The 144,179-nt window shown below is 49.3% G+C and overlaps 1 non-coding gene and 31 pseudogenes across 1 annotated transcript; all 32 read right to left on the bottom strand.

Moving 5' to 3' along the window:
* Positions 1-3,193: 3,193 nt before the first annotated feature.
* On the bottom strand, positions 3,194-3,406 carry LOC126422502 (U2 spliceosomal RNA; annotated as a pseudogene).
* A 3,283-nt stretch (positions 3,407-6,689) lies between these two features.
* On the bottom strand, positions 6,690-6,902 carry LOC126422480 (U2 spliceosomal RNA; annotated as a pseudogene).
* Positions 6,903-10,171: 3,269 nt separating this feature from the next.
* On the bottom strand, positions 10,172-10,384 carry LOC126421728 (U2 spliceosomal RNA; annotated as a pseudogene).
* A 3,289-nt stretch (positions 10,385-13,673) lies between these two features.
* LOC126421495 (U2 spliceosomal RNA) lies at positions 13,674-13,886 on the bottom strand (annotated as a pseudogene).
* Positions 13,887-17,366: 3,480 nt separating this feature from the next.
* Positions 17,367-17,579, bottom strand: LOC126421484 (U2 spliceosomal RNA; annotated as a pseudogene).
* Positions 17,580-22,431: 4,852 nt separating this feature from the next.
* LOC126422823 (U2 spliceosomal RNA) lies at positions 22,432-22,624 on the bottom strand. Its single transcript, XR_007576123.1, has one exon. It is a non-coding gene; the product is annotated as a U2 spliceosomal RNA (small nuclear RNA).
* A 34-nt stretch (positions 22,625-22,658) lies between these two features.
* LOC126424098 (U2 spliceosomal RNA) lies at positions 22,659-22,803 on the bottom strand (annotated as a pseudogene).
* Positions 22,804-31,868: 9,065 nt separating this feature from the next.
* LOC126421949 (U2 spliceosomal RNA) lies at positions 31,869-32,081 on the bottom strand (annotated as a pseudogene).
* A 3,287-nt stretch (positions 32,082-35,368) lies between these two features.
* LOC126422945 (U2 spliceosomal RNA) lies at positions 35,369-35,581 on the bottom strand (annotated as a pseudogene).
* Positions 35,582-38,878: 3,297 nt separating this feature from the next.
* LOC126423022 (U2 spliceosomal RNA) lies at positions 38,879-39,091 on the bottom strand (annotated as a pseudogene).
* A 3,206-nt stretch (positions 39,092-42,297) lies between these two features.
* Positions 42,298-42,510, bottom strand: LOC126422469 (U2 spliceosomal RNA; annotated as a pseudogene).
* Positions 42,511-45,787: 3,277 nt separating this feature from the next.
* LOC126422458 (U2 spliceosomal RNA) lies at positions 45,788-46,000 on the bottom strand (annotated as a pseudogene).
* A 23,785-nt stretch (positions 46,001-69,785) lies between these two features.
* Positions 69,786-69,998, bottom strand: LOC126421473 (U2 spliceosomal RNA; annotated as a pseudogene).
* A 3,275-nt stretch (positions 69,999-73,273) lies between these two features.
* On the bottom strand, positions 73,274-73,486 carry LOC126422447 (U2 spliceosomal RNA; annotated as a pseudogene).
* Positions 73,487-76,764: 3,278 nt separating this feature from the next.
* Positions 76,765-76,977, bottom strand: LOC126422436 (U2 spliceosomal RNA; annotated as a pseudogene).
* A 3,489-nt stretch (positions 76,978-80,466) lies between these two features.
* LOC126422425 (U2 spliceosomal RNA) lies at positions 80,467-80,679 on the bottom strand (annotated as a pseudogene).
* A 3,261-nt stretch (positions 80,680-83,940) lies between these two features.
* On the bottom strand, positions 83,941-84,153 carry LOC126422414 (U2 spliceosomal RNA; annotated as a pseudogene).
* A 3,267-nt stretch (positions 84,154-87,420) lies between these two features.
* LOC126422790 (U2 spliceosomal RNA) lies at positions 87,421-87,633 on the bottom strand (annotated as a pseudogene).
* Positions 87,634-90,896: 3,263 nt separating this feature from the next.
* Positions 90,897-91,109, bottom strand: LOC126422403 (U2 spliceosomal RNA; annotated as a pseudogene).
* A 3,269-nt stretch (positions 91,110-94,378) lies between these two features.
* Positions 94,379-94,591, bottom strand: LOC126422779 (U2 spliceosomal RNA; annotated as a pseudogene).
* Positions 94,592-97,855: 3,264 nt separating this feature from the next.
* On the bottom strand, positions 97,856-98,068 carry LOC126422392 (U2 spliceosomal RNA; annotated as a pseudogene).
* Positions 98,069-101,336: 3,268 nt separating this feature from the next.
* On the bottom strand, positions 101,337-101,549 carry LOC126422381 (U2 spliceosomal RNA; annotated as a pseudogene).
* A 3,292-nt stretch (positions 101,550-104,841) lies between these two features.
* LOC126422358 (U2 spliceosomal RNA) lies at positions 104,842-105,054 on the bottom strand (annotated as a pseudogene).
* Positions 105,055-108,308: 3,254 nt separating this feature from the next.
* On the bottom strand, positions 108,309-108,521 carry LOC126422347 (U2 spliceosomal RNA; annotated as a pseudogene).
* A 3,262-nt stretch (positions 108,522-111,783) lies between these two features.
* On the bottom strand, positions 111,784-111,996 carry LOC126422336 (U2 spliceosomal RNA; annotated as a pseudogene).
* A 3,262-nt stretch (positions 111,997-115,258) lies between these two features.
* On the bottom strand, positions 115,259-115,471 carry LOC126422325 (U2 spliceosomal RNA; annotated as a pseudogene).
* A 3,265-nt stretch (positions 115,472-118,736) lies between these two features.
* On the bottom strand, positions 118,737-118,949 carry LOC126422314 (U2 spliceosomal RNA; annotated as a pseudogene).
* Positions 118,950-122,212: 3,263 nt separating this feature from the next.
* LOC126422768 (U2 spliceosomal RNA) lies at positions 122,213-122,425 on the bottom strand (annotated as a pseudogene).
* Positions 122,426-125,687: 3,262 nt separating this feature from the next.
* On the bottom strand, positions 125,688-125,900 carry LOC126422303 (U2 spliceosomal RNA; annotated as a pseudogene).
* A 3,281-nt stretch (positions 125,901-129,181) lies between these two features.
* On the bottom strand, positions 129,182-129,320 carry LOC126424076 (U2 spliceosomal RNA; annotated as a pseudogene).
* A 9,373-nt stretch (positions 129,321-138,693) lies between these two features.
* LOC126421462 (U2 spliceosomal RNA) lies at positions 138,694-138,906 on the bottom strand (annotated as a pseudogene).
* Positions 138,907-142,173: 3,267 nt separating this feature from the next.
* Positions 142,174-142,386, bottom strand: LOC126421717 (U2 spliceosomal RNA; annotated as a pseudogene).
* Positions 142,387-144,179: the final 1,793 nt, after the last annotated feature.

Genomic DNA, 144,179 nt, shown 5'->3' with positions numbered 1-144,179 from the left:
TATGCCTCAGGGGGCGACGACACACTCCTCAGAAACACACTTCCCTCTGCAGGTGTGAGGCAAGTGATGATGTTAAAAACTAAATAGAAAGAAATAAATAAAGACAGAAATGAAGGCAAAAAAAAAAAAACAGCGACGGTAGCACACTCAAACGAAACTGGCGAGATAATCCCATAGCCCATAGAATTAACGAAGTAATAATCCCCTAAGATAGATTATGTGTTTTCCAATTTTCCAATAATTTTTCATACAACGTTCACACAATTTCCATGTTACCAATTTCCATATTATCAGTATCATAGAGCAGTCTACTCTAGTGATGCCCAGAAGGCCAATATCAAACCTGGGGTATGGTTAAGTCAAGAGTAGTTTGAAAGTCCGAGTGACAAAGATCCAGGGGTACACTCAGGCAATTCTTATACGAGGTGCCTTACTCAGCCTGGACCACCTTTTGATAACCATGAACCATTGCAACTTTAAGAAATCTTGCAAAAGTAATGGTATATTTCCGGTCACATTCCGCCAGGCGATGCTGGCTCCAAAGGTAGTCCATGAAAGAGACAGCATCGGTGAGGCAAAGGTCATAGATCGTGAAAATGGTGTGGCCCAAGAGCCACACCACTGCGTTATGTCGTTTTCGGGGGTTGGTCTGAATATCAGGCGTAAGGAACCAGTCGATTGGCACATAGTCCAGTGTAGTCCCACCGATCAGCGCTAATAGCACACGTGCAAGGTCCCACACTTCTGTGACGTGAGGGCATAAGAGACGATGCTCTCTGGTGTCTACGTCACCACATCGGCCGCAAGCAGCCGAGGGCCATAGGCGGATGGCCGCCAAGCGATGATTAGTGGGTATTAAATTGTTTACAACGCGATACCATAGCGCTGAAACTTCTGTGGGGAGGGCTGGGTGGTTGATATTAGCCCAAGCTTGGTGCCAGATGACCGATGGTCGTCTGTCCTCCAATTTATGTGGTGTGGGCTGGCTCTCGAAGCGCCTAGTAAAGGCGCTTTGATGTGCGTGCCTTGTCGGTGGCCACTGTTAGGACGTAACTTTGATTGAGGTAATAGACCTTGACTGCCGTCATCCGGAATGTAATATGTGTCAAACATACTGGTTCACGCGCCGATTGTGGGCGATAACGGTCGAAAAGCACCGCTGTTGTCCCACCTGGGTCAATCTCACGCAAAGTGGCGATACGGTGAATCAGGATTGCCGCACTTTTGCGGGGAAAGTCAATGAGTCCAAGGCCACCATCGACCTTTGGCAGTGTACAAGTCTGTGCATCAACTTTGAATAGTGCATGCCGCCACAACAGGCAATATACTGTTTGTGAGATGGCTCTGCTGGTTTGTTTCGGTAGCGTAAGGAGTTGTGCTACATACCATGCCCGTTATAGGATGTAAGTATTAATCAGTTGGATTCAATGATGGAGGTCGAGTCGTCGATCAGTGTGACTCACGCAAAGTCCTCTGATGCGCGTGAGAATCCGCCTGCACGTGAGTGTTAAGATGCGCTGCGGACAGGCAGTCACCTCAAGACCCAAGATACGTTGTTCCCCTACAATCCGGAACCATGGGCGCTCGATGGTCAATGATCGCGTGTCCTAGTGGGATTAGCACCATTTTGTTGACTTTTAACATGGCACCGGATGCTCGTTCATAAACGTGGAGGACTCGGCGAACTGAATCGATGTCCCTGGCGTTTGCTACAAACACACCTACACCATCCGCGTATGCCGCACTGCGGAAGGTGACGCCTGGGAAAGGAACACCATCGACCATTCGTCCGATGTCACGCAGCACGGGGTCCAAAGCGATAAAATACACTGACAAGGGACACCCTTGTCGAACTGATCGTCTGATGGGAATTGGTCGTGATCTGCAGCCGTTCACAATGATTGTGGAATTTGCTCCATCCAAGAAGTGCCGGATGACTCTTATGAAGTGCTCCCCGAAACCCATCCGCGACATAACGGCCAGCAGGTAAGGATGGGAGACCCTATCGAAGGCACCGGCGAAATCTAGGGATCAATTGCAGCCGGGGTTCGAGCGTCGGCGGTGGGTGAGTAAGACAGCATCACGGTATATAGAAGCAGCGGTGAAGGTGGTTCGATTCGAAACGCCACATGATTGAGTGGGACAAAGTACCTTATTCATTACCTGTTTAAGACGTGAAGCCACACTTCGTGCCACCAACTTATAAACAGTGTTAAGAACGGTGATGGGACGTACGTCTCTAGCCCGACAGTCGACTGTGACCTTTGGATTAAGGGCAATACGTACAGCTAGAAAATCGGCGGGTAGCTCGCAACCAGCAAAAATCTCCTCGCACATTTTGCAGGAGCGGTCCCCTAACAGGCCGGAACATCTAGCACTTCAATTAGTGCTGGAATGGCACAATCGAAGGGCGGTATCCTTGCGGAGTACCGCCAGAGATGGAAAAACCGCAGTGTCAGGGCCTAAATGCTTGCAGCATGTACGCTCCACATGTGGGAGTCACACATGGTGGTGCGGGCCGATATGGCAACAGGCGACCGTCGAAAACATCGCAAAGGCAAGTGCCGGAGGGAACGACAAAATACGAGAGCACTCGTCAACAGCCCAGTACCACCCTCCATGTCGAGGAGTAAACTGCGACTCCCATTTGAACGCCGCTAGCTGCCAGGCCAGTGGAGAAGCCGTGAGGCCGCCCCACAGCAGCGCCAGGCCGGCGCGAGCTATACTGGCGCGAGCTACACCTAGCCGAGTGCTTACATCGTCCACCGCCTACTGCATATGTGTGTGTGCGTGTGTACCACGTATTCTGCGTGCGTGCGGCGGCGGCGGCGGCGGCGACGACGACGACGACGACGACGACGACGACGACGACGTTCGCGAGGAGCTAAGGTTATAACTCCAAAAAATATTATTAAAATTATCTGCGATAGGACCATAAGAGACGCTAACGAGTCATCCGAAGGCACTGTCCTGTGCCACCATAAATTACCAGCCTAGCGTAATGCGGCTGCAAGTGCGGTCTGGCTAACACCAAAAAAAAAATTCTTAAGATAATTTTAAATTAATTAAAAGAAATCGTGGTGTGTAAGCAACTAACTACTAGGCACATCAACAACTACGACAAGTTTTGCTACCAGCGGAATATCTGATCACTGCAGAATGTTAACCCATTTCAGGCTGTGTTTTAATTAATTTTAGGTGGGCCGATCCCGACGGTACTGCAATGCCGGGCCAACCCGCGACAGAGGTGGAGCAAGCCCCTAGCACTCCGTCATAAGCCAAAAATGAGTTTAATATTCTGGTCGTGCAATGCAGGACGTATCAGATATTAAGCTGATAAGAGCAGATACTACACTTTTTTTCCCTCCTACCTCCCCTATAGCCCTACCTTTTCCTCTCCAAAAATGCCGCCATCCTCTAGTGTCGACGCAGCACGTAAAGCAGGGTGTTGTTAGCAGCAAGACTTATTGCCATAAACCGAAAATAAAAGCGGAGGCATACTCTGCTATGCCTCAGGGGGCGACGACACACTCCTCAGAAACACACTTCCCTCTGCAGGTGTGAGGCAAGTGATGATGTTAAAAACTAAATAGAAAGAAATAAATAAAGACAGAAATGAAGGCAAAAAAAAAAAAACAGCGACGGTAGCACACTCAAACGAAACTGGCGAGATAATCCCATAGCCCATAGAATTAACGAAGTAATAATCCCCTAAGATAGATTATGTGTTTTCCAATTTTCCAATAATTTTTCATACAACGTTCACACAATTTCCATGTTACCAATTTCCATATTATCAGTATCATAGAGCAGTCTACTCTAGTGATGCCCAGAAGGCCAATATCAAACCTGGGGTATGGTTAAGTCAAGAGTAGTTTGAAAGTCCGAGTGACAAAGATCCAGGGGTACACTCAGGCAATTCTTATACGAGGTGCCTTACTCAGCCTGGACCACCTTTTGATAACCATGAACCATTGCAACTTTAAGAAATCTTGCAAAAGTAATGGTATATTTCCGGTCACATTCCGCCAGGCGATGCTGGCTCCAAAGGTAGTCCATGAAAGAGACAGCATCGGTGAGGCAAAGGTCATAGATCGTGAAAATGGTGTGCCCCAAGAGCCACACCACTGCGTTATGTCGTTTTCGGGGGTTGGTCTGAATATCAGGGGTAAGGAACCAGTCGATTGGCACATAGTCCAGTGTAGTCCCACCGGTCAGCGCTAATAGCACACGTGCAAGGTCCCACACTTCTGTGACGTGAGGGCATAAGAGACGATGCACTCTGGTGTCTACGTCACCACATCGGCCGCAAGCAGCCGAGGGCCATAGGCGGATGGCCGCCAAGCGATGATTAGTGGGTATTAAATTGTTTACAACGCGATACCATAGCGCTGAAACTTCTGTGGGGAGGGCTGGGTGGTTGATATTAGCCCAAGCTTGGTGCCAGATGACCGATGGTCGTCTGTCCTCCAATTTATGTAGTGTGGGCTGGCTCTCGAAGCGCCTAGTAAAGGCGCTTTGATGTGCGTGCCTTGTCGGTGGCCACTGTTAGGACGTAACTTTGATTGAGGTAATAGACCTTGACTGCCGTCATCCGGAATGTAATATGTGTCAAACATACTGGTTCACGCGCCGATTGTGGGCGATAACGGTCGAAAAGCACCGCTGTTGTCCCACCTGGGTCAATCTCACGCAAAGTGGCGATACGGTGAATCAGGATTGCCGCACTTTTGCGGGGAAAGTCAATGAGTCCAAGGCCACCATCGACCTTTGGCAGTGTACAAGTCTGTGCATCAACTTTGAATAGTGCATGCCGCCACAACAGGCAATATACTGTTTGTGAGATGGCTCTGCTGGTTTGTTTCGGTAGCGTAAGGAGTTGTGCTACATACCATGCCCGTTATAGGATGTAAGTATTAATCAGTTGGATTCAATGATGGAGGTCGAGTCGTCGATCAGTGTGACTCACGCAAAGTCCTCTGATGCGCGTGAGAATCCGCCTGCACGTGAGTGTTAAGATGCGCTGCGGACAGGCAGTCACCTCAAGACCCAAGATACGTTGTTCCCCTACAATCCGGAACCATGGGCGCTCGATGGTCAATGATCGTGGTCCTAGTGGGATTAGCACCATTTTGTTGACTTTTAACATGGCACCGGATGCTCGTTCATAAACGTGGAGGACTCGGCGAACTGAATCGATGTCCCTGGCGTTTGCTACAAACACACCTACACCATCCGCGTATGCCGCACTGCGGAAGGTGACGCCTGGGAAAGGAACACCATCGACCATTCGTCCGATGTCACGCAGCACGGGGTCCAAAGCGATAAAATACACTGACAAGGGACACCCTTGTCGAACTGATCGTCTGATGGGAATTGGTCGTGATCTGCAGCCGTTCACAATGATTGTGGAATTTGCTCCATCCAAGAAGTGCCGGATGACTCTTATGAAGTGCTCCCCGAAACCCATCCGCGACATAACGGCCAGCAGGTAAGGATGGGAGACCCTATCGAAGGCACCGGCGAAATCTAGGGATCAATTGCAGCCGGGGTTCGAGCGTCGGCGGTGGGTGAGTAAGACAGCATCACGGTATATAGAAGCAGCGGTGAAGGTGGTTCGATTCGAAACGCCACATGATTGAGTGGGACAAAGTACCTTATTCATTACCTGTTTAAGACGTGAAGCCACACTTCGTGCCACCAACTTATAAACAGTGTTAAGAACGGTGATGGGACGTACGTCTCTAGCCCGACAGTCGACTGTGACCTTTGGATTAAGGGCAATACGTACAGCTAGAAAATCGGCGGGTAGCTCGCAACCAGCAAAAATCTCCTCGCACATTTTGCAGGAGCGGTCCCCTAACAGGCCGGAACATCTAGCACTTCAATTAGTGCTGGAATGGCACAATCGAAGGGCGGTATCCTTGCGGAGTACCGCCAGAGATGGAAAAACCGCAGTGTCAGGGCCTAAATGCTTGCAGCATGTACGCTCCACATGTGGGAGTCACACATGGTGGTGCGGGCCGATATGGCAACAGGCGACCGTCGAAAACATCGCAAAGGCAAGTGCCGGAGGGAACGACAAAATACGAGAGCACTCGTCAACAGCCCAGTACCACCCTCCATGTCGAGGAGTAAACTGCGACTCCCATTTGAACGCCGCTAGCTGCCAGGCCAGTGGAGAAGCCGTGAGGCCGCCCCACAGCAGCGCCAGGCCGGCGCGAGCTATACTGGCGCGAGCTACACCTAGCCGAGTGCTTACATCGTCCACCGCCTACTGCATATGTGTGTGTGCGTGTGTACCACGTATTCTGCGTGCGTGCGGCGGCGGCGGCGGCGACGACGACGACGACGACGACGACGACGACGTTCGCGAGGAGCTAAGGTTATAACTCCAAAAAATATTATTAAAATTATCTGCGATAGGACCATAAGAGACGCTAACGAGGCATCCGAAGGCACTGTCCTGTGCCACCATAAATTACCAGCCTAGCGTAATGCGGCTGCAAGTGCGGTCTGGCTAACACCAAAAAAAAAATTCTTAAGATAATTTTAAATTAATTAAAAGAAATCGTGGTGTGTAAGCAACTAACTACTAGGCACATCAACAACTACGACAAGTTTTGCTACCAGCGGAATATCTGATCACTGCAGAATGTTAACCCATTTCAGGCTGTGTTTTAATTAATTTTAGGTGGGCCGATCCCGACGGTACTGCAATGCCGGGCCAACCCGCGACAGAGGTGGAGCAAGCCCCTAGCACTCCGTCATAAGCCAAAAATGAGTTTAATATTCTGGTCGTGCAATGCAGGACGTATCAGATATTAAGCTGATAAGAGCAGATACTACACTTTTTTTCCCTCCTACCTCCCCTATAGCCCTACCTTTTCCTCTCCAAAAATGCCGCCATCCTCTAGTGTCGACGCAGCACGTAAAGCAGGGTGTTGTTAGCAGCAAGACTTATTGCCATAAACCGAAAATAAAAGCGGAGGCATACTCTGCTATGCCTCAGGGGGCGACGACACACTCCTCAGAAACACACTTCCCTCTGCAGGTGTGAGGCAAGTGATGATGTTAAAAACTAAATAGAAAGAAATAAATAAAGACAGAAATGAAGGCAAAAAAAAAAAAACAGCGACGGTAGCACACTCAAACGAAACTGGCGAGATAATCCCATAGCCCATAGAATTAACGAAGTAATAATCCCCTAAGATAGATTATGTGTTTTCCAATTTTCCAATAATTTTTCATACAACGTTCACACAATTTCCATGTTACCAATTTCCATATTATCAGTATCATAGAGCAGTCTACTCTAGTGATGCCCAGAAGGCCAATATCAAACCTGGGGTATGGTTAAGTCAAGAGTAGTTTGAAAGTCCGAGTGACAAAGATCCAGGGGTACACTCAGGCAATTCTTATACGAGGTGCCTTACTCAGCCTGGACCACCTTTTGATAACCATGAACCATTGCAACTTTAAGAAATCTTGCAAAAGTAATGGTATATTTCCGGTCACATTCCGCCAGGCGATGCTGGCTCCAAAGGTAGTCCATGAAAGAGACAGCATCGGTGAGGCAAAGGTCATAGATCGTGAAAATGGTGTGCCCCAAGAGCCACACCACTGCGTTATGTCGTTTTCGGGGGTTGGTCTGAATATCAGGGGTAAGGAACCAGTCGATTGGCACATAGTCCAGTGTAGTCCCACCGGTCAGCGCTAATAGCACACGTGCAAGGTCCCACACTTCTGTGACGTGAGGGCATAAGAGACGATGCACTCTGGTGTCTACGTCACCACATCGGCCGCAAGCAGCCGAGGGCCATAGGCGGATGGCCGCCAAGCGATGATTAGTGGGTATTAAATTGTTTACAACGCGATACCATAGCGCTGAAACTTCTGTGGGGAGGGCTGGGTGGTTGATATTAGCCCAAGCTTGGTGCCAGATGACCGATGGTCGTCTGTCCTCCAATTTATGTAGTGTGGGCTGGCTCTCGAAGCGCCTAGTAAAGGCGCTTTGATGTGCGTGCCTTGTCGGTGGCCACTGTTAGGACGTAACTTTGATTGAGGTAATAGACCTTGACTGCCGTCATCCGGAATGTAATATGTGTCAAACATACTGGTTCACGCGCCGATTGTGGGCGATAACGGTCGAAAAGCACCGCTGTTGTCCCACCTGGGTCAATCTCACGCAAAGTGGCGATACGGTGAATCAGGATTGCCGCACTTTTGCGGGGAAAGTCAATGAGTCCAAGGCCACCATCGACCTTTGGCAGTGTACAAGTCTGTGCATCAACTTTGAATAGTGCATGCCGCCACAACAGGCAATATACTGTTTGTGAGATGGCTCTGCTGGTTTGTTTCGGTAGCGTAAGGAGTTGTGCTACATACCATGCCCGTTATAGGATGTAAGTATTAATCAGTTGGATTCAATGATGGAGGTCGAGTCGTCGATCAGTGTGACTCACGCAAAGTCCTCTGATGCGCGTGAGAATCCGCCTGCACGTGAGTGTTAAGATGCGCTGCGGACAGGCAGTCACCTCAAGACCCAAGATACGTTGTTCCCCTACAATCCGGAACCATGGGCGCTCGATGGTCAATGATCGTGGTCCTAGTGGGATTAGCACCATTTTGTTGACTTTTAACATGGCACCGGATGCTCGTTCATAAACGTGGAGGACTCGGCGAACTGAATCGATGTCCCTGGCGTTTGCTACAAACACACCTACACCATCCGCGTATGCCGCACTGCGGAAGGTGACGCCTGGGAAAGGAACACCATCGACCATTCGTCCGATGTCACGCAGCACGGGGTCCAAAGCGATAAAATACACTGACAAGGGACACCCTTGTCGAACTGATCGTCTGATGGGAATTGGTCGTGATCTGCAGCCGTTCACAATGATTGTGGAATTTGCTCCATCCAAGAAGTGCCGGATGACTCTTATGAAGTGCTCCCCGAAACCCATCCGCGACATAACGGCCAGCAGGTAAGGATGGGAGACCCTATCGAAGGCACCGGCGAAATCTAGCGATCAATTGCAGCCGGGGTTCGAGCGTCGGCGGTGGGTGAGTAAGACAGCATCACGGTATATAGAAGCAGCGGTGAAGGTGGTTCGATTCGAAACGCCACATGATTGAGTGGGACAAAGTACCTTATTCATTACCTGTTTAAGACGTGAAGCCACACTTCGTGCCACCAACTTATAAACAGTGTTAAGAACGGTGATGGGACGTAAGTCTCTAGCCCGACAGTCGACTGTGACCTTTGGATTAAGGGCAATACGTACAGCTAGAAAATCGGCGGGTAGCTCGCAACCAGCAAAAATCTCCTCGCACATTTTGCAGGAGCGGTCTCCTAACAGGCCGGAAAATCTAGCACTTCAATTAGTGCTGGAATGGCACAATCGAAGGGCGGTATCCTTGCGGAGTACCGCCAGAGATGAAAAACCGCAGTGTCAGGGCCTAAATGCTTGCAGCATGTACGCTCCACATGTGGGAGTCACACATGGTGGTGCGGGCCGATATGGCAACAGGCGACCGTCGAAAACATCGCAAAGGCAAGTGCCGGAGGGAACGACAAAATACGAGAGCACTCGTCAACAGCCCAGTACCACCCTCCATGTCGAGGAGTAAACTGCGACTCCCATTTGAACGCCGCTAGCTGCCAGGCCAGTGGAGAAGCCGTGAGGCCGCCCAACAGCAGCGCCAGGCCGGCGCGAGCTATACTGGCGCGAGCTACACCTAGCCGAGTGCTTACATCGTCCACCGCCTACTGCATATGTGTGTGTGCGTGTGTACCACGTATTCTGCGTGCGTGCGGCGGCGACGACGACGACGACGACGACGTTCGCGAGGAGCTAAGGTTATAACTCCAAAAAATATTATTAAAATTATCTGCGATAGGACCATAAGAGACGCTAACGAGGCATCCGAAGGCACTGTCCTGTGCCACCATAAATTACCAGCCTAGCGTAATGCGGCTGCAAGTGCGGTCTGGCTAACACCAAAAAAAAAAAAAATTTCTTAAGATAATTTTAAATTAATTAAAAGAAATCGTGGTGTGTAAGCAACTAACTACTGCGCACATCAACAACTACGACAAGTTTTGCTACCAGCGGAATATCTGATCACTGCAGAATGTTAACCCATTTCAGGCTGTGTTTTAATTAATTTTAGGTGGGCCGATCCCGGCGGTACTGCAATGCCGGGCCAACCCGCGACAGAGGTGGAGCAAGCCCCTAGCACTCCGTCATAAGCCAAAAATGAGTTTAATATTCTGGTCGTGCAATGCAGGACGTATCAGATATTAAGCTGATAAGAGCAGATACTACACTTTTTTTCCCTCCTACCTCCCCTATAGCCCTACCTTTTCCTCTCCAAAAATGCCGCCATCCTCTAGTGTCGACGCAGCACGTAAAGCAGGGTGTTGTTAGCAGCAAGACTTATTGCCATAAACCGAAAATAAAAGCGGAGGCATACTCTGCTATGCCTCAGGGGGCGACGACACACTCCTCAGAAACACACTTCCCTCTGCAGGTGTGAGGCAAGTGATGATGTTAAAAACTAAATAGAAAGAAATAAATAAAGACAGAAATGAAGGCAAAAAAAAAAAAAACAGCGACGGTAGCACACTCAAACGAAACTGGCGAGATAATCCCATAGCCCATAGAATTAACGAAGTAATAATCCCCTAAGATAGATTATGTGTTTTCCAATTTTCCAATAATTTTTCATACAACGTTCACACAATTTCCATGTTACCAATTTCCATATTATCAGTATCATAGAGCAGTCTACTCTAGTGATGCCCAGAAGGCCAATATCAAACCTGGGGTATGGTTAAGTCAAGAGTAGTTTGAAAGTCCGAGTGACAAAGATCCAGGGGTACACTCAGGCAATTCTTATACGAGGTGCCTTACTCAGCCTGGACCACCTTTTGATAACCATGAACCATTGCAACTTTAAGAAATCTTGCAAAAGTAATGGTATATTTCCGGTCACATTCCGCCAGGCGATGCTGGCTCCAAAGGTAGTCCATGAAAGAGACAGCATCGGTGAGGCAAAGGTCATAGATCGTGAAAATGGTGTGCCCCAAGAGCCACACCACTGCGTTATGTCGTTTTCGGGGGTTGGTCTGAATATCAGGGGTAAGGAACCAGTCGATTGGCACATAGTCCAGTGTAGTCCCACCGGTCAGCGCTAATAGCACACGTGCAAGGTCCCACACTTCTGTGACGTGAGGGCATAAGAGACGATGCACTCTGGTGTCTACGTCACCACATCGGCCGCAAGCAGCCGAGGGCCATAGGCGGATGGCCGCCAAGCGATGATTAGTGGGTATTAAATTGTTTACAACGCGATACCATAGCGCTGAAACTTCTGTGGGGAGGGCTGGGTGGTTGATATTAGCCCAAGCTTGGTGCCAGATGACCGATGGTCGTCTGTCCTCCAATTTATGTAGTGTGGGCTGGCTCTCGAAGCGCCTAGTAAAGGCGCTTTGATGTGCGTGCCTTGTCGGTGGCCACTGTTAGGACGTAACTTTGATTGAGGTAATAGACCTTGACTGCCGTCATCCGGAATGTAATATGTGTCAAACATACTGGTTCACGCGCCGATTGTGGGCGATAACGGTCGAAAAGCACCGCTGTTGTCCCACCTGGGTCAATCTCACGCAAAGTGGCGATACGGTGAATCAGGATTGCCGCACTTTTGCGGGGAAAGTCAATGAGTCCAAGGCCACCATCGACCTTTGGCAGTGTACAAGTCTGTGCATCAACTTTGAATAGTGCATGCCGCCACAACAGGCAATATACTGTTTGTGAGATGGCTCTGCTGGTTTGTTTCGGTAGCGTAAGGAGTTGTGCTACATACCATGCCCGTTATAGGATGTAAGTATTAATCAGTTGGATTCAATGATGGAGGTCGAGTCGTCGATCAGTGTGACTCACGCAAAGTCCTCTGATGCGCGTGAGAATCCGCCTGCACGTGAGTGTTAAGATGCGCTGCGGACAGGCAGTCACCTCAAGACCCAAGATACGTTGTTCCCCTACAATCCGGAACCATGGGCGCTCGATGGTCAATGATCGTGGTCCTAGTGGGATTAGCACCATTTTGTTGACTTTTAACATGGCACCGGATGCTCGTTCATAAACGTGGAGGACTCGGCGAACTGAATCGATGTCCCTGGCGTTTGCTACAAACACACCTACACCATCTGCGTATGCCGCACTGCGGAAGGTGACGCCTGGGAAAGGAACACCATCGACCATTCGTCCGATGTCACGCAGCACGGGGTCCAAAGCGATAAAATACACTGACAAGGGACACCCTTGTCGAACTGATCGTCTGATGGGAATTGGTCGTGATCTGCAGCCGTTCACAATGATTGTGGAATTTGCTCCATCCAAGAAGTGCCGGATGACTCTTATGAAGTGCTCCCCGAAACCCATCCGCGACATAACGGCCAGCAGGTAAGGATGGGAGACCCTATCGAAGGCACCGGCGAAATCTAGCGATCAATTGCAGCCGGGGTTCGAGCGTCGGCGGTGGGTGAGTAAGACAGCATCACGGTATATAGAAGCAGCGGTGAAGGTGGTTCGATTCGAAACGCCACATGATTGAGTGGGACAAAGTACCTTATTCATTACCTGTTTAAGACGTGAAGCCACACTTCGTGCCACCAACTTATAAACAGTGTTAAGAACGGTGATGGGACGTACGTCTCTAGCCCGACAGTCGACTGTGACCTTTGGATTAAGGGCAATACGTACAGCTAGAAAATCGGCGGGTAGCTCGCAACCAGCAAAAATCTCCTCGCACATTTTGCAGGAGCGGTCTCCTAACAGGCCGGAAAATCTAGCACTTCAATTAGTGCTGGAATGGCACAATCGAAGGGCGGTATCCTTGCGGAGTACCGCCAGAGATGAAAAACCGCAGTGTCAGGGCCTAAATGCTTGCAGCATGTACGCTCCACATGTGGGAGTCACACATGGTGGTGCGGGCCGATATGGCAACAGGCGACCGTCGAAAACATCGCAAAGGCAAGAGCCGGAGGGAACGACAAAATACGAGAGCACTCGTCAACAGCCCAGTACCACCCTCCATGTCGAGGAGTAAACTGCGACTCCCATTTGAACGCCGCTAGCTGCCAGGCCAGTGGAGAAGCCGTGAGGCCGCCCCACAGCAGCGCCAGGCCGGCGCGAGCTATACTGGCGCGAGCTACACCTAGCCGAGTGCTTACATCGTCCACCGCCTACTGCATATGTGTGTGTGCGTGTGTACCACGTATTCTGCGTGCGTGCGGCGGCGACGACGACGACGACGACGACGACGACGACGACGACGACGACGTTCGCGAGGAGCTAAGGTTATAACTCCAAAAAATATTATTAAAATTATCTGCGATAGGACCATAAGAGACGCTAACGAGGCATCCGAAGGCACTGTCCTGTGCCACCATAAATTACCAGCCTAGCGTAATGCGGCTGCAAGTGCGGTCTGGCTAACACCAAAAAAAAAAAAATTCTTAAGATAATTTTAAATTAATTAAAAGAAATCGTGGTGTGTAAGCAACTAACTACTGGGCACATCAACAACTACGACAAGTTTTGCTACCAGCGGAATATCTGATCACTGCAGAATGTTAACCCATTTCAGGCTGTGTTTTAATTAATTTTAGGTGGGCCGATCCCGACGGTACTGCAATGCCGGGCCAACCCGCGACAGAGGTGGAGCAAGCCCCTAGCACTCCGTCATAAGCCAAAAATGAGTTTAATATTCTGGTCGTGCAATGCAGGACGTATCAGATATTAAGCTGATAAGAACAGATACTACACTTTTTTTCCCTCCTACCTCCCCTATAGCCCTACCTTTTCCTCTCCAAAAATGCCGCCATCCTCTAGTGTCGACGCAGCACGTAAAGCAGGGTGTTGTTAGCAGCAAGACTTATTGCCATAAACCGAAAATAAAAGCGGAGGCATACTCTGCTATGCCTCAGGGGGCGACGACACACTCCTCAGAAACACACTTCCCTCTGCAGGTGTGAGGCAAGTGATGATGTTAAAAACTAAATAGAAAGAAATAAATAAAGACAGAAATGAAGGCAAAAAAGAAAAAAACAGCGACGGTAGCACACTCAAACGAAACTGGCGAGATAATCCCATAGCCCATAGAATTAACGAAGTAATAATCCCCTAAGATAGATTATGTGTTTTCCAATTTTCCAATAATTTTTCATACAACGTTCACACAATTTCCGTGTTACCAATTTCCATATTATCAGTATCATAGAGCAGTCTACTCTAGTGATGCCCAGAAGGCCAATATCAAACCTGGGGTATGGTTAAGTCAAGAGTAGTTTGAAAGTCCGAGTGACAAAGATCCAGGGGTACACTCAGGCAATTCTTATACGAGGTGCCTTACTCAGCCTGGACCACCTTTTGATAACCATGAACCATTGCAACTTTAAGAAATCTTGCAAAAGTAAAGGTATATTTCCGGTCACATTCCGCCAGGCGATGCTGGCTCCAAAGGTAGTCCATGAAAGAGACAGCATCGGTGAGGCAAAGGTCATAGATCGTGAAAATGGTGTGCCCCAAGAGCCACACCACTGCGTTATGTCGTTTTCGGGGGTTGGTCTGAATATCAGGGGTAAGGAACCAGTCGATTGGCACATAGTCCAGTGTAGTCCCACCGATCAGCGCTAATAGCACACGTGCAAGGTCCCACACTTCTGTGACGTGAGGGCATAAGAGACGATGCTCTCTGGTGTCTACGTCACCACATCGTCCGCAAGCAGCCGAGGGCCATAGGCGGATGGCCGCCAAGCGATGATTAGTGGGTATTAAATTGTTTACAACGCGATACCATAGCGCTGAAACTTCTGTGGGGAGGGCTGGGTGGTTGATATTAGCCCAAGCTTGGTGCCAGATGACCGATGGTCGTCTGTCCTCCAATTTATGTAGTGTGGGCTGGCTCTCGAAGCGCCTAGTAAAGGCGCTTTGATGTGCGTGCCTTGTCGGTGGCCACTGTTAGGACGTAACTTTGATTGAGGTAATAGACCTTGACTGCCGTCATCCGGAATGTAATATGTGTCAAACATACTGGTTCACGCGCCGATTGTGGGCGATAACGGTCGAAAAGCACCGCTGTTGTCCCACCTGGGTCAAATTCAAATGGCTCTGAGCACTATGGGACTTAACATCTATGGTCATCAGTCCCCTAGAACTTAGAACTACTTAAACCTAACTAACCTAAGGACAGCACACAACACCCAGCCATCACGAGGCAGAGAAAATCCCTGACCCCGCCGGGAATCGAACCCGGGAACCCGGGCGTGGGAAGCGAGAACGCTACCGCACGACCACGAGATGCGGGCCCACCTGGGTCAATCTCACGCAAAGTGGCGATACGGTGAATCAGGATTGCCGCACATTTGCGGGGAAAGTCAATGAGTCCAAGGCCACCATCGACCTTTGGCAGTGTACAAGTCTGTGCATCAACTTTGAATAGTGCATGCCGCCACAACAGGCAATATACTGTTTGTGAGATGGCTCTGCTGGTTTGTTTCGGTAGCGTAAGGAGTTGTGCTACATACCATGCCCGTTATAGGATGTAAGTATTAATCAGTTGGATTCAATGATGGAGGTCGAGTCGTCGATCAGTGTGACTCACGCAAAGTCCTCTGATGCGCGTGAGAATCCGCCTGCACGTGAGTGTTAAGATGCGCTGCGGACAGGCAGTCACCTCAAGACCCAAGATACGTTGTTCCCCTACAATCCGGAACCATGGGTGCTCGATGGTCAATGATCGTGGTCCTAGTGGGATTAGCACCATTTTGTTGACTTTTAACATGGCACCGGATGCTCGTTCATAAACGTGGAGGACTCGGCGAACTGAATCGATGTCCCTGGCGTTTGCTACAAACACACCTACACCATCCGCGTATGCCGCACTGCGGAAGGTGACGCCTGGGAAAGGAACACCATCGACCATTCGTCCGATGTCACGCAGCACGGGGTCCAAAGCGATAAAATACACTGACAAGGGACACCCTTGTCGAACTGATCGTCTGATGGGAATTGGTCGTGATCTGCAGCCGTTCACAATGATTGTGGAATTTGCTCCATCCAAGAAGTGCCGGATGACTCTTATGAAGTGCTCCCCGAAACCCATCCGCGACATAACGGCCAGCAGGTAAGGATGGGAGACCCTATCGAAGGCACCGGCGAAATCTAAGGATCAATTGCAGCCGGGGTTCGAGCGTCGGCGGTGGGTGAGTAAGACAGCATCACGGTATATAGAAGCAGCGGTGAAGGTGGTTCGATTCGAAACGCCACATGATTGAGTGGGACAAAGTACCTTATTCATTACCTGTTTAAGACGTGAAGCCACACTTCGTGCCACCAACTTATAAACAGTGTTAAGAACGGTGATGGGACGTACGTCTCTAGCCCGACAGTCGACTGTGACCTTTGGATTAAGGGCAATACGTACAGCTAGAAAATCGGCGGGTAGCTCGCAACCAGCAAAAATCTCCTCGCACATTTTGCAGGAGCGGTCTCCTAACAGGCCGGAAAATCTAGCACTTCAATTAGTGCTGGAATGGCACAATCGAAGGGCGGTATCCTTGCGGAGTACCGCCACAGATGAAAAACCGCAGTGTCAGGGCCTAAATGCTTGCAGCATGTACGCTCCACATGTGGGAGTCACACATGGTGGTGCGGGCCGATATGGCAACAGGCGACCGTCGAAAACATCGCAAAGGCAAACTGCCGGAGGGAACGACAAAATACGAGAGCACTCGGCAACAGCCCAGTACCACCCTCCATGTCGAGGAGTAAACTGCGACTCCCAATTGAACGCCGCTAGCTGCCAGGCCAGTGGAGAAGCCGTGAGGCCGCCCCACAGCAGCGCCAGGCCGGCGCGAGCTATACTGGCGCGAGCTACACCTAGCCGAGTGCTTACATCGTCCACCGCCTACTGCATATGTGTGTGTGCGTGTGTACCACGTATTCTGCGTGTGTGCGGCGGCGACGACGACGACGTTCGCGAGGAGCTACGGTTATAACTCCAAAAAATATTATTAAAATTATCTGCGATAGGACCATAAGAGACGCTAACGAGGCATCCGAAGGCACTGTCCTGTGCCACCATAAATTACCAGCCTAGCGTAATGCGGCTGCAAGTGCGGTCTGGCTAACACAAAAAAAAAAATTTCTTAAGATAATTTTAAATTAATTAAAAGAAATCGTGGTGTGTAAGTAACTAACTACTGGGCACATCAACAACTACGACAAGTTTTGCTACCAGCGGAATATCTGATCACTGCAGAATGTTAACCCATTTCAGGCTGTGTTTTAATTAATTTTAGGTGGGCCGATCCCGACGGTACTGCAATGCCGGGCCAACCCGCGACAGAGGTGGAGCAAGCCCCTAGCACTCCGTCATAAGCCAAAAATGAGTTTAATATTCTGGTCGTGCAATGCAGGACGTATCAGATATTAAGCTGATAAGAACAGATACTACACTTTTTTTCCCTCCTACCTCCCCTATAGCCCTACCTTTTCCTCTCCAAAAATGCCGCCATCCTCTAGTGTCGACGCAGCACGTAAAGCAGGGTGTTGTTAGCAGCAAGACTTATTGCCATAAACCGAAAATAAAAGCGGAGGCATACTCTGCTATGCCTCAGGGGGCGACGACACACTCCTCAGAAACACACTTCCCTCTGCAGGTGTGAGGCAAGTGATGATGTTAAAAACTAAATAGAAAGAAATAAATAAAGACAGAAATGAAGGCAAAAAAAAAAAAAAAAACAGCGACGGTAGCACACTCAAACGAAACTGGCGAGATAATCCCATAGCCCATAGAATTAACGAAGTAATAATCCCCTAAGATAGATTATGTGTTTTCCAATTTTCCAATAATTTTTCATACAACGTTCACACAATTTCCATGTTACCAATTTCCATATTATCAGTATCATAGAGCAGTCTACTCTAGTGATGCCCAGAAGGCCAATATCAAACCTGGGGTATGGTTAAGTCAAGAGTAGTTTGAAAGTCCGAGTGACAAAGATCCAGGGGTACACTCAGGCAATTCTTATACGAGGTGCCTTACTCAGCCTGGACCACCCTTTTGATAACCATGAACCATTGCAACTTTAAGAAATCTTGCAAAAGTAATGGTATATTTCCGGTCACATTCCGCCAGGCGATGCTGGCTCCAAAGGTAGTCCATGAAAGAGACAGCATCGGTGAGGCAAAGGTCATAGATCGTGAAAATGGTGTGCCCCAAGAGCAACACCACTGCGTTATGTCGTTTTCGGGGGTTGGTCTGAATATCAGGGGTAAGGAACCAGTCGATTGGCACATAGTCCAGTGTAGTCCCACCGATCAGCGCTAATAGCACACGTGCAAGGTCCCACACTTCTGTGACGTGAGGGCATAAGAGACGATGCTCTCTGGTGTCTACGTCACCACATCGGCCGCAAGCAGCCGAGGGCCATAGGCGGATGGCCGCCAAGCGATGATTAGTGGGTATTAAATTGTTTACAACGCGATACCATAGCGCTGAAACTTCTGTGGGGAGGGCTGGGTGGTTGATATTAGCCCAAGCTTGGTGCCAGATGACCGATGGTCGTCTGTCCTCCAATTTATGTGGTGTGGGCTGGCTCTCGAAGCGCCTAGTAAAGGCGCTTTGATGTGCGTGCCTTGTCGGTGGCCACTGTTAGGACGTAACTTTGATTGAGGTAATAGACCTTGACTGCCGTCATCCGGAATGTAATATGTGTCAAACATACTGGTTCACGCGCCGATTGTGGGCGATAACGGTCGAAAAGCACCGCTGTTGTCCCACCTGGGTCAATCTCACGCAAAGTGGCGATACGGTGAATCAGGATTGCCGCACATTTGCGGGGAAAGTCAATGAGTCCAAGGCCACCATCGACCTTTGGCAGTGTACAAGTCTGTGCATCAACTTTGAATAGTGCATGCCGCCACAACAGGCAATATACTGTTTGTGAGATGGCTCTGCTGGTTTGTTTCGGTAGCGTAAGGAGTTGTGCTACATACCATGCCCGTTATAGGATGTAAGTATTAATCAGTTGGATTCAATGATGGAGGTCGAGTCGTCGATCAGTGTGACTCACGCAAAGTCCTCTGATGCGCGTGAGAATCCGCCTGCACGTGAGTGTTAAGATGCGCTGCGGACAGGCAGTCACCTCAAGACCCAAGATACGTTGTTCCCCTACAATCCGGAACCATGGGCGCTCGATGGTCAATGATCGTGGTCCTAGTGAGATTAGCACCATTTTGTTGACTTTTAACATGGCACCGGATGCTCGTTCATAAACGTGGAGGACTCGGCGAACTGAATCGATGTCCCTGGCGTTTGCTACAAACACACCTACACCATCCGCGTATGCCGCACTGCGGAAGGTGACGCCTGGGAAAGGAACACCATCGACCATTCGTCCGATGTCACGCAGCACGGGGTCCAAAGCGATAAAATACACTGACAAGGGACACCCTTGTCGAACTGATCGTCTGATGGGAATTGGTCGTGATCTGCAGCCGTTCACAATGATTGTGGAATTTGCTCCATCCAAGAAGTGCCGGATGACTCTTATGAAGTGCTCCCCGAAACCCATCCGCGACATAACGGCCAGCAGGTAAGGATGGGAGACCCTATCGAAGGCACCGGCGAAATCTAGGGATCAATTGCAGCCGGGGTTCGAGCGTCGGCGGTGGGTGAGTAAGACAGCGTGTGTGTGTGTTTGAGGTTTACGGGCGCTAAACAGCGAGGTCATCAGCGCCCAAACGCATAAAAACAGGAACACATGCAGTGAAGGGACTAAGACGAACAGCGAACAAGGGGAACAGCGAAAAGACACAGACCTGACGCAGTTCCAAATCCTCACGTACAGAGGCAAAGCAAGAGGAGAAGGTGTGCACTAAAAAAGGAAAGGAAACTCAAGGAAGGGAGGACAGAAACTGAAGGGAAACAAGGAGGTATTCGTGACTGGCGGACCTCTTACCTAAAATCTGGGTGAGCCAGTCATCCAGCAGCACATTAAAAACCTCTCCCTAAAAGCCGTGGCAACAAATTGGACAGGACACAAAACCGTAAAACCTTAAACACAGACGATGCGTCGTCTTTCAAAATAGAGGGCAAATCCGGTGGCAAAGAAACCACCGCCCTCTGGTCAGAGAATAAAAGACAGTCAAGTAAAATGTGGCGGACAGTAATCTGGACGCCACAAGCACTGCAGATTGGGGGATCCTCCCGCCGGAGTAAAAAACCATGTGTGAAGGGACTGTGCCTGATGCGGAGGCGAGTGAGGAGAACTTCATCCCGCCTGCATGACTGGTCGGACGTACGCCATGGCCGCGTGGTGGCCTTGACCAGACGCAGCTTATTTTCACCGACTGCCAGCCACTCCTCTTCCCACTGACGCATAACGCGAAAACGCAGGAGGGAGGTAACAGCATGGAGAGGGACGGCACAGTCAACAACGTGAGGGAGGGAACATGCATCTTTGGCAGCCACATCCGCCAGCTCGTTTCCCCTAATACCCACGTGCCCCGGCACCCAGCAGAAGGAAACCTCCTTCCCCTGCCGCTGCAGGTGGAGTAGGGCATCATGGATGTTCTGGACGACCGTATCCGCTGGGTACAAGTGTTGCATGGTCTGAAGGGCACTCAGGGAGTCAGAACAGATGAGGAACTTACGACTGGGAACACATCTCATCTGCTCCAATGCCCGCAAGATCGCAAACAATTCGGCATCAAAGATGGTAAACGCCGCAGGAAGCCGTAACTTGACGACTCGATCGGGGAAAACAACAGCACAACCAACAGAGTCCCCCTGTTTAGAGCCATCTGTAAATACTGGTACATGGTCGGGATGCTGGTTTAAAATATCATAAAATAAGGCGGTAAAAACAAACGCAGGAGTGCAGCTCCTCCGGTACTCCGACAAGTCTAAAAGGACGCTGGGCCTCTGGAGCAACCAGGGAGGCAGGCGAGTAAAACCTTGTCGTTTGGGGGGCCACACGCTCCACACCAAGGGACTCAAGCAAATGCTTGGCACGAATCCCAAATGGTCTCGTTGCCCTGGGACGACTGGAAAAGAGACGTTCCATAGGCGGTCGGGCAACGGTAGGGTACGCAGGGGATGTAGGACAGGCAAGGAATTGACACACCCGACGCACCATGAGGAGTTGCCGCCGGATGGCGAGCGGCGGTTCCCCTGCCTCAGCACACAGGCTGGGGATGGGACTGGTACGGAAGGCACCAGTGGCCAGCCTGATACCCTCATGGTGTACTGCGAGTAAGACAGCATCACGGTATATAGAAGCAGCGGTGAAGGTGGTTCGATACGAAACGCCACATGATTGAGTGGGACAAAGTACCTTATTCATTACCTGTTTAAGACGTGAAGCCACACTTCGTGCCACCAACTTATAAACAGTGTTAAGAACGGTGATGGGACGTACGTCTCTAGCCCGACAGTCGACTGTGAGCTTTGGATTAAGGGCAATACGTACAGCTAGAAAATCGGCGGGTAGCTCGCAACCAGCAAAAATCTCCTCGCACATTTTGCAGGAGCAGTCTCCTAACAGGCCGGAAAATCTAGCACTTCCATTAGTGCTGGAATGGCACAATCGAAGGGCGGTATCCTTGCGGAGTACCGCCACAGATGAAAAACCGCAGTGTCAGGGCCTAAATGCTTGCAGCATGTACGCTCCACATGTGGGAGTCACACATGGTGGTGCGGGCCGATATGGCAACAGGCGACCGTCGAAAACATCGCAAAGGCAAGTGCCGGAGGGAACGACAAAATACGAGAGCACTCGTCAACAGCCCAGTACCACCCTCCATGTCGAGGAGTAAACTGCGACTCCCATTTGAACGCCGCTAGCTGCCAGGCCAGTGGAGAAGCCGTGAGGCCGCCCCACAGCAGCGCCAGGCCGGCGCGAGCTATACTGGCGCGAGCTACACCTAGCCGAGTCCTTACATCGTCCACCGCCTACTGCATATGTGTGTGTGCGTGTGTACCATGTATTCTGCGTGCGTGCGGCGGCGACGACGACGACGACGACGACGTTCGCGAGGAGCTAAGGTTATAACTCCAAAAAATATTATTAAAATTATCTGCGATAGGACCATAAGAGACGCTAACGAGGCATCCGAAGGCACTGTCATGTGCCACCATAAATTACCAGCCTAGCGTAATGCGGCTGCAAGTGCGGTCTGGCTAACACCAAAAAAAAAAAAAAAATCTTAAGATAATTTTAAATTAATTAAAAGAAATCGTGGTGTGTAAGCAACTAACTACTGGGCACATCAACAACTACGACAAGTTTTGCTACCAGCGGAATATCTGATCACTGCAGAATGTTAACCCATTTCAGGCTGTGTTTTAATTAATTTTAGGTGGGCCGATCCCGACGGTACTGCAATGCCGGGCCAACCCGCGACAGAGGTGGAGCAAGCCCCTAGCACTCCGTCATGAGCCAAAAATTAGTTTAATATTCTGGTCGTGCAATGCAGGACGTATCAGATATTAAGCTGATAAGAGCAGATACTACACTTTTTTTCCCTCCTACCTCCCCTATAGCCCTACCTTTTCCTCTCCAAAAATGCCGCCATCCTCTAGTGCACTCCGTCATAAGCCAAAAATGAGTTTAATATTCTGGTCGTGCAATGCAGGATGTATCAGATATTAAGCTGATAAGAACTGATACTACACTTTTTTTCCCTCCTACCTCCCCTATAGCCCTACCTTTTCCTCTCCAAAAATGCCGCCATCCTCTAGTGTCGACGCAGCACGTAAAGCAGGGTGTTGTTAGCAGCAAGACTTATTGCCATAAACCGAAAATAAAAGCGGAGGCATACTCTGCTATGCCTCAGGGGGCGACGACACACTCCTCAGAAACACACTTCCCTCTGCAGGTGTGAGGCAAGTGATGAAGTTAAAAACTAAATAGAAAGAAATAAATAAAGACAGAGATGAAGGCAAAAAAAAACAGCGACGGTAGCACACTCAAACGAAACTGGCGAGATAATCCCATAGCCCATAGAATTAACGAAGTAATAATCCCCTAAGATAGATTATGTGTTTTCCAATTTTCCAATAATTTTTCATACAACGTTCACACAATTTCCATGTTACCAATTTCCATATTATCAGTATCATAGAGCAGTCTACTCTAGTGATGCCCAGAAGGCCAATATCAAACCTGGGGTATGGTTAAGTCAAGAGTAGTTTGAAAGTCCGAGTGACAAAGATCCAGGGGTACACTCGGGCAATTCTTATACGAGGTGCCTTACTCAGCCTGGACCGCCTTTTGATAACCATGAACCATTGCAACTTTTAGAAATCTTGCAAAAGTAATGGTATATTTCCGGTCACATTCCGCCAGGCGATGCTGGCTCCAAAGGTAGTCCATGAAAGAGACAGCATCTGTGAGGCAAAGGTCATAGATCGTGAAAATGGTGTGGCCCAAGAGCCACACCACTGCGTTATGTCGTTTTCGGGGGTTGGTCTGAATATCAGGCGTAAGGAACCAGTCGATTGGCACATAGTCCAGTTTAGTTCCACCGATCAGCGCTAATAGCACACGTGCAAGGTCCCACACTTCTGTGACGTGAGGGCATAAGAGACGATGCTCTCTGGTGTCTACGTCACCACATCGGCCGCAAGCAGCCGAGGGCCATAGGCGGATGGCCGCCAAGCGATGATTAGTGGGTATTAAATTGTTTACAACGCGATACCATAGCGCTGAAACTTCTGTGGGGAGGGCTGGGTGGTTGATATTAGCCCAAGCTTGGTGCCAGATGACCGATGGTCGTCTGTCCTCCAATTTATGTGGTGTGGGCTGGCTCTCGAAGCGCCTAGTAAAGGCGCTTTGATGTGCGTGCCTTGTCGGTGGCCACTGTTAGGACGTAACTTTGATTGAGGTAATAGACCTTGACTGCCGTCATCCAGAATGTAATATGTGTCAAACATACTGGTTCACGCGCCGATTGTGGGCGATAACGGTCGAAAAGCACCGCTGTTGTCCCACCTGGGTCAATCTCACGCAAAGTGGCGATACGGTGAATCAGGATTGCCGCACATTTGCGGGGAAAGTCAATGAGTCCAAGGCCACCATCGACCTTTGGCAGTGTACAAGTCTGTGCATCAACTTTGAATAGTGCATGCCGCCACAACAGGCAATATACTGTTTGTGAGATGGCTCTGCTGGTTTGTTTCGGTAGCGTAAGGAGTTGTGCTACATACCATGCCCGTTATAGGATGTAAGTATTAATCAGTTCTATTCAATGATGGAGGTCGAGTCGTCGATCAGTGTGACTCACGCAAAGTCCTCTGATGCGCGTGAGAATCCGCCTGCACGTGAGTGTTAAGATGCGCTGCGGACAGGCAGTCACCTCAAGACCCAAGATACGTTGTTCCCCTACAATCCGGAACCATGGGCGCTCGATGGTCAATGATCGTGGTCCTAGTGGGATTAGCACCATTTTGTTGACTTTTAACATGGCACCGGATGCTCGTTCATAAACGTGGAGGACTCGGCGAACTGAATCGATGTCCCTGGCGTTTGCTACAAACACACCTACACCATCCGCGTATGCCACACTGCGGAGGGTGACGCCTGGGAAAGGAACACCATCGACCATTCGTCCGATGTCACGCAGCACGGGGTCCAAAGCGATAAAATACACTGACAAGGGACACCCTTGTCGAACTGATCGTCTGATGGGAATTGGTCGTGATCTGCAGCCGTTCACAATGATTGTGGAATTTGCTCCATCCAAGAAGTGCCGGATGACTCTTATGAAGTGCTCCCCGAAACCCATCCGCGACATAACGGCCAGCAGGTAAGGATGGGAGACCCTATCGAAGGCACCGGCGAAATCTAGGGATCAATTGCAGCCGGGGTTCGAGCGTCGGCGGTGGGTGAGTAAGACAGCATCACGGTATATAGAAGCAGCGGTGAAGGTGGTTCGATTCGAAACGCCACATGATTGAGTGGGACAAAGTACCTTATTCATTACCTGTTTAAGACGTGAAGCCACACTTCGTGCCACCAACTTATAAACAGTGTTAAGAACGGTGATGGGACGTACGTCTCTAGCCCGACAGTCGACTGTGACCTTTGGATTAAGGGCAATACGTACAGCTAGAAAATCGGCGGGTAGCTCGCAACCAGCAAATATCTCCTCGCACATTTTGCAGGAGCGGTCTCCTAACAGGCCGGAAAATCTAGCACTTCAATTAGTGCTGGAATGGCACAATCGAAGGGCGGTATCCTTGCGGAGTACCGCCAGAGATGAAAAACCGCTGTGTCAGGGCCTAAATGCTTGCAGCATGTACGCTCCACATGTGGGAGTCACACATGGTGGTGCGGGCCGATATGGCAACAGGCGACCGTCGAAAACATCGCAAAGGCAAGTGCCGGAGGGAACGACAAAATACGAGAGCACTCGTCAACAGCCCAGTACCACCCTCCATGTCGAGGAGTAAACTGCGACTCCCATTTGAACGCCGCTAGCGTGTGTGTGTGTGTGTGTTTGAGGTTTACGGGCGCTAAACAGCGAGGTCATCAGCGCCCAAACGCATAAAAACAGGAACACATGCAGTGAAGGGACTAAGACGAACAGCGAACAAGGGGAACAGCGAAAAGACACAGACCTGACACAGTTCCAAATCCTCACGTACAGAGGCAAAACAAGAGGAGAAGGTGTGCACTAAAAAAGGAAAGGAAACACAAGGAAGGGAGGACAGAAACTGAAGGGAAACAAGGAGGTATTCGTGACTGGCGGACCGCTTACCTAAAATCTGGGTGAGCCAGTCATCCAGCAGCACATTAAAAACCTCTCCCTAAAAGCCGTGGCAACAAATTGGACAGGACACAAAACCGTAAAACCTTAAACACAGACGTTGCGTCGTCTTTCAAAATAGAGGGCAAATCCGGTGGCAAAGAAACCACCGCCCTCTGGTCAGAGAATAAAAGACAGTCAAGTAAAATGTGGCGGACAGTAATCTGGACGCCACAAGCACTGCAGATTGGGGGATCCTCCCGCCGGAGTAAAAAACCATGTGTGAAGGGACTGTGCCCGATGCGGAGGCGAGTGAGGAGAACTTCATCCCGCCTGCATGACTGGTAGGACGTACGCCATGGCCGCGTGGTGGCCTTGACCAGACGCAGCTTATTTTCACCGACTGCCAGCCACTCCTCTTCCCACTGACGCATAACGCGAAAACGCAGGAGGGAGGTAACAGCATGGAGAGGGACGGCACAGTCAACAACGTGAGGGAGGGAACATGCATCTTTGGCAGCCACATCCGCCAGCTCGTTTCCCCTAATACCCACGTGCCCCGGCACCCAGCAGAAGGAAACCTCCTTCCCCTGCCGCTGCAGGTGGAGTAGGGCATCATGGATGTTCTGGACGACCGTATCCGCTGGGTACAAGTGTTGCATGGTCTGAAGGGCACTCAGGGAGTCAGAACAGATGAGGAACTTACGACTGGGAACACATCTCATCTGCTCCAATGCCCGCAAGATCGCAAACAATTCGGCATCAAAGATGGTAAACGCCGCAGGAAGCCGTAACTTGACGACTCGATCGGGGAAAACAACAGCACAACCAACAGAGTCCCCCTGTTTAGAGCCATCTGTAAATACTGGTACATGGTCGGGATGCTGGGTTAAAATATCATAAAATAAGGCGGTAAAAACAAACGCAGGAGTGCAGCTCCTCCGGTACTCCGACAAGTCTAAAAGGACGCTGGGCCTCTGGAGCAACCAGGGAGGCAGGCGAGTAAAACCTTGTCGTTGGGGGCCCACACGCTCCACACCAAGGGACTCAAGCAAATGCTTGGCACGAATCCCAAATGGTCTCGTTGCCCTGGGACGACTGGAAAAGAGACGTTCCAGAGGCGGTCGGGCAATGGTAGGGTACGCAGGGGATGTAGGACAGGCAAGGAATTGACACACCCGACGCACCATGAGGAGTTGCCGCCGGATGGCGAGCGGCGGTTCCCCTGCCTCAGCACACAGGCTGGGGATGGGACTGGTACGGAAGGCACCAGTGGCCAGCCTGATACCCTCATGGTGTACTGCGTCAAGTATCTTCAGATACGAAGGCCTTGCTGACCCATACACGGTGCAACCATAGTCAAGACGCGATCGGACGAAAGCCCTATAAAACTGCAGCAGACGTGCCCGATCTGCTCCCCAGGACCGATGGCTCAGACACTTCAAAATATTCAGTGCCTTCAGGGCCCGCACCTTGAGGTCTTTAAGGTGAGGCAACCACGACAGTTTGGAATCAAAAGTGAGGCCCAGGAACCGCACAGTGTCGCTAAAAGGAAGAATGGTGTCCCTCAGACGCAATGCAGGGGAGGTAAAAAGACGTCGAGAACGATTAAAATGAACACACACACATTTGTCGGCAGAAAAGGTAAAACCCGTCTTCACAGTCCATGCCTCTAATCGCTGTATCGTAAGCTGCAACTGCCGACGAGCAGTGACAAGACTGGAGGAAGTACAGAAAACTGCAAAATCGTCCACAAACAAGGAGCATTGGGCAGGACTCCGGATAGTGGACGTGATACCGTTAATGGCGACGGCAAAGAGGGTGACACTTAAAACGCTTCCCTGAGGAACACCATTCTCCTGCACATACAAATCAGATAGCACATTACCAACCCTATAGCGAAAGAGGCGGTGGGAAAGAAAGGACCGAATGAAGATGGGGAGACGGCCACGAAAGCCCCACTCATGGAGTTGATTGAGGATATGGCGGCGCCAAGTAGTGTCATACGCCTTATGAATGTCAAAGAATACACCTAGACAATGCTGGTTACGCAGGAAAGCCTGCTGGATGGCCGCCTCAAGCAGGGTCAAGTTGTCTATAGTGGAACGCCATCTCCGAAAGCCACACTGAGAGGGGCTAAGGAGCTGCCTGGTCTCGAGCAGCCAAACCAGGCGACGATTGACCATGCGTTCCAACGTCTTCCCGACACAGCTCGTCAAGGCGATACTTCGATAACTACTGGGATGCGTTCGGTCCTTCCCTGGTTTGAGGAGGGGTATCAAAATCGCTTCCCTCCACGAGTCAGGGTACGTGCCGGATAACCATATCATATTAAAACAATTCAGGAGAACTTCCTTGGAAGGCAGTAACAAGTGCCGCAGCATGCTATACCGGATTTGATCATGACCAGGCGCAGTATCATGAGCCACAGACAGCGCCGAATCCAGTTCCCACATTGTGAAGGGGCAGTTGTAGGGTTCAGAATTAGGAGACCGGAAGTCCAAGTGACCCCTCTCGACGGCAGTGCGGTAGCGGCAGAAATCTGGATCACAGTTAATAGTGGCGGTAGATTCCGCAAAATGCATGGCCAGTGTCTGGGCAATGTCTCTCGGCGCCGTGAGGAGACTTCCCTGATGCAGCAAGGCCGTGACGGGTAGCTGGCCGAGTTTCCCGGAAATCCTCCTGATGGCTTCCCATACTTTCGTAGAACTAGTGGAGCGGGAGATGGAGTTCAAGAACGATTGCCATGACCGTCGTTTGCTCTCTTTAATCACGCGTCGCGCTTTAGCCCTTGCCACCCGAAAGGTTGCAAGATTGTCAGCCGTGGGACGGCACTTGAAGCGGCGCAGAGCGGCACGGCGGGCTCGGATGGCTGAGCGGCACTCAGGGGTCCACCAAGGGACAGGACGCCTCTTGGGATGACCGGATGACCGGGGGATTGACAATTCAGCAGCATGGGAGATCACAGCTGTAACATGGTCTACCCATTCGTGGACGCTGTCACGGTGTTCCAAAACGGCCAGGTGGCTAAAAAGTGTCCAGTCAGCCCTGCAGAGGTGCCACCGGGGCGGTACCGGAAATGCCATAGCCTCATCCAGGAGGCGAATCCAAAGGGGGAAGTGGTCACTAGAATGGAGGTCAGCATCAACCTCCCATAGAGCAGAATCCGCTAGTGCTGGAGAGCAAAAGGAAAGGTCAATAGCTGACGACGACCCAGAAGCAGTACAGAAATGAGTGGGGGCACCAGAGTTGAGGATGCACAGTTCTTCAGACACCATGAGGCGTTCCAGAATGCGACCCCTGGGGCAAGTAGTCGACGAGCCCCATAAGACATTATAAGCATTGAAGTCCCCCAGAAGAAGAAAGGGGCGGGGAAGTTGGCCAATAAGGTCTGAGAGAGCCTCAGAGTCTATCGCATCCTGAGGAGGTAAGTAAAGTGAACAGACTGTGAGCCTCCGACCCACAAGAAGGTCAACTGCAACTGCTTGCAAGTCTGTAACGAGAGGGAGCTCAGATGAGGGGTGCATGTCACGGACAAAAACCGCAACACCACCCTTTGCCCTTTCCCCCGTCAGATCATCTTTCCGATAGACGATATAGCCCCGGAAAGAAGGACCATCAGTGGCCCGAAAATGTGTCTCTTGGAGACATAAGCACAAAGGGAACTCACGTACAAGGAGTTGTAGTTCGGCCACATGCGTCCTGAACCCATTCAGGTTCCACTGTAAGATGGAAGCCAGTGATCAGGGTGGCTGAACTTTCACCCGGCCTCTGTGTTTTGGAGGAGAGCCCGTACTGGCCGGAGATTTATTCCTGGGGCGAGAAGAGCGCCCCCGGTCGACATCAATGTCCATCAGCTCCGATGACGACCCACGGGAGATGTCAGACAGTACGATGGCCTCGTCATCGGACCGACCCTGATCAGTCTCCGCAGGTGGCAAAGTCTTCACCTTCGGCGTCTTGGTCTTAGGGGGCTTAGAATGCAGAGCCTTGTCAACAGGTGGAGCTTTACTCGCCTGGGCAGAAGGCGCCATAGGGGAAGAGGCAGGAAGTACCCCAATGTCAGCAACCACGGCCTTGTCCGACGTTGCGGGGAGAGCTGCAGGTTGCAAAACAACCGCAGCAGCACAAGTGCACTGGCAAACGCAGGTATTAGTGCTAACACTAGCAACCTCCGTTTGCGTAGCAACAGTGGCCATTTGTACCGGTTTTTTCAGAACGGAAGCGAAAGATGTAGTAAACACAGGAGGTTGCATGGCCTTAAAGAGCTTCTTGGCCTCACCATAGGGTATGCGCTTAGATGTTTTAATCTCCTGTATCTTCCGTTCGTCGAGATAGATGGGGCAGACCCGGCTCCAGACAGGGTGACTCCCAGAGCAATTCACGCACTTCACAGGCGACGAACAATCAGCTCCTTCATGGGCAGGCTGACCACATTTACCGCAAGTGGCTATCCCATTGCACCCCAATGTAGTATGCCCAAAGCGCTGACATTTAAAGCAGCGCATTGGGTTGGGGAAATATGGCCGTACTGGCAAACGTAAGAACCCCGCTTTAACATGCTCTGGAAGTCGCGGGCAACTGAACGTGAGAATAAACGAGTCGGATTTTACTAGGTCCCCATCGACTCGCCTCATAATATTCTGCACATCAACAATACCTTCGGCAGCCCACTCAGATTTCAACTCGTCTGTGGAGATATCCGCCAAGTCCCTACATGTCACAACACCCTTACTATAGTTGAGTGTGGAGTGGAGCTCGGTTTCGATAGCGTACTCTCCGAGACAGGGTGCTTTCCGAAGAGAAGCGACTTGACGGGAACTAGAAGTCTCAACTAAGAGAGTACCATTGCGCAGTCGCTTAACAGATTTCAGTGTACCTGCAATTCCTTCAAGACCCTTGTGGATGTAAAAGGGAGAAACCCTCTCAAAGCTACCCTCCTTTCGTTTAATAATCAAAAACACATTCTGATTATCAGCATGTGCTCTGTTACAACAGTCTGATAAATCTCTAGCAACACCAGGAGCTGGAGGACTCGAAGCACGAAGTCGCTTTTTCGAAGGGGTGTGTTTGCCTACCAGCGGCCCACCCAATCCACTGGTAGGGGGAAATGTAGAAGTCGAAGGGTCCATTGCGGTCTCACGAGCAGCTAGGGAACTAAAGGTCCGCTCAGACAGAGCCCCGCGTGCCTGAGTAAGCCGTATACAACTGGGGTGTGGCAGGTGCCCCAGAGGTTGCCCGCTTGCGACTGTTCCACCTCAACAGCCATGCATCTCATAGGCGCGGAGCACACCGGAAGATTGAGGGGTTTTTTATAGAGGTTTGTTCCATCCTCGCGATCCGGACGGCCAAGCCAAGATCCCCATTCCCTGAGACACACAACATTCCACCGCCGCGCCGCACGGTGGTCGCTGAAGTATACTCAGAGCTTACGGTGACGGGGGACAGGTGGCGCTTACCAGTCCCCAGCTCAGGAACCCCGGGGTCGCCAAGCCCGTACCCAGCAAATGAATGCTGAGCCCCTGGGGGGACGCCGCTAGCTGCCAGGCCAGTGGAGAAGATGTGAGGCCGCCCCACAGCAGCGCCAGGCCGGCGCGAGCTACACTGGCGCGAGCTACACCTAGCCGAGTGCTTACATCGTCCACCGCCTACTGCATATGTGTGTGTGCGTGTGTACCACGTATTCTGCGTGCGTGCGGCGGCGACGACGACGACGACGTTCGCGAGGAGCTAAGGTTATAACTCCAAAAAATATTATTAAAATTATCTGCGATAGGACCATAAGAGACGCTAACGAGGCATCCGAAGGCACTGTCCTGTGCCACCATAAATTACCAGCCTAGCGTAATGCGGCTGCAAGTGCGGTTTGGCTAACACCAAAAAAAAAAAATTTCTTAAGATAATTTTAAATTAATTAAAAGAAATCGTGGTGTGTAAGCAACTAACTACTGGGCACATCAACAACTACGACAAGTTTTGCTACCAGCGGAATATCTGATCACTGCAGAATGTTAACCCATTTCAGGCTGTGTTTTAATTAATTTTAGGTGGGCCGATCCCGACGGTACTGCAATGCCGGGCCAACCCGCGACAAAGGTGGAGCAAGCCCCTAGCACTCCGTCATAAGCCAAAAATGAGTTTAATATTCTGATCGTGCAATGCAGGACGTATCAGATATTAAGCTGATAAGAACAGATACTACACTTTTTTTCCCTCCTACCTCCCCTATAGCCCTACCTTTTCCTCTCCAAAAATGCCGCCATCCTCTAGTGTCGACGCAGCACGTAAAGCAGGGTGTTGTTAGCAGCAAGACTTATTGCCATAAACCGAAAATAAAAGCGGAGGCATACTCTGCTATGCCTCAGGGGGCGACGACACACTCCTCAGAAACACACTTCCCTCTGCAGGTGTGAGGCAAGTGATGATGTTAAAAACTAAATAGAAAGAAATAAATAAAGACAGAGATGAAGGCAAAAAAAAAAAAAACAGCGACGGTAGCACACTCAAACGAAACTGGCGAGATAATCCCATAGCCCATAGAATTAACGAAGTAATAATCCCCTAAGATAGATTATGTGTTTTCCAATTTTCCAATAATTTTTCATACAACGTTCACACAATTTCCATGTTACCAATTTCCATATTATCAGTATCATAGAGCAGTCTACTCTAGTGATGCCCAGAAGGCCAATATCAAACCTGGGGTATGGTTAAGTCAAGAGTAGTTTGAAAGTCCGAGTGACAAAGATTCAGGGGTACACTCAGGCAATTCTTATACGAGGTGCCTTACTCAGCCTGGACCACCTTTTGATAACCATGAACCATTGCAACTTTAAGAAATCTTGCAAAAGTAATGGTATATTTCCGGTCACATTTCGCCAGGCGATGCTGGCTCCAAAGGTAGTCCATGAAAGAGACAGCATCGGTGAGGCAAAGGTCATAGATCGTGAAAATGGTGTGGCCCAAGAGCCACACCACTGCGTTATGTCGTTTTCGGGGGTTGGTCTGAATATCAGGCGTAAGGAACCAGTCGATTGGCACATAGTCCAGTGTAGTCCCACCGATCAGCGCTAATAGCACACGTGCAAGGTCCCACACTTCTGTGACGTGAGGGCATAAGAGACGATGCTCTCTGGTCTCTACGTCACCACATCGGCCGCAAGCAGCCGAGGGCCATAGGCGGATGGCCGCCAAGCCATCATTAGTGGGTATTAAATTGTTTACAACGCGATACCATAGCGCTGAAACTTCTGTGGGGAGGGCTGGGTGGTTGATATTAGCCCAAGCTTGGTGCCAGATGACCGATGGTCGTCTGTCCTCCAATTTATGTGGTGTGGGCTGGCTCTCGAAGCGCCTAGTAAAGGCGCTTTGATGTGCGTGCCTTGTCAGTGGCCACTGTTAGGACGTAACTTTGATTGAGGTAATAGACCTTGACTGCCGTCATCCGGAATGTAATATGTGTCAAACATACTGGTTCACGCGCCGATTGTGGGCGATAACGGTCGAAAAGCACCGCTGTTGTCCCACCTGGGTCAATCTCACGCAAAGTGGCGATACGGTGAATCAGGATTGCCGCACATTTGCGGGGAAAGTCAATGAGTCCAAGGCCACCATCGACCTTTGGCAGTGTACAAGTCTGTGCATCAACTTTGAATAGTGCATGCCGCCACAACAGGCAATATACTGTTTGTGAGATGGCTCTGCTGGTTTGTTTCGGTAGCGTAAGGAGTTGTGCTACATACCATGCCCGTTATAGGATGTAAGTATTAATCAGTTGGATTCAATGATGGAGGTCGAGTCGTCGATCAGTGTGACTCACGCAAAGTCCTCTGATGCGCGTGAGAATCCGCCTGCACGTGAGTGTTAAGATGCGCTGCGGACAGGCAGTCACCTCAAGACCCAAGATACGTTGTTCCCCTACAATCCGGAACCATGGGCGCTCGATGGTCAATGATCGTGGTCCTAGTGGGATTAGCACCATTTTGTTGACTTTTAACATGGCACCGGATGCTCGTTCATAAACGTGGAGGACTCGGCGAACTGAATCGATGTCCCTGGCGTTTGCTACAAACACACCTACACCATCCGCGTATGCCGCACTGCGGAAGGTGACGCCTGGGAAAGGAACACCATCGACCATTCGTCCGATGTCACGCAGCACGGGGTCCAAAGCGATAAAATACACTGACAAGGGACACCCTTGTCGAACTGATCGTCTGATGGGAATTGGTCGTGATCTGCAGCCGTTCACAATGATTGTGGAATTTGCTCCATCCAAGAAGTGCCGGATGACTCTTATGAAGTGCTCCCCGAAACCCATCCGCGACATAATGGCCAGCAGGTAAGGATGGGAGACCCTATCGAAGGCACCGGCGAAATCTAGGGATCAATTGCAGCCGGGGTTCGAGCGTCGGCGGTGGGTGAGTAAGACAGCATCACGGTATATAGAAGCAGCGGTGAAGGTGGTTCGATTCGAAACGCCACATGATTGAGTGGGACAAAGTACCTTATTCATTACCTGTTTAAGACGTGAAGCCACACTTCGTGCCACCAACTTATAAACAGTGTTAAGAACGGTGATGGGACGTACGTCTCTAGCCCGACAGTCGACTGTGACCTTTGGATTAAGGGCAATACGTACAGCTAGAAAATCGGCGGGTAGCTCGCAACCAGCAAAAATCTCCTCGCACATTTTGCAGGAGCGGTCTCCTAACAGGCGGAAAATCTGGCACTTCAATTAGTGCTGGAATGGCACAATCGAAGGGCGGTATCCTTGCGGAGTACCGCCAGAGATGAAAAACCGCAGTGTCAGGGCCTAAATGCTTGCAGCATGTACGCTCCACATGTGGGAGTCACACATGGTGGTGCGGGCCGATATGGCAACAGGCGACCGTCGAAAACATCGCAAAGGCAAGTGCCGCAGGGAACGACAAAATGCGAGAGCACTCGTCAACAGCCCAGTACCACCCTCCATGTCGAGGAGTAAACTGCGACTCCCATTTGGACGCCGCTAGCTGCCAGGCCAGTGGAGAAGCCGTGAGGCCGCCCCACAGCAGCGCCAGGCCGGCGCGAGCTATACTGGCGCGAGCTACACCTAGCCGAGTGCTTACATCGTTCACCGCCTACTGCATATGTGTGTGTGTGTGCGTGTGTACCACGTATTCTGCGTGCGTGCGACGACGACGACGACGACGACGACGACGACGACGTTCGCGAGGAGCTAAGGTTATAACTCCAAAAAATATTATTAAAATTATCTGCGATAGGACCATAAGAGACGCTAACGAGGCATCCGAAGGCACTGTCCTGTGCCACCATAAATTACCAGCCTAGCGTAATGCGGCTGCAAGTGCGGTCTGGCTAACACCAAAAAAAAAAAAAAAAAAAAAATTTCTTAAGATAATTTTAAATTAATTAAAAGAAATCGTGGTGTGTAAGCAACTAACTACTGGGCACATCAACAACTACGACATGTTTTGCTACCAGCGGAATATCTGATCACTGCAGAATGTTAACCCATTTCAGGCTGTGTTTTAATTAATTTTAGGTGGGCCGATCCCGACGGTACTGCAATGCCGGGCCAACCCGCGACAGAGGTGCAGCAAGCCCCTAGCACTCCGTCATAAGCCAAAAATGAGTTTAATATTCTGGTCGTGCAATGCAGGACGTATCAGAAATTAAGCTGATAAGAACAGATACTACACTTTTTTTCCCTCCTACCTCCCCTATAGCCCTACCTTTTCCTCTCCAAAAATGCCGCCATCCTCTAGTGTCGACACAGCACGTAAAGCAGGGTGTTGTTAGCAGCAAGACTTATTGCCATAAACCGAAAATAAAAGCGGAGGCATACTCTGCTATGCCTCAGGGGGCGACGACACACTCCTCAGAAACACACTTCCCTCTGCAGGTGTGAGGCAAGTGATGATGTTAAAAACTAAATAGAAAGAAATAAATAAAGACAGAGATGAAGGCAAAAAAAAAAAAAAAACAGCGACGGTAGCACACTCAAACGAAACTGGCGAGATAATCCCATAGCCCATAGAATTAACGAAGTAATAATCCCCTAAGATAGATTATGTGTTTTCCAATTTTCCAATAATTTTTCATACAACGTTCACACAATTTCCATGTTACCAATTTCCATATTATCAGTATCATAGAGCAGTCTACTCTAGTGATGCCCAGAAGGCCAATATCAAACCTGGGGTATGGTTAAGTCAAGAGTAGTTTGAAAGTCCGAGTGACAAAGATCCAGGGGTACACTCGGGCAATTCTTATACGAGGTGCCTTACTCAGCCTGGACCACCTTTTGATAACCATGAACCATTGCAACTTTAAGAAATCTTGCAAAAGTAATGGTATATTTCCGGTCACATTCCGCCAGGCGATGCTGGCTCCAAAGGTAGTCCATGAAAGAGACAGCATCGGTGAGGCAAAGGTCATAGATCGTGAAAATGGTGTGGCCCAAGAGCCACACCACTGCGTTATGTCGTTTTCGGGGGTTGGTCTGAATATCAGGCGTAAGGAACCAGTCGATTGGCACATAGTCCAGTGTAGTCCCACCGATCAGCGCTAATAGCACACGTGCAAGGTCCCACACTTCTGTGACGTGAGGGCATAAGAGACGATGCTCTCTGGTGTCTATGTCACCACATCGGCCGCAAGCAGCCGAGGGCCATAGGCGGATGGCCGCCAAGCCATCATTAGTGGGTATTAAATTGTTACAACGCGATACCATAGCGCTGAAACTTCTGTGGGGAGGGCTGGGTGGTTGATATTAGCCCAAGCTTGGTGCCAGATGACCGATGGTCGTCTGTCCTCCAATTTATGTGGTGTGGGCTGGTTCTCGAAGCGCCTAGTAAAGGCGCTTTGATGTGCGTGCCTTGTCGGTGGCCACTGTTAGGACGTAACTTTGATTGAGGTAATAGACCTTGACTGCCGTCATCCGGAATGTAATATGTGTCAAACATACTGGTTCACGCGCCGATTGTGGGCGATAACGGTCGAAAAGCACCGCTGTTGTCCCACCTGGGTCAATCTCACGCAAAGTGGCGATACGGTGAATCAGGATTGCCGCACATTTGCGGGGAAAGTCAATGAGTCCAAGGCCACCATCGACCTTTGGCAGTGTACAAGTCTGTGCATCAACTTTGAATAGTGCATGCCGCCACAACAGGCAATATACTGTTTGTGAGATGGCTCTGCTGGTTTGTTTCGGTAGCGTAAGGAGTTGTGCTACATACCATGCCCGTTATAGGATGTAAGTATTAATCAGTTGGATTCAATGATGGAGGTCGAGTCGTCGATCAGTGTGACTCACGCAAAGTCCTCTGATGCGCGTGAGAATCCGCCTGCACGTGAGTGTTAAGATGCGCTGCGGACAGGCAGTCACCTCAAGACCCAAGATACGTTGTTCCCCTACAATCCTGAACCATGGGCGCTCAATGGTCAATGATCGTGGTCCTAGTGGGATTAGCACCATTTTGTTGACTTTTAACATGGCACCGGATGCTCGTTCATAAACGTGGAGGACTCGGCGAACTGAATCGATGTCCCTGGCGTTTGCTACAAACACACCTACACCATCCGCGTATGCCGCACTGCGGAAGGTGACGCCTGGGAAAGGAACACCATCGACCATTCGTCCGATTTCACGCAGCACGGGGTCCAAAGCGATAAAATACACTGACAAGGGACACCCTTGTCGAACTGATCGTCTGATGGGAATTGGTCGTGATCTGCAGCCGTTCACAATGATTGTGGAATTTGCTCCATCCAAGAAGTGCCGGATGACTCTTATGAAGTGCTCCCCGAAACCCATCCGCGACATAACGGCCAGCAGGTAAGGATGGGAGACCCTATCGAAGGCACCGGCGAAATCTAGGGATCAATTGCAGCCGGGGTTCGAGCGTCGGCGGTGGGTGAGTAAGACAGCATCACGGTATATAGAAGCAGCGGTGAAGGTGGTTCGATTCGAAACGCCACATGATTGAGTGGGACAAAGTACCTTATTCATTACCTGTTTAAGACGTGAAGCCACACTTCGTGCCACCAACTTATAAACAGTGTTAAGAACGGTGATGGGACGTACGTCTCTAGCCCGACAGTCGACTGTGACCTTTGGCTTAAGGGCAATACGTACAGCTAGAAAATCGGCGGGTAGCTCGCAACCAGCAAAAATCTCCTCGCACATTTTGCAGGAGCGGTCTCCTAACAGGCCGGAAAATCTAGCACTTCAATTAGTGCTGGAATGGCACAATCGAAGGGCGGTATCCTTGCGGAGTACCGCCAGAGATGAAAAACCGCAGTGTCAGGGCCTAAATGCTTGCAGCATGTACGCTCCACATGTGGGAGTCACACATGGTGGTGCGGGCCGATATGGCAACAGGCGACCGTCGAAAACATCGCAAAGGCAAGTGCCGCAGGGAACGACAAAATGCGAGAGCACTCGTCAACAGCCCAGTACCACCCTCCATGTCGAGGAGTAAACTGCGACTCCCATTTGGACGCCGCTAGCTGCCAGGCCAGTGGAGAAGCCGTGAGGCCGCCCCACAGCAGCGCCAGGCCGGCGCGAGCTATACTGGCGCGAGCTACACCTAGCCGAGTGCTTACATCGTCCACCGCCTACTGCATATGTGTGTGTGCGTGTGTACCACGTATTCTGCGTGCGTGCGGCGGCGACGACGACGACGACGACGACGACGACGACGACGACGACGACGACGACGTTCGCGAGGAGCTAAGGTTATAACTCCAAAAAATATTATTAAAATTATCTGCGATAGGACCATAAGAGACGCTAACGAGGCATCCGAAGGCACTGTCCTGTGCCACCATAAATTACCAGCCTAGCGTAATGCGGCTGCAAGTGCGGTCTGGCTAACACAAAAAAAAAAAAAAATTCTTAAGATAATTTTAAATTAATTAAAAGAAATCGTGGTGTGTAAGCAACTAACTACTGGGCACATCAACAACTACGACTAGTTTTGCTACCAGCGGAATATCTGATCACTGCAGAATGTTAACCCATTTTAGGCTGTGTTTTAATTAATTTTAGGTGGGCCGATCCCGACGGTACTGCAATGCCGGGCCAACCCGCGACAGAGGTGGAGCAAGCCCCTAGCACTCCGTCATAAGCCAAAAATGAGTTTAATATTCTGGTCGTGCAATGCAGGATGTATCAGATATTAAGCTGATAAGAACAGATACTATACTTTTTTTCCCTCCTACCTCCCCTATAGCCCTACCTTTTCCTCTCCAAAAATGCCGCCATCCTCTAGTGTCGACGCAGCACGTAAAGCAGGGTGTTGTTAGCAGCAAGACTTATTGCCATAAACCGAAAATAAAAGCGGAGGCATACTCTGCTATGCCTCAGGGGGCGACGACACACTCCTCAGAAACACACTTCCCTCTGCAGGTGTGAGGCAAGTGATGATGTTAAAAACTAAATAGAAAGAAATAAATAAAGACAGAAATGAAGGCAAAAAAAAAAAACAGCGATGGTAGCACACTCAAACGAAACTGGCGAGATAATCCCATAGCCCATAGAATTAACGAAGTAATAATCCCCTAAGATAGATTATGTGTTTTCCAATTTTCCAATAATTTTTCATACAACGTTCACACAATTTCCATGTTACCAATTTCCATATTATCAGTATCACAGAGCAGTCTACTCTAGTGATGCCCAGAAGGCCAATATCAAACCTGGGGTATGGTTAAGTCAAGAGTAGTTTGAAAGTCCGAGTGACAAAGATCCAGGGGTACACTCGGGCAATTCTTATACGAGGTGCCTTACTCAGCCTGGACCACCTTTTGATAACCATGAACCATTGCAACTTTAAGAAATCTTGCAAAAGTAATGGTATATTTCCGGTCACATTCCGCCAGGCGATGCTGGCTCCAAAGGTAGTCCATGAAAGAGACAGCATCGGTGAGGCAAAGGTCATAGATCGTGAAAATGGTGTGGCCCAAGAGCCACACCACTGCGTTATGTCGTTTTCGGGGGTTGGTCTGAATATCAGGCGTAAGGAACCAGTCGATTGGCACATAGTCCAGTGTAGTCCCACCGATCAGCGCTAATAGCACACGTGCAAGGTCCCACACTTCTGTGACGTGAGGGCATAAGAGACGATGCTCTCTGGTGTCTACGTCACCACAGCGGCCGCAAGCAGCCGAGGGCCATAGGCGGATGGCCGCCAAGCGATGATTAGTGGGTATTAAATTGTTTACAATGCGATACCATAGCGCTGAAACTTCTGTGGGGAGGGCTGGGTGGTTGATATTAGCCCAAGCTTGGTGCCAGATGACCGATGGTCGTCTGTCCTCCAATTTATGTGGTGTGGGCTGGCTCTCGAAGCGCCTAGTAAAGGCGCTTTGATGTGCGTGCCTTGTCGGTGGCCACTGTTAGGACGTAACTTTGATTGAGGTAATAGACCTTGACTGCCGTCATCCGGAATGTAATATGTGTCAAACATACTGGTTCACGCGCCGATTGTGGGCGATAACGGTCGAAAAGCACCGCTGTTGTCCCACCTGGCTCAATCTCACGCAAAGTGGCGATACGGTGAATCAGGATTGCCGCACATTTGCGGGGAAAGTCAATGAGTCCAAGGCCACCATCGACCTTTGGCAGTGTACAAGTCTGTGCATCAACTTTGAATAGTGCATGCCGCCACAACAGGCAATATACTGTTTGTGAGATGGCTCTGCTGGTTTGTTTCGGTAGCGTAAGGAGTTGTGCTACATACCATGCCCGTTATAGGATGTAAGTATTAATCAGTTGGATTCAATGATGGAGGTCGAGTCGTCGATCAGTGTGACTCACGCAAAGTCCTCTGATGCGCGTGAGAATCCGCCTGCACGTGAGTGTTAAGATGCGCTGCGGACAGGCAGTCACCTCAAGACCCAAGATACGTTGTTCCCCTACAATCCGGAACCATGGGCGCTCGATGGTCAATGATCGTGGTCCTAGTGGGATTAGCACCATTTTGTTGACTTTTAACATGGCACCGGATGCTCGTTCATAAACGTGGAGGACTCGGCGAACTGAATCGATGTCCCTGGCGTTTGCTACAAACACACCTACACCATCTGCGTATGCCGCACTACGGAAGGTGACGCCTGGGAAAGGAACACCATCGACCATTCGTCCGATGTCACGCAGCACGGGGTCCAAAGCGATAAAATACACTGACAAGGGACACCCTTGTCGAACTGATCGTCTGGTGGGAATTGGTCGTGATCTGCAGCCGTTCACAATGATTGTGGAATTTGCTCCATCCAAGAAGTGCCGGATGACTCTTATGAAGTGCTCCCCGAAACCCATCCGCGACATAACGGCCAGCAGGTAAGGATGGGAGACCCTATCGAAGGCACCGGCGAAATCTAGGGATCAATTGCAGCCGGGGTTCGAGCGTCGGCGGTGGGTGAGTAAGACAGCATCACGGTATATAGAAGCAGCGGTGAAGGTGGTTCGATTCGAAACGCCACATGATTGAGTGGGACAAAGTACCTTATTCATTACCTGTTTAAGACGTGAAGCCACACTTCGTGCCACCAACTTATAAACAGTGTTAAGAACGGTGATGGGACGTACGTCTCTAGCCCGACAGTCGACTGTGACCTTTGGATTAAGGGCAATACGTACAGCTAGAAAATCGGCGGGTAGCTCGCAACCAGCAAAAATCTCCTCGCACATTTTGCAGTAGCGGTCTCCTAACAGGCCGGAAAATCTAGCACTTCAATTAGTGCTGGAATGGCACAATCGAAGGGCGGTATCCTTGCGGAGTACCGCCACAGATGAAAAACCGCAGTGTCAGGGCCTAAATGCTTGCAGCATGTACGCTCCACATGTGGGAGTCACACATGGTGGTGCGGGCCGATATGGCAACAGGCGACCGTCGAAAACATCGCAAAGGCAAGTGCCGGAGGGAACGACAAAATACGAGAGCACTCGTCAACAGCCCAGTACCACCCTCCATGTCGAGGAGTAAACTGCGACTCCCATTTGAACGCCGCTAGCTGCCAGGCCAGTGGAGAAGCCGTGAGGCCGCCCCACAGCAGCGCCAGGCCGGCGCGAGCTATACTGGCGCGAGCTACACCTAGCCGAGTGCTTACATCGTCCACCGCCTACTGCATATGTGTGTGTGCGTGTGTACCACGTATTCTGCATGCGTGCGGCGGCGACGACGACGACTGCGATAGGACCATAAGAGACGCTAACGAGGCATCCGAAGGCACTGTCCTGTGCCACCATAAATTACCAGCCTAGCGTAATATGGCTGCAAGTGCGGTCTGGCTAACACAAAAAAAAAAAAATTCTTAAGATAATTTTAAATTAATTAAAAGAAATCGTGGTGTGTAAGCAACTAACTACTGGGCACATCAACAACTACGACAAGTTTTCCTACCAGCGGAATATCTGATCACTGCAGAATGTTAACCCATTTTAGGCTGTGTTTAAATTAATTTTAGGTGGGCCGATCCCGACGGTACTGCAATGCCGGGCCAACCCGCGACAGAGGTGGAGCAAGCCCCTAGCACTCCGTCATAAGCCAAAAATGAGTTTAATATTCTGGTCGTGCAATGCAGGACGTATCAGATATTAAGCTGATAAGAGCAGATACTACACTTTTTTTCCCTCCTACCTCCCCTATAGCCCTACCTTTTCCTCTCCAAAAATGCCGCCATCCTCTAGTGTCGACGCAGCACGTAAAGCAGGGTGTTGTTAGCAGCAAGACTTATTGCCATAAACCGAAAATAAAAGCGGAGGCATACTCTGCTATGCCTCAGGGGGCGACGACACACTCCTCAGAAACACACTTCCCTCTGCAGGTGTGAGGCAAGTGATGATGTTAAAAACTAAATAGAAAGAAATAAATAAAGACAGAAATGAAGGCAAAAAAAAAAAAACAGCGACGGTAGCACACTCAAACAAAACTGGCGAGATAATCCCATAGCCCATAGAATTAACGAAGTAATAATCCCCTAAGATAGATTATGTGTTTTCCAATTTTCCAATAATTTTTCATACAACGTTCACACAATTTCCATGTTACCAATTTCCATATTATCAGTATCATAGAGCAGTCTACTCTAGTGATGCCCAGAAGGCCAATATCAAACCTGGGGTATGGTTAAGTCAAGAGTAGTTTGAAAGTCCGAGTGACAAAGATCCAGGGGTACACTCAGGCAATTCTTATACGAGGTGCCTTACTCAGCCTGGACCACCTTTTGATAACCATGAACCATTGCAACTTTAAGAAATCTTGCAAAAGTAATGGTATATTTCCGGTCACATTCCGCCAGGCGATGCTGGCTCCAAAGGTGGTCCATGAAAGAGACAGCATCGGTGAGGCAAAGGTCATAGATCGTGAAAATGGTGTGGCCCAAGAGCCACACCACTGCGTTATGTCGTTTTCGGGGGTTGGTCTGAATATCAGGCGTAAGGAACCAGTCGATTGGCACATAGTCCAGTGTAGTCCCACCGATCAGCGCTAATAGCACACGTGCAAGGTCCCACACTTCTGTGACGTGAGGGCATAAGAGACGATGCTCTCTGGTGTCTACGTCACCACATCGGCCGCAAGCAGCCGAGGGCCATAGGCGGATGGCCGCCAAGCGATGATTAGTGGGTATTAAATTGTTTACAACGCGATACCATAGCGCTGAAACTTCTGTGGGGAGGGCTGGGTGGTTGATATTAGCCCAAGCTTGGTGCCAGATGACCGATGGTCGTCTGTCCTCCAATTTATGTGGTGTGGGCTGGCTCTCGAAGCGCCTAGTAAAGGCGCTTTGATGTGCGTGCCTTGTCGGTGGCCACTGTTAGGACGTAACTTTGATTGAGGTAATAGACCTTGACTGCCGTCATCCGGAATGTAATATGTGTCAAACATACTGGTTCACGCGTCGATTGTGGGCGATAACGGTCGAAAAGCACCGCTGTTGTCCCACCTGGGTCAATCTCACGCAAAGTGGCGATACGGTGAATCAGGATTGCCGCACATTTGCGGGGAAAGTCAATGAGTCCAAGGCCACCATCGACCTTTGGCAGTGTACAAGTCTGTGCATCAACTTTGAATAGTGCATGCCGCCACAACAGGCAATATACTGTTTGTGAGATGGCTCTGCTGGTTTGTTTCGGTAGCGTAAGGAGTTGTGCTACATACCATGCCCGTTATAGGATGTAAGTATTAATCAGTTGGATTCAATGATGGAGGTCGAGTCGTCGATCAGTGTGCCTCACGCAAAGTCCTCTGATGCGCGTGAGAATCCGCCTGCACGTGAGTGTTAAGATGCGCTGCGGACAGGCAGTCACCTCAAGACCCAAGATACGTTGTTCCCCTACAATCCGGAACCATGGGCGCTCGATGGTCAATGATCGTGGTCCTAGTGGGATTAGCACCATTTTGTTGACTTTTAACATGGCACCGGATGCTCGTTCATAAACGTGGAGGACTCGGCGAACTGAATCGATGTCCCTGGCGTTTGCTACAAACACACCTACACCATCCGCATAAGCCGCACTGCGGAAGGTGACGCCTGGGAAAGGAACACCATCGACCATTCGTCCGATGTCACGCAGCACGGGGTCCAAAGCGATAAAATACACTGACAAGGGACACCCTTGTCGAACTGATCGTCTGATGGGAATTGGTCGTGATCTGCAGCCGTTCACAATGATTGTGGAATTTGCTCCATCCAAGAAGTGCCGGATGACTCTTATGAAGTGCTCCCCGAAACCCATCCGCGACATAACGGCCAGCAGGTAAGGATGGGAGACCCTATCGAAGGCACCGGCGAAATCTAGGGATCAATTGCAGCCGGGGTTCGAGCGTCGGCGGTGGGTGAGTAAGACAGCATCACGGTATATAGAAGCAGCGGTGAAGGTGGTTCGATTCGAAACGCCACATGATTGAGTGGGACAAAGTACCTTATTCATTACCTGTTTAAGACGTGAAGCCACACTTCGTGCCACCAACTTATAAACAGTGTTAAGAACGGTGATGGGACGTACGTCTCTAGCCCGACAGTCGACTGTGACCTTTGGATTAAGGGCAATACGTACAGCTAGAAAATCGGCGGGTAGCTCGCAACCAGCAAAAATCTCCTCGCACATTTTGCAGGAGCGGTCTCCTAACAGGCCGGAAAATCTAGCACTTCAATTAGTGCTGGAATGGCACAATCGAAGGGCGGTATCCTTGCGGAGTACCGCCACAGATGAAAAACCGCAGTGTCAGGGCCTAAATGCTTGCAGCATGTACGCTCCACATGTGGGAGTCACACATGGTGGTGCGGGCCGATATGGCAACAGGCGACCGTCGAAAACATCGCAAAGGCAAGTGCCGGAGGGAACGACAAAATACGAGAGCACTCGTCAACAGCCCAGTACCACCCTCCATGTCGAGGAGTAAACTGCGACTCCCATTTGAACGCCGCTAGCTGCCAGGCCAGTGGAGAAGCCGTGAGGCCGCCCCACAGCAGCGCCAGGCCGGCGCGAGCTATACTGGCGCGAGCTACACCTAGCCGAGTGCTTACATCGTCCACCGCCTACTGCATATGTGTGTGTGCGTGTGTACCACGTATTCTGCGTGCGTGCGGCGGCGACGACGACGACGACGACGACGACGACGACGTTCGCGAGGAGCTAAGGTTATAACTCCAAAAAATATTATTAAAATTATCTGCGATAGGACCATAAGAGACGCTAACGAGGCATCCGAAGGCACTGTCCTGTGCCACCATAAATTACCAGCCTAGCGTAATGCGGCTGCAAGTGCGGTCTGGCTAACACCAAAAAAAAAAAAATTTCTTAAGATAATTTTAAATTAATTAAAAGAAATCGTGGTGTGTAAGCAACTAACTACTGGGCACATCAACAACTACGACAAGTTTTGCTACCAGCGGAATATCTGATCACTGCAGAATGTTAACCCATTTCAGGCTGTGTTTTAATTAATTTTAGGTGGGCCGATCCCGACGGTACTGCAATGCCGGGCCAACCCGCGACAGAGGTGGAGCAAGCCCCTAGCACTCCGTCATAAGCCAAAAATGAGTTTAATATTCTGGTCGTGCAATGCAGGACGTATCAGATATTAAGCTGATAAGAGCAGATACTACACTTTTTTTCCCTCCTACCTCCCCTATAGCCCTACCTTTTCCTCTCCAAAAATGCCGCCATCCTCTAGTGTCGACGCAGCACGTAAAGCAGGGTGTTGTTAGCAGCAAGACTTATTGCCATAAACCGAAAATAAAAGCGGAGGCATACTCTGCTATGCCTCAGGGGGCGACGACACACTCCTCAGAAGCACACTTCCCTCTGCAGGTGTGAGGCAAGTGATGATGTTAAAAACTAAATAGAAAGAAATAAATAAAGACAGAAATGAAGGCAAAAAAAAAAACAGCGACGGTAGCACACTCAAACGAAACTGGCGAGATAATCCCATAGCCCATAGAATTAACGAAGTAATAATCCCCTAAGATAGATTATGTGTTTTCCAATTTTCCAATAATTTTTCATACAACGTTCACACAATTTCCATGTTACCAATTTCCATATTATCAGTATCATAGAGCAGTCTACTCTAGTGATGCCCAGAAGGCCAATATCAAACCTGGGGTATGGTTAAGTCAAGAGTAGTTTGAAAGTCCAAGTGACAAAGATCCAGGGGTACACTCAGGCAATTCTTATACGAGGTGCCTTACTCAGCCTGGACCACCCTTTTGATAACCATGAACCATTGCAACTTTAAGAAATCTTGCAAAAGTAATGGTATATTTCCGGTCACATTCCGCCAGGCGATGCTGGCTCCAAAGGTAGTCCATGAAAGAGACAGCATTGGTGAGGCAAAGGTCATAGATCGTGAAAATGGTGTGCCCCAAGAGCCACACCACTGCGTTATGTCGTTTTCGGGGGTTGGTCTGAATATCAGGCGTAAGGAACCAGTCGATTGGCACATAGTCCAGTGTAGTCCCACCGATCAGCGCTAATAGCACACGTGCAAGGTCCCACACTTCTGTGACGTGAGGGCATAAGAGACGATGCTCTCTGGTGTCTACGTCACCACATCGGCCGCAAGCAGCCGAGGGCCATAGGCGGATGGCCGCCAAGCGATGATTAGTGGGTATTAAATTGTTTACAACGCGATACCATAGCGCTGAAACTTCTGTGGGGAGGGCTGGGTGGTTGATATTAGCCCAAGCTTGGTGCCAGATGACCGATGGTCGTCTGTCCTCCAATTTATGTGGTGTGGGCTGGCTCTCGAAGCGCCTAGTAAAGGCGCTTTGATGTGCGTGCCTTGTCGGTGGCCACTGTTAGGACGTAACTTTGATTGAGGTAATAGACCTTGACTGCCGTCATCCGGAATGTAATATGTGTCAAACATACTGGTTCACGCGCCGATTGTGGGCGATAACGGTCGAAAAGCACCGCTGTTGTCCCACCTGGGTCAATCTCACGCAAAGTGGCGATACGGTGAATCAGGATTGCCGCACATTTGCGGGGAAAGTCAATGAGTCCAAGGCCACCATCGACCTTTGGCAGTGTACAAGTCTGTGCATCAACTTTGAATAGTGCATGCCGCCACAACAGGCAATATACTGTTTGTGAGATGGCTCTGCTGGTTTGTTTCGGTAGCGTAAGGAGTTGTGCTACATACCATGCCCGTTATAGGATGTAAGTATTAATCAGTTGGATTCAATGATGGAGGTCGAGTCGTCGATCAGTGTGACTCACGCAAAGTCCTCTGATGCGCGTGAGAATCCGCCTGTACGTGAGTGTTAAGATGCGCTGCGGACAGGCAGTCACCTCAAGACCCAAGATACGTTGTTCCCCTACAATCCGGAACCATGGGCGCTCGATGGTCAATGATCGTGGTCCTAGTGGGATTAGCACCATTTTGTTGACTTTTAACATGGCACCGGATGCTCGTTCATAAACGTGGAGGACTCGGCGAACTGAATCGATGTCCCTGGCGTTTGCTACAAACACACCTACACCATCTGCGTATGCCGCACTGCGGAAGGTGACGCCTGGGAAAGGAACACCATCGACCATTCGTCCGATGTCACGCAGCACGGGGTCCAAAGCGATAAAATACACTGACAAGGGACACCCTTGTCGAACTGATCGTCTGATGGTAATTGGTCGTGATCTGCAGCCGTTAACAATGATTGTGGAATTTGCTCCATCCAAGAAGTGCCGGATGACTCTTATGAAGTGCTCCCCGAAACCCATCCGCGACATAACGGCCAGCAGGTAAGGATGGGAGACCCTATCGAAGGCACCGGCGAAATCTAGGGATCAATTGCAGCCGGGGTTCGAGCGTCGGCGGTGGGTGAGTAAGACAGCATCACGGTATATAGAAGCAGCGGTGAAGGTGGTTCGATTCGAAACGCCACATGATTGAGTGGGACAAAGTACCTTATTCATTACCTGTTTAAGACGTGAAGCCACACTTCGTGCCACCAACTTATAAACAGTGTTAAGAACGGTGATGGGACGTACGTCTCTAGCCCGACAGTCGACTGTGACCTTTGGATTAAGGGCAATACGTACAGCTAGAAAATCGGCGGGTAGCTTGTAACCTCCCCCCTCACTTATCGACCTTAATGACAGTGAAAAATTAAACCGCGTGTACCTAATGGTAATTTTGGAAAAGCAATCGTCACCGAAGTTAACCTGTCGGTAAAGAGGGAGGAAAGGGTTACATCTAAATGAAAGGAAAAATACAAATGAAACTGGTGGTAATTAATTTTGAAGAGGGATAAAGTTAATAAAGAAAGTAAATGTGCGGCCGTTACGTTAACAATTAACTAGCGGTAATTAGATATTTGAGATTTGGAGGAAATCACGGTCGCCAGTCCTAAGGACAATTACTATAGTAACTGAAAAAGTAAGGTTATTACACATATAATTAGCACTAGAAGCGTGGCAACTGAAGGTTGACACGTGTAGTGTGAAAACTGAAAGTTTGTCAGAAGTAATAAATTTCGCTACACTCTGACTTAATTTAGCAGAAGAATTAATAAAACCAGAAAACTGAAAGTTAATTTAGTGACTGAAATTAATAAGAAGCTTTCTTTCTGAAGCACATCGAAATCCAGTAAAATACGGTTAGTCTTGGACTACCTCAACAATCATTTCAAAAGCAACTTGACTCTACGCAATTTAGAAACAAGAGATTTAACTTTGAACTTGAATTAAATGATTCTGAACAATTAACAATAGTAAAATTTAGTACGTACCAAGCTGAGCTGCAGTCACAGGTAAGCTAAAATATGCTAACAAAACTCGCACTCTTAATTTGTGCTCGTGTAACCTAAATATTGTAGCCAGCTACTGAACTTTGAAATTAAAGCAGTGAAATCTAATTATATTATTTTAATGCTGGCGTTTGAATTTCAACGACACTCGGGTTCATTTCGGAAAAGGAAGGGACCCTGCTTGGCAATGCAATTGGGACAATGAGCAACAAAGGTTCATGCTAAGTTGCTGTAATTTTGCGAGGCAAATGGAACAATTTGAAAAGCTGAGGTCTGCCATACAGTTCTGAAACTTTACGTGCTTTTAGTCTTCCTTGTTGGTTGATTGAAGGTTTGAAGCCGTCGATCGAGGAGGTGGCGACAGTCACTCATTGTCGGCCGTCGCTGTTGCAGAAGCTGGATGTTGGCGCGCCTTCTTCTCGACACGGTCACCAGGCGAAACGGGCTCTTGATGTGCGCCAGCTAATGCTTCCCGTCCGCGACACCATGTCAGAAACTATCATCGCGAGTCGAGCGCAATTACATGCTGCCCAACCCCGAAAGCGCGGCAACTCGCGGGAGCGTCACACAACACCTGCTCCACTCGCTACTCCCGCCAGACTCTCACTGCTCCGCCCGCGCTCCACGCGGCAGCGTTAACACTCCCAAAGATCCTACACACTTTGATTCTTTACACGACCTATCGACGTAATCGTTCGATAGCAGTTTTCCCTAGGCAAGACCCAGCGTAAAAATACAACTAATATTTACGAAACAAACCAATTATACATCGACATAAGTGCATAAATATATATATATATATCCAAACAGTAAAGCAATTACAATATATAAAGAGACAGAAATGTCATATCTTGAGGTAACAAAACAAGGAAAAAAATAATAGTACCATAGATGGAAATAGGAGGATATGCATTTCCGGCGTTACACGTGCCCCACATTGTCTGAGGATGTTCGTGTAACGTAAACAGACTCAGAAAATGTCCCAAAAAAGAAACAGCGGAAATGCATATGCTCAAAACATCAAAAAAATTTAGCATTCGTCTAATTAACCATAAACCAATTTGTAGACAATAATAATTGAGTAGAGAAACTCCTAATCTTATTCCACTCTGTCATCTTGCACAAAATAAAACAGGTTGACAACATATCAAAATTCATAGAAAACATAGAAAACGGTTTAGCTATTCCAAAATCATTAAAATTCGTAACACTATAAGAAATGGAATACTATTTGCAAAATTGATCAGAGTACATGGTCATAAAAAACAGGTATATCAAAATACGCAAACTAATAATTAATTACATAGAATACACATATTTATGTAACCTTTTCATAATTAATATTCTCGTCATGTCCAATTAACGCTAAACAAGAAAATAATATACAGCAGATAAAATAAAACATAAATATTGACAGCAGAATCCTTTCACATCAGCTGTCCGGGAAGAAAAGCAACTCCACATTCCGTACTCGCGAGTAGAAAGGATGCCGACAGCGGCCCAAGAGCCAACAGCGGCACAAGAGCCGACAGCGGCTCGCCTCGCCAGTATTGTTGCGCCCGCGTGTGCGGCACGCTTGATCTCACTCGCCCTTGTGACAGCGTTTCCAGAACGTCCGTTCCACTGAATTCTTTCGGAAAAACTCACTCCCGAGTAATATCAAGGAGTCCATAAACACTATCACAGTGGATAACTCAACACTGTCCATCATCACACATGTACAAGCCTGAAACTTGAAACAGCGTCTAAGTACATCGGCAATGACTAATAAAAACACACATTCGCGAAATATTACAGAAAGTTACAAAATCATATTTACATTCCTTAATCTACTGTGACTCAGCTGAAAACTTAAACTAGCAGCTTGGATTTTTCAGTTGATTAGATCATGATTAAATTGATTAAAATTAAATTGATTAATCAAAATTAATTACTTATTAATTACAACTTCTTTAATGACCTTGGTCAGTCAAAAGCATGGCAATCTAGCAAATCGTTAAATCTTACACTCTATTTTACATACTGTATAAATTACCCATTGTGTGGTATTAATCGATCCTAGGTTGGTACAATTTCAAGTCTACAATATTCCGTAAGCATTTCTGTGAGGCATACCAATGACTTTATATGGTCCATTATAAACAAACTTAAATTTAGAGTTTTCATGGTCTATCTCGCTCGATTTCTCATGAGCTTTTACAAGTACTAAGTCTCCGAATGCAAACTTATCAAAACGCGCTTTAGCGTCATGACGACGTATGCGAGCATCGGCTTTTAGCTTCATTACTTCTCGCAAACGATCTTTTTTCACACCAATACTAATGTTAATCCGTGGAGGGAATTTGATTATCTCTTCCAATTCACTTTCTACACTTTTTTCAATGCCGAAATTCCTCATGTTATGGCAGTTCAAACTCATTCCTACGTCAATGTCATCCGGCCAGTTAACAATGTGTATAGGCTGGTATTGCCTATGCACACCGTCTCCTGCCTCGTCAAAACCAACTACCATTGTTTTATCTAGTGACATACATGTCAAAGTTTTGCTTTCGCAGTTAATCACTGCATGGTACTTTAATAGCCAATCTAACCCGATAATTACTTCCGTAGTTAAGTCTGGCACGACGACAAACTCTTGTTCAAATCGTGCCCCACATATCTCGAAGTTGAAAAAAATCTGTTTTGTGACCGGTTTACTGGCCTTCCCAGTAGCACCGATAATTTTCACTCCTGTTACTGGCATAACTACGATGCCAGGTCTGTCTTTCAGTAACTCAAATATTTTCCCAGATACAGCACTCAATTCTGCCCCGGTGTCAATCAACACGTTTAGTTGTAGGTCGTGCATATTAACGGACACTACTATCTGTCTACACTTGTCCTCGACTGTTTCTTTATTTTCCCACAGTAAATCCTCGTCTATATCCAGGTCATTCCAGAAAAAACCATCCGGCTTTGATCCTAAATCCGATTTATCTGGCGGCTTTTTCAGCCTCTGTTTACATACAGTTTTAATTTTAACACGTTTGTCCTGAGGCTTAGTCTGTAGCTTCGCCTCCAATACCGAAACCTTTTCCTGTAACTCGTCAACTAGTGAGTGTTGCTTTGCTATCAATTCACTAATCGTCACCTTCGTTGATTCCACTTTGGTCAGATTAATCTCATCCGCCAATCTACCTGGAGGAATGTGTCCAGTAGTTTCTGCAATTACTTCCGCTAGATCTGCGCAACCCACACTGCTATCGTCTGACCGTATAATGTCAGCTCTAACCTCATACACGTTGTAATCTATGTGCTTTTCTACCAATCGTGTCCGGCTATCACTAAAATTTTCGCAATCTTTCTCCTTAATACTCTCGCAATGTTTAAACTGGAGGTTTGCGTCGGATGGGTCGGTTACTTCTACCACTGAAACTTTCGGTAAGGCCTGCCGGTTAGGGCCAGAACTTTCCGTTACTACTTCAACATCTAACTCCTGCGGGACGAAACACGACGAATCTTGCTCGTGCTCCCCCTTAACATCAACTATTTCTAGTAAAGTCTGCCGATTAGGGCCAGAACTTTCTATCATTTCATAAACACTATCTTCCTGCGGGACGAGACGCGGAAAATCCTGCACGCGCTCCCCATAAACGCTTCTCCCATACAGACCCCTATAATCTCTTAGTTCGTCGTATAAGCGACCGAACTGCCTTAACCAGACCTCATCCCTCTCTGCATCCCCTCGCTCGATGACGGACGTGTTATCCGACATCTGATCTTCTCTCAACAATTGCGAATCATTCTTAAACTCAATCTCCAGTTCCGCTGTGGGTATTACAGCTGCCACTTTATAATCGATTTCTGGAACACTACTTAAATTGTTCTCACTGACAGTGAATGTACTACCTACTGCCGTGTATACAGCTGATCTACTACTTGTGGGCGCACTCCTTTCTCCTAACACTGGCACACACTCCCGCCGTTGATTATTCCACACGGAATTTTCATAATGACGATACCTCGTCCTCAACTCTTTCCAGGAAATCACTGATTGTCCTGTAATTGCTTCCTACGTAGCGTTTTGTATCATCTGGAAGCTTCTTGTAGAGTTCCCAGACTATTTCGGATTCCGTGCGGCGATCACGCAAATATTCCAACTTGCGGATCCAGCCCTCACAAAACTCCCTCATCGAACCGCGCGAATTCGCATCGAAAGGCCTCGATACGACAAATTCGCGCCAGACACTTTGCTGTTTTTGCTCCGACCAGTATTCAGCCAGAAACAAATTTTTAAACTCGTCAAAAGTCAGGTTCGTAATGTCGAGGTTTAAGCCCCAACGCTTGGCATCACCAGCCAGGACATCAATAACCGCATTAATTTTTCTCTCATTAGTCCATGATCTGGGTAAAACTCTTTCACAATTTTTAATGAAATCCGTCGGGTGTATACCGCCTTTCTTCAAGGGGTCGAACCGCTCCTCTTTCGTCAACAACTCCGAACTATGTGCACAGATTGGCACATAGCTCTGTTTTTCGTCAAGTTTCCTTTCTAATTCCGACACTCTCGTAATTACTTGGCAAGTGGTTGTCGCAAGCGTTTCCACTTCCCTCTTTTTCTCTTCGCTGGTATTAGCCTGCTCCCTCACTTTAGTGTCTACTTCGGACACTAAAGCCTTTAAAGTTTCCACCTTCTGTTGATCCTCTTTTTTCACTAATTGAATTTGTTCCGTCACCTTATTCTCGATGATCGGAGCAACTGCTTCTCCTACACTTTTCTCGATTCTGCTAATTTCGGAATCAAAGCGAGTATTTATGCTCGCAATTTCCGCCTGAACGCCTATCATTTCCTGTTTAAGATTACCGATTTCGGTATTAATTACAACAATATCTTCTTTGATTTTATCAACTTTTGTATTAACAACTCCAACATTGTGGTTAACAACATTAATAGCTTTGTTCTGATTGTCTAGCTTTCGTTCAATTTTTTCAGACTGAGCTTCTTGCTTGGCAGACAGAGCTATAATTTCTGCCGATTGACTCTTGATTTCATTAATCAAAGCATTCAATAAATCAGTTAAATTCCCAGAGACTACCGGTTTTACTTCCGTAGCTGGTTCCTCTATACATGTTCCCCCGTATTCATCATCAAGGGGTACAGATTTGATTTTCGCTTCCGATTCCGAAACATTTTCTAAAGTTTGGAATTCCATTTCTGCTCTTTGTTGCGTTTCGGCGGTCGCGTCTTTCATGCTAGCCGCCTGCCCCTGAATAATGGGAACCGCCGTGCGCGTTTCCCACTGTTCGACCGATTGTTCCGTATCCAAGTCTACCAAATTTTGGTAATTGTTGCCTTCACTCATTTTAATAATTTTCAATATAAATGCCAAATCTCAAATATAATTAGATTTACTCCCACTACTTAATGTCGCTGACGTAACGACCTGTTCGTAACCAATACTTTGTTACGAGATTTGCACAATGCAAACTTCGTGTCCAGAACAACCTCAAAATTGAAGATTGTCCTGTCACGGTCGCCACGTGTAACCTCCCCCCTCACTTATCGACCTTAATGACAGTGAAAAATTAGACCGCGTGTACCTAATGGTAATTTTGGAAAAGCAATCGTCACCGAAGTTAACCTGTCGGTAAAGAGGGAGGAAAGGGTTACATCTAAATGAAAGGAAAAATACAAATGAAACTGGTGGTAATTAATTTTGAAGAGGGATAAAGTTAATAAAGAAAGTAAATGTGCGGCCGTTACGTTAACAATTAACTAGCGGTAATTAGATATTTGAGATTTGGAGGAAATCACGGTCGCCAGTCCTAAGGACAATTACTATAGTAACTGAAAAAGTAAGGTTATTACACATATAATTAGCACTAGAAGCGTGGCAACTGAAGGTTGACACGTGTAGTGTGAAAACTGAAAGTTTGTCAGAAGTAATAAATTTCGCTACACTCTGACTTAATTTAGCAGAAGAATTAATAAAACCAGAAAACTGAAAGTTAATTTAGTGACTGAAATTAATAAGAAGCTTTCTTTCTGAAGCACATCGAAATCCAGTAAAATACGGTTAGTCTTGGACTACCTCAACAATCATTTCAAAAGCAACTTGACTCTACGCAATTTAGAAACAAGAGATTTAACTTTGAACTTGAATTAAATGATTCTGAACAATTAACAATAGTAAAATTTAGTACGTACCAAGCTGAGCTGCAGTCACAGGTAAGCTAAAATATGCTAACAAAACTCGCACTCTTAATTTGTGCTCGTGTAACCTAAATATTGTAGCCAGCTACTGAACTTTGAAATTAAAGCAGTGAAATCTAATTATATTATTTTAATGCTGGCGTTTGAATTTCAACGACACTCGGGTTCATTTCGGAAAAGGAAGGGACCCTGCTTGGCAATGCAATTGGGACAATGAGCAACAAAGGTTCATGCTAAGTTGCTGTAATTTTGCGAGGCAAATGGAACAATTTGAAAAGCTGAGGTCTGCCATACAGTTCTGAAACTTTACGTGCTTTTAGTCTTCCTTGTTGGTTGATTGAAGGTTTGAAGCCGTCGATCGAGGAGGTGGCGACAGTCACTCATTGTCGGCCGTCGCTGTTGCAGAAGCTGGATGTTGGCGCGCCTTCTTCTCGACACGGTCACCAGGCGAAACGGGCTCTTGATGTGCGCCAGCTAATGCTTCCCGTCCGCGACACCATGTCAGAAACTATCATCGCGAGTCGAGCGCAATTACATGCTGCCCAACCCCGAAAGCGCGGCAACTCGCGGGAGCGTCACACAACACCTGCTCCACTCGCTACTCCCGCCAGACTCTCACTGCTCCGCCCGCGCTCCACGCGGCAGCGTTAACACTCCCAAAGATCCTACACACTTTGATTCTTTACACGACCTATCGACGTAATCGTTCGATAGCAGTTTTCCCTAGGCAAGACCCAGCGTAAAAATACAACTAATATTTACGAAACAAACCAATTATACATCGACATAAGTGCATAAATATATATATATATATATCCAAACAGTAAAGCAATTACAATATATAAAGAGACAGAAATGTCATATCTTGAGGTAACAAAACAAGGAAAAAAATAATAGTACCATAGATGGAAATAGGAGGATATGCATTTCCGGAGTTACACGTGCCCCACATTGTCTGAGGATGGTTGGTTGGTTTGGGGGGATGAAAGGGACCAGACTGCCATGGTCATCGGTCCCTTTTTCCAAAGACAAAGAACACCCACAGAGAAGAAAAAAAGAGGAACAGAAGAGATCACAGACGATACAGAACAAGAGAGACGGAGACAAGGACAAGACAAAACGAACTAAAACCACACAGAGTGTGACGGTGGTTGGCCGACCATAGAAATAAATAAGGAAAAGCCAACCACTTAGAAACACATTAAAAAACCAGTGGAAAATCATAGGCCAAAGGCCAGAGTCAACACAAAACAATAAAATAAAACAGAAACACTCAGAGTAAATGATAAAATCCCCCTGCCCGAAGAAAACGTAAAACTAAGTCAGCCATAGTGGAGTCGTCTGTTAAAAGGGCAGGGAGCGTAGCAGGCAGCGCAAATGTCTGCCTGACCACTGCTAAAAGGGGGCAGGCCAGCAAAATGTGGGCCACTGTCAAAGCTGCCCCACAGCGACAGAGAGGAGGGTCCTCCCGGCGCAGTAAATAACTGTGTGTCAGCCGGGAGTGGCCAATGCGGAGCCGGCAAAGAACTACTGAGTCCCTGCGAGTGGCTCGCAGAGATGACCGCCACACAGCCGTCGTCTCCTTGACAGCATGGAGTTTATTGCGCATTGGCAGTTCGCGCCATTCATCGTCCCATAGCGCCAAGATTTTGCGGCGGAAGACTGCCCGCAAATCAGGCTCTGGGAGGCCAACGTCCAGAGATGGCTGACTGGTGGCCTCTTTCGCCAGGCGGTCAACATGTTCGTTACCCGGGATACCGACATGACCGGGGGTCCACACAAAGACCACAGAGCGGCCGCAACAGGCGAGAGTATGCAGAGACTCGTGGATAGCCATTACCAAACGAGAACGAGGGAAACACTGGTCGAGAGCTCGTAAACCGCTCAGGGAATCGCTACAGATAACGAAGGACTCGCCTGAGCAGGAGCGGATATACTCTAGGGCACGAAAGATGGCGACCAGTTCAGCAGTGTAAACGCTGCAGCCATCCGGCAAGGAACGTTGTTCGGAAAGGTCCCCTAGAGTGAGCGCATATCCGACACGACCAGCAACCATCGAACCGTCAGTGTAAACAACACCAGAGTCCTGATACGTGGCCAGGATAGAATAAAAGCGGCGGCGGAAGGCCTCTGGAGGGACTGAGTCCTTAGGGCCCTGTGCCAAGTCGAGCCGAAGGCTAGGGCGACGAACACACCATGGGGGTGTATGCAAAGTAGCCCGGAAAGGAGGTGGAACAGTGAAACCCTGGAGCCCAGAGAGAAGCTCCTTGACGCGGACCGCTATTGTACAACCAGACCGGGGCCGACGTTCTGGCATACGGACGACCGACCGCGGGAACAGGAGACGATAGTTTGGATGCCCGGGCGAGCTTAGAACATGGGCAGCATAAGCGGCCAGCAAACGTTGGCGTCGGAACCGCAGCGGAGGTACACCTGCCTCCACTAGTACGCTGTCCACAGGGCTGGTGCGGAAAGCACCAGTGGCAAGGCGTATCCCGCTGTGGAGAATCGGGTCCAGCACCCGTAACGCAGATGGGGATGCTGAGCCATAAGCCAGGCTCCCATAATCCAGACGGGACTGGATTAACGCCTGGTAGAGCCGCAACAGTGTAGAGCGGTCGGCGCCCCAGTGGGTGTTGCTCAAGCATCGCAGAGCGTTTAGATGCCGCCAACACGTCTGTTTAAGCTGCCGGATATGAGGCAGCCAAGTCAACCGGGCATCGAAAACCACCCCCAAAAACCTGTGGGTCCCCACCACAGCAAGGAGTTCGTCGGCAAGATAAAGCCGCGGCTCAGGATGGACTGTTCGGCACCGGCAGAAATGCATAACGCAGGTCTTGGCTGCCGAAAACTGAAACCCATGCGCTACAGCCCAAGACTGCGCCTTACGGATAGCGCCCTGTAGCTGACGTTCAACAGCTGCAATGCCAGTAGAGCTGTAATAAAGGCAGAAGTCGTCAGCATACAGGGAAGCGGAGACAGAATTTCCCACGGCCGCAGCAAGCCCGTTAATGGCTATTAAAAACAGACAGACACTTAAAACAGAGCCCTGTGGCACACCGTTCTCCTGGACGTGGGAGGAACTATACGAGGCCGCGACTTGCACGCGGAAGGTACGACACGACAGAAAATTGCGGATAAAAATCGGCAGAGGACCCCGAAGACCCCATCCATGGAGCGTAGAAAGAATGTGATGACGCCACGTCGTATCGTACGCCTTCCGCATGTCGAAAAAGACAGCGACCAGGTGCTGACGGCGGGAAAAGGCAGTACGGATGGCCGACTCCAGGCTCACCAGATTGTCGGTGGCGGAGCGGCCTTTACGGAACCCACCCTGAGACGGAGCCAGAAGGCCCCGAGACTCCAGTACCCAATGCAAGCGCCGGCTCACCATCCGTTCAAGCAACTTGCAAAGAACGTTGGTGAGGCTAATGGGACGGTAGCTGTCCACCTCCAGAGGGTTCTTTCCAGGTTTCAAAACGGGGATGACAATGCCTTCCCGCCATTGCGACGGAAACTCCCCCTCGACCCAAAGACGGTTGTAAAGATCGAGAAGGCGCCGCTGGCAGTCCACTGAAAGGTGTTTCAGCATCTGACAGTGGATGCCATCTGGCCCAGGAGCGGTATCAGGGCAAGCAGCGAGGGCACTGCGAAATTCCCACTCACTAAATGGAGCATTGTAAGATTCTGGGTGGTTGGTGCGAAACGAAAGGCTCCGACGTTCCATCCGCTCTTTAATGGAGCGGAAGGCCTGGGGGTAATTCGCAGAAGCGGAACTCATAGCAAAATGCTCTGCTAACCGATTGGCAATGACGTTGGAGTCAGTACAAACTGCTCCATTCAGTGAGAGCGCAGGGACGCTGGCAGGTGGCCGATAGCCGTAGACGCGTCTAATCTTGGCCCAGACCTGCGAGGGAGTGACATGGATTCCAATGGTGGACACATACCGCTCCCAGCACTCCTTCTTGCCTTGGCGGATAAGGAGGCGGGCCCGCGCACGCAGCCGTTTGAAGGCGATAAGGTGGTCGAGGGAGGGGTGTCGCTTGTGACGCTGGAGCGCCCGCCGGCGATCTTTAATCGCTTCAGCGATCTCAGGCGACCACCAAGGCACAGCCTTCCGCCGAGGGGACCCACAGGAATGGGGAATGGCAGATTCGGCGGCAGTAACGATGCCGGTGGTGACCGATTGAACCACCGCATCAATGTCATCGGTAGAGAGAGGCTCAAAAGCGGCAGCGGAGGAGAACAAGTCCCAGTCAGCCTTATTCATAGCCCATCTGCTAGGGCGCCCAGAAGAGTGGCGCTGTGGTAGTGACAAAAAGATCGGAAAATGGTCACTACCACACAGGTCGTCATGCACACTCCATTGGACAGACGGTAAGAGGCTATGGCTACAGATTGAAAGGTCAATGGCGGAGTAGGTGCCATGCGCCACACTGAAGTGTGTGAAGGCACCATCATTTAACATCGAGAGATCGAGCTGCGACAATAAATGCTCAATGATGGCGCCTCGACCTGTTGCCACTGACCCACCCCACAGAGGGTTATGAGCGTTGAAGTCGCCCAATAGCAAGAAAGGTGGCGGCAATTGGGCGACCAGCGCAGCCAGGACATGCTGCGAGACATCACCATCCGGTGGAATGTAAAGACTGCAGACGGTAACAGCCTGTGGCGTCCACACACGTACAGCGACAGCCTCTAAAGGCGTCTGGAGAGGGACAGACTCGCTGTGCAGAGTGTGAAGGACATAAATGCAGACGCCACCAGACACCCTTTCATAAGCTGCTCGGTTCTTGTAATAACCCCGATACCCACGGAGGGCGGGGGTTCGCATCGCCGGAAACCAAGTTTCCTGGAGAGCAATGCAGAAGAAAGGGCGAAGGCTGAGAAGTTGGCGGAGCTCAGCTAAATGGTGGAAAAAACCGCCGCAGTTCCACTGGAGGATGGTATTGTCCATGGCTGAGAAAGGCGTGAAAGGACTGGGAAGGCAATTTACGCCGCTTGTTCACTCACTGCCACCGATTCAGTACCCGGACGAGAGGCATCCATGGCGTCTGAGGGACCAGCGAGATCAAGGTCCTCAGCGGACGCTAGACTCTCGACTTCATCCTCAGACGCAGAGCGCGAAAGGTGCGGTGGGGTGGGTGCCACCGCAAGTTCTTTAGCCTTAGAGGTCTTGCTCTTGGACTTCTCTCGCTGAACCTTGGGTTTCACCGGCTGGGAAGGCTTCACCGATTCAGTCTCCGGGACAGAGGAGGATCGTGAAGCCCTACGCCCGGCTGCTGGTGAGGACTTATGCCACTGGTGGCCGTCATCCTTCCCGCTGGGGGAACCCTGGGAAGGGAGCGTCCCAAGGGAACCCTTACGGGCGAGAGTAGCCGAAGAAGTTAGGCGCTTCTCCGGCTGAGAAGCGGGGACGGACGTCCCCGACGGGTGGGAGGAGGTTGCTCCTGAGGTAGGTGGTGCAGGAGCAACCGGTTGGGGAGAGCCCCCCACGGGCAAGGGGGCAGAAGGAGTCGTACTGCTTATCGAGCTGGCTGGAAGTCTCGCAACTGATGGAGCTAGCACAGTTGTTGTAGCAGCTGCATACGAAGATGTCATTCTCACAGGATGGAGTCTGTCATATTTCCGTTTGGCCTCAGTATAGGTCAGACGGTCCAGGGTCTTATATTCCATGATTTTGCGCTCTTTCTGAAAGACTGTGCAGTCAGGCGAGCAAGGTGAATGGTGCTCCCCGCAGTTGACGCAGATGGGAGGCGGGGCACATGGAGTATCGGGATGAGACGGGCGTCCGCAATCTCGACATGTGAGGCTCGAAGTGCAGCGGGAAGACATATGGCCGAACTTCCAGCACTTGAAGCACCGCATCGGGGGAGGGATATAGGGCTTGACGTCACATCAGTAGACCATCACCTTGACCTTTTCCGGTAACGTATCACCCTCGAAGGCCGAGATGAAGGCACCGGTAGCAACCTGATTGTCCCTCGGACCCCGATGAACGCGCCGGACGAAATGAACACCTCTACGTTCTAAGTTGGCGCGCAGCTCGTCATCAGACTGCAAAAGGAGATCCCTATGGAAAATAACACCCTGGACCATATTTAAACTCTTATGTGGCGTAATAGAAACGTTAACATCCCCCAACTTGTCACAAGCAAGTAACCTGCGGGACTGGGCGGAGGATGCCGTTTGTATCAGTACTGACCCAGAGCGCATTTTAGACAAGCCCTCCACCTCCCCAAACTTGTCCTCTAAATGCTCTACAAAGAACTGAGGCTTCATGGACATAAAAGATTCCCCGTCAGCTCTGGTACAGACGAGATACCGGGGCGAGTATCTTTCGCTCTCATTCATAGCCCTTCGTTCCTCCCATGGTGTGGCCAGGGAGGGGAACGATTTGGGGTCATACACATTAGCCTTGAATTGAGCCTTGGAACGCTTAGAGACTGCTGACGGCTGGCCGCCAGCAAGAGATGATGTACCACGCTTCATTGCGGGTCATCCGCCCTGATGCCACCTACTCCGACCAAGGGCCCTCCCCACGGGCGCCACCCAGCCACAGCAAAGGCCACCTGGCAGGATGGCTATTGCCGGGAGTCCCGATGCCCCAGGGAGATGGGCATCTACTCCTTGGCATACGTGGGGAGTGAACGGCGCAGGCATCAGTAGAGCGATCCCTGTGTTGTCAGGGGGCTACAACCAAGAGGGTACATGGCGACCCCACCACAACGGACTGGCTACCGTGCTGGATCTTAGGTGCAAAAATGGCCAAGGTCGTCGTCACAGTTAAAAGAAACACTGCAGAGTGCAGCGTGGTAATCGCCCATGAGATCGAAAACGAGCGGGACACCATCGCAACGACGAGAAAGACGGCAATAGGTCTAATTGCACGAAGGATACAGTGCACCATGTAAGGTGCCCTTCCCCAATTGGCTCGCTCTTCGGAATAATTTGGATAGATGGAGGTCAAACCCGAGAGGGGACCATCACATAAGGCCGAAACGTTTGAGACTCCTTTTAGTCGCCTCTTACGACAGGCAGGAATACCGCGGGCCTATTCTATCCCCCGAACCCGCAGGGGGGGTCTGAGGATGTTCGTGTAACGTAAACAGACTCAGAAAATGTCCCAAAAAAGAAACAGCGGAAATGCATATGCTCAAAACATCAAAAAAATTTAGCATTCGTCTAATTAACCATAAACCAATTTGTAGACAATAATAATTGAGTAGAGAAACTCCTAATCTTATTCCACTCTGTCATCTTGCACAAAATAAAACAGGTTGACAACATATCAAAATTCATAGAAAACATAGAAAACGGTTTAGCTATTCCAAAATCATTAAAATTCGTAACACTATAAGAAATGGAATACTATTTGCAAAATTGATCAGAGTACATGGTCATAAAAAACAGGTATATCAAAATACGCAAACTAATAATTAATTACATAGAATACACATATTTATGTAACCTTTTCATAATTAATATTCTCGTCATGTCCAATTAACGCTAAACAAGAAAATAATATACAGCAGATAAAATAAAACATAAATATTGACAGCAGAATCCTTTCACATCAGCTGTCCGGGAAGAAAAGCAACTCCACATTCCGTACTCGCGAGTAGAAAGGATGCCGACAGCGGCCCAAGAGCCAACAGCGGCACAAGAGCCGACAGCGGCTCGCCTCGCCAGTATTGTTGCGCCCGCGTGTGCGGCACGCTTGATCTCACTCGCCCTTGTGACGGCGTTTCCAGAACGTCCGTTCCACTGAATTCTTTCGGAAAAACTCACTCCCGAGTAATATCAAGGAGTCCATAAACACTATCACAGTGGATAACTCAACACTGTCCATCATCACACATGTACAAGCCTGAAACTTGAAACAGCGTCTAAGTACATCGGCAATGACTAATAAAAACACACATTCGCGAAATATTACAGAAAGTTACAAAATCATATTTACATTCCTTAATCTACTGTGACTCAGCTGAAAACTTAAACTAGCAGCTTGGATTTTTCAGTTGATTAGATCATGATTAAATTGATTAAAATTAAATTGATTAATCAAAATTAATTACTTATTAATTACAACTTCTTTAATGACCTTGGTCAGTCAAAAGCATGGCAATCTAGCAAATCGTTAAATCTTACACTCTATTTTACATACTGTATAAATTACCCATTGTGTGGTATTAATCGATCCTAGGTTGGTACAATTTCAAGTCTACAATATTCCGTAAGCATTTCTGTGAGGCATACCAATGACTTTATATGGTCCATTATAAACAAACTTAAATTTAGAGTTTTCATGGTCTATCTCGCTCGATTTCTCATGAGCTTTTACAAGTACTAAGTCTCCGAATGCAAACTTAGCAAAACGCGCTTTAGCGTCATGACGACGTATGCGAGCATCGGCTTTTAGCTTCATTACTTCTCGCAAACGATCTTTTTTCACACCAATACTAATGTTAATCCGTGGAGGGAATTTGATTATCTCTTCCAATTCACTTTCTACACTTTTTTCAATGCCGAAATTCCTCATGTTATGGCAGTTCAAACTCATTCCTACGTCAATGTCATCCGGCCAGTTAACAATGTGTATAGGCTGGTATTGCCTATGCACACCGTCTCCTGCCTCGTCAAAACCAACTACCATTGTTTTATCTAGTGACATACATGTCAAAGTTTTGCTTTCGCAGTTAATCACTGCATGGTACTTTAATAGCCAATCTAACCCGATAATTACTTCCGTAGTTAAGTCTGGCACGACGACAAACTCTTGTTCAAATCGTGCCCCACATATCTCGAAGTTGAAAAAAATCTGTTTTGTGACCGGTTTACTGGCCTTCCCAGTAGCACCGATAATTTTCACTCCTGTTACTGGCATAACTACGATGCCAGGTCTGTCTTTCAGTAACTCAAATATTTTCCCAGATACAGCACTCAATTCTGCCCCGGTGTCAATCAACACGTTTAGTTGTAGGTCGTGCATATTAACGGACACTACTATCTGTCTACACTTGTCCTCGACTGTTTCTTTATTTTCCCACAGTAAATCCTCGTCTATATCCAGGTCATTCCAGAAAAAACCATCCGGCTTTGATCCTAAATCCGATTTATCTGGCGGCTTTTTCAGCCTCTGTTTACATACAGTTTTAATTTTAACACGTTTGTCCTGAGGCTTAGTCTGTAGCTTCGCCTCCAATACCGAAACCTTTTCCTGTAACTCGTCAACTAGTGAGTGTTGCTTTGCTATCAATTCACTAATCGTCACCTTCGTTGATTCCACTTTGGTCAGATTAATCTCATCCGCCAATCTACCTGGAGGAATGTGTCCAGTAGTTTCTGCAATTACTTCCGCTAGATCTGCGCAACCCACACTGCTATCGTCTGACCGTATAATGTCAGCTCTAACCTCATACACGTTGTAATCTATGTGCTTTTCTACCAATCGTGTCCGGCTATCACTAAAATTTTCGCAATCTTTCTCCTTAATACTCTCGCAATGTTTAAACTGGAGGTTTGCGTCGGATGGGTCGGTTACTTCTACCACTGAAACTTTCGGTAAGGCCTGCCGGTTAGGGCCAGAACTTTCCGTTACTACTTCAACATCTAACTCCTGCGGGACGAAACACGACGAATCTTGCTCGTGCTCCCCCTTAACATCAACTATTTCTAGTAAAGTCTGCCGATTAGGGCCAGAACTTTCTATCATTTCATAAACACTATCTTCCTGCGGGACGAGACGCGGAAAATCCTGCACGCGCTCCCCATAAACGCTTCTCCCATACAGACCCCTATAATCTCTTAGTTCGTCGTATAAGCGACCGAACTGCCTTAACCAGACCTCATCCCTCTCTGCATCCCCTCGCTCGATGACGGACGTGTTATCCGACATCTGATCTTCTCTCAACAATTGCGAATCATTCTTAAACTCAATCTCCAGTTCCGCTGTGGGTATTACAGCTGCCACTTTATAATCGATTTCTGGAACACTACTTAAATTGTTCTCACTGACAGTGAATGTACTACCTACTGCCGTGTATACAGCTGATCTACTACTTGTGGGCGCACTCCTTTCTCCTAACACTGGCACACACTCCCGCCGTTGATTATTCCACACGGAATTTTCATAATGACGATACCTGGGTTTTCTCCTGTTATTGGGCCGCCAAAATTTCTCCACGCCCGCTCGGCCCCTCACCGGCGCGGCTAATGGTTTCCCTGTCTCGTCCCAGCAGATACGCTCCCCGGATGCTGCTGAGGCGGCTGATCACACCCTCTGGCGTTATTACTATTCTGTGAAGCCGGTATCACGTTAGTATGATACTGGTTTCTGTCATTCCTGTTATCATTTGCATTGTACCGATTGTTATTACGGCCCGAACCATTATTGTTATTGCTGCGGTATGCATTATTCCCATGGTTATCGTTGTTATGGTTGGGGTGGTACCCGTTGTTGTTACCACGGTCTCTACCACTGTCGCGATTATTGCGCCAATTGTCCTCGTCCTCAACTCTTTCCAGGAAATCACTGATTGTCCTGTAATTGCTTCCTACGTAGCGTTTTGTATCATCTGGAAGCTTCTTGTAGAGTTCCCAGACTATTTCGGATTCCGTGCGGCGATCACGCAAATATTCCAACTTGCGGATCCAGCCCTCACAAAACTCCCTCATCGAACCGCGCGAATTCGCATCGAAAGGCCTCGATACGACAAATTCGCGCCAGACACTTTGCTGTTTTTGCTCCGACCAGTATTCAGCCAGAAACAAATTTTTAAACTCGTCAAAAGTCAGGTTCGTAATGTCGAGGTTTAAGCCCCAACGCTTGGCATCACCAGCCAGCACATCAATAACCGCATTAATTTTTCTCTCATTAGTCCATGATCTGGGTAAAACTCTTTCACAATTTTTAATGAAATCCGTCGGGTGTATACCGCCTTTCTTCAAGGGGTCGAACCGCTCCTCTTTCGTCAACAACTCCGAACTATGTGCACAGATTGGCACATAGCTCTGTTTTTCGTCAAGTTTCCTTTCTAATTCCGACACTCTCGTAATTACTTGGCAAGTGGTTGTCGCAAGCGTTTCCACTTCCCTCTTTTTCTCTTCGCTGGTATTAGCCTGCTCCCTCACTTTAGTGTCTACTTCGGACACTAAAGCCTTTAAAGTTTCCACCTTCTGTTGATCCTCTTTTTTCACTAATTGAATTTGTTCCGTCACCTTATTCTCGATGATCGGAGCAACTGCTTCTCCTACACTTTTCTCGATTCTGCTAATTTCGGAATCAAAGCGAGTATTTATGCTCGCAATTTCCGCCTGAATGCCTATCATTTCCTGTTTAAGATTACCGATTTCGGTATTAATTACAACAATATCTTCTTTGATTTTATCAACTTTTGTATTAACAACTCCAACATTGTGGTTAACAACATTAATAGCTTTGTTCTGATTGTCTAGCTTTCGTTCAATTTTTTCAGACTGAGCTTCTTGCTTGGCAGACAGAGCTATAATTTCTGCCGATTGACTCTTGATTTCATTAATCAAAGCATTCAATAAATCAGTTAAATTCCCAGAGACTACCGGTTTTACTTCCGTAGCTGGTTCCTCTATACATGTTCCCCCGTATTCATCATCAAGGGGTACAGATTTGATTTTCGCTTCCGATTCCGAAACATTTTCTAAAGTTTGGAATTCCATTTCTGCTCTTTGTTGCGTTTCGGCGGTCGCGTCTTTCATGCTAGCCGCCTGCCCCTGAATAATGGGAACCGCCGTGCGCGTTTCCCACTGTTCGACCGATTGTTCCGTATCCAAGTCTACCAAATTTTGGTAATTGTTGCCTTCACTCATTTTAATAATTTTCAATATAAATGCCAAATCTCAAATATAATTAGATTTACTCCCACTACTTAATGTCGCTGACGTAACGACCTGTTCGTAACCAATACTTTGTTACGAGATTTGCACAATGCAAACTTCGTGTCCAGAACAACCTCAAAATTGAAGATTGTCCTGTCACGGTCGCCACGTGTAACCTCACCCCTCACTTATCGACCTTAATGACAGTGAAAAATTAAACCGCGTGTACCTAATGGTAATTTTGGAAAAGCAATCGTCACTGAAGTTAACCTGTCGGTAAAGAGGGAGGAAAGGGTTACATCTAAATGAAAGGAAAAATACAAATGAAACTGGTGGTAATTAATTTTGAAAAGGGATAAAGTTAATAAAGAAAGTAAATGTGCGGCCGTTACGTTAACAATTAACTAGCGGTAATTAGATATTTGAGATTTGGAGGAAATCACGGTCGCCAGTCCTAAGGACAATTACTATAGTAACTGAAAAAGTAAGGTTATTACACATATAATTAGCACTAGAAGCGTGGCAACTGAAGGTTGACACGTGTAGTGTGAAAACTGAAAGTTTGTCAGAAGTAATAAATTTCGCTACACTCTGACTTAATTTAGCAGAAGAATTAATAAAACCAGAAAACTGAAAGTTAATTTAGTGACTGAAATTAATAAGAAGCTTTCTTTCTGAAGCACATCGAAATCCATTAAAATACGGTTAGTCTTGGACTACCTCAACAATCATTTCAAAAGCAACTTGACTCTACGCAATTTAGAAACAAGAGATTTAACTTTGAACTTGAATTAAATGATTCTGAACAATTAACAATAGTAAAATTTAGTACGTACCAAGCTGAGCTGCAGTCACAGGTAAGCTAAAATATGCTAACAAAACTCGCACTCTTAATTTGTGCTCGTGTAACCTAAATATTGTAGCCAGCTACTGAACTTTGAAATTAAAGCAGTGAAATCTAATTATATTATTTTAATGCTGGCGTTTGAATTTCAACGACACTCGGGTTCATTTCGGAAAAGGAAGGGACCCTGCTTGGCAATGCAATTGGGACAATGAGCAACAAAGGTTCATGCTAAGTTGCTGTAATTTTGCGAGGCAAATGGAACAATTTGAAAAGCTGAGGTCTGCCATACAGTTCTGAAACTTTACGTGCTTTTAGTCTTCCTTGTTGGTTGATTGAAGGTTTGAAGCCGTCGATCGAGGAGGTGGCGACAGTCACTCATTGTCGGCCGTCGCTGTTGCAGAAGCTGGATGTTGGCGCGCCTTCTTCTCGACACGGTCACCAGGCGAAACGGGCTCTTGATGTGCGCCAGCTAATGCTTCCCGTCCGCGACACCATTTCAGAAACTATCATCGCGAGTCGAGCGCAATTACATGCTGCCCAACCCCGAAAGCGCGGCAACTCGCGGGAGCGTCACACAACACCTGCTCCACTCGCTACTCCCGCCAGACTCTCACTGCTCCGCCCGCGCTCCACGCGGCAGCGTTAACACTCCCAAAGATCCTACACACTTTGATTCTTTACACGACCTATCGACGTAATCGTTCGATAGCAGTTTTCCCTAGGCAAGACCCAGCGTAAAAATACAACTAATATTTACGAAACAAACCAATTATACATCGACATAAGTGCATAAATATATATATATATATCCAAACAGTAAAGCAATTACAATATATAAAGAGACAGAAATGTCATATCTTGAGGTAACAAAAATAGGAAAAAAATAATAGTACCATAGATGGAAATAGGAGGATATGCATTTCCGGCGTTACAAGCTCGCAACCAGCAAAAATCTCCTCGCACATTTTGCAGGAGCGGTCTCCTAACAGGCCGGAAAATCTAGCACTTCAATTAGTGCTGGAATGGCACAATCGAAGGGCGGTATCCTTGCGGAGTACCGCCAGAGATGAAAAACCGCAGTGTCAGGGCCTAAATGCTTGCAGCATGTACGCTCCACATGTGGGAGTCACACATGGTGGTGCGGGCCGATATGGCAACAGGCGACCGTCGAAAACATCGCAAAGGCAAGTGCCGCAGGGAACGACAAAATACGAGAGCACTCGTCAACAGCCCAGTACCACCCTCCATGTCGAGGAGTAAACTGCGACTCCTATTTGAACGCCGCTAGCTGCCAGGCCAGTGGAGAAGCCGTGAGGCCGCCCCACAGCAGCGCCAGGCCGGCGCGAGCTATACTGGCGCGAGCTACACCTAGCCGAGTGCTTACATCGTCCACCGCCTACTGCATATGTGTGTGTGCGTGTGTACCACGTATTCTGCGTGCGTGCGGCGGCGACGACGACGACGACGACGACGTTCGCGAGGAGCTAAGGTTATAACTCCAAAAAATATTATTAAAATTATCTGCGATAGGACCATAAGAGACGCTAACGAGGCATCCGAAGGCACTGTCCTGTGCCACCATAAATTACCAGCCTAGCGTAATGCGGCTGCAAGTGCGGTCTGGCTAACACCAAAGAAAAAAAAAATTTCTTAAGATAATTTTAAATTAATTAAAAGAAATCGTGGTGTGTAAGCAACTAACTACTGGGCACATCAACAACTACGACAAGTTTTGCTACCAGCGGAATATCTGATCACTGCAGAATGTTAACCCATTTCAGGCTGTGTTTTAATTAATTTTAGGTGGGCCGATCCCGACGGTACTGCAATGCCGGGCCAACCCGCGACAGAGGTGGAGCAAGCCCCTAGCACTCCGTCATAAGCCAAAAATGAGTTTAATATTCTGGTCGTGCAATGCAGGACGTATCAGATATTAAGCTGATAAGAACAGATACTACACTTTTTTTCCCTCCTACCTCCCCTATAGCCCTACCTTTTCCTCTCCAAAAATGCCGCCATCCTCTAGTGTCGACGCAGCACGTAAAGCAGGGTGTTGTTAGCAGCAAGACTTATTGCCATAAACCGAAAATAAAAGCGGAGGCATACTCTGCTATGCCTCAGGGGGCGACGACACACTCCTCAGAAACACACTTCCCTCTGCAGGTGTGAGGCAAGTGATGATGTTAAAAACTAAATAGAAAGAAATAAATAAAGACAGAAATGAAGGCAAAAAAAAAAAAACAGCGACGGTAGCACACTCAAACGAAACTGGCGAGATAATCCCATAGCCCATAGAATTAATGAAGTAATAATCCCCTAAGATAGATTATGTATTTTCCAATTTTCCAATAATTTTTCATACAACGTTCACACAATTTCCATGTTACCAATTTCCATATTATCAGTATCATAGAGCAGTCTACTCTAGTGATGCCCAGAAGGCCAATATCAAACCTGGGGTATGGTTAAGTCAAGAGTAGTTTGAAAGTCCGAGTGACAAAGATCCAGGGGTACACTCAGGCAATTCTTATACGAGGTGCCTTACTCAGCCTGGACCACCTTTTGATAACCATGAACCATTGCAACTTTAAGAAATCTTGCAAAAGTAATGGTATGTTTCCGGTCACATTCCGCCAGGCGATGCTGGCTCCAAAGGTAGTCCATGAAAGAGACAGCATCGGTGAGGCAAAGGTCATAGATCGTGAAAATGGTGTGGCCCAAGAGCCACACCACTGCGTTATGTCGTTTTCGGGGGTTGGTCTGAATATCAGGCGTAAGGAACCAGTCGATTGGCACATTGTCCAGTGTAGTCCCACCGATCAGCGCTAATAGCACACGTGCAAGGTCCCACACTTCTGTGACGTGAGGGCATAAGAGACGATGCTCTCTGGTGTCTACGTCACCACATCGGCCGCAAGCAGCCGAGGGCCATAGGCGGATGGCCGCCAAGCGATGATTAGTGGGTATTAAATTGTTTACAACGCGATACCATAGCGCTGAAACTTCTGTGGGGAGGGCTGGGTGGTTGATATTAGCCCAAGCTTGGTGCCAGATGACCGATGGTCGTCTGTCCTCCAATTTATGTGGTGTGGGCTGGCTCTCGAAGCGCCTAGTAAAGGCGCTTTGATGTGCGTGCCTTGTCGGTGGCCACTGTTAGGACGTAACTTTGATTGAGGTAATAGACCTTGACTGCCGTCATCCGGAATGTAATATGTGTCAAACATACTGGTTCACGCGCCGATTGTGGGCGATAACGGTCGAAAAGCACCGCTGTTGTCCCACCTGGGTCAATCTCACGCAAAGTGGCGATACGGTGAATCAGGATTGCCGCACATTTGCGGGGAAAGTCAATGAGTCCAAGGCCACCATCGACCTTTGGCAGTGTACAAGTCTGTGCATCAACTTTGAATAGTGCATGCCGCCACAACAGGCAATATACTGTTTGTGAGATGGCTCTGCTGGTTTGTTTCGGTAGCGTAAGGAGTTGTGCTACATACCATGCCCGTTATAGGATGTAAGTATTAATCAGTTGGATTCAATGATGGAGGTCGAGTCGTCGATCAGTGTGACTCACGCAAAGTCCTCTGATGCGCGTGAGAATCCGCCTGCACGTGAGTGTTAAGATGCGCTGCGGACAGGCAGTCACCTCAAGACCCAAGATACGTTGTTCCCCTACAATCCGGAACCATGGGCGCTCGATGGTCAATGATCGTGGTCCTAGTGGGATTAGCACCATTTTGTTGACTTTTAACATGGCACGGGATGCTCGTTCATAAACGTGGAGGACTCGGCGAACTGAATCGATGTCCCTGGCGTTTGCTACAAACACACCTACACCATCTGCGTATGCCGCACTGCGGAAGGTGACGCCTGGGAAAGGAACACCATCGACCATTCGTCCGATGTCACGCAGCACGGGGTCCAAAGCGATAAAATACACTGACAAGGGACACCCTTGTCGAACTGATCGTCTGATGGGAATTGGTCGTGATCTGCAGCCGTTCACAATGATTGTGGAATTTGCTCCATCCAAGAAGTGCCGGATGACTCTTATGAAGTGCTCCCCGAAACCCATCCGCGACATAACGGCCAGCAGGTAAGGATGGTAGACCCTATCGAAGGTACCGGCGAAAGCTAGGGATCAATTGCAGCCGGGGTTCGAGCGTCGGCGGTGGGTGAGTAAGACAGCATCACGGTATATAGAAGCAGCGGTGAAGGTGGTTCGATTCGAAACGCCACATGATTGAGTGGGACAAAGTACCTTATTCATTACCTGTTTAAGACGTGAAGCCACACTTCGTGCCACCAACTTATAAACAGTGTTAAGAACGGTGATGGGACGTACGTCTCTAGCCCGACAGTCGACTGTGACCTTTGGATTAAGGGCAATACGTACAGCTAGAAAATCGGCGGGTAGCTCGCAACCAGCAAAAATCTTCTCGCACATTTTGCAGGAGCGGTCTCCTAACAGGCCGGAAAATCTAGCACTTCAATTAGTGCTGGAATGGCACAATCGAAGGGCGGTATCCTTGCGGAGTACCGCCAGAGATGAAAAACCGCAGTGTCAGGGCCTAAATGCTTGCAGCATGTACGCTTCACATGTGGGAGTCACACATGGTGGTGCGGGCCGATATGGCAACAGGCGACCGTCGAAAACATCGCAAAGGCAAGTGCCGGAGGGAACGACAAAATACGAGAGCACTCGTCAACAGCCCAGTACCACCCTCCATGTCGAGGAGTAAACTGCGACTCCCATTTGAACGCCGCTAGCTGCCAGGCCAGTGGAGAAGCCGTGAGGCCGCCCCACAGCAGCGCCAGGCCGGCGCGAGCTATACTGGCGCGAGCTACACCTAGCCGAGTGCTTACATCGTCCACCGCCTACTGCATATGTGTGTGTGCGTGTGTACCACGTATTCTGCGTGCGTGCGGCGGCGACGACGAAGACGACGACGACGACGTTCGCGAGGAGCTAAGGTTATAACTCCAAAAAATATTATTAAAATTATCTGCGATAGGACCATAAGAGACGCTAACGAGGCATCCGAAGGCACTGTCCTGTGCCACCATAAATTACCAGCCTAGCGTAATGCGGCTGCAAGTGCGGTCTGGCTAACACAAAAAAAAAAAAAAAAAATTTCTTAAGATAATTTTAAATTAATTAAAAGAAATCGTGGTGTGTAAGCAACTAACTACTGGGCACATCAACAACTACGACAAGTTTTGCTACCAGCGGAATATCTGATCACTGCAGAATGTTAACCCATTTCAGGCTGTGTTTTAATTAATTTTAGGTGGGCCGATCCCGACGGTACTGCAATGCCGGGCCAACCCGCGACAGAGGTGGAGCAAGCCCCTAGCACTCCGTCATAAGCCAAAAATGAGTTTAATATTCTGGTCGTGCAATGCAGGACGTATCAGATATTAAGCTGATAAGAGCAGATACTACACTTTTTTTCCCTCCTACCTCCCCTATAGCCCTACCTTTTCCTCTCCAAAAATGCCGCCATCCTCTAGTGTCGACGCAGCACGTAAAGCAGGGTGTTGTTAGCAGCAAGACTTATTGCCATAAACCGAAAATAAAAGCGGAGGCATACTCTGCTATGCCTCAGGGGGCGGCGACACACTCCTCAGAAACACACTTCCCTCTGCAGGTGTGAGGCAAGTGATGATGTTAAAAACTAAATAGAAAGAAATAAATAAAGACAGAAATGAAGGCAAAAAAAAAAAACAGCGACGGTAGCACACTCAAACGAAACTGGCGAGATAATCCCATAGCCCATAGAATTAACGAAGTAATAATCCCCTAAGATAGATTATGTGTTTTCCAATTTTCCAATAATTTTTCATACAACGTTCACACAATTTCCATGTTACCAATTTCCATATTATCAGTATCATAGAGCAGTCTACTCTAGTGATGCCCAGAAGGCCAATATCAAACCTGGGGTATGGTTAAGTCAAGAGTAGTTTGAAAGTCCGAGTGACAAAGATCCAGGGGTACACTCAGGCAATTCTTATACGAGGTGCCTTACTCAGCCTGGACCACCTTTTGATAACCATGAACCATTGCAACTTTAAGAAATCTTGCAAAAGTAATGGTATGTTTCCGGTCACATTCCGCCAGGCGATGCTGGCTCCAAAGGTAGTCCATGAAAGAGACAGCATCGGTGAGGCAAAGGTCATAGATCGTGAAAATGGTGTGGCCCAAGAGCCACACCACTGCGTTATGTCGTTTTCGGGGGTTGGTCTGAATATCAGGCGTAAGGAACCAGTCGATTGGCACATAGTCCAGTGTAGTCCCACCGATCAGCGCTAATAGCACACGTGCAAGGTCCCACACTTCTGTGACGTGAGGGCATAAGAGACGATGCTCTCTGGTGTCTACGTCACCACATCGGCCGCAAGCAGCCGAGGGCCATAGGCGGATGGCCGCCAAGCGATGATTAGTGGGTATTAAATTGTTTACAACGCGATACCATAGCGCTGAAACTTCTGTGGGGAGGGCTGGGTGGTTGATATTAGCCCAAGCTTGGTGCCAGATGACCGATGGTCGTCTGTCCTCCAATTTATGTGGTGTGGGCTGGCTCTCGAAGCGCCTAGTAAAGGCGCTTTGATGTGCGTGCCTTGTCGGTGGCCACTGTTAGGACGTAACTTTGATTGAGGTAATAGACCTTGACTGCCGTCATCCGGAATGTAATATGTGTCAAACATACTGGTTCACGCGCCGATTGTGGGCGATAACGGTCGAAAAGCACCGCTGTTGTCCCACCTGGGTCAATCTCACGCAAAGTGGCGATACGGTGAATCAGGATTGCCGCACATTTGCGGGGAAAGTCAATGAGTCCAAGGCCACCATCGACCTTTGGCAGTGTACAAGTCTGTGCATCAACTTTGAATAGTGCATGCCGCCACAACAGGCAATATACTGTTTGTGAGATGGCTCTGCTGGTTTGTTTCGGTAGCGTAAGGAGTTGTGCTACATACCATGCCCGTTATAGGATGTAAGTATTAATCAGTTGGATTCAATGATGGAGGTCGAGTCGTCGATCAGTGTGACTCACGCAAAGTCCTCTGATGCGCGTGAGAATCCGCCTGCACGTGAGTGTTAAGATGCGCTGCGGACAGGCAGTCACCTCAAGACCCAAGATACGTTGTTCCCCTACAATCCGGAACCATGGGCGCTCGATGGTCAATGATCGTGGTCCTAGTGGGATTAGCACCATTTTGTTGACTTTTAACATGGCACCGGATGCTCGTTCATAAACGTGGAGGACTCGGCGAACTGAATCGATGTCCCTGGCGTTTGCTACAAACACACCTACACCATCTGCGTATGCCGCACTGCGGAAGGTGACGCCTGGGAAAGGAACACCATCGACCATTCGTCCGATGTCACGCAGCACGGGGTCCAAAGCGATAAAATACACTGACAAGGGACACCCTTGTCGAACTGATCGTCTGATGGGAATTGGTCGTGATCTGCAGCCGTTCACAATGATTGTGGAATTTGCTCCATCCAAGAAGTGCCGGATGACTCTTATGAAGTGTTCCCCGAAACCCATCCGCGACATAACGGCCAGCAGGTAAGGATGGTAGACCCTATCGAAGGCACCGGCGAAAGCTAGGGATCAATTGCAGCCGGGGTTCGAGCGTCGGCGGTGGGTGAGTAAGACAGCATCACGGTATATAGAAGCAGCGGTGAAGGTGGTTCGATTCGAAACGCCACATGATTGAGTGGGACAAAGTACCTTATTCATTACCTGTTTAAGACGTGAAGCCACACTTCGTGCCACCAACTTATAAACAGTGTTAAGAACGGTGATGGGACGTACGTCTCTAGCCCGACAGTCGACTGTGACCTTTGGATTAAGGGCAATACGTACAGCTAGAAAATCGGCGGGTAGCTCGCAACCAGCAAAAATCTTCTCGCACATTTTGCAGGAGCGGTCTCCTAACAGGCCGGAAAATCTAGCACTTCAATTAGTGCTGGAATGGCACAATCGAAGGGCGGTATCCTTGCGGAGTACCGCCAGAGATGAAAAACCGCAGTGTCAGGGCCTAAATGCTTGCAGCATGTACGCTTCACATGTGGGAGTCACACATGGTGGTGCGGGCCGATATGGCAACAGGCGACCGTCGAAAACATCGCAAAGGCAAGTGCCGGAGGGAACGACAAAATACGAGAGCACTCGTCAACAGCCCAGTACCACCCTCCATGTCGAGGAGTAAACTGCGACTCCCATTTGAACGCCGCTAGCTGCCAGGCCAGTGGAGAAGCCGTGAGGCCGCCCCACAGCAGCGCCAGGCCGGCGCGAGCTATACTGGCGCGAGCTACACCTAGCCGAGTGCTTACATCGTCCACCGCCTACTGCATATGTGTGTGTGCGTGTGTACCACGTATTCTGCGTGCGTGCGGCGGCGACGACGACGACGACGACGACGACGACGTTCGCGAGGAGCTAAGGTTATAACTCCAAAAAATATTATTAAAATTATCTGCGATAGGACCATAAGAGACGCTAACGAGGCATCCGAAGGCACTGTCCTGTGCCACCATAAATTACCAGCCTAGCGTAATGCGGCTGCAAGTGCGGTCTGGCTAACACAAAAAAAAAAAAAAAAAAATTTCTTAAGATAATTTTAAATTAATTAAAAGAAATCGTGGTGTGTAAGCAACTAACTACTGGGCACATCAACAACTACGACAAGTTTTGCTACCAGCGGAATATCTGATCACTGCAGAATGTTAACCCATTTCAGGCTGTGTTTTAATTAATTTTAGGTGGGCCGATCCCGACGGTACTGCAATGCCGGGCCAACCCGCGACAGAGGTGGAGCAAGCCCCTAGCACTCCGTCATAAGCCAAAAATGAGTTTAATATTCTGGTCGTGCAATGCAGGACGTATCAGATATTAAGCTGATAAGAGCAGATACTACACTTTTTTTCCCTCCTACCTCCCCTATAGCCCTACCTTTTCCTCTCCAAAAATGCCGCCATCCTCTAGTGTCGACGCATCACGTAAAGCAGGGTGTTGTTAGCAGCAAGACTTATTGCCATAAACCGAAAATAAAAGCGGAGGCATACTCTGCTATGCCTCAGGGGGCGGCGACACACTCCTCAGAAACACACTTCCCTCTGCAGGTGTGAGGCAAGTGATGATGTTAAAAACTAAATAGAAAGAAATAAATAAAGACAGAAATGAAGGCAAAAAAAAAAAAAACAGCGACGGTAGCACACTCAAACGAAACTGGCGAGATAATCCCATAGCCCATAGAATTAACGAAGTAATAATCCCCTAAGATAGATTATGTGTTTTCCAATTTTCCAATAATTTTTCATACAACGTTCACACAATTTCCATGTTACCAATTTCCATATTATCAGTATCATAGAGCAGTCTACTCTAGTGATGCCCAGAAGGCCAATATCAAACCTGGGGTATGGTTAAGTCAAGAGTAGTTTGAAAGTCCGAGTGACAAAGATCCAGGGGTACACTCAGGCAATTCTTATACGAGGTGCCTTACTCAGCCTGGACCACCTTTTGATAACCATGCCGGCCGACGTGGCCGTGCGGTTAAAGGCGCTGCAGTCTGGAACCGCAAGACCGCTACGGTCGCAGGTTCGACTCCTGCCTCGGGCATGGATGTTTGTGATGTCCTTAGGTTAGTTAGGTTTAACTAGTTCTAAGTTCTAGGGGACTGATGACCACAGCAGTTAAGTCCCATAGTGCTCAGAGCCATTTGAACCATTTTTTTGATAACCATGAACCATTGCAACTTTAAGAAATCTTGCAAAAGTAATGGTATGTTTCCGGTCACATTCCGCCAGGCGATGCTGGCTCCAAAGGTAGTCCATGAAAGAGACAGCATCGGTGAGGCAAAGGTCATAGATCGTGAAAATGGTGTGGCCCAAGAGCCACACCACTGCGTTATGTCGTTTTCGGGGGTTGGTCTGAATATCAGGCGTAAGGAACCAGTCGATTGGCACATAGTCCAGTGTAGTCCCACCGATCAGCGCTAATAGCACACGTGCAAGGTCCCACACTTCTGTGACGTGAGGGCATAAGAGACGATGCTCTCTGGTGTCTACGTCACCACATCGGCCGCAAGCAGCCGAGGGCCATAGGCGGATGGCCGCCAAGCGATGATTAGTGGGTATTAAATTGTTTACAACGCGATACCATAGCGCTGAAACTTCTGTGGGGAGGGCTGGGTGGTTGATATTAGCCCAAGCTTGGTGCCAGATGACCGATGGTCGTCTGTCCTCCAATTTATGTGGTGTGGGCTGGCTCTCGAAGCGCCTAGTAAAGGCGCTTTGATGTGCGTGCCTTGTCGGTGGCCACTGTTAGGACGTAACTTTGATTGAGGTAATAGACCTTGACTGCCGTCATCCGGAATGTAATATGTGTCAAACATACTGGTTCACGCGCCGATTGTGGGCGATAACGGTCGAAAAGCACCGCTGTTGTCCCACCTGGGTCAATCTCACGCAAAGTGGCGATACGGTGAATCAGGATTGCCGCACATTTGCGGGGAAAGTCAATGAGTCCAAGGCCACCATCGACCTTTGGCAGTGTACAAGTCTGTGCATCAACTTTGAATAGTGCATGCCGCCACAACAGGCAATATACTGTTTGTGAGATGGCTCTGCTGGTTTGTTTCGGTAGCGTAAGGAGTTGTGCTACATACCATGCCCGTTATAGGATGTAAGTATTAATCAGTTGGATTCAATGATGGAGGTCGAGTCGTCGATCAGTGTGACTCACGCAAAGTCCTCTGATGCGCGTGAGAATCCGCCTGCACGTGAGTGTTAAGATGCGCTGCGGACAGGCAGTCACCTCAAGACCCAAGATACGTTGTTCCCCTACAATCCGGAACCATGGGCGCTCGATGGTCAATGATCGTGGTCCTAGTGGGATTAGCACCATTTTGTTGACTTTTAACATGGCACCGGATGCTCGTTCATAAACGTGGAGGACTCGGCGAACTGAATCGATGTCCCTGGCGTTTGCTACAAACACACCTACACCATCTGCGTATGCCGCACTGCGGAAGGTGACGCCTGGGAAAGGAACACCATCGACCATTCGTCCGATGTCACGCAGCACGGGGTCCAAAGCGATAAAATACACTGACAAGGGACACCCTTGTCGAACTGATCGTCTGATGGGAATTGGTCGTGATCTGCAGCCGTTCACAATGATTGTGGAATTTGCTCCATCCAAGAAGTGCCGGATGACTCTTATGAAGTGTTCCCCGAAACCCATCCGCGACATAACGGCCAGCAGGTAAGGATGGTAGACCCTATCGAAGGCACCGGCGAAAGCTAGGGATCAATTGCAGCCGGGGTTCGAGCGTCGGCGGTGGGTGAGTAAGACAGCATCACGGTATATAGAAGCAGCGGTGAAGGTGGTTCGATTCGAAACGCCACATGATTGAGTGGGACAAAGTACCTTATTCATTACCTGTTTAAGACGTGAAGCCACACTTCGTGCCACCAACTTATAAACAGTGTTAAGAACGGTGATGGGACGTACGTCTCTAGCCCGACAGTCGACTGTGACCTTTGGATTAAGGGCAATACGTACAGCTAGAAAATCGGCGGGTAGCTCGCAACCAGCAAAAATCTTCTCGCACATTTTGCAGGAGCGGTCTCCTAACAGGCCGGAAAATCTAGCACTTCAATTAGTGCTGGAATGGCACAATCGAAGGGCGGTATCCTTGCGGAGTACCGCCAGAGATGAAAAACCGCAGTGTCAGGGCCTAAATGCTTGCAGCATGTACGCTTCACATGTGGGAGTCACACATGGTGGTGCGGGCCGATATGGCAACAGGCGACCGTCGAAAACATCGCAAAGGCAAGTGCCGGAGGGAACGACAAAATACGAGAGCACTCGTCAACAGCCCAGTACCACCCTCCATGTCGAGGAGTAAACTGCGACTCCCATTTGAACGCCGCTAGCTGCCAGGCCAGTGGAGAAGCCGTGAGGCCGCCCCACAGCAGCGCCAGGCCGGCGCGAGCTATACTGGCGCGAGCTACACCTAGCCGAGTGCTTACATCGTCCACCGCCTACTGCATATGTGTGTGTGCGTGTGTACCACGTATTCTGCGTGCGTGCGGCGGCGACGACGACGACGACGACGACGACGTTCGCGAGGAGCTAAGGTTATAACTCCAAAAAATATTATTAAAATTATCTGCGATAGGACCATAAGAGACGCTAACGAGGCATCCGAAGGCACTGTCCTGTGCCACCATAAATTACCAGCCTAGCGTAATGCGGCTGCAAGTGCGGTCTGGCTAACACAAAAAAAAAAAAAAAAAAATTTCTTAAGATAATTTTAAATTAATTAAAAGAAATCGTGGTGTGTAAGCAACTAACTACTGGGCACATCAACAACTACGACAAGTTTTGCTACCAGCGGAATATCTGATCACTGCAGAATGTTAACCCATTTCAGGCTGTGTTTTAATTAATTTTAGGTGGGCCGATCCCGACGGTACTGCAATGCCGGGCCAACCCGCGACAGAGGTGGAGCAAGCCCCTAGCACTCCGTCATAAGCCAAAAATGAGTTTAATATTCTGGTCGTGCAATGCAGGACGTATCAGATATTAAGCTGATAAGAGCAGATACTACACTTTTTTTCCCTCCTACCTCCCCTATAGCCCTACCTTTTCCTCTCCAAAAATGCCGCCATCCTCTAGTGTCGACGCAGCACGTAAAGCAGGGTGTTGTTAGCAGCAAGACTTATTGCCATAAACCGAAAATAAAAGCGGAGGCATACTCTGCTATGCCTCAGGGGGCGGCGACACACTCCTCAGAAACACACTTCCCTCTGCAGGTGTGAGGCAAGTGATGATGTTAAAAACTAAATAGAAAGAAATAAATAAAGACAGAAATGAAGGCAAAAAAAAAAAAACAGCGACGGTAGCACACTCAAACGAAACTGGCGAGATAATCCCATAGCCCATAGAATTAACGAAGTAATAATCCCCTAAGATAGATTATGTGTTTTCCAATTTTCCAATAATTTTTCATACAACGTTCACACAATTTCCATGTTACCAATTTCCATATTATCAGTATCATAGAGCAGTCTACTCTAGTGATGCCCAGAAGGCCAATATCAAACCTGGGGTATGGTTAAGTCAAGAGTAGTTTGAAAGTCCGAGTGACAAAGATCCAGGGGTACACTCAGGCAATTCTTATACGAGGTGCCTTACTCAGCCTGGACCACCTTTTGATAACCATGAACCATTGCAACTTTAAGAAATCTTGCAAAAGTAATGGTATGTTTCCGGTCACATTCCGCCAGGCGATGCTGGCTCCAAAGGTAGTCCATGAAAGAGACAGCATCGGTGAGGCAAAGGTCATAGATCGTGAAAATGGTGTGGCCCAAGAGCCACACCACTGCGTTATGTCGTTTTCGGGGGTTGGTCTGAATATCAGGCGTAAGGAACCAGTCGATTGGCACATAGTCCAGTGTAGTCCCACCGATCAGCGCTAATAGCACACGTGCAAGGTCCCACACTTCTGTGACGTGAGGGCATAAGAGACGATGCTCTCTGGTGTCTACGTCACCACATCGGCCGCAAGCAGCCGAGGGCCATAGGCGGATGGCCGCCAAGCGATGATTAGTGGGTATTAAATTGTTTACAACGCGATACCATAGCGCTGAAACTTCTGTGGGGAGGGCTGGGTGGTTGATATTAGCCCAAGCTTGGTGCCAGATGACCGATGGTCGTCTGTCCTCCAATTTATGTGGTGTGGGCTGGCTCTCGAAGCGCCTAGTAAAGGCGCTTTGATGTGCGTGCCTTGTCGGTGGCCACTGTTAGGACGTAACTTTGATTGAGGTAATAGACCTTGACTGCCGTCATCCGGAATGTAATATGTGTCAAACATACTGGTTCACGCGCCGATTGTGGGCGATAACGGTCGAAAAGCACCGCTGTTGTCCCACCTGGGTCAATCTCACGCAAAGTGGCGATACGGTGAATCAGGATTGCCGCACATTTGCGGGGAAAGTCAATGAGTCCAAGGCCACCATCGACCTTTGGCAGTGTACAAGTCTGTGCATCAACTTTGAATAGTGCATGCCGCCACAACAGGCAATATACTGTTTGTGAGATGGCTCTGCTGGTTTGTTTCGGTAGCGTAAGGAGTTGTGCTACATACCATGCCCGTTATAGGATGTAAGTATTAATCAGTTGGATTCAATGATGGAGGTCGAGTCGTCGATCAGTGTGACTCACGCAAAGTCCTCTGATGCGCGTGAGAATCCGCCTGCACGTGAGTGTTAAGATGCGCTGCGGACAGGCAGTCACCTCAAGACCCAAGATACGTTGTTCCCCTACAATCCGGAACCATGGGCGCTCGATGGTCAATGATCGTGGTCCTAGTGGGATTAGCACCATTTTGTTGACTTTTAACATGGCACCGGATGCTCGTTCATAAACGTGGAGGACTCGGCGAACTGAATCGATGTCCCTGGCGTTTGCTACAAACACACCTACACCATCTGCGTATGCCGCACTGCGGAAGGTGACGCCTGGGAAAGGAACACCATCGACCATTCGTCCGATGTCACGCAGCACGGGGTCCAAAGCGATAAAATACACTGACAAGGGACACCCTTGTCGAACTGATCGTCTGATGGGAATTGGTCGTGATCTGCAGCCGTTCACAATGATTGTGGAATTTGCTCCATCCAAGAAGTGCCGGATGACTCTTATGAAGTGTTCCCCGAAACCCATCCGCGACATAACGGCCAGCAGGTAAGGATGGTAGACCCTATCGAAGGCACCGGCGAAAGCTAGGGATCAATTGCAGCCGGGGTTCGAGCGTCGGCGGTGGGTGAGTAAGACAGCATCATGGTATATAGAAGCAGCGGTGAAGGTGGTTCGATTCGAAACGCCACATGATTGAGTGGGACAAAGTACCTTATTCATTACCTGTTTAAGACGTGAAGCCACACTTCGTGCCACCAACTTATAAACAGTGTTAAGAACGGTGATGGGACGTACGTCTCTAGCCCGACAGTCGACTGTGACCTTTGGATTAAGGGCAATACGTACAGCTAGAAAATCGGCGGGTAGCTCGCAACCAGCAAAAATCTTCTCGCACATTTTGCAGGAGCGGTCTCCTAACAGGCCGGAAAATGTAGCACTTCAATTAGTGCTGGAATGGCACAATCGAAGGGCGGTATCCTTGCGGAGTACCGCCAGAGATGAAAAACCGCAGTGTCAGGGCCTAAATGCTTGCAGCATGTACGCTCCACATGTGGGAGTCACACATGGTGGTGCGGGCCGATATGGCAACAGGCGACCGTCGAAAACATCGCAAAGGCAAGTGCCGGAGGGAACGACAAAATACGAGAGCACTCGTCAACAGCCCAGTACCACCCTCCATGTCGAGGAGTAAACTGCGACTCCCATTTGAACGCCGCTAGCTGCCAGGCCAGTGGAGAAGCCGTGAGGCCGCCCCACAGCAGCGCCAGGCCGGCGCGAGCTATACTGGCGCGAGCTACACCTAGCCGAGTGCTTACATCGTCCACCGCCTACTGCATATGTGTATGTGCGTGTGTACCACGTATTCTGCGTGCGTGCGGCGGCGACGACGACGACGACGTTCGCGAGGAGCTAAGGTTATAACTCCAAAAAATATTATTTAAATTATCTGCGATAGGACCATAAGAGACGCTAACGAGGCATCCGAAGGCACTGTCCTGTGCCACCATAAATTACCAGCCTAGCGTAATGCGGCTGCAAGTGCGGTCTGGCTAAAACCAAAAAAAAAAAATTTCTTAAGATAATTTTAAATTAATTAAAAGAAATCGTGGTGTGTAAGCAACTAACTACTGGGCACATCAACAACTACGACAAGTTTTGCTACCAGCGGAATATCTGATCACTGCAGAATGTTAACCCATTTCAGGCTGTGTTTTAATTAATTTTAGGTGGGCCGATCCCGACGGTACTGCAATGCCGGGCCAACCCGCGACAGAGGTGGAGCAAGCCCCTAGCACTCCGTCATAAGCCAAAAATGAGTTTAATATTCTGGTCGTGCAATGCAGGACGTATCAGATATTAAGCTGATAAGAGCAGATACTACACTTTTTTTCCCTCCTACCTCCCCTATAGCCCTACCTTTTCCTCTCCAAAAATGCCGCCATCCTCTAGTGTCGACGCAGCACGTAAAGCAGGGTGTTGTTAGCAGCAAGACTTATTGCCATAAACCGAAAATAAAAGCGGAGGCATACTCTGCTATGCATCAGGGGGCGACGACACACTCCTCAGAAACACACTTCCCTCTGCAGGTGTGAGGCAAGTGATGATGTTAAAAACTAAATAGAAAGAAATAAATAAAGACAGAAATGAAGGCAAAAAAAAAAAAACAGCGACGGTAGCACACTCAAACGAAACTGGCGAGATAATCCCATAGCCCATAGAATTAACGAAGTAATAATCCCCTAAGATAGATTATGTGTTTTCCAATTTTCCAATAATTTTTCATACAACGTTCACACAATTTCCATGTTACCAATTTCCATATTATCAGTATCATAGAGCAGTCTACTCTAGTGATGCCCAGAAGGCCAATATCAAACCTGGGGTATGGTTAAGTCAAGAGTAGTTTGAAAGTCCGAGTGACAAAGATCCAGGGGTACACTCAGGCAATTCTTATACGAGGTGCCTTACTCAGCCTGGACCACCTTTTGATAACCATGAACCATTGCAACTTTAAGAAATCTTGCAAAAGTAATGGTATATTTCCGGTCACATTCCGCCAGGCGATGCTGGCTCCAAAGGTAGTCCATGAAAGAGACAGCATCGGTGAGGCAAAGGTCATAGATCGTGAAAATGGTGTGGCCCAAGAGCCACACCACTGCGTTATGTCGTTTTCGGGGGTTGGTCTGAATATCAGGCGTAAGGAACCAGTCGATTGGCACATAGTCCAGTGTAGTCCCACCGATCAGCGCTAATAGCACACGTGCAAGGTCCCACACTTCTGTGACGTGAGGGCATAAGAGACGATGCTCTCTGGTGTCTACGTCACCACATCGGCCGCAAGCAGCCGAGGGCCATAGGCGGATGGCCGCCAAGCGATGATTAGTGGGTATTAAATTGTTTACAACGCGATACCATAGCGCTGAAACTTCTGTGGGGAGGGCTGGGTGGTTGATATTAGCCCAAGCTTGGTGCCAGATGACCGATGGTCGTCTGTCCTCCAATTTATGTGGTGTGGGCTGGCTCTCGAAGCGCCTAGTAAAGGCGCTTTGATGTGCGTGCCTTGTCGGTGGCCACTGTTAGGACGTAACTTTGATTGAGGTAATAGACCTTGACTGCCGTCATCCGGAATGTAATATGTGTCAAACATACTGGTTCACGCGCCGATTGTGGGCGATAACGGTCGAAAAGCACCGCTGTTGTCCCACCTGGGTCAATCTCACGCAAAGTGGCGATACGGTGAATCAGGATTGCCGCACATTTGCGGGGAAAGTCAATGAGTCCAAGGCCACCATCGACCTTTGGCAGTGTACAAGTCTGTGCATCAACTTTGAATAGTGCATGCCGCCACAACAGGCAATATACTGTTTGTGAGATGGCTCTGCTGGTTTGTTTCGGTAGCGTGAGGAGTTGTGCTACATACCATGCCCGTTATAGGATGTAAGTATTAATCAGTTGGATTCAATGATGGAGGTCGAGTCGTCGATCAGTGTGACTCACGCAAAGTCCTCTGATGCGCGTGAGAATCCGCCTGCACGTGAGTGTTAAGATGCGCTGCGGACAGGCAGTCACCTCAAGACCCAAGATACGTTGTTCCCCTACAATCCGGAACCATGGGCGCTCGATGGTCAATGATCGTGGTCCTAGTGGGATTAGCACCATTTTGTTGACTTTTAACATGGCACCGGATGCTCGTTCATAAACGTGGAGGACTCGGCGAACTGAATCGATGTCCCTGGCGTTTGCTACAAACACACCTACACCATCTGCGTATGCCGCACTGCGGAAGGTGACGCCTGGGAAAGGAACACCATCGACCAATCGTCCGATGTCACGCAGCACGGGGTCCAAGGCGATAAAATACACTGACAAGGGACACCCTTGTCGAACTGATCGTCTGATGGGAATTGGTCGTGATCTGCAGCCGTTCACAATGATTGTGGAATTTGCTCCATCCAAGAAGTGCCGGATGACTCTTATGAAGTGCTCCCCGAAACCCATCCGCGACATAACGGCCAGCAGGTAAGGATGGTAGACCCTATCGAAGGCACCGGCGAAAGCTAGGGATCAATTGCAGCCGGGGTTCGAGCGTCGGCGGTGGGTGAGTAAGACAGCATCACGGTATATAGAAGCAGCGGTGAAGGTGGTTCGATTCGAAACGCCACATGATTGAGTGGGACAAAGTACCTTATTCATTACCTGTTTAAGACGTGAAGCCACACTTCGTGCCACCAACTTATAAACAGTGTTAAGAACGGTGATGGGACGTACGTCTCTAGCCCGACAGTCGACTGTGCCCTTTGGATTAAGGGCAATACGTACAGCTAGAAAATCGGCGGGTAGCTCGCAACCAGCAAAAATCTCCTCGCACATTTTGCAGGAGCGGTCTCCTAACAGGCCGGAAAATCTAGCACTTCAATTAGTGCTGGAATGGCACAATCGAAGGGCGGTATCCTTGCGGAGTACCGCCACAGATGAAAAACCGCAGTGTCAGGGCCTAAATGCTTGCAGCATGTACGCTCCACATGTGGGAGTCACACATGGTGGTGCGGGCCGATATGGCAACAGGCGACCGTCGAAAACATCGCAAAGGCAAGTGCCGGAGGGAACGACAAAATACGAGAGCACTCGTCAACAGCCCAGTACCACCCTCCATGTCGAGGAGTAAACTGCGACTCCCATTTGAACGCCGCTAGCTGCCAGGCCAGTGGAGAAGCCGTGAGGCCGCCCCACAGCAGCGCCAGGCCGGCGCGAGCTATACTGGCGCGAGCTACACCTAGCCGAGTGCTTACATCGTCCACCGCCTACTGCATATGTGTATGTGCGTGTGTACCACGTATTCTGCGTGCGTGCGGCGGCGACGACGACGACGACGACGACGTTCGCGAGGAGCTAAGGTTATAACTCCAAAAAATATTATTAAAATTATCTGCGATAGGACCATAAGAGACGCTAACGAGGCATCCGAAGGCACTGTCCTGTGCCACCATAAATTACCAGCCTAGCGTAATGCGGCTGCAAGTGCGGTCTGGCTAAAACCAAAAAAAAAAAATTTCTTAAGATAATTTTAAATTAATTAAAAGAAATCGTGGTGTGTAAGCAACTAACTACTGGGCACATCAACAACTACGACAAGTTTTGCTACCAGCGGAATATCTGATCACTGCAGAATGTTAACCCATTTCAGGCTGTGTTTTAATTAATTTTAGGTGGGCCGATCCCGACGGTACTGCAATGCCGGGCCAACCCACGACAGAGGTGGAGCAAGCCCCTAGCACTCCGTCATAAGCCAAAAATGAGTTTAATATTCTGGTCGTGCAATGCAGGACGTATCAGATATTAAGCTGATAAGAGCAGATACTACACTTTTTTTCCCTCCTACCTCCCCTATAGCCCTACCTTTTCCTCTCCAAAAATGCCGCCATCCTCTAGTGTCGACGCAGCACGTAAAGCAGGGTGTTGTTAGCAGCAAGACTTATTGCCATAAACCGAAAATAAAAGCGGAGGCATACTCTGCTATGCCTCAGGGGGCGACGACACACTCCTCAGAAACACACATCCCTCTGCAGGTGTGAGGCAAGTGATGATGTTAAAAACTAAATAGAAAGAAATAAATAAAGACAGAAATGAAGGCAAAAAAAAAACAGCGACGGTAGCACACTCAAACGAAACTGGCGAGATAATCCCATAGCCCATAGAATTAACGAAGTAATAATCCCCTAAGATAGATTATGTGTTTTCCAATTTTCCAATAATTTTTCATACAACGTTCACACAATTTCCATGTTACCAATTTCCATATTATCAGTATCATAGAGCAGTCTACTCTAGTGATGCCCAGAAGGCCAATATCAAACCTGGGGTATGGTTAAGTCAAGAGTAGTTTGAAAGTCCGAGTGACAAAGATCCAGGGGTACACTCAGGCAATTCTTATACGAGGTGCCTTACTCAGCCTGGACCACCTTTTGATAACCATGAACCATTGCAACTTTAAGAAATCTTGCAAAAGTAATGGTATGTTTCCGGTCACATTCCGCCAGGCGATGCTGGCTCCAAAGGTAGTCCATGAAAGAGACAGCATCGGTGAGGCAAAGGTCATAGATCGTGAAAATGGTGTGGCCCAAGAGCCACACCACTGCGTTATGTCGTTTTCGGGGGTTGGTCTGAATATCAGGCGTAAGGAACCAGTCGATTGGCACATAGTCCAGTGTAGTCCCACCGATCAGCGCTAATAGCACACGTGCAAGGTCCCACACTTCTGTGACGTGAGGGCATAAGAGACGATGCTCTCTGGTGTCTACGTCACCACATCGGCCGCAAGCAGCCGAGGGCCATAGGCGGATGGCCGCCAAGCGATGATTAGTGGGTATTAAATTGTTTACAACGCGATACCATAGCGCTGAAACTTCTGTGGGGAGGGCTGGGTGGTTGATATTAGCCCAAGCTTGGTGCCAGATGACCGATGGTCGTCTGTCCTCCAATTTATGTGGTGTGGGCTGGCTCTCGAAGCGCCTAGTAAAGGCGCTTTGATGTGCGTGCCTTGTCGGTGGCCACTGTTAGGACGTAACTTTGATTGAGGTAATAGACCTTGACTGCCGTCATCCGGAATGTAATATGTGTCAAACATACTGGTTCACGCGCCGATTGTGGGCGATAACGGTCGAAAAGCACCGCTGTTGTCCCACCTGGGTCAATCTCACGCAAAGTGGCGATACGGTGAATCAGGATTGCCGCACATTTGCGGGGAAAGTCAATGAGTCCAAGGCCACCATCGACCTTTGGCAGTGTACAAGTCTGTGCATCTACTTTGAATAGTGCATGCCGCCACAACAGGCAATATACTGTTTGTGAGATGGCTCTGCTGGTTTGTTTCGGTAGCGTAAGGAGTTGTGCTACATACCATGCCCGTTATAGGATGTAAGTATTAATCAGTTGGATTCAATGATGGAGGTCGAGTCGTCGATCAGTGTGACTCACGCAAAGTCCTCTGATGCGCGTGAGAATCCGCCTGCACGTGAGTGTTAAGATGCGCTGCGGACAGGCAGTCACCTCAAGACCCAAGATACGTTGTTCCCCTACAATCCGGAACCATGGGCGCTCGATGGTCAATGATCGTGGTCCTAGTGGGATTAGCACCATTTTGTTGACTTTTAACATGGCACCGGATGCTCGTTCATAAACGTGGAGGACTCGGCGAACTGAATCGATGTCCCTGGCGTTTGCTACAAACACACCTACACCATCTGCGTATGCCGCACTGCGGAAGGTGACGCCTGGGAAAGGAACACCATCGACCATTCGTCCGATGTCACGCAGCACGGGGTCCAAAGCGATAAAATACACTGACAAGGGACACCCTTGTCGAACTGATCGTCTGATGGGAATTGGTCGTGATCTGCAGCCGTTCACAATGATTGTGGAATTTGCTCCATCCAAGAAGTGCCGGATGACTCTTATGAAGTGCTCCCCGAAACCCATCTGCGACATAACGGCCAGCAGGTAAGGATGGGAGACCCTATCGAAGGCACCGGCGAAATCTAGGGATCAATTGCAGCCGGGGTTCGAGCGTCGGCGGTGGGTGAGTAAGACAGCATCACGGTATATAGAAGCAGCGGTGAAGGTGGTTCGATTCGAAACGCCACATGATTGAGTGGGACAAAGTACCTTATTCATTACCTGTTTAAGACGTGAAGCCACACTTCGTGCCACCAACTTATAAACAGTGTTAAGAACGGTGATGGGACGTACGTCTCTAGCCCGACAGTCGACTGTGACCTTTGGATTAAGGGCAATACGTACAGCTAGAAAATCGGCGGGTAGCTCGCAACCAGCAAAAATCTCCTCGCACATTTTGCAGGAGCGGTCTCCTAACAGGCCGGAAAATCTAGCACTTCAATTAGTGCTGGAATGGCACAATCGAAGGGCGGTATCCTTGCGGAGTACCGCCAGAGATGAAAAACCGCAGTGTCAGGGCCTAAATGCTTGCAGCATGTACGCTCCACATGTGGGAGTCACACATGGTGGTGCGGGCCGATATGGCAACAGGCGACCGTCGAAAACATCGCAAAGGCAAGTGCCGGAGGGAACGACAAAATACGAGAGCACTCGTCAACAGCCCAGTACCACCCTCCATGTCGAGGAGTAAACTGCGACTCCCATTTGAACGCCGCTAGCTGCCAGGCCAGTGGAGAAGCCGTGAGGCCGCCCCACAGCAGCGCCAGGCCGGCGCGAGCTATACTGGCGCGAGCTACACCTAGCCGAGTGCTTACATCGTCCACCGTCTACTGCATATGTGTGTGTGCGTGTGTACCACGTATTCTGCGTGCGTGCGGCGGCGACGACGACGACGACGACGTTCGCGAGGAGCTAAGGTTATAACTCCAAAAAATATTATTAAAATTATCTGCGATAGGACCATAAGAGACGCTAACGAGGCATCCGAAGGCACTGTCCTGTGCCACCATAAATTACCAGCCTAGCGTAATGCGGCTGCAAGTGCGGTCTGGCTAACACAAAAAAAAAAAAAAATTTCTTAAGATAATTTTAAATTAATTAAAAGAAATCGTGGTGTGTAAGCAACTAACTACTGGGCACATCAACAACTACGACAAGTTTTGCTACCAGCGGAATATCTGATCACTGCAGAATGTTAACCCATTTCAGGCTGTGTTTTAATTAATTTTAGGTGGGCCGATCCCGACGGTACTGCAATGCCGGGCCAACCCGCGACAGAGGTGGAGCAAGCCCCTAGCACTCCGTCATAAGCCAAAAATGAGTTTAATATTCTGGTCGTGCAATGCAGGACGTATCAGATATTAAGCTGATAAGAGCAGATACTACACTTTTTTTCCCTCCTACCTCCCCTATAGCCCTACCTTTTCCTCTCCAAAAATGCCGCCATCCTCTAGTGTCGACGCAGCACGTAAAGCAGGGTGTTGTTAGCAGCAAGACTTATTGCCATAAACCGAAAATAAAAGCGGAGGCATACTCTGCTATGCCTCAGGGGGCGACGACACACTCCTCAGAAACACACTTCCCTCTGCAGGTGTGAGGCAAGTGATGATGTTAAAAACTAAATAGAAAGAAATAAATAAAGACAGAAATGAAGGCAAAAAAAAAAAACAGCGACGGTAGCACACTCAAACGAAACTGGCGAGATAATCCCATAGCCCATAGAATTAACGAAGTAATAATCCCCTAAGATAGATTATGTGTTTTCCAATTTTCCAATAATTTTTCATACAACGTTCACACAATTTCCATGTTACCAATTTCCATATTATCAGTATCATAGAGCAGTCTACTCTAGTGATGCCCAGAAGGCCAATATCAAACCTGGGGTATGGTTAAGTCAAGAGTAGTTTGAAAGTCCGAGTGACAAAGATCCAGGGGTACACTCAGGCAATTCTTATACGAGGTGCCTTACTCAGCCTGGACCACCTTTTGATAACCATGAACCATTGCAACTTTAAGAAATCTTGCAAAAGTAATGGTATATTTCCGGTCACATTCCGCCAGGCGATGCTGGCTCCAAAGGTAGTCCATGAAAGAGACAGCATCGGTGAGGCAAAGGTCATAGATCGTGAAAATGGTGTGGCCCAAGAGCCACACCACTGCGTTATGTCGTTTTCGGGGGTTGGTCTGAATATCAGGCGTAAGGAACCAGTCGATTGGCACATAGTCCAGTGTAGTCCCACCGATCAGCGCTAATAGCACACGTGCAAGGTCCCACACTTCTGTGACGTGAGGGCATAAGAGACGATGCTCTCTGGTGTCTACGTCACCACATCGGCCGCAAGCAGCCGAGGGCCATAGGCGGATGGCCGCCAAGCGATGATTAGTGGGTATTAAATTGTTTACAACGCGATACCATAGCGCTGAAACTTCTGTGGGGAGGGCTGGGTGGTTGATATTAGCCCAAGCTTGGTGCCAGATGACCGATGGTCGTCTGTCCTCCAATTTATGTGGTGTGGGCTGGCTCTCGAAGCGCCTAGTAAAGGCGCTTTGATGTGCGTGCCTTGTCGGTGGCCACTGTTAGGACGTAACTTTGATTGAGGTAATAGACCTTGACTGCCGTCATCCGGAATGTAATATGTGTCAAACATACTGGTTCACGCGCCGATTGTGGGCGATAACGGTCGAAAAGCACCGCTGTTGTCCCACCTGGGTCAATCTCACGCAAAGTGGCGATACGGTGAATCAGGATTGCCGCACATTTGCGGGGAAAGTCAATGAGTCCAAGGCCACCATCGACCTTTGGCAGTGTACAAGTCTGTGCATCAACTTTGAATAGTGCATGCCGCCACAACAGGCAATATACTGTTTGTGAGATGGCTCTGCTGGTTTGTTTCGGTAGCGTAAGGAGTTGTGCTACATACCATGCCCGTTATAGGATGTAAGTATTAATCAGTTGGATTCAATGATGGAGGTCGAGTCGTCGATCAGTGTGACTCACGCAAAGTCCTCTGATGCGCGTGAGAATCCGCCTGCACGTGAGTGTTAAGATGCGCTGCGGACAGGCAGTCACCTCAAGACCCAAGATACGTTGTTCCCCTACAATCCGGAACCATGGGCGCTCGATGGTCAATGATCGTGGTCCTAGTGGGATTAGCACCATTTTGTTGACTTTTAACATGGCACCGGATGCTCGTTCATAAACGTGGAGGACTCGGCGAACTGAATCGATGTCCCTGGCGTTTGCTACAAACACACCTACACCATCTGCGTATGCCGCACTGCGGAAGGTGACGCCTGGGAAAGGAACACCATCGACCAATCGTCCGATGTCACGCAGCACGGGGTCCAAGGCGATAAAATACACTGACAAGGGACACCCTTGTCGAACTGATCGTCTGATGGGAATTGGTCGTGATCTGCAGCCGTTCACAATGATTGTGGAATTTGCTCCATCCAAGAAGTGCCGGATGACTCTTATGAAGTGCTCCCCGAAACCCATCCGCGACATAACGGCCAGCAGGTAAGGATGGTAGACCCTATCGAAGGCACCGGCGAAAGCTAGGGATCAATTGCAGCCGGGGTTCGAGCGTCGGCGGTGGGTGAGTAAGACAGCATCACGGTATATAGAAGCAGCGGTGAAGGTGGTTCGATTCGAAACGCCACATGATTGAGTGGGACAAAGTACCTTATTCATTACCTGTTTAAGACGTGAAGCCACACTTCGTGCCACCAACTTATAAACAGTGTTAAGAACGGTGATGGGACGTACGTCTCTAGCCCGACAGTCGACTGTGCCCTTTGGATTAAGGGCAATACGTACAGCTAGAAAATCGGCGGGTAGCTCGCAACCAGCAAAAATCTCCTCGCACATTTTGCAGGAGCGGTCTCCTAACAGGCCGGAAAATGTAGCACTTCAATTAGTGCTGGAATGGCACAATCGAAGGGCGGTATCCTTGCGGAGTACCGCCAGAGATGAAAAACCGCAGTGTCAGGGCCTAAATGCTTGCAGCATGTACGCTCCACATGTGGGAGTCACACATGGTGGTGCGGGCCGATATGGCAACAGGCGACCGTCGAAAACATCGCAAAGGCAAGTGCCGGAGGGAACGACAAAATACGAGAGCACTCGTCAACAGCCCAGTACCACCCTCCATGTCGAGGAGTAAACTGCGACTCCCATTTGAACGCCGCTAGCTGCCAGGCCAGTGGAGAAGCCGTGAGGCCGCCCCACAGCAGCGCCAGGCCGGCGCGAGCTATACTGGCGCGAGCTACACCTAGCCGAGTGCTTACATCGTCCACCGCCTACTGCATATGTGTATGTGCGTGTGTACCACGTATTCTGCGTGCGTGCGGCGGCGACGACGACGACGACGACGACGACGTTCGCGAGGAGCTAAGGTTATAACTCCAAAAAATATTATTAAAATTATCTGCGATAGGACCATAAGAGACGCTAACGAGGCATCCGAAGGCACTGTCCTGTGCCACCATAAATTACCAGCCTAGCGTAATGCGGCTGCAAGTGCGGTCTGGCTAAAACCAAAAAAAAAAAATTTCTTAAGATAATTTTAAATTAATTAAAAGAAATCGTGGTGTGTAAGCAACTAACTACTGGGCACATCAACAACTACGACAAGTTTTGCTACCAGCGGAATATCTGATCACTGCAGAATGTTAACCCATTTCAGGCTGTGTTTTAATTAATTTTAGGTGGGCCGATCCCGACGGTACTGCAATGCCGGGCCAACCCACGACAGAGGTGGAGCAAGCCCCTAGCACTCCGTCATAAGCCAAAAATGAGTTTAATATTCTGGTCGTGCAATGCAGGACGTATCAGATATTAAGCTGATAAGAGCAGATACTACACTTTTTTTCCCTCCTACCTCCCCTATAGCCCTACCTTTTCCTCTCCAAAAATGCCGCCATCCTCTAGTGTCGACGCAGCACGTAAAGCAGGGTGTTGTTAGCAGCAAGACTTATTGCCATAAACCGAAAATAAAAGCGGAGGCATACTCTGCTATGCCTCAGGGGGCGACGACACACTCCTCAGAAACACACATCCCTCTGCAGGTGTGAGGCAAGTGATGATGTTAAAAACTAAATAGAAAGAAATAAATAAAGACAGAAATGAAGGCAAAAAAAAAACAGCGACGGTAGCACACTCAAACGAAACTGGCGAGATAATCCCATAGCCCATAGAATTAACGAAGTAATAATCCCCTAAGATAGATTATGTGTTTTCCAATTTTCCAATAATTTTTCATACAACGTTCACACAATTTCCATGTTACCAATTTCCATATTATCAGTATCATAGAGCAGTCTACTCTAGTGATGCCCAGAAGGCCAATATCAAACCTGGGGTATGGTTAAGTCAAGAGTAGTTTGAAAGTCCGAGTGACAAAGATCCAGGGGTACACTCAGGCAATTCTTATACGAGGTGCCTTACTCAGCCTGGACCACCTTTTGATAACCATGAACCATTGCAACTTTAAGAAATCTTGCAAAAGTAATGGTATGTTTCCGGTCACATTCCGCCAGGCGATGCTGGCTCCAAAGGTAGTCCATGAAAGAGACAGCATCGGTGAGGCAAAGGTCATAGATCGTGAAAATGGTGTGGCCCAAGAGCCACACCACTGCGTTATGTCGTTTTCGGGGGTTGGTCTGAATATCAGGCGTAAGGAACCAGTCGATTGGCACATAGTCCAGTGTAGTCCCACCGATCAGCGCTAATAGCACACGTGCAAGGTCCCACACTTCTGTGACGTGAGGGCATAAGAGACGATGCTCTCTGGTGTCTACGTCACCACATCGGCCGCAAGCAGCCGAGGGCCATAGGCGGATGGCCGCCAAGCGATGATTAGTGGGTATTAAATTGTTTACAACGCGATACCATAGCGCTGAAACTTCTGTGGGGAGGGCTGGGTGGTTGATATTAGCCCAAGCTTGGTGCCAGATGACCGATGGTCGTCTGTCCTCCAATTTATGTGGTGTGGGCTGGCTCTCGAAGCGCCTAGTAAAGGCGCTTTGATGTGCGTGCCTTGTCGGTGGCCACTGTTAGGACGTAACTTTGATTGAGGTAATAGACCTTGACTGCCGTCATCCGGAATGTAATATGTGTCAAACATACTGGTTCACGCGCCGATTGTGGGCGATAACGGTCGAAAAGCACCGCTGTTGTCCCACCTGGGTCAATCTCACGCAAAGTGGCGATACGGTGAATCAGGATTGCCGCACATTTGCGGGGAAAGTCAATGAGTCCAAGGCCACCATCGACCTTTGGCAGTGTACAAGTCTGTGCATCTACTTTGAATAGTGCATGCCGCCACAACAGGCAATATACTGTTTGTGAGATGGCTCTGCTGGTTTGTTTCGGTAGCGTAAGGAGTTGTGCTACATACCATGCCCGTTATAGGATGTAAGTATTAATCAGTTGGATTCAATGATGGAGGTCGAGTCGTCGATCAGTGTGACTCACGCAAAGTCCTCTGATGCGCGTGAGAATCCGCCTGCACGTGAGTGTTAAGATGCGCTGCGGACAGGCAGTCACCTCAAGACCCAAGATACGTTGTTCCCCTACAATCCGGAACCATGGGCGCTCGATGGTCAATGATCGTGGTCCTAGTGGGATTAGCACCATTTTGTTGACTTTTAACATGGCACCGGATGCTCGTTCATAAACGTGGAGGACTCGGCGAACTGAATCGATGTCCCTGGCGTTTGCTACAAACACACCTACACCATCTGCGTATGCCGCACTGCGGAAGGTGACGCCTGGGAAAGGAACACCATCGACCATTCGTCCGATGTCACGCAGCACGGGGTCCAAAGCGATAAAATACACTGACAAGGGACACCCTTGTCGAACTGATCGTCTGATGGGAATTGGTCGTGATCTGCAGCCGTTCACAATGATTGTGGAATTTGCTCCATCCAAGAAGTGCCGGATGACTCTTATGAAGTGCTCCCCGAAACCCATCTGCGACATAACGGCCAGCAGGTAAGGATGGGAGACCCTATCGAAGGCACCGGCGAAATCTAGGGATCAATTGCAGCCGGGGTTCGAGCGTCGGCGGTGGGTGAGTAAGACAGCATCACGGTATATAGAAGCAGCGGTGAAGGTGGTTCGATTCGAAACGCCACATGATTGAGTGGGACAAAGTACCTTATTCATTACCTGTTTAAGACGTGAAGCCACACTTCGTGCCACCAACTTATAAACAGTGTTAAGAACGGTGATGGGACGTACGTCTCTAGCCCGACAGTCGACTGTGACCTTTGGATTAAGGGCAATACGTACAGCTAGAAAATCGGCGGGTAGCTCGCAACCAGCAAAAATCTCCTCGCACATTTTGCAGGAGCGGTCTCCTAACAGGCCGGAAAATGTAGCACTTCAATTAGTGCTGGAATGGCACAATCGAAGGGCGGTATCCTTGCGGAGTACCGCCACAGATGAAAAACCGCAGTGTCAGGGCCTAAATGCTTGCAGCATGTACGCTCCACATGTGGGAGTCACACATGGTGGTGCGGGCCGATATGGCAACAGGCGACCGTCGAAAACATCGCAAAGGCAAGTGCCGGAGGGAACGACAAAATACGAGAGCACTCGTCAACAGCCCAGTACCACCCTCCATGTCGAGGAGTAAACTGCGACTCCCATTTGAACGCCGCTAGCTGCCAGGCCAGTGGAGAAGCCGTGAGGCCGCCCCACAGCAGCGCCAGGCCGGCGCGAGCTATACTGGCGCGAGCTACACCTAGCCGAGTGCTTACATCGTCCACCGTCTACTGCATATGTGTGTGTGCGTGTGTACCACGTATTCTGCGTGCGTGCGGCGGCGACGACGACGACGACGACGTTCGCGAGGAGCTAAGGTTATAACTCCAAAAAATATTATTAAAATTATCTGCGATAGGACCATAAGAGACGCTAACGAGGCATCCGAAGGCACTGTCCTGTGCCACCATAAATTACCAGCCTAGCGTAATGCGGCTGCAAGTGCGGTCTGGCTAACACAAAAAAAAAAAAAAAATTTCTTAAGATAATTTTAAATTAATTAAAAGAAATCGTGGTGTGTAAGCAACTAACTACTGGGCACATCAACAACTACGACAAGTTTTGCTACCAGCGGAATATCTGATCACTGCAGAATGTTAACCCATTTCAGGCTGTGTTTTAATTAATTTTAGGTGGGCCGATCCCGACGGTACTGCAATGCCGGGCCAACCCGCGACAGAGGTGGAGCAAGCCCCTAGCACTCCGTCATAAGCCAAAAATGAGTTTAATATTCTGGTCGTGCAATGCAGGACGTATCAGATATTAAGCTGATAAGAGCAGATACTACACTTTTTTTCCCTCCTACCTCCCCTATAGCCCTACCTTTTCCTCTCCAAAAATGCCGCCATCCTCTAGTGTCGACGCAGCACGTAAAGCAGGGTGTTGTTAGCAGCAAGACTTATTGCCATAAACCGAAAATAAAAGCGGAGGCATACTCTGCTATGCCTCAGGGGGCGACGACACACTCCTCAGAAACACACTTCCCTCTGCAGGTGTGAGGCAAGTGATGATGTTAAAAACTAAATAGAAAGAAATAAATAAAGACAGAAATGAAGGCAAAAAAAAAAACAGCGACGGTAGCACACTCAAACGAAACTGGCGAGATAATCCCATAGCCCATAGAATTAACGAAGTAATAATCCCCTAAGATAGATTATGTGTTTTCCAATTTTCCAATAATTTTTCATACAACGTTCACACAATTTCCATGTTACCAATTTCCATATTATCAATATCATAGAGCAGTCTACTCTAGTGATGCCCAGAAGGCCAATATCAAACCTGGGGTATGGTTAAGTCAAGAGTAGTTTGAAAGTCCGAGTGACAAAGATCCAGGGGTACACTCAGGCAATTCTTATACGAGGTGCCTTACTCAGCCTGGACCACCTTTTGATAACCATGAACCATTGCAACTTTAAGAAATCTTGCAAAAGTAATGGTATATTTCCGGTCACATTCCGCCAGGCGATGCTGGCTCCAAAGGTAGTCCATGAAAGAGACAGCATCGGTGAGGCAAAGGTCATAGATCGTGAAAATGGTGTGGCCCAAGAGCCACACCACTGCGTTATGTCGTTTTCGGGGGTTGGTCTGAATATCAGGCGTAAGGAACCAGTCGATTGGCACATAGTCCAGTGTAGTCCCACCGATCAGCGCTAATAGCACACGTGCAAGGTCCCACACTTCTGTGACGTGAGGGCATAAGAGACGATGCTCTCTGGTGTCTACGTCACCACATCGGCCGCAAGCAGCCGAGGGCCATAGGCGGATGGCCGCCAAGCGATGATTAGTGGGTATTAAATTGTTTACAACGCGATACCATAGCGCTGAAACTTCTGTGGGGAGGGCTGGGTGGTTGATATTAGCCCAAGCTTGGTGCCAGATGACCGATGGTCGTCTGTCCTCCAATTTATGTGGTGTGGGCTGGCTCTCGAAGCGCCTAGTAAAGGCGCTTTGATGTGCGTGCCTTGTCGGTGGCCACTGTTAGGACGTAACTTTGATTGAGGTAATAGACCTTGACTGCCGTCATCCGGAATGTAATATGTGTCAAACATACTGGTTCACGCGCCGATTGTGGGCGATAACGGTCGAAAAGCACCGCTGTTGTCCCACCTGGGTCAATCTCACGCAAAGTGGCGATACGGTGAATCAGGATTGCCGCACATTTGCGGGGAAAGTCAATGAGTCCAAGGCCACCATCGACCTTTGGCAGTGTACAAGTCTGTGCATCAACTTTGAATAGTGCATGCCGCCACAACAGGCAATATACTGTTTGTGAGATGGCTCTGCTGGTTTGTTTCGGTAGCGTAAGGAGTTGTGCTACATACCATGCCCGTTATAGGATGTAAGTATTAATCAGTTGGATTCAATGATGGAGGTCGAGTCGTCGATCAGTGTGACTCACGCAAAGTCCTCTGATGCGCGTGAGAATCCGCCTGCACGTGAGTGTTAAGATGCGCTGCGGACAGGCAGTCACCTCAAGACCCAAGATACGTTGTTCCCCTACAATCCGGAACCATGGGCGCTCGATGGTCAATGATCGTGGTCCTAGTGGGATTAGCACCATTTTGTTGACTTTTAACATGGCACCGGATGCTCGTTCATAAACGTGGAGGACTCGGCGAACTGAATCGATGTCCCTGGCGTTTGCTACAAACACACCTACACCATCTGCGTATGCCGCACTGCGGAAGGTGACGCCTGGGAAAGGAACACCATCGACCATTCGTCCGATGTCACGCAGCACGGGGTCCAAAGCGATAAAATACACTGACAAGGGACACCCTTGTCGAACTGATCGTCTGATGGGAATTGGTCGTGATCTGCAGCCGTTCACAATGATTGTGGAATTTGCTCCATCCAAGAAGTACCGGATGACTCTTATGAAGTGCTCCCCGAAACCCATCTGCGACATAACGGCCAGCAGGTAAGGATGGGAGACCCTATCGAAGGCACCGGCGAAATCTAGGGATCAATTGCAGCCGGGGTTCGAGCGTCGGCGGTGGGTGAGTAAGACAGCATCACGGTATATAGAAGCAGCGGTGAAGGTGGTTCGATTCGAAACGCCACATGATTGAGTGGGACAAAGTACCTTATTCATTACCTGTTTAAGACGTGAAGCCACACTTCGTGCCACCAACTTATAAACAGTGTTAAGAACGGTGATGGGACGTACGTCTCTAGCCCGACAGTCGACTGTGACCTTTGGATTAAGGGCAATACGTACAGCTAGAAAATCGGCGGGTAGCTCGCAACCAGCAAAAATCTCCTCGCACATTTTGCAGGAGCGGTCTCCTAACAGGCCGGAAAATCTAGCACTTCAATTAGTGCTGGAATGGCACAATCGAAGGGCGGTATCCTTGCGGAGTACCGCCAGAGATGAAAAACCGCAGTGTCAGGGCCTAAATGCTTGCAGCATGTACGCTCCACATGTGGGAGTCACACATGGTGGTGCGGGCCGATATGGCAACAGGCGACCGTCGAAAACATCGCAAAGGCAAGTGTCGGAGGGAACGACAAAATACGAGAGCACTCGTTATCAGCCCAGTACCACCCTCCATGTCGAGGAGTAAACTGCGACTCCCATTTGAACGCCGCTAGCTGCCAGGCCAGTGGAGAAGCCGTGAGGCCGCCCCACAGCAGCGCCAGGCCGGCGCGAGCTATACTGGCGCGAGCTACACCTAGCCGAGTGCTTACATCGTCCACCGTCTACTGCATATGTGTGTGTGCGTGTGTACCACGTATTCTGCGTGCGTGCGGCGGCGACGACGACGACGACGACGACGTTCGCGAGGAGCTAAGGTTATAACTCCAAAAAATATTATTAAAATTATCTGCGATAGGACCATAAGAGACGCTAACGAGGCATCCGAAGGCACTGTCCTGTGCCACCATAAATTACCAGCCTAGCGTAATGCGGCTGCAAGTGCGGTCTGGCTAACACAAAAAAAAAAAAAAAATTTCTTAAGATAATTTTAAATTAATTAAAAGAAATCGTGGTGTGTAAGCAACTAACTACTGGGCACATCAACAACTACGACAAGTTTTGCTACCAGCGGAATATCTGATCACTGCAGAATGTTAACCCATTTCAGGCTGTGTTTTAATTAATTTTAGGTGGGCCGATCCCGACGGTACTGCAATGCCGGGCCAACCCGCGACAGAGGTGGAGCAAGCCCCTAGCACTCCGTCATAAGCCAAAAATGAGTTTAATATTCTGGTCGTGCAATGCAGGACGTATCAGATATTAAGCTGATAAGAGCAGATACTACACTTTTTTTCCCTCCTACCTCCCCTATAGCCCTACCTTTTCCTCTCCAAAAATGCCGCCATCCTCTAGTGTCGACGCAGCACGTAAAGCAGGGTGTTGTTAGCAGCAAGACTTATTGCCATAAACCGAAAATAAAAGCGGAGGCATACTCTGCTATGCCTCAGGGGGCGACGACACACTCCTCAGAAACACACTTCCCTCTGCAGGTGTGAGGCAAGTGATGATGTTAAAAACTAAATAGAAAGAAATAAATAAAGACAGAAATGAAGGCAAAAAAAAAAAACAGCGACGGTAGCACACTCAAACGAAACTGGCGAGATAATCCCATAGCCCATAGAATTAACGAAGTAATAATCCCCTAAGATAGATTATGTGTTTTCCAATTTTCCAATAATTTTTCATACAACGTTCACACAATTTCCATGTTACCAATTTCCATATTATCAGTATCATAGAGCAGTCTACTCTAGTGATGCCCAGAAGGCCAATATCAAACCTGGGGTATGGTTAAGTCAAGAGTAGTTTGAAAGTCCGAGTGACAAAGATCCAGGGGTACACTCAGGCAATTCTTATACGAGGTGCCTTACTCAGCCTGGACCACCTTTTGATAACCATGAACCATTGCAACTTTAAGAAATCTTGCAAAAGTAATGGTATATTTCCGGTCACATTCCGCCAGGCGATGCTGGCTCCAAAGGTAGTCCATGAAAGAGACAGCATCGGTGAGGCAAAGGTCATAGATCGTGAAAATGGTGTGGCCCAAGAGCCACACCACTGCGTTATGTCGTTTTCGGGGGTTGGTCTGAATATCAGGCGTAAGGAACCAGTCGATTGGCACATAGTCCAGTGTAGTCCCACCGATCAGCGCTAATAGCACACGTGCAAGGTCCCACACTTCTGTGACGTGAGGGCATAAGAGACGATGCTCTCTGGTGTCTACGTCACCACATCGGCCGCAAGCAGCCGAGGGCCATAGGCGGATGGCCGCCAAGCGATGATTAGTGGGTATTAAATTGTTTACAACGCGATACCATAGCGCTGAAACTTCTGTGGGGAGGGCTGGGTGGTTGATATTAGCCCAAGCTTGGTGCCAGATGACCGATGGTCGTCTGTCCTCCAATTTATGTGGTGTGGGCTGGCTCTCGAAGCGCCTAGTAAAGGCGCTTTGATGTGCGTGCCTTGTCGGTGGCCACTGTTAGGACGTAACTTTGATTGAGGTAATAGACCTTGACTGCCGTCATCCGGAATGTAATATGTGTCAAACATACTGGTTCACGCGCCGATTGTGGGCGATAACGGTCGAAAAGCACCGCTGTTGTCCCACCTGGGTCAATCTCACGCAAAGTGGCGATACGGTGAATCAGGATTGCCGCACATTTGCGGGGAAAGTCAATGAGTCCAAGGCCACCATCGACCTTTGGCAGTGTACAAGTCTGTGCATCAACTTTGAATAGTGCATGCCGCCACAACAGGCAATATACTGTTTGTGAGATGGCTCTGCTGGTTTGTTTCGGTAGCGTAAGGAGTTGTGCTACATACCATGCCCGTTATAGGATGTAAGTATTAATCAGTTGGATTCAATGATGGAGGTCGAGTCGTCGATCAGTGTGACTCACGCAAAGTCCTCTGATGCGCGTGAGAATCCGCCTGCACGTGAGTGTTAAGATGCGCTGCGGACAGGCAGTCACCTCAAGACCCAAGATACGTTGTTCCCCTACAATCCGGAACCATGGGCGCTCGATGGTCAATGATCGTGGTCCTAGTGGGATTAGCACCATTTTGTTGACTTTTAACATGGCACCGGATGCTCGTTCATAAACGTGGAGGACTCGGCGAACTGAATCGATGTCCCTGGCGTTTGCTACAAACACACCTACACCATCTGCGTATGCCGCACTGCGGAAGGTGACGCCTGGGAAAGGAACACCATCGACCATTCGTCCGATGTCACGCAGCACGGGGTCCAAAGCGATAAAATACACTGACAAGGGACACCCTTGTCGAACTGATCGTCTGATGGGAATTGGTCGTGATCTGCAGCCGTTCACAATGATTGTGGAATTTGCTCCATCCAAGAAGTACCGGATGACTCTTATGAAGTGCTCCCCGAAACCCATCTGCGACATAACGGCCAGCAGGTAAGGATGGGAGACCCTATCGAAGGCACCGGCGAAATCTAGGGATCAATTGCAGCCGGGGTTCGAGCGTCGGCGGTGGGTGAGTAAGACAGCATCACGGTATATAGAAGCAGCGGTGAAGGTGGTTCGATTCGAAACGCCACATGATTGAGTGGGACAAAGTACCTTATTCATTACCTGTTTAAGACGTGAAGCCACACTTCGTGCCACCAACTTATAAACAGTGTTAAGAACGGTGATGGGACGTACGTCTCTAGCCCGACAGTCGACTGTGACCTTTGGATTAAGGGCAATACGTACAGCTAGAAAATCGGCGGGTAGCTCGCAACCAGCAAAAATCTCCTCGCACATTTTGCAGGAGCGGTCTCCTAACAGGCCGGAAAATCTAGCACTTCAATTAGTGCTGGAATGGCACAATCGAAGGGCGGTATCCTTGCGGAGTACCGCCAGAGATGAAAAACCGCAGTGTCAGGGCCTAAATGCTTGCAGCATGTACGCTCCACATGTGGGAGTCACACATGGTGGTGCGGGCCGATATGGCAACAGGCGACCGTCGAAAACATCGCAAAGGCAAGTGCCGGAGGGAACGACAAAATACGAGAGCACTCGTTATCAGCCCAGTACCACCCTCCATGTCGAGGAGTAAACTGCGACTCCCATTTGAACGCCGCTAGCTGCCAGGCCAGTGGAGAAGCCGTGAGGCCGCCCCACAGCAGCGCCAGGCCGGCGCGAGCTATACTGGCGCGAGCTACACCTAGCCGAGTGCTTACATCGTCCACCGCCTACTGCATATGTGTGTGTGCGTGTGTACCACGTATTCTGCGTGCGTGCGGCGGCGACGACGACGACGACGACGACGACGACGACGACGACGACGACGACGTTCGCGAGGAGCTAAGGTTATAACTCCAAAAAATATTATTAAAATTATCTGCGATAGGACCATAAGAGACGCTAACGAGGCATCCGAAGGCACTGTCCTGTGCCACCATAAATTACCAGCCTAGCGTAATGCGGCTGCAAGTGCGGTCTGGCTAACACAAAAAAAAAAAAAAATTTCTTAAGATAATTTTAAATTAATTAAAAGAAATCGTGGTGTGTAAGCAACTAACTACTGGGCACATCAACAACTACGACAAGTTTTGCTACCAGCGGAATATCTGATCACTGCAGAATGTTAACCCATTTCAGGCTGTGTTTTAATTAATTTTAGGTGGGCCGATCCCGACGGTACTGCAATGCCGGGCCAACCCGCGACAGAGGTGGAGCAAGCCCCTAGCACTCCGTCATAAGCCAAAAATGAGTTTAATATTCTGGTCGTGCAATGCAGGACGTATCAGATATTAAGCTGATAAGAGCAGATACTACACTTTTTTTCCCTCCTACCTCCCCTATAGCCCTACCTTTTCCTCTCCAAAAATGCCGCCATCCTCTAGTGTCGACGCAGCACGTAAAGCAGGGTGTTGTTAGCAGCAAGACTTATTGCCATAAACCGAAAATAAAAGCGGAGGCATACTCTGCTATGCCTCAGGGGGCGACGACACACTCCTCAGAAACACACTTCCCTCTGCAGGTGTGAGGCAAGTGATGATGTTAAAAACTAAATAGAAAGAAATAAATAAAGACAGAAATGAAGGCAAAAAAAAAAAAAACAGCGACGGTAGCACACTCAAACGAAACTGGCGAGATAATCCCATAGCCCATAGAATTAACGAAGTAATAATCCCCTAAGATAGATTATGTGTTTTCCAATTTTCCAATAATTTTTCATACAACGTTCACACAATTTCCATGTTACCAATTTCCATATTATCAGTATCATAGAGCAGTCTACTCTAGTGATGCCCAGAAGGCCAATATCAAACCTGGGGTATGGTTAAGTCAAGAGTAGTTTGAAAGTCCGAGTGACAAAGATCCAGGGGTACACTCAGGCAATTCTTATACGAGGTGCCTTACTCAGCCTGGACCACCTTTTGATAACCATGAACCATTGCAACTTTAAGAAATCTTGCAAAAGTAATGGTATATTTCCGGTCACATTCCGCCAGGCGATGCTGGCTCCAAAGGTAGTCCATGAAAGAGACAGCATCGGTGAGGCAAAGGTCATAGATCGTGAAAATGGTGTGGCCCAAGAGCCACACCACTGCGTTATGTCGTTTTCGGGGGTTGGTCTGAATATCAGGCGTAAGGAACCAGTCGATTGGCACATAGTCCAGTGTAGTCCCACCGATCAGCGCTAATAGCACACGTGCAAGGTCCCACACTTCTGTGACGTGAGGGCATAAGAGACGATGCTCTCTGGTGTCTACGTCACCACATCGGCCGCAAGCAGCCGAGGGCCATAGGCGGATGGCCGCCAAGCGATGATTAGTGGGTATTAAATTGTTTACAACGCGATACCATAGCGCTGAAACTTCTGTGGGGAGGGCTGGGTGGTTGATATTAGCCCAAGCTTGGTGCCAGATGACCGATGGTCGTCTGTCCTCCAATTTATGTGGTGTGGGCTGGCTCTCGAAGCGCCTAGTAAAGGCGCTTTGATGTGCGTGCCTTGTCGGTGGCCACTGTTAGGACGTAACTTTGATTGAGGTAATAGACCTTGACTGCCGTCATCCGGAATGTAATATGTGTCAAACATACTGGTTCACGCGCCGATTGTGGGCGATAACGGTCGAAAAGCACCGCTGTTGTCCCACCTGGGTCAATCTCACGCAAAGTGGCGATACGGTGAATCAGGATTGCCGCACATTTGCGGGGAAAGTCAATGAGTCCAAGGCCACCATCGACCTTTGGCAGTGTACAAGTCTGTGCATCAACTTTGAATAGTGCATGCCGCCACAACAGGCAATATACTGTTTGTGAGATGGCTCTGCTGGTTTGTTTCGGTAGCGTGAGGAGTTGTGCTACATACCATGCCCGTTATAGGATGTAAGTATTAATCAGTTGGATTCAATGATGGAGGTCGAGTCGTCGATCAGTGTGACTCACGCAAAGTCCTCTGATGCGCGTGAGAATCCGCCTGCACGTGAGTGTTAAGATGCGCTGCGGACAGGCAGTCACCTCAAGACCCAAGATACGTTGTTCCCCTACAATCCGGAACCATGGGCGCTCGATGGTCAATGATCGTGGTCCTAGTGGGATTAGCACCATTTTGTTGACTTTTAACATGGCACCGGATGCTCGTTCATAAACGTGGAGGACTCGGCGAACTGAATCGATGTCCCTGGCGTTTGCTACAAACACACCTACACCATCTGCGTATGCCGCACTGCGGAAGGTGACGCCTGGGAAAGGAACACCATCGACCAATCGTCCGATGTCACGCAGCACGGGGTCCAAGGCGATAAAATACACTGACAAGGGACACCCTTGTCGAACTGATCGTCTGATGGGAATTGGTCGTGATCTGCAGCCGTTCACAATGATTGTGGAATTTGCTCCATCCAAGAAGTGCCGGATGACTCTTATGAAGTGCTCCCCGAAACCCATCCGCGACATAACGGCCAGCAGGTAAGGATGGGAGACCCTATCGAAGGCACCGGCGAAATCTAGGGATCAATTGCAGCCGGGGTTCGAGCGTCGGCGGTGGGTGAGTAAGACAGCATCACGGTATATAGAAGCAGCGGTGAAGGTGGTTCGATTCGAAACGCCACATGATTGAGTGGGACAAAGTACCTTATTCATTACCTGTTTAAGACGTGAAGCCACACTTCGTGCCACCAACTTATAAACAGTGTTAAGAACGGTGATGGGACGTACGTCTCTAGCCCGACAGTCGACTGTGACCTTTGGATTAAGGGCAATACGTACAGCTAGAAAATCGGCGGGTAGCTCGCAACCAGCAAAAATCTCCTCGCACATTTTGCAGGAGCGGTCTCCTAACAGGCCGGAAAATCTAGCACTTCAATTAGTGCTGGAATGGCACAATCGAAGGGCGGTATCCTTGCGGAGTACCGCCAGAGATGAAAAACCGCAGTGTCAGGGCCTAAATGCTTGCAGCATGTACGCTCCACATGTGGGAGTCACACATGGTGGTGCGGGCCGATATGGCAACAGGCGACCGTCGAAAACATCGCAAAGGCAAGTGCCGGAGGGAACGACAAAATACGAGAGCACTCGTTATCAGCCCAGTACCACCCTCCATGTCGAGGAGTAAACTGCGACTCCCATTTGAACGCCGCTAGCTGCCAGGCCAGTGGAGAAGCCGTGAGGCCGCCCCACAGCAGCGCCAGGCCGGCGCGAGCTATACTGGCGCGAGCTACACCTAGCCGAGTGCTTACATCGTCCACCGCCTACTGCATATGTGTGTGTACCACGTATTCTGCGTGCGTGCGGCGGCGACGACGACGACGACGTTCGCGAGGAGCTAAGGTTATAACTCCAAAAAATATTATTAAAATTATCTGCGATAGGACCATAAGAGACGCTAACGAGGCATCCGAAGGCACTGTCCTGTGCCACCATAAATTACCAGCCTAGCGTAATGCGGCTGCAAGTGCGGTCTGGCTAACACCAAAAAAAAAAAATTTCTTAAGATAATTTTAAATTAATTAAAAGAAATCGTGGTGTGTAAGCAACTAACTACTGGGCACATCAACAACTACGACAAGTTTTGCTACCAGCGGAATATCTGATCACTGCAGAATGTTAACCCATTTCAGGCTGTGTTTTAATTAATTTTAGGTGGGCCGATCCCGACGGTACTGCAATGCCGGGCCAACCCGCGACAGAGGTGGAGCAAGCCCCTAGCACTCCGTCATAAGCCAAAAATGAGTTTAATATTCTGGTCGTGCAATGCAGGACGTATCAGATATTAAGCTGATAAGAGCAGATACTACACTTTTTTTCCCTCCTACCTCCCCTATAGCCCTACCTTTTCCTCTCCAAAAATGCCGCCATCCTCTAGTGTCGACGCAGCACGTAAAGCAGGGTGTTGTTAGCAGCAAGACTTATTGCCATAAACCGAAAATAAAAGCGGAGGCATACTCTGCTATGCCTCAGGGGGCGACGACACACTCCTCAGAAACACACTTCCCTCTGCAGGTGTGAGGCAAGTGATGATGTTAAAAACTAAATAGAAAGAAATAAATAAAGACAGAAATGAAGGCAAAAAAAAAAACAGCGACGGTAGCACACTCAAACGAAACTGGCGAGATAATCCCATAGCCCATAGAATTAACGAAGTAATAATCCCCTAAGATAGATTATGTGTTTTCCAATTTTCCAATAATTTTTCATACAACGTTCACACAATTTCCATGTTACCAATTTCCATATTATCAGTATCATAGAGCAGTCTACTCTAGTGATGCCCAGAAGGCCAATATCAAACCTGGGGTATGGTTAAGTCAAGAGTAGTTTGAAAGTCCGAGTGACAAAGATCCAGGGGTACACTCAGGCAATTCTTATACGAGGTGCCTTACTCAGCCTGGACCACCTTTTGATAACCATGAACCATTGCAACTTTAAGAAATCTTGCAAAAGTAATGGTATATTTCCGGTCACATTCCGCCAGGCGATGCTGGCTCCAAAGGTAGTCCATGAAAGAGACAGCATCGGTGAGGCAAAGGTCATAGATCGTGAAAATGGTGTGGCCCAAGAGCCACACCACTGCGTTATGTCGTTTTCGGGGTTTGGTCTGAATATCAGGCGTAAGGAACCAGTCGATTGGCACATAGTCCAGTGTAGTCCCACCGATCAGCGCTAATAGCACACGTGCAAGGTCCCACACTTCTGTGACGTGAGGGCATAAGAGACGATGCTCTCTGGTGTCTACGTCACCACATCGGCCGCAAGCAGCCGAGGGCCATAGGCGGATGGCCGCCAAGCGATGATTAGTGGGTATTAAATTGTTTACAACGCGATACCATAGCGCTGAAACTTCTGTGGGGAGGGCTGGGTGGTTGATATTAGCCCAAGCTTGGTGCCAGATGACCGATGGTCGTCTGTCCTCCAATTTATGTGGTGTGGGCTGGCTCTCGAAGCGCCTAGTAAAGGCGCTTTGATGTGCGTGCCTTGTCGGTGGCCACTGTTAGGACGTAACTTTGATTGAGGTAATAGACCTTGACTGCCGTCATCCGGAATGTAATATGTGTCAAACATACTGGTTCACGCGCCGATTGTGGGCGATAACGGTCGAAAAGCACCGCTGTTGTCCCACCTGGGTCAATCTCACGCAAAGTGGCGATACGGTGAATCAGGATTGCCGCACATTTGCGGGGAAAGTCAATGAGTCCAAGGCCACCATCGACCTTTGGCAGTGTACAAGTCTGTGCATCAACTTTGAATAGTGCATGCCGCCACAACAGGCAATATACTGTTTGTGAGATGGCTCTGCTGGTTTGTTTCGGTAGCGTAAGGAGTTGTGCTACATACCATGCCCGTTATAGGATGTAAGTATTAATCAGTTGGATTCAATGATGGAGGTCGAGTCGTCGATCAGTGTGACTTACGCAAAGTCCTCTGATGCGCGTGAGAATCCGCCTGCACGTGAGTGTTAAGATGCGCTGCAGACAGGCAGTCACCTCAAGACCCAAGATACGTTGTTCCCCTACAATCCGGAACCATGGGCGCTCGATGGTCAATGATCGTGGTCCTAGTGGGATTAGCACCATTTTGTTGACTTTTAACATGGCACCGGATGCTCGTTCATAAACGTGGAGGACTCGGCGAACTGAATCGATGTCCCTGGCGTTTGCTACAAACACACCTACACCATCTGCGTATGCCGCACTGCGGAAGGTGACGCCTGGGAAAGGAACACCATCGACCATTCGTCCGATGTCACGCAGCACGGAGTCCAAAGCGATAAAATACACTGACAAGGGACACCCTTGTCGAACTGATCGTCTGATGGGAATTGGTCGTGATCTGCAGCCATTCACAATGATTGTAGAATTTGCTCCATCCAAGAAGTGCCGGATGACTCTTATGAAGTGCTCCCCGAAACCCATCCGCGACATAACGGCCAGCAGGTAAGGATGGGAGACCCTATCGAAGGCACCGGCGAAATCTAGGGATCAATTGCAGCCGGGGTTCGAGCGTCGGCGGTGGGTGAGTAAGACAGCATCACGGTATATAGAAGCAGCGGTGAAGGTGGTTCGATTCGAAACGCCACATGATTGAGTGGGACAAAGTACCTTATTCATTACCTGTTTAAGACGTGAAGCCACACTTCGTGCCACCAACTTATAAACAGTGTTAAGAACGGTGATGGGACGTACGTCTCTAGTCCGACAGTCGACTGTGACCTTTGGATTAAGGGCAATACGTACAGCTAGAAAATCGGCGGGTAGCTCGCAACCAGCAAAAATCTCCTCGCACATTTTGCAGGAGCGGTCTCCTAACAGGCCGGAAAATCTAGCACTTCAATTAGTGCTGGAATGGCACAATCGAAGGGCGGTATCCTGGCGGAGTACCGCCAGAGATGAAAAACCGCAGTGTCAGGGCCTAAATGCTTGCAGCATGTACGCTCCACATGTGGGAGTCACACATGGTGGTGCGGGCCGATATGGCAACAGGCGACCGTCGAAAACATCGCAAAGGCAAGTGCCGGAGGGAACGACAAAATACGAGAGCACTCGTCAACAGCCCAGTACCACCCTCCATGTCGAGGAGTAAACTGCGACTCCCATTTGAACGCCGCTAGCTGCCAGGCCAGTGGAGAAGCCGTGAGGCCGCCCCACAGCAGCGCCAGGCCGGCGCGAGCTATACTGGCGCGAGCTACACCTAGCCGAGTGCTTACATCGTCCACCGTCTACTGCATATGTGTGTGTGCGTGTGTACCACGTATTCTGCGTGCGTGCGGCGGCGACGACGACGACGACGACGTTCGCGAGGAGCTAAGGTTATAACTCCAAAAAATATTATTAAAATTATCTGCGATAGGACCATAAGAGACGCTAACGAGGCATCCGAAGGCACTGTCCTGTGCCACCATAAATTACCAGCCTAGCGTAATGCGGCTGCAAGTGCGGTCTGGCTAACACCAAAAAAAAAAAATTTCTTAAGATAATTTTAAATTAATTAAAAGAAATCGTGGTGTGTAAGCAACTAACTACTGGGCACATCAACAACTACGACAAGTTTTGCTACCAGCGGAATATCTGATCACTGCAGAATGTTAACCCATTTCAGGCTGTGTTTTAATTAATTTTAGGTGGGCCGATCCCGACGGTACTGCAATGCCGGGCCAACCCGCGACAGAGGTGGAGCAAGCCCCTAGCACTCCGTCATAAGCCAAAAATGAGTTTAATATTCTGGTCGTGCAATGCAGGACGTATCAGATATTAAGCTGATAAGAGCAGATACTACACTTTTTTTCCCTCCTACCTCCCCTATAGCCCTACCTTTTCCTCTCCAAAAATGCCGCCATCCTCTAGTGTCGACGCAGCACGTAAAGCAGGGTGTTGTTAGCAGCAAGACTTATTGCCATAAACCGAAAATAAAAGCGGAGGCATACTCTGCTATGCCTCAGGGGGCGACGACACACTCCTCAGAAACACACTTCCCTCTGCAGGTGTGAGGCAAGTGATGATGTTAAAAACTAAATAGAAAGAAATAAATAAAGACAGAAATGAAGGCAAAAAAAAAAAAAACAGCGACGGTAGCACACTCAAACGAAACTGGCGAGATAATCCCATAGCCCATAGAATTAACGAAGTAATAATCCCCTAAGATAGATTATGTGTTTTCCAATTTTCCAATAATTTTTCATACAACGTTCACACAATTTCCATGTTACCAATTTCCATATTATCAGTATCATAGAGCAGTCTACTCTAGTGATGCCCAGAAGGCCAATATCAAACCTGGGGTATGGTTAAGTCAAGAGTAGTTTGAAAGTCCGAGTGACAAAGATCCAGGGGTACACTCAGGCAATTCTTATACGAGGTGCCTTACTCAGCCTGGACCACCTTTTGATAACCATGAACCATTGCAACTTTAAGAAATCTTGCAAAAGTAATGGTATATTTCCGGTCACATTCCGCCAGGCGATGCTGGCTCCAAAGGTAGTCCATGAAAGAGACAGCATCGGTGAGGCAAAGGTCATAGATCGTGAAAATGGTGTGGCCCAAGAGCCACACCACTGCGTTATGTCGTTTTCGGGGGTTGGTCTGAATATCAGGCGTAAGGAACCAGTCGATTGGCACATAGTCCAGTGTAGTCCCACCGATCAGCGCTAATAGCACACGTGCAAGGTCCCACACTTCTGTGACGTGAGGGCATAAGAGACGATGCTCTCTGGTGTCTACGTCACCACATCGGCCGCAAGCAGCCGAGGGCCATAGGCGGATGGCCGCCAAGCGATGATTAGTGGGTATTAAATTGTTTACAACGCGATACCATAGCGCTGAAACTTCTGTGGGGAGGGCTGGGTGGTTGATATTAGCCCAAGCTTGGTGCCAGATGACCGATGGTCGTCTGTCCTCCAATTTATGTGGTGTGGGCTGGCTCTCGAAGCGCCTAGTAAAGGCGCTTTGATGTGCGTGCCTTGTCGGTGGCCACTGTTAGGACGTAACTTTGATTGAGGTAATAGACCTTGACTGCCGTCATCCGGAATGTAATATGTGTCAAACATACTGGTTCACGCGCCGATTGTGGGCGATAACGGTCGAAAAGCACCGCTGTTGTCCCACCTGGGTCAATCTCACGCAAAGTGGCGATACGGTGAATCAGGATTGCCGCACATTTGCGGGGAAAGTCAATGAGTCCAAGGCCACCATCGACCTTTGGCAGTGTACAAGTCTGTGCATCATCTTTGAATAGTGCATGCCGCCACAACAGGCAATATACTGTTTGTGAGATGGCTCTGCTGGTTTGTTTCGGTAGCGTAAGGAGTTGTGCTACATACCATGCCCGTTATAGGATGTAAGTATTAATCAGTTGGATTCAATGATGGAGGTCGAGTCGTCGATCAGTGTGACTCACGCAAAGTCCTCTGATGCGCGTGAGAATCCGCCTGCACGTGAGTGTTAAGATGCGCTGCGGACAGGCAGTCACCTCAAGACCCAAGATACGTTGTTCCCCTACAATCCGGAACCATGGGCGCTCGATGGTCAATGATCGTGGTCCTAGTGGGATTAGCACCATTTTGTTGACTTTTAACATGGCACCGGATGCTCGTTCATAAACGTGGAGGACTCGGCGAACTGAATCGATGTCCCTGGCGTTTGCTACAAACACACCTACACCATCTGCGTATGCCGCACTGCGGAAGGTGACGCCTGGGAAAGGAACACCATCGACCATTCGTCCGATGTCACGCAGCACGGGGTCCAAAGCGATAAAATACACTGACAAGGGACACCCTTGTCGAACTGATCGTCTGATGGGAATTGGTCGTGATCTGCAGCCGTTCACAATGATTGTGGAATTTGCTCCATCCAAGAAGTGCCGGATGACTCTTATGAAGTGCTCCCCGAAACCCATCCGCGACATAACGGCCAGCAGGTAAGGATGGGAGACCCTATCGAAGGCACCGGCGAAATCTAGGGATCAATTGCAGCTGGGGTTCGAGCGTCGGCGGTGGGTGAGTAAGACAGCATCACGGTATATAGAAGCAGCGGTGAAGGTGGTTCGATTCGAAACGCCACATGATTGAGTGGGACAAAGTACCTTATTCATTACCTGTTTAAGACGTGAAGCCACACTTCGTGCCACCAACTTATAAACAGTGTTAAGAACGGTGATGGGACGTACGTCTCTAGCCCAACAGTCGACTGTGACCTTTGGATTAAGGGCAATACGTACAGCTAGAAAATCGGCGGGTAGCTCGCAACCAGCAAAAATCTCCTCGCACATTTTGCAGGAGCGGTCTCCTAACAGGCCGGAAAATCTAGCACTTCAATTAGTGCTGGAATGGCACAATCGAAGGGCGGTATCCTTGCGGAGTACCGCCAGAGATGAAAAACCGCAGTGTCAGGGCCTAAATGCTTGCAGCATGTACGCTCCACATGTGGGAGTCACACATGGTGGTGCGGGCCGATATGGCAACAGGCGACCGTCGAAAACATCGCAAAGGCAAGTGCCGGAGGGAACGACAAAATACGAGAGCACTCGTTATCAGCCCAGTACCACCCTCCATGTCGAGGAGTAAACTGCGACTCCCATTTGGACGCCGCTAGCTGCCAGGCCAGTGGAGAAGCCGTGAGGCCGCCCCACAGCAGCGCCAGGCCGGCGCGAGCTATACTGGCGCGAGCTACACCTAGCCGAGTGCTTACATCGTCCACCGCCTACTGCATATGTGTGTGTGCGTGTGTACCACGTATTCTGCGTGCGTGCGGCGGCGACGACGACGACGACGTTCGCGAGGAGCTAAGGTTATAACTCCAAAAAATATTATTAAAATTATCTGCGATAGGACCATAAGAGACGCTAACGAGGCATCCGAAGGCACTGTCCTGTGCCACCATAAATTACCAGCCTAGCGTAATGCGGCTGCAAGTGCGGTCTGGCTAACACCAAAAAAAAAAAATTTCTTAAGATAATTTTAAATTAATTAAAAGAAATCGTGGTGTGTAAGCAACTAACTACTGGGCACATCAACAACTACGACAAGTTTTGCTACCAGCGGAATATCTGATCACTGCAGAATGTTAACCCATTTCAGGCTGTGTTTTAATTAATTTTAGGTGGGCCGATCCCGACGGTACTGCAATGCCGGGCCAACCCGCGACAGAGGTGGAGCAAGCCCCTAGCACTCCGTCATAAGCCAAAAATGAGTTTAATATTCTGGTCGTGCAATGCAGGACGTATCAGATATTAAGCTGATAAGAGCAGATACTACACTTTTTTTCCCTCCTACCTCCCCTATAGCCCTACCTTTTCCTCTCCAAAAATGCCGCCATCCTCTAGTGTCGACGCAGCACGTAAAGCAGGGTGTTGTTAGCAGCAAGACTTATTGCCATAAACCGAAAATAAAAGCGGAGGCATACTCTGCTATGCCTCAGGGGGCGACGACACACTCCTCAGAAACACACTTCCCTCTGCAGGTGTGAGGCAAGTGATGATGTTAAAAACTAAATAGAAAGAAATAAATAAAGACAGAAATGAAGGCAAAAAAAAAAAAAACAGCGACAGTAGCACACTCAAACGAAACTGGCGAGATAATCCCATAGCCCATAGAATTAACGAAGTAATAATCCCCTAAGATAGATTATGTGTTTTCCAATTTTCCAATAATTTTTCATACAACGTTCACTCAATTTCCATGTTACCAATTTCCATATTATCAGTATCATAGAGCAGTCTACTCTAGTGATGCCCAGAAGGCCAATATCAAACCTGGGGTATGGTTAAGTCAAGAGTAGTTTGAAAGTCCGAGTGACAAAGATCCAGGGGTACACTCAGGCAATTCTTATACGAGGTGCCTTACTCAGCCTGGACCACCTTTTGATAACCATAAACCATTGCAACTTTAAGAAATCTTGCAAAAGTAATGGTATATTTCCGGTCACATTCCGTCAGGCGATGCTGGCTCCAAAGGTAGTCCATGAAAGAGACAGCATCGGTGAGGCAAAGGTCATAGATCGTGAAAATGGTGTGGCCCAAGAGCCACACCACTGCGTTATGTCGTTTTCGGGGGTTGGTCTGAATATCAGGCGTAAGGAACCAGTCGATTGGCACATAGTCCAGTGTAGTCCCACCGATCAGCGCTAATAGCACACGTGCAAGGTCCCACACTTCTGTGACGTGAGGGCATAAGAGACGATGCTCTCTGGTGTCTACGTCACCACATCGGCCGCAAGCAGCCGAGGGCCATAGGCGGATGGCCGCCAAGCGATGATTAGTGGGTATTAAATTGTTTACAACGCGATACCATAGCGCTGAAACTTCTGTGGGGAGGGCTGGGTGGTTGATATTAGCCCAAGCTTGGTGCCAGATGACCTATGGTCGTCTGTCCTCCAATTTATGTGGTGTGGGCTGGCTCTCGAAGCGCCTAGTAAAGGCGCTTTGATGTGCGTGCCTTGTCGGTGGCCACTGTTAGGACGTAACTTTGATTGAGGTAATAGACCTTGACTGCCGTCATCCGGAATGTAATATGTGTCAAACATACTGGTTCACGCGCCGATTGTGGGCGATAACGGTCGAAAAGCACCGCTGTTGTCCCACCTGGGTCAATCTCACGCAAAGTGGCGATACGGTGAATCAGGATTGCCGCACATTTGCGGGGAAAGTCAATGAGTCCAAGGCCACCATCGACCTTTGGCAGTGTACAAGTCTGTGCATCAACTTTGAATAGTGCATGCCGCCACAACAGGCAATATACTGTTTGTGAGATGGCTCTGCTGGTTTGTTTCGGTAGCGTAAGGAGTTGTGCTACATACCATGCCCGTTATAGGATGTAAGTATTAATCAGTTGGATTCAATGATGGAGGTCGAGTCGTCGATCAGTGTGACTCACGCAAAGTCCTCTGATGCGCGTGAGAATCCGCCTGCACGTGAGTGTTAAGATGCGCTGCAGACAGGCAGTCACCTCAAGACCCAAGATACGTTGTTCCCCTACAATCCGGAACCATGGGCGCTCGATGGTCAATGATCGTGGTCCTAGTGGGATTAGCACCATTTTGTTGACTTTTAACATGGCACCGGATGCTCGTTCATAAACGTGGAGGACTCGGCGAACTGAATCGATGTCCCTGGCGTTTGCTACAAACACACCTACACCATCTGCGTATGCCGCACTGCGGAAGGTGACGCCTGGGAAAGGAACACCATCGACCATTCGTCCGATGTCACGCAGCACGGAGTCCAAAGCGATAAAATACACTGACAAGGGACACCCTTGTCGAACTGATCGTCTGATGGGAATTGGTCGTGATCTGCAGCCGTTCACAATGATTGTGGAATTTGCTCCATCCAAGAAGTGCCGGATGACTCTTATGAAGTGCTCCCCGAAACCCATCCGCGACATAACGGCCAGCAGGTAAGGATGGGAGACCCTATCGAAGGCACCGGCGAAATCTAGGGATCAATTGCAGCCGGGGTGCGAGCGTCGGCGGTGGGTGAGTAAGACAGCATCACGGTATATAGAAGCAGCGGTGAAGGTGGTTCGATTCGAAACGCCACATGATTGAGTGGGACAAAGTACCTTATTCATTACCTGTTTAAGACGTGAAGCCACACTTCGTGCCACCAACTTATAAACAGTGTTAAGAACGGTGATGGGACGTACGTCTCTAGTCCGACAGTCGACTGTGACCTTTGGATTAAGGGCAATACGTACAGCTAGAAAATCGGCGGGTAGCTCGCAACCAGCAAAAATCTCCTCGCACATTTTGCAGGAGCGGTCTCCTAACAGGCCGGAAAATCTAGCACTTCAATTAGTGCTGGAATGGCACAATCGAAGGGCGGTATCCTTGCGGAGTACCGCCAGAGATGAAAAACCGCAGTGTCAGGGCCTAAATGCTTGCAGCATGTATGCTCCACATGTGGGAGTCACACATGGTGGTGCGGGCCGATATGGCAACAGGCGACCGTCGAAAACATCGCAAAGGCAAGTGCCGGAGGGAACGACAAAATACGAGAGCACTCGTCAACAGCCCAGTACCACCCTCCATGTCGAGGAGTAAACTGCGACTCCCATTTGAACGCCGCTAGCTGCCAGGCCAGTGGAGAAGCCGTGAGGCCGCCCCACAGCAGCGCCAGGCCGGCGCGAGCTATACTGGCGCGAGCTACACCTAGCCGAGTGCTTACATCGTCCACCGTCTACTGCATATGTGTGTGTGCGTGTGTACCACGTATTCTGCGTGCGTGCGGCGGCGACGACGACGACGACGACGTTCGCGAGGAGCTAAGGTTATAACTCCAAAAAATATTATTAAAATTATCTGCGATAGGACCATAAGAGACGCTAACGAGGCATCCGAAGGCACTGTCCTGTGCCACCATAAATTACCAGCCTAGCGTAATGCGGCTGCAAGTGCGGTCTGGCTAACACCAAAAAAAAAAAATTTCTTAAGATAATTTTAAATTAATTAAAAGAAATCGTGGTGTGTAAGCAACTAACTACTGGGCACATCAACAACTACGACAAGTTTTGCTACCAGCGGAATATCTGATCACTGCAGAATGTTAACCCATTTCAGGCTGTGTTTTAATTAATTTTAGGTGGGCCGATCCCGACGGTACTGCAATGCCGGGCCAACCCGCGACAGAGGTGGAGCAAGCCCCTAGCACTCCGTCATAAGCCAAAAATGAGTTTAATATTCTGGTCGTGCAATGCAGGACGTATCAGATATTAAGCTGATAAGAGCAGATACTACACTTTTTTTCCCTCCTACCTCCCCTATAGCCCTACCTTTTCCTCTCCAAAAATGCCGCCATCCTCTAGTGTCGACGCAGCACGTAAAGCAGGGTGTTGTTAGCAGCAAGACTTATTGCCATAAACCGAAAATAAAAGCGGAGGCATACTCTGCTATGCCTCAGGGGGCGACGACACACTCCTCAGAAACACACTTCCCTCTGCAGGTGTGAGGCAAGTGATGATGTTAAAAACTAAATAGAAAGAAATAAATAAAGACAGAAATGAAGGCAAAAAAAAAAAACAGCGACGGTAGCACACTCAAACGAAACTGGCGAGATAATCCCATAGCCCATAGAATTAACGAAGTAATAATCCCCTAAGATAGATTATGTGTTTTCCAATTTTCCAATAATTTTTCATACAACGTTCACACAATTTCCATGTTACCAATTTCCATATTATCAGTATCATAGAGCAGTCTACTCTAGTGATGCCCAGAAGGCCAATATCAAACCTGGGGTATGGTTAAGTCAAGAGTAGTTTGAAAGTCCGAGTGACAAAGATCCAGGGGTACACTCAGGCAATTCTTATACGAGGTGCCTTACTCAGCCTGGACCACCTTTTGATAACCATGAACCATTGCAACTTTAAGAAATCTTGCAAAAGTAATGGTATATTTCCGGTCACATTCCGCCAGGCGATGCTGGCTCCAAAGGTAGTCCATGAAAGAGACAGCATCGGTGAGGCAAAGGTCATAGATCGTGAAAATGGTGTGGCCCAAGAGCCACACCACTGCGTTATGTCGTTTTCGGGGGTTGGTCTGAATATCAGGCGTAAGGAACCAGTCGATTGGCACATAGTCCAGTGTAGTCCCACCGATCAGCGCTAATAGCACACGTGCAAGGTCCCACACTTCTGTGACGTGAGGGCATAAGAGACGATGCTCTCTGGTGTCTACGTCACCACATCGGCCGCAAGCAGCCGAGGGCCATAGGCGGATGGCCGCCAAGCGATGATTAGTGGGTATTAAATTGTTTACAACGCGATACCATAGCGCTGAAACTTCTGTGGGGAGGGCTGGGTGGTTGATATTAGCCCAAGCTTGGTGCCAGATGACTGATGGTCGTCTGTCCTCCAATTTATGTGGTGTGGGCTGGCTCTCGAAGCGCCTAGTAAAGGCGCTTTGATGTGCGTGCCTTGTCGGTGGCCACTGTTAGGACGTAACTTTGATTGAGGTAATAGACCTTGACTGCCGTCATCCGGAATGTAATATGTGTCAAACATACTGGTTCACGCGCCGATTGTGGGCGATAACGGTCGAAAAGCACCGCTGTTGTCCCACCTGGGTCAATCTCACGCAAAGTGGCGATACGGTGAATCAGGATTGCCGCACATTTGCGGGGAAAGTCAATGAGTCCAAGGCCACCATCGACCTTTGGCAGTGTACAAGTCTGTGCATCATCTTTGAATAGTGCATGCCGCCACAACAGGCAATATACTGTTTGTGAGATGGCTCTGCTGGTTTGTTTCGGTAGCGTAAGGAGTTGTGCTACATACCATGCCCGTTATAGGATGTAAGTATTAATCAGTTGGATTCAATGATGGAGGTCGAGTCGTCGATCAGTGTGACTCACGCAAAGTCCTCTGATGCGCGTGAGAATCCGCCTGCACGTGAGTGTTAAGATGCGCTGCGGACAGGCAGTCACCTCAAGACCCAAGATACGTTGTTCCCCTACAATCCGGAACCATGGGCGCTCGATGGTCAATGATCGTGGTCCTAGTGGGATTAGCACCATTTTGTTGACTTTTAACATGGCACCGGATGCTCGTTCATAAACGTGGAGGACTCGGCGAACTGAATCGATGTCCCTGGCGTTTGCTACAAACACACCTACACCATCTGCGTATGCCGCACTGCGGAAGGTGACGCCTGGGAAAGGAACACCATCGACCATTCGTCCGATGTCATGCAGCACGGGGTCCAAAGCGATAAAATACACTGACAAGGGACACCCTTGTCGAACTGATCGTCTGATGGGAATTGGTCGTGATCTGCAGCCGTTCACAATGATTGTGGAATTTGCTCCATCCAAGAAGTGCCGGATGACTCTTATGAAGTGCTCCCCGAAACCCATCCGCGACATAACGGCCAGCAGGTAAGGATGGGAGACCCTATCGAAGGCACCGGCGAAATCTAGGGATCAATTGCAGCTGGGGTTCGAGCGTCGGCGGTGGGTGAGTAAGACAGCATCACGGTATATAGAAGCAGCGGTGAAGGTGGTTCGATTCGAAACGCCACATGATTGAGTGGGACAAAGTACCTTATTCATTACCTGTTTAAGACGTGAAGCCACACTTCGTGCCACCAACTTATAAACAGTGTTAAGAACGGTGATGGGACGTACGTCTCTAGCCCAACAGTCGACTGTGACCTTTGGATTAAGGGCAATACGTACAGCTAGAAAATCGGCGGGTAGCTCGCAACCAGCAAAAATCTCCTCGCACATTTTGCAGGAGCGGTCTCCTAACAGGCCGGAAAATCTAGCACTTCAATTAGTGCTGGAATGGCACAATCGAAGGGCGGTATCCTTGCGGAGTACCGCCAGAGATGAAAAACCGCAGTGTCAGGGACTAAATGCTTGCAGCATGTACGCTCCACATGTGGGAGTCACACATGGTGGTGCGGGCCGATATGGCAACAGGCGACCGTCGAAAACATCGCAAAGGCAAGTGCCGGAGGGAACGACAAAATACGAGAGCACTCGTCAACAGCCCAGTACCACCCTCCATGTCGAGGAGTAAACTGCGACTCCCATTTGAACGCCGCTAGCTGCCAGGCCAGTGGAGAAGCCGTGAGGCCGCCCCACAGCAGCGCCAGGCCGGCGCGAGCTATACTGGCGCGAGCTACACCTAGCCGAGTGCTTACATCGTCCACCGCCTACTGCCTATGTGTGTGTGCGTGTGTACCACGTATTCTGCGTGCGTGCGGCGGCGACGACGACGACGACGACGTTCGCGAGGAGCTAAGGTTATAACTCCAAAAAATATTATTAAAATTATCTGCGATAGGACCATAAGAGACGCTAACGAGGCATCCGAAGGCACTGTCCTGTGCCACCATAAATTACCAGCCTAGCGTAATGCGGCTGCAAGTGCGGTCTGGTTAACACAAAAAAAAAAAAATTTCTTAAGATAATTTTAAATTAATTAAAAGAAATCGTGGTGTGTAAGCAACTAACTACTGGGCACATCAACAACTACGACAAGTTTTGCTACCAGCGGAATATCTGATCACTGCAGAATGTTAACCCATTTCAGGCTGTGTTTTAATTAATTTTAGGTGGGCCGATCCCGACGGTACTGCAATGCCGGGCCAACCCACGACAGAGGTGGAGCAAGCCCCTAGCACTCCGTCATAAGCCAAAAATGAGTTTAATATTCTGGTCGTGCAATGCAGGACGTATCAGATATTAAGCTGATAAGAGCAGATACTACACTTTTTTTCCCTCCTACCTCCCCTATAGCCCTACCTTTTCCTCTCCAAAAATGCCGCCATCCTCTAGTGTCGACGCAGCACGTAAAGCAGGGTGTTGTTAGCAGCAAGACTTATTGCCATAAACCGAAAATAAAAGCGGAGGCATACTCTGCTATGCCTCAGGGGGCGACGACACACTCCTCAGAAACACACTTGCCTCTGCAGGTGTGAGGCAAGTGATGATGTTAAAAACTAAATAGAAAGAAATAAATAAAGACAGAAATGAAGGCAAAAAAAAAAAACAGCGACGGTAGCACACTCAAACGAAACTGGCGAGATAATCCCATAGCCCATAGAATTAACGAAGTAATAATCCCCTAAGATAGATTATGTGTTTTCCAATTTTCCAATAATTTTTCATACTACGTTCACACAATTTCCATGTTACCAATTTCCATATTATCAGTATCATAGAGCAGTCTACTCTAGTGATGCCCAGAAGGCCAATATCAAACCTGGGGTATGGTTAAGTCAAGAGTAGTTTGAAAGTCCGAGTGACAAAGATCCAGGGGTACACTCAGGCAATTCTTATACGAGGTGCCTTACTCAGCCTGGACCACCTTTTGATAACCATGAACCATTGCAACTTTAAGAAATCTTGCAAAAGTAATGGTATATTTCCGGTCACATTCCGCCAGGCGATGCTGGCTCCAAAGGTAGTCCATGAAAGAGACAGCATCGGTGAGGCAAAGGTCATAGATCGTGAAAATGGTGTGGCGCAAGAGCCACACCACTGCGTTATGTCGTTTTCGGGGGTTGGTCTGAATATCAGGCGTAAGGAACCAGTCGATTGGCACATTGTCCAGTGTAGTCCCACCGATCAGCGCTAATAGCACACGTGCAAGGTCCCACACTTCTGTGACGTGAGGGCATAAGAGACGATGCTCTCTGGTGTCTACGTCACCACATCGGCCGCAAGCAGCCGAGGGCCATAGGCGGATGGCCGCCAAGCGATGATTAGTGGGTATTAAATTGTTTACAACGCGATACCATAGCGCTGAAACTTCTGTGGGGAGGGCTGGGTGGTTGATATTAGCCCAAGCTTGGTGCCAGATGACCGATGGTCGTCTGTCCTCCAATTTATGTGGTGTGGGCTGGCTCTCGAAGCGCCTAGTAAAGGCGCTTTGATGTGCGTGCCTTGTCGGTGGCCACTGTTAGGACGTAACTTTGATTGAGGTAATAGACCTTGACTGCCGTCATCCGGAATGTAATATGTGTCAAACATACTGGTTCACGCGCCGATTGTGGGCGATAACGGTCGAAAAGCACCGCTGTTGTCCCACCTGGGTCAATCTCACGCAAAGTGGCGATACGGTGAATCAGGATTGCCGCACATTTGCGGGGAAAGTCAATGAGTCCAAGGCCACCATCGACCTTTGGCAGTGTACAAGTCTGTGCATCAACTTTGAATAGTGCATGCCGCCACAACAGGCAATATACTGTTTGTGAGATGGCTCTGCTGGTTTGTTTCGGTAGCGTAAGGAGTTGTGCTACATACCATGCCCGTTATAGGATGTAAGTATTAATCAGTTGGATTCAATGATGGAGGTCGAGTCGTCGATCAGTGTGACTCACGCAAAGTCCTCTGATGCGCGTGAGAATCCGCCTGCACGTGAGTGTTAAGATGCGCTGCGGACAGGCAGTCACCTCAAGACCCAAGATACGTTGTTCCCCTACAATCCGGAACCATGGGCGCTCGATGGTCAATGATCGTGGTCCTAGTGGGATTAGCACCATTTTGTTGACTTTTAACATGGCACCGGATGCTCGTTCATAAACGTGGAGGACTCGGCGAACTGAATCGATGTCCCTGGCGTTTGCTACAAACACACCTACACCATCTGCGTATGCCGCACTGCGGAAGGTGACGCCTGGGAAAGGAACACCATCGACCATTCGTCCGATGTCACGCAGCACGGGGTCCAAAGCGATAAAATACACTGACAAGGGACACCCTTGTCGAACTGATCGTCTGATGGGAATTGGTCGTGATCTGCAGCCGTTCACAATGATTGTGGAATTTGCTCCATCCAAGAAGTGCCGGATGACTCTTATGAAGTGCTCCCCGAAACCCATCCGCGACATAACGGCCAGCAGGTAAGGATGGGAGACCCTATCGAAGGCACCGGCGAAATCTAGGGATCAATTGCAGCTGGGGTTCGAGCGTCGGCGGTGGGTGAGTAAGACAGCATCACGGTATATAGAAGCAGCGGTGAAGGTGGTTCGATTCGAAACGCCACATGATTGAGTGGGACAAAGTACCTTATTCATTACCTGTTTAAGACGTGAAGCCACACTTCGTGCCACCAACTTATAAACAGTGTTAAGAACGGTGATGGGACGTACGTCTCTAGCCCAACAGTCGACTGTGACCTTTGGATTAAGGGCAATACGTACAGCTAGAAAATCGGCGGGTAGCTCGCAACCAGCAAAAATCTCCTCGCACATTTTGCAGGAGCGGTCTCCTAACAGGCCGGAAAATCTAGCACTTCAATTAGTGCTGGAATGGCACAATCGAAGGGCGGTATCCTTGCGGAGTACCGCCAGAGATGAAAAACCGCAGTGTCAGGGACTAAATGCTTGCAGCATGTACGCTCCACATGTGGGAGTCACACATGGTGGTGCGGGCCGATATGGCAACAGGCGACCGTCGAAAACATCGCAAAGGCAAGTGCCGGAGGGAACGACAAAATACGAGAGCACTCGTCAACAGCCCAGTACCACCCTCCATGTCGAGGAGTAAACTGCGACTCCCATTTGAACGCCGCTAGCTGCCAGGCCAGTGGAGAAGCCGTGAGGCCGCCCCACAGCAGCGCCAGGCCGGCGCGAGCTATACTGGCGCGAGCTACACCTAGCCGAGTGCTTACATCGTCCACCGCCTACTGCCTATGTGTGTGTGCGTGTGTACCACGTATTCTGCGTGCGTGCGGCGGCGACGACGACGACGACGACGTTCGCGAGGAGCTAAGGTTATAACTCCAAAAAATATTATTAAAATTATCTGCGATAGGACCATAAGAGACGCTAACGAGGCATCCGAAGGCACTGTCCTGTGCCACCATAAATTACCAGCCTAGCGTAATGCGGCTGCAAGTGCGGTCTGGTTAACACAAAAAAAAAAAATTTCTTAAGATAATTTTAAATTAATTAAAAGAAATCGTGGTGTGTAAGCAACTAACTACTGGGCACATCAACAACTACGACAAGTTTTGCTACCAGCGGAATATCTGATCACTGCAGAATGTTAACCCATTTCAGGCTGTGTTTTAATTAATTTTAGGTGGGCCGATCCCGACGGTACTGCAATGCCGGGCCAACCCGCGACAGAGGTGGAGCAAGCCCCTAGCACTCCGTCATAAGCCAAAAATGAGTTTAATATTCTGGTCGTGCAATGCAGGACGTATCAGATATTAAGCTGATAAGAGCAGATACTACACTTTTTTTCCCTCCTACCTCCCCTATAGCCCTACCTTTTCCTCTCCAAAAATGCCGCCATCCTCTAGTGTCGACGCAGCACGTAAAGCAGGGTGTTGTTAGCAGCAAGACTTATTGCCATAAACCGAAAATAAAAGCGGAGGCATACTCTGCTATGCCTCAGGGGGCGACGACACACTCCTCAGAAACACACTTGCCTCTGCAGGTGTGAGGCAAGTGATGATGTTAAAAACTAAATAGAAAGAAATAAATAAAGACAGAAATGAAGGCAAAAAAAAAAAACAGCGACGGTAGCACACTCAAACGAAACTGGCGAGATAATCCCATAGCCCATAGAATTAACGAAGTAATAATCCCCTAAGATAGATTATGTGTTTTCCAATTTTCCAATAATTTTTCATACAACGTTCACATAATTTCCATGTTACCAATTTCCATATTATCAGTATCATAGAGCAGTCTACTCTAGTGATGCCCAGAAGGCCAATATCAAACCTGGGGTATGGTTAAGTCAAGAGTAGTTTGAAAGTCCGAGTGACAAAGATCCAGGGGTACACTCAGGCAATTCTTATACGAGGTGCCTTACTCAGCCTGGACCACCTTTTGATAACCATGAACCATTGCAACTTTAAGAAATCTTGCAAAAGTAATGGTATATTTCCGGTCACATTCCGCCAGGCGATGCTGGCTCCAAAGGTAGTCCATGAAAGAGACAGCATCGGTGAGGCAAAGGTCATAGATCGTGAAAATGGTGTGGCGCAAGAGCCACACCACTGCGTTATGTCGTTTTCGGGGGTTGGTCAGAATATCAGGCGTAAGGAACCAGTCGATTGGCACATTGTCCAGTGTAGTCCCACCGATCAGCGCTAATAGCACACGTGCAAGGTCCCACACTTCTGTGACGTGAGGGCATAAGAGACGATGCTCTCTGGTGTCTACGTCACCACATCGGCCGCAAGCAGCCGAGGGCCATAGGCGGATGGCCGCCAAGCGATGATTAGTGGGTATTAAATTGTTTACAACGCGATACCATAGCGCTGAAACTTCTGTGGGGAGGGCTGGGTGGTTGATATTAGCCCAAGCTTGGTGCCAGATGACCGATGGTCGTCTGTCCTCCAATTTATGTGGTGTGGGCTGGCTCTCGAAGCGCCTAGTAAAGGCGCTTTGATGTGCGTGCCTTGTCGGTGGCCACTGTTAGGACGTAACTTTGATTGAGGTAATAGACCTTGACTGCCGTCATCCGGAATGTAATATGTGTCAAACATACTGGTTCACGCGCCGATTGTGGGCGATAACGGTCGAAAAGCACCGCTGTTGTCCCACCTGGGTCAATCTCACGCAAAGTGGCGATACGGTGAATCAGGATTGCCGCACATTTGCGGGGAAAGTCAATGAGTCCAAGGCCACCATCGACCTTTGGCAGTGTACAAGTCTGTGCATCAACTTTGAATAGTGCATGCCGCCACAACAGGCAATATACTGTTTGTGAGATGGCTCTGCTGGTTTGTTTCGGTAGCGTAAGGAGTTGTGCTACATACCATGCCCGTTATAGGATGTAAGTATTAATCAGTTGGATTCAATGATGGAGGTCGAGTCGTCGATCAGTGTGACTCACGCAAAGTCCTCTGATGCGCGTGAGAATCCGCCTGCACGTGAGTGTTAAGATGCGCTGCGGACAGGCAGTCACCTCAAGACCCAAGATACGTTGTTCCCCTACAATCCGGAACCATGGGCGCTCGATGGTCAATGATCGTGGTCCTAGTGGGATTAGCACCATTTTGTTGACTTTTAACATGGCACCGGATGCTCGTTCATAAACGTGGAGGACTCGGCGAACTGAATCGATGTCCCTGGCGTTTGCTACAAACACACCTACACCATCTGCGTATGCCGCACTGCGGAAGGTGACGCCTGGGAAAGGAACACCATCGACCATTCGTCCGATGTCACGCAGCACGGGGTCCAAAGCGATAAAATACACTGACAAGGGACACCCTTGTCGAACTGATCGTCTGATGGGAATTGGTCGTGATCTGCAGCCGTTCACAATGATTGTGGAATTTGCTCCATCCAAGAAGTGCCGGATGACTCTTATGAAGTGCTCCCCGAAACCCATCCGCGACATAACGGCCAGCAGGTAAGGATGGGAGACCCTATCGAAGGCACCGGCGAAATCTAGGGATCAATTGCAGCCGGGGTTCGAGCGTCGGCGGTGGGTGAGTAAGACAGCATCACGGTATATAGAAGCAGCGGTGAAGGTGGTTCGATTCGAAACGCCACATGATTGAGTGGGACAAAGTACCTTATTCACCTGTTTAAGACGTGAAGCCACACTTCGTGCCACCAACTTATAAACAGTGTTAAGAACGGTGACGGGACGTACGTCTCTAGCCCGACAGTCGACTGTGACCTTTGGATTAAGGGCAATACGTACAGCTAGAAAATCGGCGGGTAGCTCGCAACCAGCAAAAATCTCCTCGCACATTTTGCAGGAGCGGTCTCCTAACAGGCCGGAAAATCTAGCACTTCAATTAGTGCTGGAATGGCACAATCGAAGGGCGGTATCCTTGCGGAGTACCGCCAGAGATGAAAAACCGCAGTGTCAGGGCCTAAATGCTTGCAGCATGTACGCTCCACATGTGGGAGTCACACATGGTGGTGCGGGCCGATATGGCAATAGGCGACCGTCGAAAACATCGCAAAGGCAAGTGCCGGAGGGAACGACAAAATACGAGATTACTCGTCAACAGCCCAGTACCACCCTCCATGTCGAGGAGTAAACTGCGACTCCCATTTGAACGCCGCTAGCTGCCAGGCCAGTGGAGAAGCCGTGAGGCCGCCCCACAGCAGCGCCAGGCCGGCGCGAGCTATACTGGCGCGAGCTACACCTAGCCGAGTGCTTACATCGTCCACCGCCTACTGCATATGTGTGTGTGCGTGGGTACCACGTATTCTGCGTGCGTGCGGCGGCGACGACGACGACGACGACGACGACGACGACGACGACGACGTTCGCGAGGAGCTAAGGTTATAACTCCAAAAAATATTATTAAAATTATCTGCGATAGGACCATAAGAGACGCTAACGAGGCATCCGAAGGCACTGTCCTGTGCCACCATAAATTACCAGCCTAGCGTAATGCGGCTGCAAGTGCGGTCTGGCTAACACCAAAAAAAAAAAATTTCTTAAGATAATTTTAAATTAATTAAAAGAAATCGTGGTGTGTAAGCAACTAACTACTGGGCACATCAACAACTACGACAAGTTTTGCTACCAGCGGAATATCTGATCACTGCAGAATGTTAACCCATTTCAGGCTGTGTTTTAATTAATTTTAGGTGGGCCGATCCCGACGGTACTGCAATGCCGGGCCAACCCGCGACAGAGGTGGAGCAAGATCCCCCTAGCACTCCATCATAAGCCAAAAATGAGTTTAATATTCTGGTCGTGCAATGCAGGATGTATCAGATATTTGGTTGGTTGGTTTGGGGGATTAAAGGGACCAGACTGCTATGGTCATCGGTCCCTTTTTCCAAAGACAAAGAACACCCACAGAGAATAAAAACGAGGAACAGAAGAGATCACAGACGATACAGGACAAGAGAAACTGAGACAAAGACAAGACAAAACGAACTAAAAGCACACAGAGTGTGACGGTGGTTGGCCGACCAGAGAAATAAAAAAGGAAAAGCCAACCACTGGAAACACATTAAAAATCAGTTTAAAACCGGAGGCCAAAGGCCAGAATCAACACAAAACAATAAGATAAAAACAGAAACACTCAGAGTAAAGAATAAAAACCCCCTGCCCGAATAAAACGTAAAACTAAGTCAGCCATAGCCGGGTCATCTGTTAAAAGGGCAGGGAGCGAGTCAGGCAGTGCGAACGACTGCCGGAGCGCAGCTAAAATCGGACACTCCAATAAAACATGAACCACGGATAAAACGGAGCCGCAGCGACATAGAGGCGCATCCTCACGGCGCAATAAGTGGCCATGGGTAAGCCGAGTGTGCCCAATGCGCAGCCGGCAGAGGACAACAGACTCCTTGCGAGAAACCCGCAAGGAGGAGCGCCACACACCGGTAGCCCCCTTGATGGCCCGAAGTTTGTTGCGTGAAGGCAGGGCGCGCCATTCAGTGTCCCAAAGGTCCAGAATTTTGCGGCGTAGGAACGCCCGCAAATCTGTCTCCGGGAGGCCAACGTCCAGAGATGGTGCACTAGTCGCCTCTTTCGCCAGCCGGTCAACATTCTCGTTGCCGGGGATCCCAACATGGCCTGGGGTCCACACGAAGACCGCAGAGCGGCCGCAACGCGCAAGAGTATGCAGGGACTCATGGATAGCCATCACCAGACGGGAACGAGGAAAACACTGGTCGAGTGCTCGTAAACTGCTCAGGGAATCGCTACAGATAACGAAGGACTCACCTGAGCAGGAGCGGATATACTCTAGGGCTCGAAAGATGGCGACCAGCTCAGCAGTGTAAACGCTGCAGCCAGCCGGCAAGGAACGTTGTTCGGAATGGTCCCCTAGAGTGAGCGCATACCCGACTCGACCAGCAACCATCGAGCCGTCGGTGTAAACAATGCCAGAGCCCTGATACGTGGCCAGGATGGAATAAAAGCGGCGGCGGAAGGCCTCTGGAGGGACTGAGTCCTTCGAGCCCTGTGCCAAGTCTAGCCGAAGGCAAGGGCGAGGAACGCACCACGGGGGTGTACGCAGAGGTGCCCGGAAAGGAGGTGGAACAGGGACAAGCCCAAGCCCGGAGAGAAGCTCCTTGACGCGTATGGCGATCGGACAACCCGACTGGGGCCGACGTTCCGGCAGACGGACGACTGACTGCGGGAACAGGAGACGATAGTTAGGATGCCCGGGCGAGCTTAGAACATGGGCAGCATAAGCGGCCAGCAAACGTTGGCGCCGGAACCGCAGTGGAGGGACACCTGCCTCCACGAGTAAGCTGTCCACAGGGCTGGTGCGGAAAGCACCAGTGGCAAGGCGTATCCCGCTGTGGAGGATTGGGTCCAGCACCCGCAACGCAGACGGGGATGCTGAGCCATATGCCAGGCACCCATAATCCAGACGGGACTGGATTAACGCCTGGTAGAGCCGTAACAGGGTAGAGCGGTCGGCTCCCCAGCGGGTGTGGCTCAAACATCGCAGTGCATTGAGATGCCGCCAACACGTCTGTTTGAGCTGCCGGATATGAGGCAGCCAAGTCAACCGGGCATCGAAAACCACCCCCAAAAACCTGTGTGATTCCACCACCGAAAGAAGTTCGCCGTTAAGAGAAAGCTGCGGCTCCGGGTGGACAGTACGTCGCCAGCAGAAATGCATAACGCAGGTCTTGGCTGCCGAAAACTGAAAACCATGCGCTACAGCCCAAGACTGCGCCCTACGGATAGCGCCCTGTAGCTGACGTTCAACAGCTGCAATGCCAGTAGAGCTGTAATAAAGGCAAAAGTCGTCAGCATACAGGGAAGCAGAGACAGAATTTCCCACGGCCGCAGCAAGCCCGTTAATGGCTATTAAAAACAGACAGACACTTAAAACAGAGCCCTGTGGCACACCGTTCTCCTGGACGTGGGAGGAACTAGACGAGGCCGCGACTTGCACGCGGAAGGTACGACACGACAGAAAATTGCGGATAAAAATCGGCAGAGGACCCCGAAGACCCCATCCATGAAGCGTAGAAAGAATGTGATGACGCCACGTCGTATCGTACGCCTTCCGCATGTCGAAAAAGACAGCGACCAAATGCTGACGGCGGGAAAAGGCAGTACGGATGGCCGACTCCAGGCTCACCAGATTGTCGGCGGCGGAGCGGCCTTTACGGAACCCACCCTGAGATGGAGCCAGAAGGCCCCGAGACTCCAGTACCCAATGCAAGCGCCGGCTCACCATCCGTTCGAGAAGCTTGCACATAACGTTGGTGAGGCTAATGGGACGGTAGCTGTCCACCTCCAGAGGGGTCTTTCCAGGTTTCAAAACGGGGATGACAATGCCTTCCCGCCATTGCGACGGAAACTCCCCCTCGACCCAAAGACGGTTGTAAAGATCGAGAAGGCGCCGCTGGCAGTCCACTGAAAGATGTTTCAGCATTTGACAGTGGATGCCATCTGGCCCAGGAGCGGTATCAGGGCAAGCAGCGAGGGCACTGCGAAATTCCCACTCACTGAATGGAGCATTGTAAGATTCTGGGTGGTTGGTGCGAAACGAAAGGCTCCGACGTTCCATCCGCTCTTTAATGGAGCGGAAGGCCTGGGGGTAATTCGCAGAAGCGGAACTCAAAGCAAAATGCTCTGCTAAGCGATTTGCAATGACGTCGGAGTCAGTACAAACTGCTCCATTCAGTGAGAGCGCAGGGACGCTGACAGGTGGCCGATAGCCGTAGACGCGTCGAATCTTGGCCCAGACCTGCGATGGAGTGACATGGAGGCCAATTGTGGACACATACCGCTCCCAGCACTCCTTCTTGCCTTGGCGGATAAGGAGGCGGGCCCGCGCACGCAGCCGTTTGAAGGCGATAAGGTGGTCGAGGGAGGGGTGTCGCTTGTGACGCTGGAGCGCCCGCCGGCGATCTTTAATCGCTTCAGCGATCTCAGGCGACCACCAAGGCACAGCCTTCCGCCGAGGGGACCCACAGGAATGGGGAATGGCAGATTCGGCGGCAGTAACGATGCCGGTGGTGACCGATTGAACCACCGCATCAATGTCAGCGGTAGAGAGAGGCTCAAAAGCGGCAGTGGAGGAGAACAAGTCCCAGTCAGCCTTATTCATAGCCCATCTGCTAGGGCGCCCAGAAGAGTGGCGCTGTGGTAGTGACAAAAAGATCGGAAAATGGTCACTACCACACAGGTCGTCATGCACACTCCATTGGACAGACGGTAAGAGGCTATGGCTACAGATGGAAAGGTCAATGGCGGAGTAGGTGCAATGCGCCACACTGAAGTGTGTGAAGGCACCATCATTTAACAGCGAGAGATCGAGCTGCGACAATAAATGCTCAACGATGGCGCCTCGACCTGTTGCCACTGACCCACCCCACAGAGGGTTATGAGCGTTGAAGTCGCCCAATAGCAAGAAAGGTGGCGGCAATTGGGCGACCAGTGCAGCCAGGACATGCTGCGAGACATCACCATCCGGTGGAATGTAAAGACTGCAGACGGTAACAGCCTGTGGCGTCCACACGCGTACAGCGACAGCCTCTAAAGGCGTCTGGAGAGGGACAGACTCGCTGTGCAGAGTGTGAAGGACATATATGCAGACGCCACCAGACACCCTTTCATAAGCCGCTCGGTTCTTATAATAACCCCGATAGCCACGGAGGGCGGGGGTTCGCATTGCTGGAAACCAAGTTTCCTGGAGAGCAATGCAGAAGAAAGGGTGAAGGCTGATAAGGTGGCGGAGCTCAGCTAGATGGTGGAAGAAACCGCTGCAGTTCCACTGGAGGATGGTGTTGTCCATGGCTGGGAAAGGCGTGACGGGACTGGGAAGGCAGATTACGCCACTGGGGCACCTGCTGCCTCCGATGGAGCATCCGTGCAAATGCCATCCATTGCGTCCGCGGGACCGGCAAGAGCGAGGTCCTCAGCGGACGCCAGAATCTCCACCTCGTCCTCAGAGGCAGAGCTTGTAGGGAGCGGCGGGATCGGTGCCACCGCATTACCGTTGGTCTTGGGGACTTTCTTCCTTTTCTGCTTATCACGCTGTGCCTTCGGCTCTTCAGGCTGCATGGGCTTCACTGGGTCAGTCTCAGGGACAGACGACGACCGCGAGGCCCGACGACCAGGGACTGGCGGTTGTTTCAACCACTTGCGGGCGTCCGCTTTGCCACTGGTCGGAACTTGCGAAGGGAGGTCCCCAAGGGATCCCTTCCTGGCGAGAGCAGCCGAAGAAGTCTTACGCTTCTCCGGCTGGGAAGGGGGAGCTGATGTCCCCAAAGGTTGGGAGGGTGTTGCTCCTGAAGAAGATGGAGCAGGAGCAACAGGGTGTGAAGTGCCCCCCACAAGCAAGGGGGCCGGTGGATGCTGACCGATCTTAGAGCCGATTCGTGATGACGGGAGAACCGTCGTTGCAGCAGCGGCGTAAGTTGACGGCATTGCCACAGGATGGAGCCTCTCATATTTCCGTCTAGCCTCGGGGTAGGTCAGTCGGTCCAAGGTCTTATATTCCATTATCTTCCGTTCCCTCTGCAATATCCTACAGTCCGGCGAGCAGGGGGAATGGTGTTCTCCGCAGTTAACACAGATAGGAGGCGGGGCACATGGAGTATCGGGATGCGAAGGACGCCCGCAATCCCGACACGTCATGCTGGAAGTACAGCGAGATGACATGTGCCCGAACTTCCAGCATTTAAAACACCGCATCGGAGGAGGGATATATGGTTTCACATCACAACGGTAAACCATCACCTCAACCTTTTCGGGTAAGACATCACCCTCAAAGGCCAAGATGAAGGCACCGGTGGCGACCTGATTATCCCTCGGACCCCGATGGACGCGCCGGACGAAGTGAACACCTCGTCGTTCGAGGTTGGCGCGTAATTCATCGTCGGACTGCAGAAGAAGATCCCGGTGGAATATAATACCCTGGACCATGTTCAGACTCTTATGCGGCGTGATGCTAACGGAAACATCCCCCAACTTGTCACAATTGAGCAACCTCCGTGACTGGGCAGAGGATGCCGTTTTGATCAACACCGATCCAGACCGCATCTTGGACAAGCCCTCCACCTCCCCGAACTTGTCCTCTAAATGCTCTACAAAGAACTGCGGCTTCACGGATAGAAAAGATTCCCCATCAGCTCTGGTACAGACAAGATATCTGGGCGAATACGTCTCAGTGTCACGCAATGCCTGTCGTTCCTCCCATGGTGTGGCGAGGGAGGGGAACGATTTGGGGTCATAAACGTTACCTTTAAAATGGGCTCTCGAACGCTTAGAGACTGCTGACGGCTGGCCGCCAGCAAGAGATGATGTACCACGCTTCATTACGGGTCATCCGCCCTGATGCCACCTACTCCGACCAAGGGCCCTCCCCACGGGCGCCACCAGCCACAGCAAAGGCCACCTGGCAGGATGGCCATTGCCGGGAGTCCCGATGCCCCAGGGAGATGGGCATCTACTCCTTGGCATACGTGGGGAGTGAACGGCGCAGGCATCAGTAGAGCGATCCCTGTGTTGTCAGGGGGCTACAACCAAGAGGGTACATGGCGACCCCACCACAACGGACTGGCTACCGTGCTGGATCTTAGGTGGAAAAATGGCCAAGGTCGTCGTCACAGTTAAAAGAAACACTGCAGAGTGCAGCGTGGTAATCGCCCATGAGATCGAAAACGAGCGGGACACCATCGCAACGACGAGAAAGACGGCAATAGGTCTAATTGCACGAAGGATACAGTGCACCATGTAAGGTGCCCTTCCCCAATTGGCTCGCTCTTCGGAATAATTTGGATAGATGGAGGTCAAACCCGAGAGGGGACCATCACATAAGGCCGAAACGTGTGAGACTCCTTTTAGTCGCCTCTTACGACAGGCAGGAATACCGCGGGCCTATTCTAACCCCCGAACCCGCAGGGGGGTATCAGATATTAAGCTGATAAGAGCAGATACTACACTTTTTTTCCCTCCTACCTCCCCTATAGCCCTACCTTTTCCTCTCCAAAAATGCCGCCATCCTCTAGTGTCGACGCAGCACGTAAAGCAGGGTGTTGTTAGCAGCAAGACTTATTGCCATAAACCGAAAATAAAAGCGGAGGCATACTCTGCTATGCCTCAGGGGGCGACGACACACTCCTCAGAAACACACTTCCCTCTGCAGGTGTGAGGCAAGTGATGATGTTAAAAACTAAATAGAAAGAAATAAATAAAGACAGAAATGAAGGCAAAAAAAAAAAAAACAGCGACGGTAGCACACTCAAACGAAACTGGCGAGATAATCCCATAGCCCATAGAATTAACGAAGTAATAATCCCCTAAGATAGATTATGTGTTTTCCAATTTTCCAATAATTTTTCATACAACGTTCACACAATTTCCATGTTACCAATTTCCATATTATCAGTATCATAGAGCAGTCTACTCTAGTGATGCCCAGAAGGCCAATATCAAACCTGGGGTATGGTTAAGTCAAGAGTAGTTTGAAAGTCCGAGTGACAAAGATCCAGGGGTACACTCAGGCAATTCTTATACGAGGTGCCTTACTCAGCCTGGACCACCTTTTGATAACCATGAACCATTGCAACTTTAAGAAATCTTGCAAAAGTAATGGTATATTTCCGGTCACATTCCGCCAGGCGATGCTGGCTCCAAAGGTAGTCCATGAAAGAGACAGCATCGGTGAGGCAAAGGTCATAGATCGTGAAAATGGTGTGGCCCAAGAGCCACACCACTGCGTTATGTCGTTTTCGGGGGTTGGTCTGAATATCAGGCGTAAGGAACCAGTCGATTGGCACATAGTCCAGTGTAGTCCCACCGATCAGCGCTAATAGCACACGTGCAAGGTCCCACACTTCTGTGACGTGAGGGCATAAGAGACGATGCTCTCTGGTGTCTACGTCACCACATCGGCCGCAAGCAGCCGAGGGCAATAGGCGGATGGCCGCCAAGCGATGATTAGTGGGTATTAAATTGTTTACAACGCGATACCATAGCGCTGAAACTTCTGTGGGGAGGGCTGGGTGGTTGATATTAGCCCAAGCTTGGTGCCAGATGACCGATGGTCGTCTGTCCTCCAATTTATGTGGTGTGGGCTGGCTCTCGAAGCGCCTAGTAAAGGCGCTTTGATGTGCGTGCCTTGTCGGTGGCCACTGTTAGGACGTAACTTTGATTGAGGTAATAGACCTTGACTGCCGTCATCCGGAATGTAATATGTGTCAAACATACTGGTTCACGCGCCGATTGTGGGCGATAACGGTCGAAAAGCACCGCTGTTGTCCCACCTGGGTCAATCTCACGCAAAGTGGCGATACGGTGAATCAGGATTGCCGCACATTTGCGGGGAAACTCAATGAGTCCAAGGCCACCATCGACCTTTGGCAGTGTACAAGTCTGTGCATCAACTTTGAATAGTGCATGCCGCCACAACAGGCAATATACTGTTTGTGAGATGGCTCTGCTGGTTTGTTTCGGTAGCGTAAGGAGTTGTGCTACATACCATGCCCGTTATAGGATGTAAGTATTAATCAGTTGGATTCAATGATGGAGGTCGAGTCGTCGATCAGTGTGACTCACGCAAAGTCCTCTGATGCGCGTGAGAATCCGCCTGCACGTGAGTGTTAAGATGCGCTGCGGACAGGCAGTCACCTCAAGACCCAAGATACGTTGTTCCCCTACAATCCGGAACCATGGGCGCTCGATGGTCAATGATCGTGGTCCTAGTGGGATTAGCACCATTTTGTTGACTTTTAACATGGCACCGGATGCTCGTTCATAAACGTGGAGGACTCGGCGAACTGAATCGATGTCCCTGGCGTTTGCTACAAACACACCTACACCATCCGCGTATGCCGCACTGCGGAAGGTGACGCCTGGGAAAGGAACACCATCGACCATTCGTCCGATGTCACGCAGCACGGGGTCCAAAGCGATAAAATACACTGACAAGGGACACCCTTGTCGAACTGATCGTCTGATGGGAATTGGTCGTGATCTGCAGCCGTTCACAATGATTGTGGAATTTGCTCCATCCAAGAAGTGCCGGATGACTCTTATGAAGTGCTCCCCGAAACCCATCCGCGACATAACGGCCAGCAGGTAAGGATGGGAGACCCTATCGAAGGCACCGGCGAAATCTAGGGATCAATTGCAGCCGGGGTTCGAGCGTCGGCGGTGGGTGAGTAAGACAGCATCACGGTATATAGAAGCAGCGGTGAAGGTGGTTCGATTCGAAATGCCACATGATTGAGTGGGACAAAGTACCTTATTCATTACCTGTTTAAGACGTGAAGCCACACTTCGTGCCACCAACTTATAAACAGTGTTAAGAACGGTGATGGGACGTACGTCTCTAGCCCGACAGTCGACTGTGACCTTTGGATTAAGGGCAATACGTACAGCTAGAAAATCGGCGGGTAGCTCGCAACCAGCAAAAATCTCCTCGCACATTTTGCAGGAGCGGTCTCCTAACAGGCCGGAAAATCTAGTACTTCAATTAGTGCTGGAATGGCACAATCGAAGGGCGGTATCCTTGCGGAGTACCGCCAGAGATGAAAAACCGCAGTGTCAGGGCCAAAATGCTTGCAGCATGTACGCTCCACATGTGGGAGTCACACATGGTGGTGCGGGCCGATATGGCAACAGGCGACCGTCGAAAACATCGCAAAGGCAAGTGCCGGAGGGAACGACAAAATACGAGAGCACTCGTCAACAGCCCAGTACCACCCTCCATGTCGAGGAGTAAACTGCGACTCCCATTTGAACGCCGCTAGCTGCCAGGCCAGTGGAGAAGCCGTGAGGCCGCCCCACAGCAGCGCCAGGCCGGCGCGAGCTATACTGGCGCGAGCTACACCTAGCCGAGTGCTTACATCGTCCACCGCCTACTGCATATGTGTGTGTGCGTGTGTACCACGTATTCTGCGGACCATAAGAGACGCTAACGAGGCATCCGAAGGCACTGTCCTGTGCCACCATAAATTACCAGCCTAGCGTAATGCGGCTGCAAGTGCGGTCTGGCTAACACCAAAAAAAAAAAAAATTCTTAAGATAATTTTAAATTAATTAAAAGAAATCGTGGTGTGTAAGCAACTAACTACTGGGCACATCAACAACTACGACAAGTTTTGCTACCAGCGGAATATCTGATCACTGCAGAATGTTAACCCATTTCAGGCTGTGTTTTAATTAATTTTAGGTGGGCCGATCCCGACGGTACTGCAATGCCGGGCCAACCCGCGACAGAGGTGGAGCAAGCCCCTAGCACTCCGTCATAAGCCAAAAATGAGTTTAATATTCTGGTCGTGCAATGCAGGACGTATCAGATATTAAGCTGATAAGAACAGATACTACACTTTTTTTCCCTCCTACCTCCCCTATAGCCCTACCTTTTCCTCTCCAAAAATGCCGCCATCCTCTAGTGTCGACGCAGCACGTAAAGCAGGGTGTTGTTAGCAGCAAGACTTATTGCCATAAACCGAAAATAAAAGCGGAGGCATACTCTGCTATGCCTCAGGGGGCGACGACACACTCCTCAGAAACACACTTCCCTCTGCAGGTGTGAGGCAAGTGATGATGTTAAAAACTAAATAGAAAGAAATAAATAAAGACAGAAATGAAGGCAAAAAAAAAAAACAGCGACGGTAGCACACTCAAACGAAACTGGCGAGATAATCCCATAGCCCATAGAATTAACGAAGTAATAATCCCCTAAGATAGATTATGTGTTTTCCAATTTTCCAATAATTTTTCATACAACGTTCACACAATTTCCATGTTACCAATTTCCATATTATCAGTATCATAGAGCAGTCTACTCTAGTGATGCCTAGAAGGCCAATATCAAACCTGGGGTATGGTTAAGTCAAGAGTAGTTTGAAAGTCCGAGTGACAAAGATTCAGGGGTACACTCAGGCAATTCTTATACGAGGTGCCTTACTCAGCCTGGACCACCTTTTGATAACCATGAACCATTGCAACTTTAAGAAATCTTGCAAAAGTAATGGTATATTTCCGGTCACATTCCGCCAGGCGATGCTGGCTCCAAAGGTAGTCCATGAAAGAGACAGCATCGGTGAGGCAAAGGTCATAGATCGTGAAAATGGTGTGGCCCAAGAGCCACACCACTGCGTTATGTCGTTTTCGGGGGTTGGTCTGAATATCAGGCGTAAGGAACCAGTCGATTGGCACATAGTCCAGTGTAGTCCCACCGATCAGCGCTAATAGCACACGTGCAAGGTCCCACACTTCTGTGACGTGAGGGCATAAGAGACGATGCTCTCTGGTGTCTACGTCACCACATCGGCCGCAAGCAGCCGAGGGCCATAGGTGGATGGCCGCCAAGCGATGATTAGTGGGTATTAAATTATTTACAACGCGATACCATAGCGCTGAAACTTCTGTGGGGAGGGCTGGGTGGTTGATATTAGCCCAAGCTTGGTGCCAGATGACCGATGGTCGTCTGTCCTCCAATTTATGTGGTGTGGGCTGGCTCTCGAAGTGCCTAGTAAAGGCGCTTTGATGTGCGTGCCTTGTCGGTGGCCACTGTTAGGACGTAACTTTGATTGAGGTAATAGACCTTGACTGCCGTCATCCGGAATGTAATATGTGTCAAACATACTGGTTCACGCGCCGATTGTGGGCGATAACGGTCGAAAAGCACCGCTGTTGTCCCACCTGGGTCAATCTCACGCAAAGTGGCGATACGGTGAATCAGGATTGCCGCACATTTGCGGGGAAAGTCAATGAGTCCAAGGCCACCATCGACCTTTGGCAGTGTACAAATCTGTGCATCAACTTTGAATAGTGCATGCCGCCACAACAGGCAATATACTGTTTGTGAGATGGCTCTGCTGGTTTGTTTCGGTAGCGTAAGGAGTTGTGCTACATACCATGCCCGTTATAGGATGTAAGTATTAATCAGTTGGATTCAATGATGGAGGTCGAGTCGTCGATCAGTGTGACTCACGCAAAGTCCTCTGATGCGCGTGAGAATCCGCCTGCACGTGAGTGTTAAGATGCGCTGCGGACAGGCAGTCACCTCAAGACCCAAGATACGTTGTTCCCCTACAATCCGGAACCATGGGCGCTCGATGGTCAATGATCGTGGTCCTAGTGGGATTAGCACCATTTTGTTGACTTTTAACATGGCACCGGATGCTCGTTCATAAACGTGGAGGACTCGGCGAACTGAATCGATGTCCCTGGCGTTTGCTACAAACACACCTACACCATCCGCGTATGCCGCACTGCGGAAGGTGACGCCTGGGAAAGGAACACCATCGACCATTCGTCCGATGTCACGCAGCACGGGGTCCAAAGCGATAAAATACACTGACAAGGGACACCCTTGTCGAACTGATCGTCTGATGGGAATTGGTCGTGATCTGCAGCCGTTCACAATGATTGTGGAATTTGCTCCATCCAAGAAGTGCCAGACGACTCTTATGAAGTGCTCCCCGAAACCCATCCGCGACATAACGGCCAGCAGGTAAGGATGGGAGACCCTATCGAAGGCACCGGCGAAATCTAGCGATCAATTGCAGCCGGGGTTCGAGCGTCGGCGGTGGGTGAGTAAGACAGCATCACGGTATATAGAAGCAGCGGTGAAGGTGGTTCGATTCGAAACGCCACATGATTGAGTGGGACAAAGTACCTTATTCATTACCTGTTTAAGACGTGAAGCCACACTTCGTGCCACCAACTTATAAACAGTGTTAAGAACGGTGATGGGACGTACGTCTCTAGCCCGACAGTCGACTGTGACCTTTGGATTAAGGGCAATACGTACAGCTAGAAAATCGGCGGGTAGCTCGCAACCAGCAAAAATCTTCTCGCACATTTTGCAGGAGCGGTCTCCTAACAGGCCGGAAAATCTAGCACTTCAATTAGTGCTGGAATGGCACAATCGAAGGGCGGTATCCTTGCGGAGTACCGCCAGAGATGAAAAACCGCAGTGTCAGGGCCTAAATGCTTGCAGCATGTACGCTCCACATGTGGGAGTCACACATGGTGGTGCGGGCCGATATGGCAACAGGCGACCGTCGAAAACATCGCAAAGGCAAGTGCCGGAGGGAACGACAAAATACGAGAGCACTCGTCAACAGCCCAGTACCACCCTCCATGTCGAGGAGTAAACTGCGACTCCCATTTGAACGCCGCTAGCTGCCAGGCCAGTGGAGAAGCCGTGAGGCCGCCCCAGAGCAGCGCCAGGCCGGCGCGAGCTATACTGGCGCGAGCTACACCTAGCCGAGTGCTTAGATCGTCCACCGCCTACTGCATATGTGTGTGTGCGTGTGTACCACGTATTCTGCGTGCGTGCGTGCGGCGGCGACGACGACGACGACGACGTTCGCGAGGAGCTAAGGTTATAACTCCAAAAAATATTATTAAAATTATCTGCGATAGGACCATAAGAGACGCTAACGAGGCATCCGAAGGCACTGTCCTGTGCCACCATAAATTACCAGCCTAGCGTAATGCGGCTGCAAGTGCGGTCTGGCTAACACCAAAAAAAAAAAATTTCTTAAGATAATTTTAAATTAATTAAAAGAAATCGTGGTGTGTAAGCAACTAACTACTGGGCACATCAACAACTACGACAAGTTTTGCTACCAGCGGAATATCTGATCACTGCAGAATGTTAACCCATTTCAGGCTGTGTTTTAATTAATTTTAGGTGGGCCGATCCCGGCGGTACTGCAATGCCGGGCCAACCCGCGACAGAGGTGGAGCAAGCCCCTAGCACTCCGTCATAAGCCAAAAATGAGTTTAATATTCTGGTCGTGCAATGCAGGACGTATCAGATATTAAGCTGATAAGAGCAGATACTACACTTTTTTTCCCTCCTACCTCCCCTATAGCCCTACCTTTTCCTCTCCAAAAATGCCGCCATCCTCTAGTGTCGACGCAGCACGTAAAGCAGGGTGTTGTTAGCAGCAAGACTTATTGCCATAAACCGCAAATAAAAGCGGAGGCATACTCTGCTATGCCTCAGGGGGCGACGACACACTCCTCAGAAACACACTTCCCTCTGCAGGTGTGAGGCAAGTGATGATGTTAAAAACTAAATAGAAAGAAATAAATAAAGACAGAAATGAAGGCAAAAAAAAAAACAGCGACGGTAGCACACTCAAACGAAACTGGCGAGATAATCCCATAGCCCATAGAATTAACGAAGTAATAATCCCCTAAGATAGATTATGTGTTTTCCAATTTTCCAATAATTTTTCATACAACGTTCACACAATTTCCATGTTACCAATTTCCATATTATCAGTATCATAGAGCAGTCTACTCTAGTGATGCCCAGAAGGCCAATATCAAACCTGGGGTATGGTTAAGTCAAGAGTAGTTTGAAAGTCCGAGTGACAAAGATCCAGGGGTACACTCAGGCAATTCTTATACGAGGTGCCTTACTCAGCCTGGACCACCTTTTGATAACCATGAACCATTGCAACTTTAAGAAATCTTGCAAAAGTAATGGTATATTTCCGGTCACATTCCGCCAGGCGATGCTGGCTCCAAAGGTAGTCCATGAAAGAGACAGCATCGGTGAGGCAAAGGTCATAGATCGTGAAAATGGTGTGCCCCAAGAGCCACACCACTGCGTTATGTCGTTTTCGGGGGTTGGTCTGAATATCAGGCGTAAGGAACCAGTCGATTGGCACATAGTCCAGTGTAGTCCCACCGATCAGCGCTAATAGCACACGTGCAAGGTCCCACACTTCTGTGACGTGAGGGCATAAGAGACGATGCTCTCTGGTGTCTACGTCACCACATCGGCCGCAAGCAGCCGAGGGCCATAGGCGGATGGCCGCCAAGCGATGATTAGTGGGTACTAAATTGTTTACAACGCGATACCATAGCGCTGAAACTTCTGTGGGGAGGGCTGGGTGGTTGATATTAGCCCAAGCTTGGTGCCAGACGACCGATGGTCGTCTGTCCTCCAATTTATGTGGTGTGGGCTGGCTCTCGAAGCGCCTAGTAAAGGCGCTTTGATGTGCGTGCCTTGTCGGTGGCCACTGTTAGGACGTAACTTTGATTGAGGTAATAGACCTTGACTGCCGTCATCCGGAATGTAATATGTGTCAAACATACTGGTTCACGCGCCGATTGTGGGCGATAACGGTCGAAAAGCACCGCTGTTGTCCCACCTGGGTCAATCTCACGCAAAGTGGCGATACGGTGAATCAGGATTGCCGCACATTTGCGGGGAAAGTCAATGAGTCCGAGGCCACCATCGACCTTTGGCAGTGTACAAGTCTGTGCATCAACTTTGAATAGTGCATGCCGCCACAACAGGCAATATACTGTTTGTGAGATGGCTCTGCTGGTTTGTTTCGGTAGCGTAAGGAGTTGTGCTACATACCATGCCCGTTATAGGATGTAAGTATTAATCAGTTGGATTCAATGATGGAGGTCGAGTCGTCGATCAGTGAGACTCACGCAAAGTCCTCTGATGCGCGTGAGAATCCGCCTGCACGTGAGTGTTAAGATGCGCTGCGGACAGGCAGTCACCTCAAGACCCAAGATACGTTGTTCCCCTACAATCCGGAACCATGGGCGCTCGATGGTCAATGATCGTGGTCCTAGTGGGATTAGCACCATTTTGTTGACTTTTAACATGGCACCGGGTGCTCGTTCATAAACGTGGAGGACTCGGCGAACTGAATCGATG

Source organism: Schistocerca serialis, chromosome 1, assembly GCF_023864345.2.
Source record: "Schistocerca serialis cubense isolate TAMUIC-IGC-003099 chromosome 1, iqSchSeri2.2, whole genome shotgun sequence".
NCBI lineage: Eukaryota > Metazoa > Arthropoda > Insecta > Orthoptera > Acrididae > Schistocerca > Schistocerca serialis.
Note: the sequence above shows the minus strand (reverse complement) of the source record. Positions and strands in the feature narration are given on the sequence as shown.